Here is a 135609-nt window from a genome sequence, read left to right on the forward strand (position 1 = left end):
CGCCATATCTGCTTGGTTGAATTCTAGCAATATGATGGCGACATAGGCTTCTAAATTGTAGTGTTGATGGGAGAGATACAAGGGAGTGGTGATGGTGGTGGTGTGGATGGTGGGGGATGGTGATGGGATGGTGGTGCGGATGGTGGAGGCTTACAGAAGGGGATTTGTTTGATGCGGAGGGTTAGGCGGACTTTGTTTGTGAAGGGGCTTGCTGTGGTATTGTCAATTTGTGTGGAGTATGGGATGAATTCGGACTTTGCTCACAGTCATAGCCGAACAAGACGACCGGTGGGTGATTTATCGGAGGCGCCATATCTGCTTGGTTGAATTCTAGCAATATGATGGCTACATATGCTTCTAAATTGTAGTGTTGATGGGAGAGATACAATGGAGTGGTGATGCCGGGTCGTGATGTCGTCGTACCCCGCCCAGCCAGTCATGTGCCGAGGTCCTGGTCGGCATGTACGGCTTGCGATGTAATCGATCAAATGTCAATCGACTATGTTCCATATGTTGTATATGGTGTTGCCGGTTATTTGTGGGTCGCAATGCCGATTCTTTCGTAGGAATTGGAGGGCGGAAGACGGTTATATGTTATTTTACTGTGACGAGACATGATGCATCAACAACAGTAGCAGGGCAGTGCTCTACAAGCCCTCCTCTTCATTCAGCCTAATTCCCCTCTCAACGAGTCCTTCAATCCATCCATTAAACTCTTGCCTCATCTCCGCAGGCAACACATGCCCCTGACCCTTGATAAAATGCTTCTCAATTTCACCTTCCTGCCAAACATCGTCCTCCTCTTCAACACCCAACCAATTCTCTTTACCCGTCACACCCTCGCCCTTCTCCAATCCACGCCACAGCACAACGCCTAGTGGGAACGTCAACATACGATCTTTCGTTCCATGGACGACCATGATCCTGTTCTTGCCGACCGACGTCGCAATCTGTTGGAGTTGCTCGGGGCTCTTGTGATGCCACCCCGCGGCAATGGCTTGTAGCATGAAGCCCGCCTTACCAAAGTACTCCGGGTGTTGTCGCTTCCAGAGTTCGTTGGCGGCGAATCGGTCGCCGTTTGTGGGAAAGGCTTTGACGACGGGTTCGAGCGTGTCGGGAGAGTCGAGCCACTCCTGCGTGTAGAGATTCTTTTTCACGCCTTCGATTTGGGCGTCGAGAGATTTGGGAATAAAAAGGTTGGCACGGTTTATAAGATTTTCGAGAAAGCCCTGGCGGTGTGAGTAGACGAAGGGTGTATGATGTAGTGCTACATACGGTTGTTCTGAACAGTTGTGCGGCTGTTGATACTAGCGACAGTGTGCATATGCGTTCCGGTATTAATATAGCCTGGATGTTTGTTAGCGAGAATGCATTTCGAAAGCATGAATATTATCCGCAATAGGCAATTTCGCCGCATCCCCCACGATCGACATACACAACCGGAGATCATATGTGCTCTACTATCGAACACGTGGGGGTGGGGTCAATCGAGCGGAGCGGAAGATGAAAGCGCCGATGAGATTACAGGATGATGCTGGGTATCAGAAGTCCAGAGAAATGTTTCTGGCGACTACATGTCGAGTATTTGTGTTCGATAACGGAACGTGTAGCATCCGAGTCGATGATCATGACGATACAAAAGTTGTGGACTTACTATCTCCTGAGCTATCATTCCACCCATGCTTATGCCAATAACGTGCAGTTCACGCTTGCCGGTCCAGCCGATGTGGTCGAGGACTTCGACCAGGTCTTGAGCCATGGCAGAGGTGGAGTATCTCGACGTGGGCTTGTCGGAGTCGCCAATGCCCCGGTTGTCAGTCACCAGCGACGAGTACTGATCGCCTTTGTTGTGGGCGAAGTCTTTCGTCTGGCGCTGCCATGCGTACTTCATGCCACCAAGGCCCATGACCCACTACATGGCGTCAGTCGTTGAGTCTTCACGATAACTGTGTACACGGAAAATGCCGGAAGCGGCTATAGAGCGAAATGTATAAGTGTGCGAGTTGGACAACCTGAGACACGACGCAGACGAGTTGAGACGGTCATTGTGACTGAAACGAAACGGTGACAGGGTGCCGGTACCCGTGGATTGGTAGAAGAGGAACATTACAAATGCATCCCGGTCAAGAACAAGCTTTCTTTGGCGTGATATGCAGCGCATCATGTTGGAGCAGATATTAATACCGAAAGTGGGGCGACTTACCACGAGGTGTCTGTCGCCATGGCCGTGGACCTCGTAAGCGATGTTAAGGGGACCGCCACGGTCTTTGGCCACAACGGCCTTGCCTTTCTTTTCTGGTTTGAGGTCCCAGATGGTGTGGTTGAATTCAGGATGTTGCTGCAGCTCTTCGACTGTCATTGGTGCCATGGCGGGGAGTGGTGCAAGCCTCGATCTGGAAAGTTAGTCAGAGGTTCAGGTGGAGTGTCAGGCAGGTGGAATGTCAGGAGGGGCGGAGATGCGAGGATGCGACGGGAGTGGTGGCGCAGCAGGGTGGACGACGTTGTCGTGTGGCTGCCGCTCGGCATGTGTCTCTTGGTAGCGGTGTGCCCATAGCGCATCCCGGCAAGCGACAGGTACGCGAGCGTTGGAAGCGGAAGGGACCAGGAATGCTGACGTACTATTCTTGTAGGCGCTTACAGATGAGCTCTAGGCTGCAGAATGAACAAAACTAGGCTTACAGAGTAGTATGCTCTAGAGTGGTCTTTTCAATGTGAAAGAAATGAGTTGTTGTTAGTTTAGTATAAAGTTCTTCACCTGCCAAACGCGTGGGAGAAGCAATATCGCAACGTCATGTCTGCTAGCCCGATTCCAGCCCAGCTGGCGTGGCTCGTGTCTGACTAAGGCGGGCTGGACGCGCGAACTACGGACGACGCGGCTCTCTAGGCTGGCCGTAGTTATTGTAGTAGACGCGGAGAAGAGCTGCCTCAGGTGTCGTCTCAGCTGCTGCCAGACGACTAATCACCCTTACCGCCATCCTCGTGTTGCCGTTTTTAGCGGGCGTTGCGCATCTGCAACAGGCCAAACAAGCTTTCTGCCTCACCCGTTCACCGTCGGCCACGATTCGACACTCGGCGAGTCTGCGACACCCACCCCCAGGGCCCTGTAGATGCGATCCTCGGCAGCGTTTCACCCTGCTCAGCACTAGACCTCCAGACCCCCAGCACGACACCCCTCCGCCCTCACAAAACACCACCAGGCCCCGGACATCCGCGAGGGCCCAATTGCCCGACGACCTCACGACTGACGACATAGCGCTCCTAATACACCATGAACCCCCCTCCCAACGGCTTCTATGCCACCGGCCCGCCCATGATGAACCCTCCGCCGCCGCGTCTGTTCGGCAGCGGCACCTACGACCCGTCGCAGATGCCGCCGGGCAACATGTTCAACCTCGACGACGACGACCACAACGACAGCGACCCCAAGCGGCGGCGCATCGCACGGGTACAGCGCGCGGATATGCGAGTGACGACGGCATGCTGACAGGATGCAGGCGTGCGACATGTGCCGGAAGAAGAAGATCAAGTGCGACGGCAAGATGCCCTCGTGCACCCACTGCCAGAACTACAAGACCGAGTGCATCTTCACCCAGGTCGAGAAGAAGCGGCAACCGCCAAAGGGGTAGGTGCGATCGGAGTGTTGCGCACATGGCATACTGACCGTGCACAGCGCCAAGTACATCGAGGGTCTGGAGAACCGCCTGGCGCGCATGGAGTCGCTGATGCGCCTCTCTGGCGTCCTGCCCGAAGACGACGATGGCAGCACCGACCTGGCCACACTCGAACGGCGGCTGGAGGCACGAGCCGGCCGATCCGCTACACCGCGGAATAGCATCGACGACAGACGGGCCTCCATGGCACCGCCCACAACAGGCCACTCGACCGCCAATGGCACACCAGCCCAGCCAGCCCTCCCCAGTCCGAGGAGCGGCACCGCCTCACCAGAGCCCCAAGAAGAGATGGACACCACCAAGGACAAAGACAAGGAAGAAGATGCGCTCGCCGAGATGATGTGTTCCCTGGTGACAAACAACTGCGGAGAGACTAGATATATCGGTATGTCGTCCATAATCCTCGTCTCCACCGCTAATAATCCCAGGTTCATCCTCCGGTTTCTCCATCTTCTCGCCCAAAGGCATACAATGGGTCAACGAAAAGACCGGCGACAACTCTTTTCGCGATATGATCTCCACAGCCGCCGTCGAGGACAACAAGTGGATCCAATGGCGGCCTGACGTCTTCCAGGACATCTTCAAGCGCCGCGTCTACAAGCAACTACCGCCCAAGCATGAGGCCCTGTCTTTACTCAAGGACTACTTCGAGAACTTCAACTGCATGTTCCCCCTGTTCCACGAACCAACCTTTATGCATCTGGTGGACAAGCACTACTCGAAAGACCCATACGAAGGATCCGGCTGGTGGGCCAGTCTGAATGTCGCTCTGGCTTTCGCACATCGATTGCGCGTTATGAGCAATCTAGTCCCAGCAGAAGAAGACGAAAAGGCGTGGCAGTACCTGAAGAATGCGATGAGTGTCATGGTAGAGCTCACCATGCGCAACACCGATCTTCTCAGTGTCCAGGCTTTGCTGGGAGTGGTATGTAATGACGGACTTTGAAGATGTTCTCATCTAACGACTTCAGGGTCTCTTCCTCCTCGGGACACCAAACCCACAGCCTACCTACTTCTTCGTTGCCACCGCCATGCGACTTGCGCATAGTATTGGTCTTCACAAGAAGGGTGCCAACTTCAGTCTCAACGCCGCCGAGGTCGAGCAACGAAGGCGTGTATTCTGGATTGCATATATGCTGGACAAAGAGTGAGTCTTGTAATTTTCCACCAGTATACACAAACTGACCCCCACAAGTATCTGTCTACGGTCTGGCAGACCACCTGTACAAGACGATGACGATATGAACGTCGAGCTACCGAGCGAGACTCCACCGGACAACATCGGCAACATCCCGCTCGCCGATGGAAAGGGCACCATGAACCTGTTCCGTCTCATGTGCACCTTCTCCGTGATCCAAAGCAAAGTCTACAAGGGCCTCTATTCCGTAAAGGCATCCAAACAGACTGATGGCGAGCTACTCAATACTATTGGCGAACTCGACAAAGAGTTGGAAGCATGGAAAGACGACATACCACTGGAGTTCAGACCAGAGCACGACATCAAGGCATCACACACACCACTCATCCTCCAAGTCGCAGTCCTGCATCTCGGCTACTACAACTGTTTGACAACTATCCACCGCATGAGCGTGCACCACGGATACTGGACCAGTCGATTGTCCAACTTTGCGATACAAGGCCTCAACGCTCGCCCTCTGAACCCCAGAGTATTCATGTCCGCTCAATTGTGTGTTCAAGCCGCTCGAGCTTCGATACATCTCTTGAAGTACATACCTAAAGGTGACTTGTCATGTGTCTGGCTAGTGATCTACTTTCCAGTCACTGCTCTGGTCACGCTCTTCGCCAACATTTTACAAAATCCACAAGATACACGATCACGGTCGGACCTCAAGCTGATGAAGCTGGTCGTCAACTTCCTGAACATGCTCAACGACGACCAAGGCAGTGGCAGTGTTAAGCGCATGTGCACAGTTTGCGCCGAGTTTGAGCGGATTGCTACTATCGTGCTGGAGAAAGCGGATCGCGAACACGCATCGCGGCGGAAGAGGAAACAGGGTGATAGCGAACAGGATGCTCAGATCGAAGCAACCGCGGCTGAGCTACTTTCGACAGGTCGTAACCCACAATCCCCACCTCAGCAAGTTACGACCCCACAAAATCCTCCCGCCCAAGAGGGTATGATCTTCAATCCAGATTTCCATGGGTTCAACGAGGTAAGCTTCACCACTATGGTACTAGACCAAAGCTAACTTGCCCAGCCCTTCCCCTTCTCGCCGAACTTCACACACGACTCTTTACAGCCCAACATCCAAATGAGCCAATACGGCTCACCAGGAATCACCGCGCAAATGCTTCAGCAATCACAAAGCCTACCAATGACAACAGGTGGTGACATCAACGGAGTGAACGCCAACATCAATGCCATGGCCGGCATGGGCCAGTTCGACCAAACTCTGAACAACGTTCCACAAGATCTATGGAAGATGCCAATGACACTGGAATGGGATTGGGCTGATATGACTGGTGGCTTCTCGGGATACGAGGATGGCATCAGCATGAACGGTGTACTTCCGGATTTCTCGAATAACACCGGCCACGGTACAAGCGAGTTCAACCAAGGCGCCATGAACGGCGGTCGATGATGAAGCTTACTCGTACCCGATCGGATGGAGCTTGCCGTCCCGACAATGGTGTTGCACAACATCGATCATTACGTTTTGACCCTTCAATGTCAGCAGAGCATTCTCTCGCGTCAGGTAATGACAGTTACCGCCCAACTCCAGCACGATCTTGCGTGCTTCGCTATATACCACTTCTCGCCATTGGAGGCATCTCGGTTTCCACCTCCGTTTATGATCTCATAGCTTTGTAAAATAATGTTGTATCTCCAAACAAATACATCTTTGTAATAGCACATCTTTGCTACCACCCGACAACGTCGCGCATGTACGGTAATCAAGTCTTGGTAACCATCTGCAAGATCGACCATAGGCTACCACTAACATGACGCTAACGATTATAATCCGGAGATCCTCGCTGTACGATGATGTTTACCGACCTTGACGTATGTTCGCCCAAAGAGCGAGGTATACCTACCAACAACCCCTGCGCTGATCACGTAGTCTCATCCGATTCCTTTTCCTCATAACCGCCTTGCTTACCCCCAACTCACATCCCATATTGTGTTGAATGAAGACAAGATGAAGAACACAACCTCCCTCCTCTCCACCCTCATAACCTCCAACCACATCCTCTCCCACCACGCCGTCCTCGACCCCTTCGGCCACATCAGCGTCCGCAACCCAAATACCAATACCACTTTCTTCATCGCTTTGCAAATTGGGCCTGCGACCGTCTCCTCCCCCGCTGATATCGGCGAGTACCACATCGTCGACGGTACGCCCTTACCCGGTACCGTGGGTGGATACGCGGAACGATTTATTCATAGTGAGATATTGAAGAGATATCCGGATGTGCAGGCGGTTGTGCATAGTCATTGTGAGGATGTGTTACCGTATACGGTTCTTGAGGGTGAGAGGGGGTTGGAGCCGGTGTACCACATGGCTGGGTTTCTGGGCGGGGAGGTACCGAATTTTGATATTGGGGATGTGTATGAAGAGCGGGAGCCGAGGGATATGCTTGTCAATAGTGTGAGGTTGGGGGAGGGACTGGCGGAGAGGTTTGGGAGGAATGAATCGAGGGTGAGGAGGCCTTTACATACCACGGTTTTGATGCGCGGGTAAGTACTGCCCTGATATCAAAATCTTTAGGTGAAGATACGCTGATTTCTAATTTTGATATATAGGCATGGCTTCGTTACAGTTGGTGACGGGATAGAGCAGGTCACTGATTTCGCATATTACGCGGCGAGTAACGCGAGGGTACAGACGAGGGCAATGTTGTTGGCGGGGAGTCAGGGGGGTAATGTGAGGTATTTGAGTGGGGAAGAGAGGAAAGCGACGAGTGAGATGAATCGCTGGATCGTGTTTAAGCCTTGGAGGCAGTGGGTTATGGAGGTGGAGAGAAGTGGGAGGTTTGTTAATGTGCTGGGGACGCCGCCGCTTGAGGTAGACTGAGGTTTGGGCAATGGGTAGATTTCTAGCAGTCTTCCAGATGATAGAGTAGTTCAACTTTTAGAGCTAGAGAATCTACAGTCGATTGAACTGCATTGTTTGGCGTGATCGAATCGTGGGGTTCATGCCGATAGATCTGCATGACGCCATCTGCCAAGCCCCAACAGTTCGGGAGCGGAGGAAGGCGGTGGTACCTAGGCATTCTTTCTCCGCCCTCGCGACTGCCGTTCGTCCCCACTCACGTCATGTTAAAGTTATCCCATAACAGGAAGCTCGATATACTACCAAGACCTTAGCAGCTGTAAAGACGTTAAGATGCCCGCAAGATGTCCATGGATGCAGACATCCGCTCCTCATCCATGCCTGATAACGTGCTTATGCATACACATCACGACTACTCCAACAGCATGCGCAATTGACCTATAAACATGCAGTGCCTCATTCTCAGCAATGAGTGTACCTCGCAGCACCTCCCGGACCATCTGCTAAGTCATTATCTTCAAGCTCCGAAGGACCTCAACTTTGCACGCATCGATCATCATGAGGACCTCGTACAAGACAGTTTTAGCTTTACTTCCACTCTACGCAACTACGACCATCGCGGATCGATATGCCAGCAATATACGTCCGGTGATCGTCGATGCACCACAAGTGGCGGCCAATTTCCCCGACGTGGATGGCATTCAACTGTTGTCGCCCGCCTTCATAAATCCGGAGAACGTACCAGCGACATTTGCGAACGGCACCTCCGGACCGACTCTACAGCGTGATCTGGGTATATTCAGAAGACCATAACACCTGCATCTTTGAGATTGCTAATTTTCAGTAGAAACCTTCGTGAAAGGCCTCACCCAGCGCAATGGATGGATCACCTACAATAGCGGCCTGAAGTCTGAGGAAGATCGCGCGATCCCATACGTCACATTGACAAATGGCAAGAAAAGCAGTAAGAAACTACGCGTCTGGATCCAAGGAGGCCAGCATGGAAACGAGCCCGCAGGTGACGAGGGCGTGCTTGCACTGCTCGGAAAGTTTGCGCAGGACTCCCAGTGGAGTGCCAAGGTCCTTGAGAAGATCGACCTTACGATCATCCCGCGTTACAACGTCGATGGCGTCGAGTACCTACAGCGACAATTGGCTTCCAACTACGATCCCAACCGCGATCATGCGGTACTTGAGCGACAGCAAACACGAGCCATCAGGAAGCTGCAGTCTGAGTTCGATCCTCACATCTTTATCGACGACCACGAGTACACAGGCGGCAACTTGGTAGCGGAAAAGTACATCCGCGCGCAGGATCTTTTGGTCTCCGCCAACAAGAATCAGAACGTCAATCCCAGCATCCGAGCGTTGAACCAGGATTTTGTCGACGACATTTTCTCAGTTGCTGAGAGCAAGGACCTGCGTATCTTTCCATACTTCACCACGACTGTTGCAAACGGCACGATAACGATTGAAGAGCCTGATGCGCTTGCTGCGGCAAATCACAAGGGTGCTGGTAACTACCAGGCCCTTACCTTCCTCGTTGAGACGCGTGGTATTGCTATCGCGGATCAGCACTTCCAGCGACGTGTAGCTTCGCATGTTATCGTTCTGGAGACTATCCTCAACAAAGCAGTGGATGAGTTCGACGACATATACAGCGCCATCGAATCCGGACGTAAAGCGTTCATCGAGAGCAAAGACGACATCGTCGTCACCTACGAACAACGCATCACCAACAAGACAGTCCTGTTCATCGACGAATCAAGCGGCGCGATTGTCGACGTCCCAGTCCTTTCTCGTAACAGCGATCCCTCCATCGTCACTCTCTCGCGCCCCCGACCAAAAGCCTACGTCTTCTCACGCGCCTGGGCTGATGTAGTAGAGCGTCTTCGCATCCTCGGTGTCACCGTCGACGTTCTGGAAGAAGACTTTGTCGGGACTGTCGAAGCGCTTGTAGTCACGAAGGCTGAGCTAGCTGAGACAAAATTCGAAGGCATCGCGGGTACAACAGTCACGACGAATGCGACGCAGCGTGCTGTTACGATACCCGCTGGAGGCTTCTACGTTGATACTAAGCAAAAGAACGCCGGGTATGCGTTCACGCTGTTGGAACCTGAGGGGGAGGCAAGCCAGGTGTATTACAACAAGATTCCGCTGGAGGTGGGGGATGAATATCCCGTATTTAGGGTCTTGTAAACTGCCGATACATGGACGTCTGCAAGAGTAGCTTACGAACAACCCATCTGCCGATGTTGCCCGACTTCTCCATCCAAACGAACATGCATAACCCCTTCTTCAGCCCTACATTTCTCTCATCAACGTTACTAGCGCCCGGTGTCGTGCTTCTAGTGGTGTTCTAGCTGTCTCCAATCGAATCGAGTGTCGTGATGGTGATCTAGGTGGCCTGACACCAAGTTTACCATGTACTCCCTTGGTTCTCATCGTTTGTAGGGCCGAAAAAAACAAAGTCTATTCCTCGCGATCGTGAGAGTAGGTGGGCCGGGGGTCAACGTGGATGTAGTGTACGGTAATTGACTAGTGCTTACTGCTGTCAGGCGAAGTTCAACCGGCAAGAGTGCTTGTTTGAACTCGTCATTGAGAGTGCGTGGTAATGACTACTCTCCTGGGCTGCGTTCTTGAGCTTAACGTCTCTTCGCGAGAGACTTTTGGTGCGTAAGTTGGGGCTTTAGAAAGTCGGAAACGGTGGACAACTAGTCTAGACAACACTCAAAGTTTCATGCGTAGACCCACATCTGACATAGTCTCATTCTCACTGACAACGTGTAAACCGCTTCTGTTACCAATTCATTCTCATAGATATATATACATGAATGTCATAGCCGTACCAAACCCTCACAAAACGGAACAAAATAAAGCCGAAATGTAATGCGCACATAGCCATAAGCTACAAGCCACCTAAGCACTGCCACCAAGCTGCTTAGTGACATACTGGGTTCCCAAGTTCTGGGTAGGTGTGTCCCTAGGGTACTGAAGATGCTGCGCGTTGATACCCTGACCGTGTGTAGTATCGCATACACCGTCGCCCTATTCACTGTTAGTAAGAGCTCCTGAATTTAAAGGTAAGTGGGAAAAGGAGAGAACTTACAAAGATGCACACATCCAACGTCTTGCCCTGCCAGTTATCCGGAATGCCCCTGCTCAGCGCCGCAGACAAACCATTAACGTTCTTCGTCGTAGTACCACCGTTGTTGTCCACATTGCAGCTCAGTCCACTCTTATGCGCCGGGTTGCCAATGAGGAAAACACCCTTCACAGCATCGAAATTCGCGCCAGTGAGCTGAGACATGGCATTCACCGTCGCCTGAGCACCCTGACTGTATCCCTCGAGGATGAAGCACTCAAACGGGTTGGTACGTAGTGTAGACTGGACTTTGTTGACGATGTCTGCGGTTCCGGCAGCAGAGTTCTGCGAGAAGCCAGCGGCGTAGACGGTGTTGTAGATCTTGCCGCCTGAGACTGCGGACTGGATGTTGCGGTTCATAGTGCGGAAGCCGGAGGATTCGCCTTGGATCTCGCCGGTACCACGGGTGTTGATGATGGTGTAGGAAGAGCATGCGGCGCGGGTGGAGAGGTTGTCGACGGGGGCCGCGGTTGAGAGAGCGAGCAGCGAGGCCGCAGGGAGGATGGTGGAGAAACGCATGGTTGATGTGTGAAGTTGGGTATGGGTATCTGAATGAATGTATCGAGTATGACAGTGAGAGAAGTAGAGCTGATGATCTTATCGTCAGGGTGGTGTCGATATTACAGCGGATCGTCTCTGCCTTATATATCCACCCTTCCCCCCATAGACCAGCCGTGTGTAATAGGAAAAAGCACCCTCTACTATCCATAGATCCCACTTCACCTCGGCAGACATTCTTAGCGCGTTTCACTCGCCGATCCCCAGTCTGCACCTCTACACCGAATAGGACGGAACCTGCATCCGCTTCGGAGCACTAAGTCATAATCGTGGCCGTCTATCCTGTAGGCGCCTCGATCGACACATGGCCTAACGGCTGTCACCGTCTGGAGTGGGTGGAGATCTTCTCTACCTTCTCGATTCGGATGACTTCATGACCAGGAACGGGGATTGCGGGTGAGGTGTCGTGACGGGTAGTCGGTGTCTCTGATCTTGCATCGACGCCATTGTGTCAAACACGTATGTCATATGTATCTTCGATTCCGGGATACCGATGGCGAAAGGTGGCGCGGCGAGATCTTTCGAAACTCCTCAGTCTTGATAGTGGCTGAGGCGGCATGGAACATTCCATCCTATGCCGTCTACTCGAAACAGCCAGGAAGTGGGGGTAGAGTCTCAAAACCTCCAATGACATGGCAAAGCGCATTCATCGTGCCTCGGGGTAGCGACTGCACCATGGTGGTCACTGGACCACCCGGTGCGCCTCACAGTCTCTAGGCGCAGGTCCTGAGTCGCTCATGCGGGTCCGCGGATTGTTGGCCTTACCACGTTCGGTATACTTGCCTGCTGTTTGTGGTTTGGAGCCTGCCGCAAGGAGAGCCCCCAATTATTACTCCTTGCCGTCGATCGGCATCGAGCCTCGGCACGGCAATTGAACAAGGGGAGGTGCAGCGTCGGTGGAAGTACCACAAACGGATGGTGAGGAGGTGGAAGTGAGGTCGGAAATTATCGAAAAAGCAAGTGAGTAATCAACCTAGCGCGGGATAGTCAAGTGCGACAGCGGCGCGAACAGTTCGTCGAGAGAGCTACAATGCAGGTAGCGGACACTGACAGAAGAGGTGTAGTCGTCGTGCGTTGGTGTGCCGAAACCTGGGCCGATCTTCCTACTCGCAGTATGGTACGGGTGATCGTTAGCGGGTCCCGCTGATCCGAGGAACGGCTCTAGCGCTGCGCTATACCGGACGTGGCATACCAAGCTCCGAAAGCTTCGACTTCAGGATGGCATCTTGACCGAGATGTCGGCTGGATGTTGACCGAGGTGGTAGTAGGTGAGTACGATCTGGAAGCAGAATGCGATGTGTACCTGATCGTTAAACTTTACCCCGCCAGATCATCCTGGGGTGACCTCGCGGGAGGAAGCAGCAACGTAAGCGCATCAGCTGATCGAACGTGGTTTTTACAGGAACTGCCGGAACGGCGAATTCAAACCTTGGAAGGGAGCGACCGAACGGTGACATGGAAACTCTAAGTGACGTCTTTGCGCTAGACCATGTGTCAAAAGGTTCCAAGGTTGCCTCAAAACGTCGCCACGTGTGACGCTAGTTCCACTTCTCTTCCTCGTCATTTCACTCTCCAGGTATTCCCGACTTATTCGCATCGCGACGACTCGTATCGAGCACTTGTTTTCCGCGGAATATCCAATGGTAACTGAATATTGCGAGGTCCTTCGGCACATCGCGCCGCCTCCATACGTTCCAATCTTCCTGCATTACTTCAGTCTCAACGGCTTTTGTTCCCAACATCAGTATCTTGTAGATGTAAAATAGAAGAACAGGATGTCCTGCAAAAGTCTGGCAGCTACACATCTCCACACATCTCCACCTGGACAGTCCGCGATGTATCGCGTAATCATCCGGTGATTCCGGTCAAGCAACAAGTCAGAAGCACAAGACTCTCCTCAAAGCCACTCCACTCCCTCATCAAATTTCTCGTAGAACTTTTGATTACATTGGCCAGGTCGCGCTGATATAGGGAGAGAAGGAGATGTGCTCACGCAGCGTCAGTTTATATACGCCTCCCGGCCCAAATGCTAGAGCTCGAAAGACGTGTGAGTTTTTACGATGGCCTTCAAACGGAAGCAACCGACACATCGGCGACAATCCTTTCGGTTTAGATCAACTTCCCCGGACGACTGAACCCATCGAATCCCCAAGTCAATATCTTGGTGCCAGTCTGAAGACGTCTCAGTCTGCTATTCCCTTGCATCCACCGACGGAGCAGGACCATGGCTGCGCTCGCAGAATCTTTCGAAGAAATCATGCCATGTCGAATATGACCTTTTGAGAAGGAGTTTTTTCGGGAAGTCCGAGGGGTCAGGTTCCACAAGCCAGGAATATGATTTTATACACGCAGACCTAGCGCGATTGCCACCAGGGCAGTACATAATTCCAGGAGGTGGTAAATCGAACAACTCAAAAAGCCAGTACGCATTACCAAACCTCCAAAAGGACAGTAGATCTGGGTGATGTCCTCTGTGCCCTTCTCCATAGTCATAATTCAGCGCAGTGCCTTTTTCGAAGCTTCCGAACACCTACGCCGATAATCACATCCATGTGTCCCTTCTCCATGAGGAATTCCGCTCTGTTTTTTGCTGTCGCTCAACGGGGAGGCCGACAAGCTCACGTCATGAAACCGATAATCGTGAGTTTGAAGATTCTCATTCTTCGAATGCTTGATGATTTTGGAAGAGTGAAGTCCGTAACGTTTTGGTCGCAGGATGAGAATACAGTCGTTCAAACTTGGTTTTTTATATGCGGCTGGAACGGAGGCTTACCAGCACCCAACACATGCTATTGTGGTAACTGCGTTTGAAGATGAACAGAATCCGATCCGTTAGGTGGTAGGTTTTGCACGTCGCCTGCCTGGAGACAGGCAGGCGTACCGCATACAGCAGTCGATGTTGTTTTTAGATCCCCATAGTGACGATGGTGAAGTTTTTTGAACTACCGGAAGCCATAAGATCGATGTAAAAGTGATACTTCGATGTCAGCGGGAAGGCAAATTTAACTTGCTAGACAGACGCACAGAGACTGCCAAGCGCACCGCATAATATCATTGAATATCTCTTTTGGTCTCCATATCAGGGCACTGCCAAAGATTTGAAACTCCAGAGGCCAGTGTAGAGGGACGAGAGGGAGACGTCGATGGTCGCTGGAAGGTGACTTTATGTTCGAGCTGACCGGAGGCAGGCACCCGCACAACATAATTGACATCTGGTGCCGTTTTCGTTCCCCATAAGAGGAAACAGATCGGGTTTTTGAATAATTGGAAGCTGGGATATCGGTGAAAGAGGGAGACTGCAGTAGTCGCTGGAAGATGCATCTTATATGCGGACCAAACAAGGACAGGCAGGCGCACCACATGTACGCATCTTGAAATCTTTTCAATCTCCATGAGGAGCGACTCTGCATCTTTCGAGCTATAAGAGGCCAGGGTATTCGTACAGCAGGAGCGTATTTGCAGGTGTCGAAACCTTGAAAGGTGGGTTTTGAACGCGGGCGAAACGGAGGCAGCCGGAAACGCCACATAGGGGAATATGACCTTTGTTTTGATCTCCATTCCGCGAACATGGTGAGTTTTTGGACAATTGGAAGCTGGTTTATTGGTGAAGGAGAGAGGCCCAAGCAGTCCTTGGTGGCCTTTATATGCGAGCCGAACGCAGACGCACCGCATACTAACCTCCAGAAGAGGTTTTGGTTTCCATTCGGCGAAACAGAACAATTTTTGACATATTTGAAGCCAGGATATTGGTACAGAACAGACATATCCATGATCATCGGGATCTTAGAGATGGTTTTTGATTGCGCGCCTCGCGGAGACAGCGAGACTCGCCACATGGGACAGAAGTGATGAGATTTTGATCGCCATGAACAGATCCGGTCTCACTTTTGAATAACTCGAAACTGGGGTTATGATATAGGAAAGATATCTCAATAGCCACGGAAGGTGAATTTTGTATGCGTGATACAGCCGGATAAGACGAGCGCACATCCGGATGTTATCTCCGTTCTTGAGCTTCTCATTTGTGCATTGCCATGCATTTTCGGTAGACACCAGCGAAGGTGCCATCGAAGACGACGAATGCTAATTCTCGGAAGGCTGGTAGTGCTGCGTGCAAGCAGAAAAGGCGAGAGCGGAGGCACACAACATGAGGCTCTTGTTGGCAGATTTTCAGATCTCCATGTTGTAGTGTTGTCAGAATTTCGGATAGATGCAGGCCGGGGCTCCGGGGCCAGAAGGAAGACATAGTTATCGAAGAGCGGTCATTTGGATGAGTGTGGGAGAGCGAGAGGCAGGCACTCATCATCGTTGGATATCGCCGCTTCCTGGAACTCCATTCTAAGCTCTTGTAAGGTTTTTGGTAAAAGAAACCTGGAAGAATAGTGTAGAAGTGAAAGTCTAGTCGCGACAAAGGCGAGTTTATATATGCGTGGCCACAGAAAGCAGAGGCACAACATGTCGATAGCAATTGTTCTTTTAGGTCTTCATGGCATCCATCATCACTTCCTTTTGGATCCATACAGACGGAAGGCGTGGCATTGAAAGAGGGTTGGAATTATTGGAGGATAGGAATATTACGTATGCGGGCAGGGAGGAAGCAGAGGCACAAAACATGATTTGAACTCACGTTCTTTTGATTCTCCATAGGAGCGAGAACGTAGGTTTTTGAAAAAAGGAAGCCGGAAGAATGGCAATGAAGTGTAAGAGTAGTTGCGGCAGAGGAAGTGGCTTTTATATGCATACAGAGAGAAAGCGCAGGCACACAACATCGCTCGGGTATGGTCGCTTTTTGAACTTCCATACTGGGTATACTCATAGCTTTATGCCGAAGAAGGTCGGAGTATTTGTGTTGAAGTAGAAGCCCAGTCATAGAACTGGACTATGAACTTTTGTGTAAACAGAAAAAGGAGGCGCAGGCACAATCATGCGCTGATAGTTTCCCATTTTTTGGTTCCCATAGGAACTCGTTGGAGACATTTTGGTAAACCCAACTCGGAATGTTGGTGTAGAAGTGAAGCTCTTGTTGCTGGAAAAGAGGCGGCTTTATATGCGACTGAGCCGGAGACAGCAAACTCTCGACATATCGTTGAAATTCCGGAATTTTTCGAGTTCTCATCGACGTTTTCTTCGTACATTTTGGTAAAACAAGGAAATGAATGTTGGTAAAGAAGTAGACGTCCAGCCGCGAGGAGGCAAGTTTATATAGGCCTAGAGATATTGCGGGCAGGCGCACAACATTCACCTCTAGGTTCCTGGTTTTTGACTCCGGTCATGGGTATCCGAATGCAGTGTTTTTAGAAAGCGAAGACCGCGACATCGCACATACCGATTTTACTTCAAGTCTTTGGCTCGAATGCTATCTGCAGGCCGAGGAACGAGAGGCGGACGCACAACATGTACGATCTCCATACATTTTTGGAACTCCCATAGAACCCGTTGGTGCGGGTTTTGGAAAGTAAAGACTGCGACGTTGGAGCGAACGCAGACATGGGCTCTTTGTGAATATATTTATAGTCGACTTGCAGGACAGGAGGCAGTCACACCATGAGCGTGGATTGTAGTGTTTTTTATCTCCATCGCAATCTGCATGGTAGTTTTAGATAAACCGGAGATCTGGACTTGTGCTTAGAAGTGGATGGTTGATCCGGGAGACGTTTTTCGTATGCGGGAAGGAGGGAAGGAAGGCAACGCCACATAGATTGTAGCCCCTCACGTTTTGATTTCCATGACAAACGTCACCACTTCTTTTGAAGTAAGACAAAGCAGGATGTTGGTGTAAGAAGGCTACACTCTAGCCGCGAGAAGAAGTATTTATACTGCAGCAGGAAGAGGAGGCAGCGGCGTCATGTAGAGTTTCGATTTCGATTTCGGTCTCCATCGATTCATTTCGTTTGCTTTTGAAACAGCAAAGACAGGCATGCGAGCTCGTAGTTGATGTTTAGAGAGAAGGCGGAAGGACAATCTCATCCAGATGTTCCTCTTCTTTTTCGTTATCTCCATGCCTTTCTCTTCAACCAGTTTTGGAAAAGCGAAGACCGGAATATCTGTGTAGAAGTCAACGTCCAGCAGTCGTAAAGTAGTTTTTGTACTCCAACTCCAACTCCAACTCCGCCGCTCATACAAGTCTGAACTGCGTGATTTTGAAGAAAACGTCGTATTGCAGTAATACGTGGGAGGGTTGGCACGACACCATGAAGGCAATGGTTGAAGTTTTTGGAAAGACTCAGGAGGAGCGAGGGAAGAACATGACCCCGATGTCGTTGGTTTTTGGACAGCGCCATCGTCCGGTTCCATTGGCCCTTTTGGAAAAGAGAACTTGAAGTGTAGATACAGAAATGAAAGAAGGAAGAGGGTGAGCGAGGTATTTATACGCCGCCACCGGCCCGTATCACCACCCCTCCACTCCAACTCATCCCATCCCAACCACCTCGCACCCTGCAGCACACCCCTCACTTACACAAGAACAGACAAGAACAGCGTAGGATAAGAGGTAAAATAGTCATTAAACCATACTAACTCGCTATATCCTTGCATATACCCGCGCCTCTCATGACAAGACCGGCAAAGAAGATGAAAACCCGCTATCCTAGCATATAGCTCCAAAGACAGCAATATATATCGCTTATTTTCCGTAGCCCAGTAACGCCCAAACACTCAGAGTGTACGCGGTGAACAACGCATCCAAAGGAATGGGGGTATATATCCAATGCCTTTTATCCAAGCTTTTTCTTCTTTCAATGAACTGCAATCGTGACATCAACGTCATGACGCAACAACCTCAACCCACCCCTCCCTATTCCTCTCGACTTTACTCCCATCTTCACCGGCCGTTAACTCCTTGGCCAGCCCGTCTTTGGCGCCTCTCCGCCTCGCCCTGTCTCTCACGCTGCGCTCATCTTTCTCGCACTCTTTAATTGCCTCTACAACCTCCAGTTCTTCGAAGCGCGCATCTTGCAGATTGAGCTTCTGCCACTGGGGATGTTTCTGGCAGCGCTTCTTCAGACACGCGGTTTCCTTGTCGTCGACATCGATGTCCATAGCGTCGGCGCCGTTCGTCGCGGGTGTGGGCGTTGAGGAGATTTGTTCCGGGGTAGGAGTGAGTGTGGAGTGGTGGAAAGCGGCGCGACCGTGTTTGCTGTTGCGCCAGAGGAGGAATTCGGCGTCGGACCAGGATAGTCGCGAGTCGTAGCCGCAGAAATCCTTGGCTTTGACTTTCTCGCGGTCGGCGAGGCGGACGGCTTGTTCTTTGGCCATGCTGACGAACTTCTCGCGGTCTTTCAAGACTTCGAGGCGGTCTTTCAGTTGGGTCTTCTCTTTGTGGAGGGCGGTCAGGCGTTCGATCTCGCCGGCGGTGAGGGCGAGGTCTTCGCCGTTGGAGGGGAAGGTTGCGCGTGATGGGGAGGCGGTTTGTGGGGGTGTGAGGACGCCGGTTCCGAGATTCTTGAAGGCTTGGATGTTGGGCGATGCGTCGACGAGGGCTTTGAGGTCCTTGGCTCGTAGTGTGCCTCCGAGTGGTGTCGGCTCCTCTTCTTCAGCGCCCTCACTCTCTGCAGGCTTCTTCTTCTTCTTGGACTTTTCCTTCGCCCCGTTGGCGCCCTTGGCACCTGCTGTCCTTTGTAATTGTTCCTGCATGAAGAGAACTCCACAGTCGTCGGAACAATACTTGCTCTCCCTGCCGTGATTGAGTCGCGCAGGTTTCCGACAGCCGTCCCGCCGGCACATTGGCTTCCATGTGGTGTTCCCCTTGCCGTTCTCCTCGCACTGCGGACATATGAACTTGTCGACCAGTTCCTCGTCCACCTGTCTCATGTTTACGCAGTCGCCGTGGAACCAGTCGTCGCATCCGCCATCGCATCCAATCATCCACTTGTGGTTGTCGGGCTTCTTGCATATGCAGTAGAGGTTGTGGTCTTCGGATGATTCGCCGTCGTCGTCGGTAGCGTGTTCGTGACCTGGGGCGGGCGAGGATCCAGGGACGGGTGTGCCGGCGTGTGAGCCTTTCTTCATCGCCCTGCTGCCCGCCGACTTGGGTATCCGCGAGGTAGGTGTGACTGAGCGCGCGCCATCTTCCGTCTCGACCTTGCGCTTCTTACTCGGCTTGGACGTCTTCGCGGTGCCCTTCTTCTTGATGGCGGAGGCGGATGAAGGCGCTGGTCGCTTCTTGGTCGGGGCGGGTGCTGGCTTGGACTCGACTGGTGATGGGACGCTCTCTGCCGCGCTCTGGTTCCGTCTCCGCAGTCCAAGGTCGCTCTGCTTAGCAATCTCGAGCGCCTTGAGTGTGTCGGCGTCCATGTTTTCGCCAGTTACGGAACTCTGTCGCTCGGTCTGGGAGGCGGTAATTGCAGGAGTGTGTTCGCGCGGTGTGCCAGAGGGCTCGTCCTTGATGAAAGGCTGAGGCGAAGGCAGAGTAGCGTTTCCACTGTGTGAATCAGGCTGGAGGGTGCTCGCTGCGGGCTCTCGGATCTGGGAGGTGGTGGGCTCGTCGCGCGTGAATGCAGGTTCGCGGTTCTGCGTGCTGTCTCGTTCGCCGTCGTCCGATGTGACTACCTGCGACACGTCCTGGCCAATGGGGGCGTCCTGGGTCTGCTCTTGCAGGGCGGAGGACAAATTTTGTATTGGCGCGAGGACTGGGGCGGGCGAGGTCCTCGACAGCAGCGACTGGCGGCGCTTCTGCTCCTCGGGCGAATTGGAGCCATGGTGATAGTGCTCGAGCGTCGGCGAGTGGACCTGGGGCTCGTCGAGGGGTGGCGAGGGCTCGACGGGCGCGTGATGGGAGCCGAAGCTGCTGGTGCGTCGCGGCGCGTGGGACGAGGCCGTGGGCGAGGGCAGCTCGCGCGTCGGGGCGGGCACGAACTGCTGGCCACTGCCCAGCGTCGCCAGCGTCGTCAGGGCATCGGCAGCGTCTTCGGTCGTGGTGGAGGCAGACGGGCGGCGCTGCAGGCCGGCGTCGGGGTTGAGGAGGGAGTCGATGCTGCTCATTGTGGCTGGCGGTCTGTCTAAGCGGGCATGTCGGGGCGGGGATGGGGGGATGGAGGGAATGTCGAGGACGCAAGAGTGAGCAGACTTGAGGCGAGCGAGAGGAGAAAGGGCGGGTGGTGTGGAAAATAGAGCCGTTTCAATCAGCTTGGCGCGCAGAAGCGCTTGAGGGGCGGGCGAAGCTGCGTGAGCCTTGACAGCATGCAGGCATTGCTCGACCGCCTGCTACCACTGCGCCTGCCACCTATTACCGCACACCTACCAGCGCGACGTCCCTCGTGACGCTGACAAATGGCAAGCCACTACATGTGCCTCAATATCGCCTTCCTCGCTGCGGGACTTCGTGTCTTTGTTGTGACGGCTGCCCGCAGCTCTTTGGCGCTTGCCGCCGATGATGCAACTCGACTACTGGGTCCCTTGAGGGGAGCTCCGAGCTAGAATCACTCAACATGACGTTGGTCTCCCAGTAAAGAGCATTAACATAACTACATAGGGTATCATAGGCATCTCTATCTGTTAATTATCCAAAAGACTACTCATCGTCTTCGTTCCTCGGCCGCCCGCGTTTGCGCCCTGCCGCCTGCGATGCACCTTGAGTCGCCTCGACCGGCGCACTGTCACTGAGGGCGTCCGCCACCTGCAGCGTCCTCTGCAACTTCTTCTCCAGCTCCTCCACGTCCTCGCTCTCCCCAAACATCATCCGTATGAACTGCGCGACGCCCTCCCGTCCCACCTCGACCTTGCCGCGAGGTCCGACAATGTAGTCTACCGTCTCCTCGCCCCCGGCAGGCGTCTCCCTGATCTTGACAATATACCCGTCTTTGGCCATAATCGCAAGCGTCTTGTCTTTGGTACCAACAGGCGTCGTCTGGTCTGCGTTCATGCGCCTGAGAGCGCGGTCTAGCTTGCCTTCTGGGATCATACCGCCAGATATGACAATGAGGGCGATGGCCATGGTGTACAGCCCGACGTATGAGTCTTCTCGGTTTATCTCGTCTGAGTCGGCTGCTAATGGTCGCGAGGGGCCGATGACCTCCGGTATGCGGTACTGCTCAGGTAGGATGGTCTGCAGGACCCATATGCCGGTCGACTTGCTTTGGGATTCCGAGCCGGCGGCAGCTGGAGACGTTAGATCACAAGCTTCGTAGTAAGACTGGCTGCATACCGCGCTTCTGTCGCAGCGTCACCTTGTCCGCTTTGGGTAGCTCGACGAACTGCATCCCAAAGACGTCCATGAGCTGGCTGTTAGCTTGCGCAAAGACGTCCTTGAACAAGCGAGTATAAGAGCCCAGGACTGCCAATATCAGTATCGCCTCGTAAAGAACTCCAATGCACCTACCTTTCTCGTTGATGTCCGCGCGCTTGATAGGCTTCCGTGAATGCTCACACGACAAGGCATAGCGCACCAGACCCTTTGCTAGTTGGTCAACGCTGCCGCTTCCCTGCGCCTCTCTGATAGCGTCTTCCATGTCGATGTCCTCATCTTCTTCGGGAGTGTCATCTCGTCTGCGTCGTTGTGACTGTATAGGGACTGGTGAAGCTTGAGTAACCGCCTGTCGTGATCTACGTGGAGGCATCGTGTGTGGTAAGTGACTGAGGCGTGGGGTAGACTCAATCTATCACAGAATTACCGCGTAGGGCTGACGCGACGCGCCTCGGTGAAAGCCGCGCTAAGGTACTCGCTTCCGGGCCGGCGACGACATCATCGAGACATGGTCCGAGCTGCTCCTCCGCATTGCAAGTCTCAATCCGCCCATCGTGACTTACCCCAGTCAATGCAGCCACCATGAATTCCATACGATCCGCCGCGCGCCGGCCCATATTCCGCTGCCTCAACACGCCTGCGCCACTCCGTTCCAACCCCCAATTCCGCCAGGGCTCGCGCTCCAGCAGAGCAGACTTCGAGGCCATTCTCAAGCAAGGCGCCCGTCCCAAGGTCCCTCGCCCCGATGAAGACTTCGTCTCCGTACACCGCGCCGAGGCCATGCGCCGTGCGCAGTTGATCAAGAGGCGGAATTGGCTGGCTCTCGGTGCTGCGCTCTCCATGATTGCTCCCATCTTCCTCGTCCGGTTATGGGATGTGCCACCGCCCGGAGAGAAGGATGAGAAGCCAAGTCGGGGCATATTCGACATGATCATGGGCCCTCCGACCAAGTGCGATGCCCCGCGCAAAGCAGCAGAAGAGTTCCAGGGCAAGAAGGTTGTCATCGCAGCCGGCGACAAGGTCATTGCTACAACAGGCGACACCGACAACCCGCAAGCCTCTGACCCCGACGCCATCGAGCTCGTCGAGACAGGCACCTCCTACGTCCCCTACTTCCCGCGCACCATCCGCCTCCCCACCGACACCGCCGGCCCCGAAGCCATCACCAGCGACGCAGAATACACACTCCTCGGCCTGGGCATCCGCAAAGTCTCCTTCCTGCGCGTCCAAGTCTACGTCGTAGGCCTCTACGTCAAAACCGCCCACCTATCCACCCTCCAAAACCACCTCATCAACACCGTAAACCCCACCGCCTCCGCCCTCATCCCCAACGAAAAGAAAGACCTTCGCGAAGCCCTCCTCGACCCAGAGAAGAGCAACAAGATATGGGAGTCGATACTCGCCAAAGACGGCACCGCAGGCGTCGACATGGCCTTCCGCGTCGTCCCCTGCCGCGGCACAGATTTCAAGCACCTCCAAGACGGCTGGATGCGCGGCATTGCCTCGCGCACCGACGAAGTCCGGCGCAAGCAAGCCGAGCTCCTCCGCCAACAAGCCGCAGAAAATAAATCCATAGCCCTGCCCAAGCCCGTCGAGGAAGGCGAGTTCCAAGACGAGTCGTTCGGCGTCGCTATGAAGGAGTTCCGGAACCTGTTCCAGGGCAAGGGGAAGGCGCCAAAAGGCTCTGTTATTATTCTAACGAGGGATAAGAGCGGTAGTCTGGGTGCGCTGTACCAGCCACTTGTACAAAAGGGGGATAAGCAGGAGACGATGGGGAGGAGCAGTTGGTTGGGTGAGGTTAAGGATGAGAGGGTGGGGAGGCTGGTTTGGTTGCTTTATTTGGGTGGGCAGAATGTTAGTAGTGAGCCTGCGCGGAAGAGTATTGTGGATGGGTGTATTGATATTGTTGAGAGGCCGGTTGGGACGTTGGAGACTATGGTTCATTAGTGGGGTGCGGATGAAATGGATTTGGTGTGCGTGGGTGCGGATTGGACGCTTCGCGCATGTGACCATGGGACACATTCCCCCGTCTCGTCTTTCGGAGGCGCATATAAACCTCGCTTGACTGCTCTTCTTCCTTTCTTCTTCACATTACTTCTTTTTCTCAAGATACTAAAAGACTCGCTGGCCCATGGTATGGCTCGTGCTTCGGGCACTTTTCTAAAAATCACCCTCTCCCGTGGTCATGTCTTCCCCGGTTCCTCTTCCTCCGACTACTACCCTACCACGTCGTCATCTATCCACCAAAACCTCAAGTAGAACAATCGCATGACTCTCCCGTCGAGAACTTCTTCCAAAAAAGGACGCCCTGTCGCTCTATGTGTCCACCGTTCTTCCCGCCTCTCCGCCAAATACGACTACGACTCCACTCTTACTTTCGAATTACCAAAATCTCTTACCAAGATGTCAATGTGCGGTCGTCGAGCATTTCTTCCAAAATTCGCCAATGAAGAGATATGGCTGGTTCTCTTCATGCCTCTCGTCGGCAACTCGGATTGTTCAAAACACCGCTGCATTGGAATGATGTTGTGTTCGTCGAGCACTTCTCCGAAGAGTACCAGGGAACCTCGTTATGACTGGTGCTCTTCTCGCCTCTTCGCCGGCTTGAGGTACCTACAAACGGATTGGCGACAAAAGGATGGCGCGTCCGTCGAGCACCTCTTCCAAAAAGCTGTTCGAGGCCCGTCATGTCCTCCGTCCTTGCCAGGTCTTCGGCTACTCCTCGGATTATTAGAAACGACTCGGTGTTTGCGGTATGGCGTGTTCGTCGAGCGCTTCTTTTGAAAGAACGATCGGCTACCGACATGACTGGCGTTCTTCTCGCCTCTTCAACTACTCCTCGGAATACCAAAACCTGTCTAAAGCTGTGGCATGACTTGTTCTCGAGCTCCTCTTCTAAAATTATGATACGCCGATCCTATGGCTCCCGTTCTTCCCGCCTCTTCAACTGCTACTCGGAACATCTAAAATATTTCAAAAGCCCAACAACTACCGAATGGCTCTTCCACCGATCATCTTTCTACTTAAAAGATCTTGACGGTACCGATATGGCTGCTGTTCTCCTCTGGCTGGCGACTCAAAACAGAGGAATTTACAAAAAATGTCTGCTTCTGGAATCACACTGATCGAAGGTCTATGTCTGTTGCTTCTCCCTTGATTTCCGGTCTTATCAAAAAGCAAATCGCCCCTGGTGATGGCTGCTTCGTCCGTCGAGCACCCGATCCATAAAACAACAACCGGATGTTGGATGTCTCCCGCTGTTCCCGCCGTTTTCCTATTACTTAAAAGAGCTAGGTGGGTACAACCATGTTTCTTCTGGAAAAATACTACGAGAAAAGCTATGACTGTTGCTCCTCCTTTCCAATCCGGTATTATCAAAAGCCTCAGAAAAGTCTTTCATGGCTGGTCTCGCGCCTTCCAAAAGCTACTTTTATCAGTTCGCATGGTTCTAAAACTGAGTGCTTCCGCCTACCACTAAAATTCCACAGCGCCGCCTACGATGTCTCCTCTAGGGTGTCTTTACTTAAACAGCATGACGGTCACTCCCTCCTCTTCCTCCTCTATTATCCAAAAGGTGTGAGCACCGGAGTATGGCTGGCTTCGCCCTTCTCAAAAACTGCGGTCATGGATGTCATGGTTCTGAGACGGAGCGTCTCCGCAAATTACTCAAAAACGCACGAAACGAAGGCATGTCTTCTCCGGCGATCTTGTGCGCTCCTCTTTCATATCTATCCTCTTCTTCTGCGCAATGCGATCTCATCGAAATGGGCAGAACTTCCACGCATGACTGGCTTCGCCCTTCTCAAAAGACTTAACTTCATACTGTATGTTCTGGGACTGAATGTCTTTTCCTACCACTCAAATCCACAGTGATACGAACCATGTCTCCTCCCAAGAAACTAAACAATTACCAGATATGCCTGCTTCTCCGTCGACGAAAAACTGCCTCTTCAAAACAGGAAGATGTTTGAGCCATGGCTGTCTTTGCGCGCCTTAAATCAAGATAACAATAAGGCATGGTTCTGGGTCTGAGACTCGACTCTTGCAACATGATAGAAACTGTATGCGCAAGCGTTAATGTTTGGAGCGCGGGTATAAAAGTCTCACGTCGCCGCTGCTTTCTTCCTCCCTTCAACACACACCTCTTGGGTATTTTACCAAAATCCTTCCTCTTCATGGCTATGTCCTCGCTGGCGAGAACTTGTCCAAAAGAGATGTTGAGAATGTGGCATGTCTTTCTCTGAGAGACGGTGCCTTTTATCCAAAATTCGCCAAGTTCCGGTACATGTTCCAGAGCCCACTTGTAGCGGCAGGATGAGCATATCCAAAGTCATTGCGATCGCGAGAATGTCGCTGTCTCTTCTCCCTTCCTTTCACACACCTTCTTGGGGGTTTTACCAAAACTGGGACAACAAGAAATCATGTCTGCGCCTGCGAGGCTTTTTCCAAAATATCTCACCGAAGACCTGATGTCTCTGCTCGAGAGACGGTGCCTTTTACCCAAAACTGTCGAAGACCTCTTGATGTTCCAAAAACTCTTCAACACATATCACATGAGCACGTTGAAAGGAACAGATTCAAAAGTCCTACCTCGCTGCATCTGCTTCTCTCCTTCAATCCACATCCTTTCGGGTGTTTCACCAAAATCAGCAGACGTCGATGCCATGTCTGTGCTGGCGCGGCTTTTCTAAATTCGCTGAAAATCGCGCCATGTCTTCTTCTGAGGGGTCACTTCTTTTGCCTAGAACGCTGAGCAAGTACGGGATGTTCCAAAAGATTCACGCAAAGCAATGATGACCCCAGTGTGGTCTATTGTGAACTTGTCAAAACAACACAATCTTGCTCTCAAAAAACAAGATGAACAAAGCGTATGGCGGGAGAAGGACGCGGGTTGGGGATATTTCGAAACAAAAAAACGACAGTAGTGAATCTGATGATCTGCCAGTCTCCGGCGTTGAGCTGTGCAAGAGGTGTATAAAAGCTCTCCTTCTGCCGGCTTGCTTACTCTTTCCTTATTCATGCTCATTGTGAGGCTTATCAAAATGTGGCGTTGCTTCGCCATGTGCGCTGTCTTCTTTTGTCCCTCCAAAAAAACAACATTGGTAAGCACATGATCCGCCTGTCTCCGCTCGGCTTTCCAAATCGCTATACAAGCTCTTCATGTGCTGTCTTCCTGCGATTTCCTCTTCCACATTCGCTCTGAGCTTGTCTAAAATACACACATGACCGGATTATGGGATGTTGCCTTCTCTCTTCCTCCAAAAAAACACGCAAGAAGTATTGATGAGGTCTGCTTGTCTTCGCTACGCTATCTACGAGGTGTATAAAAGGTCCTCTCCTGCCGGCTCCATCCTTCTTGCCTTATCTACACTCCTTGTGAGCTTTCTCCAAAATGAACGCATGATGGCGTCATGGTTTCTCCTCTTCTGCTTCTCTCAAAAAACGTGTTCACCACAGCTATGTTCTGTTTCTTCTCCTCGGCGTTCGAAACCTATGGAAAAACTTTGAATGGCCCGTTCTCTTGAGTTCAAACACCCACATCACTGGGCTATGTCTCTGGACTTCGCCGCCAACTCACTCTACCAAAATAACCACCCTTCTTCTTGATGAGAAGATAAGACCAACGCCTTTCTAAAATGAACGCCGCTACTTCCCATGGAGATCTTCTAAAGGTAAGGTGGATAGTTGGGATGAGAAGCACTCTCCGGCCTGCATCTATTCTCAGACCCACTGCCTTGATATCGACATATAAAATACATCTGCGCCTCATCCATGGCTCTCCTCTGCAATCTCGCGCGACTGAGGCGATGTCAAAACTTGATCATCAGATGCCCATGAACTTCACTGAGATGGCTCTATACCAAAACTACACCATAGAGGTAGCATGGCCTGAGAGTCTTTCGCCCTCAGGTTTCCCTGATTCTTTACCTTCTCTCGCTTTGAGAATTACCAAAAAGATAAAGTTGATACCTCTATGTGTTTGCCTGTGCCGAGCTGGAATCACGCCTGCGCAAGAACAAACTAGACCACGATTGTGGTCATGCTGCTGGAGTCTTCTCTTCTCTTTCTTCCATCCTTCCACGGCCCCTCTCAGCCCAGCGAACATCAAAACATCCCAAATGATGTTCTATGTCTCCGCTCGCTGGACTTCGGTACCAATCTCGTAAACTAAAAAAGAACGCTTAACCTGGTTCCTGCTCCTGGAAGTCCAGCTCCTTCTTCTTCTGCGTTTCTACTCCATTGCTAGATATCAAAAAGCACAGAACCCGACCCTATGTGTAAGTAGCTGCCTGAACCGAGATACATGATAAAACTACCGCGTCGTGTACAATATGCTGCTGGACTTACTTAGCTCTCAACTTTATCTCCTTGCATCTTCCTCGGTTATTCAAACTATCAAAAAAGCGAAATCAACGCTGTATGTCTTCTGCCTGCTGCATTGAACTTTACCTCAAAAAGGCTCACGAAAAACGTTCTATGCTCTTGGGCTCTCTGACTCTCTGACTCTCTGCAGCTTACAGAGTCTTGTCTCCTTCTACATCCTTACTCTTTCTCGAACAGAGACACTGAAAATGCAGTGCTGGAAAACTAATGGCTGCGTCACGCTGCTCCAAGCTCTTCGGCTACTACTTAAAATCCAGGAAGCGACCTAATATAAGTCTGAGAGGCCGCAACCTCCGCTTCTTTACTGCATCTCCAGGGTTTAAAATCACAAAAACGCATTATCAAGGCTGATAAGCCAGGTTTGCTAGTGTAGAACTTGCCACCAGAAAAGATAATTCTGGAATTTCATGCTTCTGGGTTCCTGAGTTCGTTAGCTTTTGTCTTTCTACATTCCACTCGCCTTTGCGAATTACTAAAAACACTAGAAGGTAGTCTGATGTTTCCAGCTGGTCAGGCTGATCTCTTCTACCAAAAGGCACCCTGGAAAGGCTTATGCTTCTGGATCCTTGGGCCGGCCAGCTCCTGTTTTCATTCATCACACTCGCCTTTGCGGATAACCGAAAACGCACCACAACTGTCCAATGTGTTTGGTTGGCTGAGCCAGGATTTGCTAGCAGAAATAGCGAACAAAAAGACCCATGCTTCTGGAGGCTTGGGCTCTCCTCATTCTATGCTTCTGCAGCACACACGCTTTGCGCAATCAACAAAATCTGATTATCATGTGCCCATGTGCGGGTCTGTGGAGATCGGAGAAACAAAGAGCATCAACGATACATGTTCTGGGAGTCTTGCACTGTCCTTTTCCTACTCTCCTACACCACTCTCACTGTCTATTTCACCAAAAAGGGTATAGCAAGCTTCCAATGTGCGAGAGTGTCGAGCTTTGGTGAAACATGACAGAGGCTGCTGTCATGTTTCCGGCGTCTTGGACGTCTCGTCTCTCTCCCCCTACAACACATTCGTCTTTTCGAAATATCAACAATGCGTTGTTGCCAAGATTGATGTGTGGAAGTGTCGCGCTTTCGAGAAAGGCACAGAAGATAGCATGAATGTCCCAAACTTCAGTTCTTCTTATTTACCGCACACTCGTCTTTGCGGACCACCAAAAGGACAACAGGCTGGACGTATGTGCAGCTGGCTGGCGCCAAAAGAAAATGACTTTGATCAATCGGATGAGTCCAGATCGTCGGACTCGCGATTTCCAACCTGTCTTCTTGCATCACACTTACTTTTATCTGTCTCGCCGTACAACACGAAAAGGTCGAGGTATCAACTCTGATGTCTGTGCCTGCGCCGAGCTTTGGAAGAAAGCGCAATACTTGGGTTATATGCCTGCGAAGTCTTCGTTTCTCTGACTCTTACAACCTTCCGCTCTTCTTCAAAGAAGCTTTACCAAAACCTGATCATCATCTGTACATGTGCGGGTGGGCTGAGATCAAAAGTACTCAACGCGTTTCCATGCTTCTGCCTTGTGGAGCTCGCGCTTTTACCTCTACTCCAGAGTGTCCAGTACTCAAACCGGATCGAAAACCTTTCTATGTGTGTCGGGTCGGGCTGGTAAACCAGAATAAATCACACAAATTCAAGCCTCCTCGCCCTGTGGTTCGCACTTTGAATACATACATCCTAAAACTTTCCGCAATCTACGAAACAACAAAGGTGGTATATTCATGTGCGAGCCAGGGACTCAGCACTTTACCCAAAGAGAATAGAGCACTTGCCAGGTGCTATAAAGCCTTGGGTACTTAACTGTTATTCTCATAAAACATTGATAGTCCTGCCATTACCAAAACGATCAACATGCATGTTAATGTGTGTGACCAACCGAGCCGAGATGCAAAGAAAAGAACCTGACCTCATCTGTATGTTGTCGAAAGCTGGGTCTCTCGACTCCCACCCCCCTACTCTATCCTTGCCCTAGGTATTGTCAAAATGAATTCGAGGCATTCTATGTGCGCCCCAGTTGAGATCAAAACGTGGTTGCGTACTTCGAATGATTCTGAGACGCTGTGGCCTCAGACCTCTTACTCCCACGATGTCTACAGGTCTTCGTTTACTAAAAGCGCGACGGAGTTCCTACATGTGTCGGGCCGAGCTAGATCCATGAGAAAAAGAGATCATTAATGCCGTCATGTTGTGGAAGTCCTGGGTTCTCGACAGCCACTATCACGCCCCAAGGGAGAGCACAGTTAATACTCATGTCTGCCGATGACTCCAAGACTCGAATAGAAAGCCACAAAAGATTCATACATGACCAGAAGCCTTGTGCTCTTCAACACTCTTATTCTTGCAACATCTTTGCTTGATCAGAATACCAAAACATGATGGGTAGGGCTTCATGTGTGTACCAGGCAGGGCCGAGATCTACCATAAGAAAGAGTCCAATGGAAACTTAATGTGTTGGAGTCCCGGGACGTCGATAGCCATCATGAGATATCAAAAGAGAGATACCTTCTTTTAATGTTCGCTTCTCGCGGTCGAAGTGCGATAACAAAGACGAAGAAGAAATAACATATGCTTCTTGCGTTGCGTGCCGCAATACATGACCTTCAATATCTTCAATCACACCACCAGAATGCATTCCAAGCACAGCCATGTCTGCGGGTGCGTTGAGATCAAAAGCAACCACAGGGGTTGTTCATGTCGACAAAGTCCCGGCGTCTTATAACATCATTCTTTCCCTTTTTCCTCGTGGTTTGGGATCACAAAAGATACGGTAGCCTACATGCTTGTGAGGCCGGCTGAGCTAGAGTCAAAAAAGCACTAGCTTGAGGTGTGGAACGCGTATAAAGTCTCCGTTCCGCAGCTTTGGCGTCTGGTTTCTTACAACACTCTCAAATTATCAAAATACCAAAAGCAAGTCTACCAGGTTTTATGTCTGTGTGCGCGCTGAGATTAAAAAAAAGACTTTAATTCTTGCTATGCTGCTGCAGTCAGGCTCTCCTAAGCTCGTTCTTCTGCTTTCCTCTCGTTCAGGAACTTACATGCGTCTCTGGCTAAGCTCTTTAAAGAAGCAATCCGTATCCTGGATGCGTATAAAGTCTTTAGGGATTTTGCTCTCAGCTTTATGAGCCAACCCTACCTTTCAACATATCCAAAACCTCTTTGGTTAGTCAAGATGTTTGCGTCTAGCTGCCCGGAGATCAAAAAGCATTCGACGGTTTGGTTATGTCTTGGAAGCGTTCTATAGCTCGTCTATAAGTTCATCAAGCAAGAAATTCGAAAGCCATCAGGAAATCGCCAGATCAGTGCGAAATGAGACTTTTCGTCCGCCTGCTTGAACTTCGAAATCTGCGCTCACAGCAAGATGTGCTGTCGAGCCTCGATTGTGAAGATACAATATAAGCTTCTTCAGTCCAACACAGCTTCACTCCTCTTACATTAATTTATCGTTGTTTTCATTAAAATCAACAGGACTCCGAGACATGACCTGGCTCTATTCGGCGTCTTCTAGAAGATTTCCTCGGCATCACGATGCTTCAAAGCGCACTGATCTTGTTGCATGAGACACTCGGAGAGAGAACGAAAATACAAAATGCCTCGATCGCATGAGAGCTTGCTGGCATCTTTGCTCAATATTTGCGGACTCTCCAAGAGGATACGTTGGAAGGAGATAGTTGTGATGTCTCTATAAGTACCTCCTCGTTCTTGCAGGTCTCCTTTTCTAACCAAACATTCTTTGTTGTCTTTCAAAACGGCATAGCCTCGACTTATGTCCTGCGCCTGCCCAGTACCTTTCAAAAGGGCTGGATGACGCCTTCATGCTCCAAAACACGTCACGAAATGTGACATGAGTCCTGCGAGAGATTGAAACAAACCTGATGGAGTCTTCGGTCATGGGATCGTGAGACCACCAGACTGGAGGCCTTGACGGCGTACCTGAATATGATTGAGGACTCAATCGGTTTCAGTCGTAGCTCCGCGGAGGGTTTATAAGAGAACCTTCGTTGTAACAATGCTTCCCTTCTTCAACACACATTCCTCACTATTATTTCCAAAATAGTACACCGACTATCTCATGTCCTGCGTCTGCCGGCGTCTTCCAAAAAGCAGTACGAAGCCTTCATGCTTCGAAAATCTGCCGTTATGAGTATTCCGAGAGACTCAAATGGAATGCTACCCAGATGATGGAAATCCGCCGCCACTCTTCTGATTCCTTGTCCGCGCAAGGCCGAAGCCTCATCCAGTATAGTTTTCGCTCTGTGACGACTATGTTAAAAGGCTTCTCGCCATCACAGAGCTTCACTTCTCCAACAAACATTCTTTTCTACTTTCAAGAAAACGCCTTGGACACGACAACATGTCGTGCGTCTGCCTCTCGGTTTTCAAAATGTCGCGACGTCAACTGAATGACTGGCATCTTCGCGAGCGTGTCGTCGAAACATCAATGAAGTCAGCAAATCATGTGGTACGATCGAAAAGGCATACCAAATGGGTCATGTCTCCGTCTGCCGGATTGTTTCCGGCATGTACTTTGCCATACTGAGATCCAACGTGCTCAGAAACCCCGCGATGGAGAACACACCGGGCTCAGAGCTTGGATAGATATGAAAGCAGTCCTTCTGCTTGAGAACCTTGTCTTCCTATTCCACACTCCAAATTGTTCCTTATTCAAATGAGCAGACCACCTACCTATGTCTGTGTCCGGATCGCGTCTGACTAAAGGCACTGGCTTCGTACACATGTCTTGGACCAACCTCCCCCAGTAATTCGAAAAGAAAGAAGAGCGACCCGATGTTCGAGAGAGCCAAGTAGGAAAGAACTTTATCATATGTATTCGTCTCCAAAACGGCAGGAAGACGACCCCATGCTTCTCTTTCCGTTCACCTCGTTACTTCACCATCTGTCACAAAAGTCCACATGGATACGGTATGATCTGAACTACCGCAACCTTCAGCTGGGTATAAAAGCTGTTCTTACGACCGACAACCTTCCCATTCCTATCACATTCTCCGGTTCTCAATCTCCAAAGATACCTCAAAGCCAAAGGATGTCTGCGCCTGATCGCGTCCTCCAAAAGTGGCTTTGAAAGTATGCATGGCGTTCGTCAGCTTCGGAAAGTATGCTTTGGTATCGCGGTCGCTCGCTGACGCGTCGAACCTGGATCCGAAAAGAGCGAGACCAAATGCCCATGTGTTTGTATAGGCAGGACCAAAAGAAATCGGTTTCCAGCGTTATGTGCTGCTGTGTTCTTCAAAACAGAGTACTCAACTCGCCATGTTCTGCCTCTTCTCTGGTCAGAGCGTTCTCATGCGACAAATCCGAAAGACTTACACGCTATGAAGAACGGTGTCATTTAGACAAGATGACAGCCTCATCGCCCTGGCGAGTATAAAAGCTCTTTTCCTGGCCGCCACCTTCTTTCTTCATATCCCACCCGTGGGCTTTCGATTTTCCAAAACAGTATCTCGTTATCGGGATGTCTGAGTTCTGTGTCTGCGCTGTATCCTCCAAAACTTCGACGAGATCGCCCGATGATCTGCGTCAATCCTGGCCCTTTCGTTACAAGAATCGGAGGTACACCTCGATGTCGATATGCGATGAAAAATGCCGCCACCACCACGTCATGGAGGGTGTCCAAAAAGCCAGATTTTGAACTTGCGATGTTTTGTCTCTTTCCCTGTGCGGCACTCCACTGCAAATACAGCCGGCCTCGCATCACGTCGTGCCAGCTGTGTCAATACTTCATCAACCCCTCCAGACATCGAAAACCAAAAGTCCATGATCATCGTCTTATGGCGGCACGATCACTAATCACTAATCACCCACCTACCCTTGTCTTCCTACTCACCCGCACCCGCACCCCCAGAAATCCTCTCAAAAACCGACCCACAAAAATCCCCTCCGATCCGAAGTTCTACCGCGGAGCTGCTCGGCGGCGATTTACGTACACGGTGCAATTGCAGCGAACCGGTGCTATCTCCAGGTGCAAGTACGCGATGGTTGGATCAAGGCGGTGAACGTGCGGCTCAGCGTCACATGAGGATGTGCGTCTTTCTCCGCTTGGAGCAAGCGGAGTCTCCAGTCTCCGCAATTTGTCGGTGGATGGTGCTGGTGTGGGTGTGGGTGGTCTGGGGAGGATGTTGCTGTGGGCGAGTGGGCGTTGCGTATGCGACATCGTACAGTATACATAGGCAGCGCGCGACTTGTTGAAACACTGTCTGCTACCGGCCATGCAAGCTGCGAATGCGAGAACGTCAGATACGCATGCGGCTCAAATCCCCAACCTAAACGCCGTCCCGTTGCCGTGTCCCCAGGCCGCCCTTCCCTTCCCTCGTCGGAGTGACGCATGCGCCTTCCCTTCGCTTCGCTTCGCCTCGGCATGCGTTAACGCGGCCGGCTGTCGGATCCTGCCAGCCCGTGCCCATCCAAATCCATTACACATTTACGCGACGTCGCCATCGGCATCTGAACAAGCCCCAGCGGCCAGCCAGAAGCCGAGTACCAGTACCGGGCGCAGTATGCAGTTGCGATCAAGCCCGCCTTCCGCGCAACCTCAGGTGCTTGGAGCTCTTGGTCATATTCAAGATGGCGGGCCAAGTGCTCGGCCTACTAATCAATTAACAATGTCGGGAGGGCTGGCTGATGAGATTGGATGGATGGTGAGGAGACCAGGCAGGGAGGACGGAGGCAGGACGGAGGAAAGAGCTAATGCGGGGAAAGACTTCTTTCGCAGGCACAAATCGCCGCTGGTTTCCATCGCCTCCATCGCTGCATGAGTCGTGCGCGCAGACTAATCAGAACACACGAGCTACCACCAGAAAAATTCGACAAATGACTGGGGCATCATGCACGTCGTCCTTAAGTGGTCGGGGTAGGATGGGCGGAGGATGCAACGGTATTTGGTTGACGGCGAACTACCTGCATGCTAGACAAGCCAAGCTCCGTATAGTGGGGTAAGGTTACCACAAAAATCCGGAGTAACCGCAAAGTCGGAGGAGCCGACTTGGTTTGTGTATATTAAGGAGGGGACCCCAGACTTCCTCTCATAGAACGTCTGTTTACCTCCGGTTTCTTGAACGTCGCGACAAGGAAGACTGCTCGGGAATTGGGACCGCTTGGAAAGACCTCTGGTAAAGATGGTGTCGACACAGTACCCAGCGGACGACAAGATCTCCGCCCACGATGCGGCGCAGATCTCCGAACACCATCACGCAGCGAAGGTAGGTGGACTTGCGGCGAATATGAGTCCAGAGAGGAGGGCGGAGGTGGAGAAGAAGTTGAAGAGGAAGCTGGATGCGAGATGTTCGCTTTTTGTGTTGATTTATATTATGAACTGTGAGTAGCACCCTCCCATATCATATGCGCAAAGAAGGGAACCATTACTAACGAGTGCATCCAGATCTCGACCGCAACAACATCGCCGCCGCCCGTCTGGGCGGTCTGGAAGAAGACCTCAACCTCAGCCCCACGCAATACAGCACATGTCTGTCTATTCTATACGTGGGATACATCTTAATGCAGGTCCCATCCAACATGATCATCAACAAGATTCCGCGTCCTTCGCTGTACATCGCCGTTGTTATGCTCATCTGGGGCATGATCTCTACTCTATCCGGAAACGTCACGAACTTCGCTGGCATGGTCGCAATCCGTTTCTTCATTGGCTTCGTGGAAGCTGCCTTCCTACCTGGCGCGCTGCTTATCCTTTCGAAATGGTACACGCGCCGTGAACTCACGCTGCGAAACGCGATCTTGTTCTGCGGAAACCTAATCTCGAACGCCTTCTCCTCGCTAGTCGGCGCCGCAGTACTGGGAAACATGGAAGGAACCCTCGGCCACCGAGCGTGGCGATGGCTGTACTGGATCGAAGGCGCAGCAACGATGCTCATCGCCATCTCCGCCATCTTCATCCTCCCCGATCTCCCGCACAACAGTAAAGGCTTCACCGAGGAAGAGCGCGCCGTCGCCGTCCTACGCATGACCGAGGATGTCGGCGAAGCAGATGAAGATTCGGCTGAGCAATCTGCTTTCGCGGGTTTCTTCATGGCGGTCAAGGATCTCAAGATCTATGTCATGATGCTCACGTTTACGGCATACGTAGTTGGACTGTCGTTCAACGCCTTCTTCCCTACGCTTACACGCACCCTGGGTTTCGGTTACATCACCACGCTTCTCATGTCCGCGCCGCCGTGGGCCTTCGCTTGCGTCGTCTCGCTCATCAACGCGTGGCACGCAGATCGACAACAAGAACGTTTCTGGCACATCGTCTGCCCGATCATGCTAGGCATCGTCGGATTCGTCATCTCGATGGCAACATCAAACACCGCAGGCCGCTACGTCGCCCTCTTCCTGCAAGCCTCCTCCTACGCCGGCTTCATCGTCTTCTACTCCTGGATCTCGTCCTCGTTCCCGCGTCCACCCGCCAAGCGCGCCGTCGCCATCGCCATGATCAACGCGTTCTCGCAGCTCGGCAACATTGCTGGGAGTTATGTGTGGAATATGTCGGATAATGGGTATAGGAACAGCTATGGGGTTGTTACGGCGATGTTTGGGGTTACGATTGCGGGGTGCTTTGTTTTCAGGGTTATTCTAGTGAGGTTGAATAAGCGGTTGGATGATGGGACGGATGCGTGGGTTGTGCATGGGGATGTGGCGGAGCAGACGGCGGCTGTGGAGGGGGTTAGTGTTGAGGAGGGGAGGAAGCAGATGGGTGATTTTAGGTATCTTGTTTAGAGTAATTGGAGAGGTAGGTGGTTGCAGATCTAATGAAAGACTTCCAAGGTTCTATTCACCTAGTCCACAGCTAGAGATGATGTCGGATCATGACTACCACTCCAATGCTGACGATGAAGCCGTGATTTTGCGCGTTATATCTCGACGTGTAGTCATCGAGCATCGCATTCACCTCTTCGCAGTACAAACATCACTTAATATGCGTCGAGATTGCCTCGCGCACGGACACGGTTCACTATTTTGCCCGTCGCGCAATGACGCAGGTCCAAAACAAAGATCTCAGCACTAGCTCCAACACAAGCTTCATCCCCCATCCCCACGGAGCCATCGCGCCCACCCCATCCCAGCCCTGCGCGCACAACCTCGAACTTTCTTTTTACCCATCTCCGTCACTCCCATCACCACCCCCTCTCTATTCACACCCCCAACCTCAACGCGACAGACAAATGGCACCACCGGCACTCATCGAGCGCACCGCGCCCGATGTCGTCCCAGCACCCAAACGCGCACCCGCGCGCTCGCGTCTGCCCACGGCGCTGCGCGTGCCCATTCTCATCAGCTTGAACATGGGCATCAACATGCTGCTGTGGGAGTTTACGGCGAATTTCCTGCGTCCGGAACTGGGTGCTGTGAGCAAGGTGCCGCAAGAGGACGATGTCACGTCGTTTTACTCGCCGGCGGCGCGCGTCGCGATGCGCTGGGTTACTGTGTGGATGACGTGGTATTTTAACTATGACTGTAAGACGCGCCGAAACCACAATATCGAGAGATGATGGCTAACAGCTTGTACAGTCTTCGACGTCTCCGCCCTCACCGTCCTCACCTACGCGCCCTTCACCTACCTCCTAACCACGTACTACGAAATCAGCGCCCTCACCGCCGCCGCCAACATCACCATCGAAGTCCTCTCCTTCGCCATACCCACCTACCTCCTCCGCCCCCGCTCCATCGTCCACCGCAACAACGAGCCCCTGCGCAACCGCTTCCTGCTCAACAGCATCCAAGTCCAGGTTTCGTCGTCGATGCTCGCCATCGCCGTGTACATTGTCGTGCTGTGGGCGGGTCAGACAAGCGGGTTCCTGAACACGTTCTTGGTCCAGTATTTCGATATTCCTACGCTGGAAGCGGCGCACAATGAGTCTCCGGTGTCGATTCTGGCGAAGACGGTTGTGGTGGGCTGGGCGGCGAAGGCGTTTTTGCTTAATCCGAGTTTTGCGGCTCAGCGCTCAGGAACTCAAACACCAGTTGAAGTTTTCGATCCGAGCACCGCGACTCTCCCTAAGACGATCGAGCACAACTTCTTCAACTACAGCAAAAGGACGAGGACGCTTATTCAGCAGACGGTTATTCTGAATGCGTTCTTGTTCGCGGGTACCGTTCAACGGTGTATGACGCTCATCGGTACTGATGTTGTCGGTGCTGTTGGATACGCGGGTGTGTGGGTTGCGGCGAATACGGTGGTTGCGCTGTGGTATGGTTGGGTTGGAGACACTAGCACGGATTACCAGCCGTTGTAGGGGGTGTGTGCGTAAGGAAGCCTGGTGTGGAGCCGATGTCAGTGTATTAGTATGCGAAAGAGTTTGAGTGGAAGGCTTAGCTGCATTCATGTCTTTTCGGAATGTCACGAAAGACGGGATACATGGAGGGTAGCCGTATCTACTGGGTTTATTTGGTTTATTCAGTGGAGGACACATGGGTGTGTCGGTGGCTCTATAGCTCATTTTGATACCAGTTATTTTACAGTTTTTTCGTTCCTCGAATCGTCTTGTCTCAGTCCGGCGATACTCTTTCGAGTATCTTCAAACACATCAAGCCACACCTGTCCAGTATGGGTCCTCCAAGTCGTGAAGCTTGCTCTCCAAGCGGTGGATCTTTTTCTCCTTTTGCTGTACCTGCCGCTTCAACCCCACAAGAGCCGCATCACACTCCTTGACCTTGATCCTCAGCTTCTTCAGCTCATTGACACTCTTCTGCCCCATCTTCTGAGTTATGCCGTGCTCTTGCAAATTGGCGATCTCGTCATTGCGTTCCTGCAGCTCTCGCGTGTACGCCTCGGTGACCTCGTTTACATCCAGGCCTACTTCTTCACTCTTCTTGGCCTCGACGAGTTGCTTCTCCAGCTTCGCGATGGTCTCCGAGTGTTCATGTACCTCCCACTTTAACCACCCGATGGTCTCATCTCGCTTCTTTACCTCCTTCTGCGACTTCTCATGATTGTCGCATTCTTCCTGGGCCTCGTCGAACCACCTATGGACTTGGCGTGTCGAGTCGCGAAGGAATCCTGTTAGCTCTTGAACCTTGGCGTTAAGCTCAGCAATGGTCTCGTCCTGCTCCTTGATCTTGTCTTCCGATCCTCCATTGACCTCCTCGTTGCCCTCGTAGTAGTCGCGAAGTTCTTTCAGCTCATCCTTCAACTCTTCCAGCTCTTCTTCCAGAGCCATGCGTGATGCAGAGGAGTTCCTTATAGCAGCACCATGGTCGCTGGTCGTAGTCGCGTAGGTGGCCTGAAGCCTCTCATGCTCACTGTTCAGTGTCTGGAACGCTTCGTCCTTGGCCTTGATCGCGACAGTGAGCTCGACGATGGTGAAACGCTGCTTGCTATCGACGGCGTCGTTGTGCCTTTTGAGACCATTGATGATGCCGTCTTGCTGCTTGACCTTGGCTTTCAGCCCTTCGATGAGGTTCTTGTCGCGGTTGAAGTTGTCGTTGAGCTCAACATGATCGTCCCGAAGCTCTGCTAGCTCAATCTTGGTCTCTTGAAGCTTGTCTCGCTGGTCGATGTGTGCCGCGTTCTTGACAGCGAGGTGGCTATTGAGCTCTTGAAGGTCGCCATTACGCTCCCGAAGATTCTTGATGACGTGGCGAAGGTCCTTGACGGCCTCGCGGAGATCTTTCGATCCTTCCCTGTGGTCGGCAATCGCGTCCTTTTGGTTGGCGACGGTGTCCTTAAGGTTGTTGATCTCGAGCTCTTGAAGGTGAAGGGCTGGATGCTGCGTTAGTGAGAGTGGGTTAGATGGTGGTGTCACGTACCCAAGTCCAGATCTACTTCGCTACGAGGAGTTTCTTGTACTCCAGAAGGCGGGTATACGGGTCGGCTAGCCATAGCGGCGGCAGATGATGTTGGAACAGGTAGAGTCAGATCAGTGAGTGGTAGCGGAGGCAGTCGCAGGCCAGCATGCGCAAGAGCTGCCTCTAAATTGAAGTTGAATGGCAGAGACATGGATAGAAAGCGACTTTAGTGGGAGAGCGAGCAAAAGCTGATAGATGTAAAGCTACTGAATTGGGAAGCTCGCGCGTACAAAGGTGGGAGCGTGAGACTGGTGTGGGCGGAGAAACAAACGCAGGTAAAGGCGGATATTGACTCCCACAGTGCGCCAAGCGAGGGGCTGACTAACACTCTTTCTCCTTCACTTTTGATCTTAGTATTTGAGAAGACATCAGGTTTTGGGTTTGCGATGCGCGAATGAAGAGGCAGTGAGGCGTAGACGTCGACGTGGAGGTGAAAGATGGCCACTAACGACGCCGTACATGGAGACGACAACGACTAACGGCAAACCTCAAAGAAGCTTTGGAACTAAGTGAACACTTCCGAGCTTACCCATGAATTTCATGAATTGTTCTCGCCGCATCTTCACCGCTTTCGTCTTGCGAAAGATTGTGATGACACCACCAATGGGACACCGACCTTTCCTGCTACCTGTAGATGTTTATCGATGGGGCAGCTCAGCGATTCAAGGAATCGGAGCATTTAGAGAAGATACGGGTGACTTCAGACACCGATAGATCGAAATGGCGTCGGTAAAGGAGGAAAGTGAGTGCCAAAGAGGTAAGTGCGAACGGCGACATCTTGAGACTGTCCAGATCGTGTGAATCTCGAACCCCGATAGCTGCCAGAGGCATACATTACCTTGACAGCTTACCTAGCCCCAGGATAGATCATAGTGTAGGCCTCAATGGAGATACAGGTAACGTCGCGACCGTCGCACTCACCTCTCAATGTAGTCCGGCAGTCGCTGCATCGTCTGGCATTCGCTCGCGCATCCTTGCATGATGATTTATCGTGAAACTGGTACCTTGGTGCATCAACCTCGCTGCGAAAGATGAAATGGTGTTCTCCGGACGTTGGTGCAGCTCTCTGGACACGCATCCTCGAACAATTGAAGTTCTAGCGTACTTGCCCCACGCGGCATCGTCACTGCCACAACTCAGCCATCAAAGCTCCACCCAAGCTCCCATCCTATGATCTACCTTCTCTCCACAAATCATCCAGGCATCCAGCCTTGCGCACAATTCTGCCTCACGGCCAAGCCCTGAGCCGCAAAAGTATGGCACAGTCTCACAACGCATCTTGAAAACATCGTCATGCCTGGTTAGGCGTACAGCTTTGTACCCCACACTGACATGTTCACTGCCACACACGCCGGGCCGTACAAGCTCCACCAAGCTTTGCCCCTCGGCACCTGATGTTCCGACCAAGACGCGCTCACATAATAAACGCGACGGCCCGTCAATAGGAGAAGATAGCTAAGACGGCCAATTACCCCTCCAAAGCTGTAGCTCTACCAATTTCCCCGCCATACCAAAATCAACGACAACGTTGTCATCTGCACCAGATAAACACCTTCTCCCCACTCAACACCACATCCCATCCCAACTTCCATAATGCCAATGTGGCAGGCTATCACGGACCCCGTCCTCGCCCTCTCAGGCGGTCTTGCAAACGAAGAACAAACTCGCCGCAAAGTAGCCCGTGAGATGGCGATCAAGAACGGAGAAGACCCGGATACGCTCGACAAGAAAGACCAAGGCCCTCGCAGAATAGGCCAATGGCTTTGGCTGAAACCGGAATGTGTGCAGGAATACAAGAAATGCCATGCAGAAGTGTGGCCCGAGGTGCTCGAGCAAATCAAAGATTCGAATATTAAGGACTGTACGTTTCCCTCCTCTTCCCCAACCTTTTGTTAATTCGTGACCCGGAAGATCGCTGACGCTCATTCCTCCAGACTCGATATACATGAACCTCTTCCCGCGCCCCATGCTCTTCGCGTCTTTCAAATACGTCGGCGAAAACTTTGATGAAGATATGGCGCGTATGGCGGAGAACAAGGTTGTGCAGAAGTGGTGGAAGATGACGGATAAGATGCAGGAGAGCCCTGTCAAGGGCGCGAAAGGTAGCGCGACGGGGCCCGGGTGGTGGGGGCAAACGGAGGAGGTGTTTTATGTCGAGTAGATAGGGAAAGAAGGAGTGCAGCAAGCAATAGAGGAAGCATGTGTACAAAGGTGAAAGTTATTAGGTACTAAAACAAGGTACCATCGTCTCTTCCTAGAGTCACGTGTCCCCTATATCCTGACCTTCCACAGTTCCTCTGGTAAAATGTTCTCCGAGCAACTAAGTACTCGCTGTCACACCACAACCGCTTTCTCGCCCGCCTCTTCGCCTCTATGTCTCCGCAGCGCAGGTCGCTTCAGCAAACGCTGCAATGTCTGGAGACAGGTGTCCAGTTAATACAGGCAGTTGCTAGGCCTATCTAGGCAGCAGCTAGGCTCAAAAGGGTAACATCCAAGCCCAATCCCCCCTCCAGCTTGTTTCTTGCCAACTATGCCTTCTCCCCGTGTGGATCTGCTAATACAAGGCTGTGAAACATTGACGTCGCGTATGCAAGCCATCGCCAGGCCTTACGGCGTGGCCGGCCACCTTCCGTTAGAGGCTGGGTGCAGGCACACGCGACGCGTCTGGACCCCGCTGCTGTCGATGCTTGCGATTTTAGGCATCGTGTACTAGGGATTATACGCGTTTGCTTGCTTCAAGGATCTTGCTAACTAGACTTTAAGGTTAAACTGACGAGGTAGTTATTCTGAGGGGTTGCAGATAGCAGTATCGCGTTATTGCGTCCTTGTGCATGCTAGCTAAGTTTACGTGACTATTACCGCTGGGAACAACAAACAGCAGCAAGTTCAAACGCACATTGGAAAGAGGTAGGTCACTCAAGCCTGTACCTGCGCGTTTCCATTGCTGTGGCATGTCGGATGGCAGGCGCCTTCAGCCACAAAATCCTCGCTACTTCACCAACCTGATACCTACATCCCCCCCACAATCAGATAACGGGTTCCTGTCACCCTGTCATCACGCACCAAGGTCACTACCAGCCATGGCGACCCGCAGCTCCATGCTATGTGCGGACACCACATCACACCCGTGGACAGTGCATGCCTAGGTACGAATCACCAATGAAGGAGAGCAGACTTCACCGCTCTTACTTGCCGCCTGTTCCAGGACTGCAACGGTGTGACATCTGACACGGGTGGCTGCGTGCGGACAGTGCAGCGGAGACGCCTGGTCTTCCATACACTACCTGGGTGATTCACCTGTGCAACATGGGCGGGGTTCCATGTTTGGTCGGGGTGCGAGGGGATCCCACGCTCCAGTACAAAATTGGAGTTTTTCCAGTTGCCAGATTCTCGTCAGTGTTAAGTTGATTGACTGACATCGAAGTTCAGCCCTCAGTAACAGAGCTCGTACTACTATTGCACCTTACTTGAAAGCAGCTTTGTTGATGCTCTTCTACCTTGTACATCGGGATCCTGAACAGACGATACCGGATCATTAATTCTCTGTCACCAAGAAAGCTTTTTACTCACTTTGATGCACGAGTCTCAGTTCGTTTGTCCTGCTACACGATATGAATCGTGATCATATCTCGCGACACCGACCCTCTCAGCGTCCAGAACGAGACGGTACCGATCGTTCTCGATCTGTATCGGTCACGCAGCGCCGTTCGCTCTCCCCTCTACCACTCCCTTCCAATGAGGCATGTCGTATCAGAGATGTGTCTTCCCATCGTCTCATGGAGGAATCATCGACAGCAGAATCATCGGTACAACCTCGCTCTTCTATAAGTGCTCGGTCACGCAGTTCAGCCTTTACAGAAGCAACAAGTGTGCGTTCATTGTATCGATCGAGATTGACCCCCCAAACATCCACTACTTCGTCAACACACCGATATGCCAGCCCAACATCGAGATCACTAGCACGACAGCGCTCTGTGGCGAGACATACTACACATACGCCTCCTCCCCGACCTTCCGTTCCATGCCAGACACACTCAGACTTCTCGATTGAGGGTGAGCAAGTCCGCGAATCGATCGGAATCACCAATGGTCGAGCCCATATCGATCAGTCAAGAGCTGCGTCGGCCCAGCAGCCGAATCTCTCATCCGCTTCACCGATCGACGTCCTCAAATTGATCGAAAACAACGAACAACTCTCGACGCTGTTGACTCAAGGATGCGGTAACAGACACGATCCCCATTCTGATCACAGATCAGAAGGCGTCGCCCTCCATGACCCAAGATACAAGGAGGCAGAGGTACAGTCAGGGAAGACCATCACCTCTTTGATCGCTGCTATCAACCTTGGAAAGAATCATTGGCACAGTTCATGGGATCCACTAGCTGAGGAGGCAGAAAAATCTGTTTCACCCTACGTCAGCGGGCCGATGCGAATTGGCATTGTAGGCGAGACTGGGCAAGGTAAGTCTTGCCTTATCGGAGGTCTGCTAGGCGACGAGGGTGTTGTCCAAACCGCAAAGAGTGGCGAGAGCATGACCAGAGTGATTATGGAGTACCATCACTGGATCGATCACGACTCACGTTTCAAATACCGCGCTATCATCTCTCTCCTCCCGTGGGAATCTGTACAGAAGCGGATCGAGACGTACTTCGAACACTGGAACCACGGGCTTTTGTCACATGAAGACGAGAGCGAGCATGAAGATGAAGAAGGAGATCAAAGCCCAGATCCCGCAGGCCCAGATTCTCCAGGGGCAGATACGGAAACAGCTACAGGGGTATTCCAAGCACTCTTCCGTGGAGACCCAAGTTTTGAGGACCAAGAGACCATGAAGGACTACCTGTTGAGCAGTGAACGGGCACCTGTGCGACATGATATACGAGATCGACTCATCATTCGCGCTCGCGACATGTATGATGAGCTTGATTGTCAGGATACAAACATATATAAACGAACCACCGCAGAGCTGTGGCATGAGCTTGCTCGATTCACGCATGGTCGCTAGGCCGATGACTCGAGAGGAGGTTGCGACGCTTGGCCCTTCGTCGAAGTTGTCAAAATCGGTGGCCCCTTTGCCCTGAGCGAGCACATTGTCATCGCCGACACGCCGGGTCGGAATGACTTGAATCGACTTGCGCGTGCCAGCGTGGACGACTACCTACCGTCTTGTTCGTCCGTCATAATAGCGTGCAACATTACTCGCATCATATCTGACGACAGCCTCCCCAATCAGATTGAGAAGATCCAGCATCACCGTCCCGTGACAGTAGTCGCTACATTCTCCGAGGTACGAGGAATCGATCTATCGGGACGCTCTTGCTGACTCCAAGATAGGACGTCGGCCTGATTCCCAGCAGGCACACTAAGCTCAGCCCAGGCGAGAAGCATACGTATATGAGTCTTCACGAGAAACTCAAACAGCTTGAGAACGAAGAGTTGAGCTCTTCCGCCGCTGAAGCTATACTACGCAACCAGTTGAGGCAAAAACATATCAAGAAAGCGTACGTGTAGTGCCTGAGGATTCGAGCAATAATGATACTGATTGGAACATAGCATTGCGCAATTGCTTGTTGAGGAACGCAGCCGGCGCGTGAAGGAAAGGCTTATGGCGGAAACACGGGGCAAAGGCCGTCCTCACGCAGTGTTTTGTGTGTCCGCTTTCGACTATCAGCGTAACATTAGGGGGATTGCTGCTCACGATTCCGCCCTTCTTCCTCTAAGCCCCAAGGATACGGAGATACCTGCATTGAAGCGACATCTCATCTCGTCATGCTCGCCCATGCGAGTAGAAGAGCTAGTCCGCTATGTGGGCGCAACATTACCAGGTCTCATGCTTAGCATGCAGATGGGGATCAACAAACGAACTGATGTGTTCCAAATCAAAATCGAAGGTGGCGTCGAAAATCTGAGTAGTGTAAGTGGTTTAGAGTGCCACGAAAGCCAAACTAATACCGTCCCAGACATGTGTAAAGAAGGTCCATCGATGCATCGATGATGTATTTGAGGATCGAATCGAAAAGCCCTTATTGGAGACCTTGCGTACGCAACTTCCTGCATACATTCGACATGCAGAGGAACTGTGCGATGTGTGGCTTCAGGTGGGATTTACAAACTTCTTACAAAGTACTTGCTAACGCTTCTAGTGGCATCATAATACGCACAAAGCATTTGTCAGCAACCTAGGTAATTGGAACCTTCTCATCTATAGAAAGTTGGACTGATGGCGTTCAAGGCAATTACAAAAAGCCTAGAAAGGGCAAGCCCAGTTGGAACCATCAGTTGCTCGAGCAGCACCGCATGAGTCTCAATCCGATCTTTCAAGACATCTATGAAGCTCGATGGAATATTGGCGAACTAGTGAAGCAAGAAATCGTGTTAGCAACAGGCAAACTAGCCAAGGACATTCGTAGTGAGTTGTTTATACAAAACCTGACTTCCTAGCTAACAACATGAAGAACAGTATCCAGAGGCTGGACCTGCTGAACTGAACCTACTTCTCGACAGCATCTACATCAAAGGTGCACTTATTACGGCGATGCAAAGCAAGTGCATTGGCGATCTGAGAAAGTTCATTGAGTAGGTGCTGAGCGAGCGGACACCCCATTTCATTTGCTGACTTCGACCGTAGAAAGCAGAGATTACGCTGTCTTACTGACACCGACGATATCTCCTACTTCGGGTACGCCATGATCGATGTATACACAGCGAGCAAAGAGATCAGGCGAGGGAACAAGAAGGAGGAGACACGAAAGGTCATGCAACATCGAACGTTCAAAAGACTGCTTCGCGACGAAGAGACAACGCCATACCACGCGATTCCTGTACAACTACAACAAGCCATCAACTCCCAAAAGCAGCTGATCAAGGAGTACTTGGAGGAGAAGATTGGGTCGTTATTCCAGGCCATCGGTAATGATCTGAAGCGATTGGGAGTGGAGCAGGCGAGCCTGAACCACGGCGAAGACCGCGAGGTTCGCAAGTCGATTGGCAGGACGCTTTCGAAGGCGAAGGAAGATCTTGGGACGATTGAGGCGTTGTTGAAGGAGAGCGGCGTTGATTGCGATGGTATCAAGGATCAGTTGACGTGACGATCTTTGTATGAATATGCATTAGATGTCTAACATCGGGTAATGAGATTCTATTGCTTTAGTTTTGTTGATATTCTTCCTCTCTAAAGTCAACTTCTGTATACTCACCGCACGAATCCACCTCCTATCGCGTCTAACAGTGAAGAATGTACCTAGACACTCTGATCTTCTACTCGCAAACCTATTAATTAACAGAGAATTGAACATCGTGTATGGGTCATGCTGCTCGTGTTTGGTCAGGTTTGCGTCTGCGCTGTTTCTTCGAGGATGCGCCAAGTATCCCCCGCGGGGATAGTGTGGCGTACTGGGGAGATGGTGTGGCGCGTGCTGGAGAGACAGTGTGGCGCATGGCATTCAGATCATCACGAGACGAGCGCGCAAACAAGAAGATGCATCATGGTCTGAAGCGACAGCTCCGTTTCGCAAACAGGGAAATAGGAGTCCGAGCTGTTACTTTCGTGTTGAAGAAAAGCAAAAGCGCAGCGGCACGCATGCTCCTATTTCGGGGCGGACTAGACCACGCTAGCCACCGGCGCTAACACCTCCCTGCATCAGCCACCCAGTTCTCCCAACCATCCCATCTCTCCAACATCGATATGACACACGCCTACATATGCGCGCTCGACTCGTATGTGGAGACGACAGATGCTACCTGGCCATGATAAAGTTCCGGGCCTGGGACCCGCTGTCAGGGTCTGGCTGCGCACGCTGCGCTACGGCAAGACACCCAGACCAATCGACCGCCGATGCGAATGTGAGGCTGTCACTTGGCGGCGGGATCCACCGCTACGCTTTTGCTACGTATGATGTGCTGGGGTCTGATTCAGATACCAGGTTTTCAGGGACTGGAGAGATGCATGCAGTGTGGCTTGCGACTAGCAGGCTCTTCAGATGTTGAGTTGAGTATCCTGGTTGCCATAACGAAGGCACTATGGAGACAGGATGCAATGGTGAGACTAGCAAGTCGGGTCTGCGTCTACTTTTCGCGCTATACCCATTCGCCTGTTAGGCGCGAGTGCGGTCGCGATCTATCTGCCTTTGCAGTTACATGCTCTTCATTCGTAATCTGACGACATCCAGCTGCTCACCAAGGCCTACCTAGGTAACCAACACAACAAGCCAGCAAAACAACCCCATCACAACTCCCGCTCAAACTCATGGCTCTGCAACATCGTCTCCCCCCGCCCATCTATACTAATCCTATGCAACCTCCCAACATTCTTCCCCAAATCCAACTCCACCAAACTATCCTTCCTCTGTCCTCTTCTCATCCGGGACGCAGAGCCCGTCATCTCCTGATCCACAATCTCCGTATCATCAGGCATAACCTCATCCTGCGGTACATCTTCAATCCGAAACAAAAGCTGGTATGCCGGCGCATCGTCCGGGCGGTTGGGATCCTTTGTATCCCGGAAAATCGTAATACTGGGAATATGTTTTAACCCCAATTCCGCCTTGTGTTGGAGCAGCATAAACGCTTTATTTGCGCCGACGGGTGTGCCTAGGAGTGCGAGATACTCCTCACTGGAATCGTCTACTTGGACACCTGGCCATTCCGGTACCTCTTTATAGCCCTTGCTTACGAGAATCCGGTTGACGACGGGTACGGTTTCGGCGTTGATGATGTTGCTGCCGAACCAGTATTTTAGGTTTTTGGGATTGGGGTTGCGCAGCCAGAAGGCGGCCATGATGTCGGAGGCTTGGCGGAGGAGAGGGAGTTGGTCCGCTGGGAAGCCTTCGGCGTAGGTGTCCATGGCGGCGGGCCAGGGGGCGAGGAAGTTGTGGCCGTAGATTGCTGGAGAGGGGGTTAGTGCGTGGTGGTGGTGGTGGTGGTGGTGGTGGTGGGAGGATGTCTTACCTCCTTGTTCAGCATTGAAAGCGAAGCGGTAATAAGCTCCAGTGGCCTACGTATAGTCAGCCAAACTGTCAATGTTCGGCGTATCTCTCTTCCTAGAATACTCACGCCATACTCTTTGTCGTCGTCGTCGTCAGGGAAGTAAGTCTGCATGTCTACCGGGAGCTCATAACCATCATCATCCACCGCGTCCTCTTCCATATGCTCGATAGAGTAACACTTGTTCTTGCCACCAAATTCCACCGGCTTGGTATTCAATCCGAGTTCATTCAGCGCAGCCTCTATTCTGTTGTTTATCTCTAAGTTTGCGAAGTCGTCCGAAAAGTCGCAGTTGATTTCCGGGTCATAGTAGGCTTCGTGCCAGTACCAATCCCTTAGCTCGGCTGGATGCATGTCAGTGTCAATGGCTGCGTAAGGATGATGATGGAATGGATAGAACCTGCCTTCAAGCGTTCCCTTCCACTGGCTTGCCGCTGATGGCGGATTACGATCCAGGTAGTTGGGCCAGTTTCGGCCGGCGACCTCGTCTGGCATTTCCATGAGGCAACGCAGCCAATTGCCTTTCTTCTTGTACTTGTCCCAGCTGGCATCGTTCGCGTATTCGGTGGGGTCGAAGTCCACAGCAGTCTGGACTAGATTCGGCTCGGAGGCGGAGGCTTTGTCGTTGGTAGATGGGATGCTCACTGCGCTATCGCGACGATCTAGAAGGCTTGGTGGGAAGGCTGTGCTGTTGGAGGAGCCAAAGGAATCTTCCACATGCTTGCTGTAGACCAGTGGTACACAGATCACGGTAAGAAGTAGTGTAGCAATCTTCATAGCTGATATGACACACGGATTTCGTTTCTCAGGGTATTGGCGTGAATTTGGTTGAGCATTGCATTACTCCAAGCGAGAGAAGTCAGGAGTAAACAATCCAAGCGCTTCGTCATAGTCGTGAGTGCGCCTAAACAAGTGGATACAAGCGTTGATAGGAAAGCATACGCGGCGAGTGGCGATTGTTTAGGATTGTAGAGTGCAGAGTGAATGCACACTCCGAAGGCGTCTTCAAACTTGCTCAACCCCATAACTAACCACCGCCGTTCTACCGCTCGTATCAAGACTCACCTGATGCAATCTCTGCACATTTCTCCTTGGATTAACCGCCTCCACCACACTATCCCTCCTCTTGAAGACATCCTCCTTGTTAATGTCCGGATGTAAATTGAAAACCACAACCCCCGTATCCATGTCGTCAGGCCTTAGAACATCCTCCGGAACGTCTTCAATACGAAAGAGCAATTGGATATCTGCCTGAAACGACGGATTCGCTTTGTAATCTCGAAAGATAGTGATATCGGTGATGCGCTTATCGCCGAGTGCGGCTTTGTGTTGAAGAAGGAGGTACGCGAGTGTTGCGCCTATGGGTGAGCCTGATATAGTGTTAGTAAGAATCAGGTTTTTGTTCTCAAGGCGTTGAAGATATGATATGTCGTAGTATCATGACCCAGGAAAAAAGAGACAGCGCCAACATACCAACCAAAACAGTCCCTTCTTCGCTATCCGCACTAACACGTACACCAGGCCACTCCGGTATCCTGTCATACCCACTCTCCTGCAGTACCTTGTTGATCAGCGGTAATGTCTCCTCATTGACCACATTGTTCGCGAAGTAATACTTCAAACCCTTCGGATTAGGCGTTCTTGACCAATAACCCGCTAGAATATCTGACGCGAACTGGAGACGGGGAAGTTCGTTGGGACGGGGCGTTTGGGCCCAGTTCTGCGTTGCAGCGTGGCGGGGTGCGTCGAGGGACTGGACGAAAAGCGCTCCTTGTTCTGCGTTGATGACGAAGCGGTAATGTCCTCCAGTAGCGGTGTACGTGTCCCGTCCCACGGCGTACATTTGGTCGTTGGCCGGTACATGCTCTCCATTCTCGTACCCTTCCTCAGGATCTAGGTGTTCAACTGAGTAGCCCTTGTTCTTTCCTCCTTCGGTAGCCGGTTTGGCGTTTAGGTCGAGTGCGGCAAGCGCGACGCCGATGCGGTTGTACCCATTACCATCATTAGTGAAATCGCAGTGATGGCCTTGGTGGTATTCGGCCTCGTGCCAGTTCCAGGTCGCGAGCTGCTCTGCGGATGAGGTAAGCAGAGGCTCGACGTTTTCGAAGAGAAGAGAGGAGGGGTGGATCCTAATGGCTTACCTTGCAGAGTGCCTTGCCATTCACTGCTTGCAGTGGTGGGTACCCGGTTCAAGGGGTCGGGCCATGCTTTGCCTGCTTCCGAGTCGGTCATATCCAGGAGACAATTGAGCCATCCGCCTTTTGTAGCGTATGTGCTCCATGTTTCCGCGTTGGCGATGTTGCTTGGATCATAGTTCGTACGAGGGCGGACGGGGTTCAATCGTGGAGTGCTGTGAAGAGTGGAATCGCCAAATGGTACTTCGATGAGAGTGCTACATACGAGACTCGCGAGACCCGCGATGCTCTGGAACGATCTCATGGATTTGGTATCTTGACGTTGATCAAGTCATGAGTCTTCCAGTCCAACATGTTATCTCGGGTGGACATAGCAGCGAGCGGTGGGCACGCGCCGCGAACCGTTTTGGGATAGAATTGACAGTGAAAGAATGCGCATCAAGTGTATTGCGTAACTAGCAAAAAGTAAACAAGGCGGATTCTGAAAAGTAGTAAGTGTAGTACTTCACGCACTGCCCAGAAATCGCACGCCCATATAAACTGGTCTAGGATTGGACATCACCATATCTCTCCCCTGAATCTCAATGGAGTAAAAGTCAACACTACTCAGGTTCTACAGGTGCGACAAACATTCAGAGAGGGGCAATGAGAGCTTGAAACAGAAGAGATGCAAGATCAAAGAAAGGAGACGGGACGAAAGAAGATTCGACATGTACCAGAGGTTGCAGAAACAGCGAACCATTGACCAAAATAGATGAAGAAGACGAATATAACTTCTCGACTGGATAGCCGCCAACTCAAAATAGCAGTCCAAGGTAATCTGTTCAACTCACCATAACAAATCTACATGCAGCCTTCATTCCCTCCCGATGCCTACCCCCTTTCCCACATATCAACTCACCCTTACCCATAAGACGCAAGCTTACCAACACCATAAGGCTGAGTACCACATCGCCGTCTCAAGCATTCCAGAACAATGTTGGTCAGACCGGCTCATCTCACGCCGTCCTCTACCCGGCGCCTTGGTTTACGGGATGCCGGTCGCACAATACTGCATGCTTGCTTTTACCCGAAGCACGCCGAACCAAAAATAAGCAAGCAACCAAGTTACGTTACTCAGCGCGATGGCGCTGTATCGTGGATGTGCGCGCGCGTCGCGGGAACACATGCTCGACTATGCTTAGGTGTACCGGAGTGAGCGTGCTGACTGCGCGGTGGAAAGGTTGGGTTACTAAGGGTGGGGATGAGTGGTGATGCAGGAGAGATAAGAGCGACCGTCGCCTCTACCACGCATCCTACACATGTTCGGCCATGCTAGGTGTACCGATGTTCGCGTGCTGACTGTGTTGCGGAGTCGAGCAAGGCTTGTGGTATGTTGCGCGCGTGAGACGGGCCGTAGTCTGCTTGGTGTATGGATGGGCCGCGCGGAGCGTCGCGGAACGACTGTATCAGCGCAACAGCTGAGGTCAGTCGTTGGTGTTGAGCAGCGAGCCGGAAGAGTTGCGTGCAGTAATGGTGACCGCTTCATGTCATCATGGAATGGTAGTTTGACCAGTAAGGCTCGCTCACTAGGCGGTGGTGTGAGGGAATCCTGGATATTGGTACCGCGAGGGAGATGCCGTATTTGGTGTCATGCCCATGTCTATCGAGAACCCGAGTCCTGGGTTCATGCCACATGGAAGGCGTAATCGTACGAATGCAGTAGCTCTGCCGTAAACCTGCAACCGGTGCAATTGGGCTGACCGGGGGAATGGGGAATAAGGAAAGCTGCCGACACGATGATTGGGGACGCGACGGGTAACGCATGCAGCCAAAACCATCGCAATTGGAACGCCATTCCCATCCAAAGTACAAAGAGGAGTAATTCGAAACTAGAGTTTGGCGTTACTGGGAGGCTGCAGCCGGCGCATTCTTTTGGGATATCGGAGGAACAAGAAAGTGTATCGATAGTGGCAGGTTATCCATCGTGTTCCGGAAGCGTACATGTGCATCGCGCATGTGGAACGGCATCGTGTGTCTGAGGAGAGCTGATGTCACTGAAATTTTCCTAGTGTGCATCGAAGAACTCTGTTGCAGTCGATACAAAGCTGAGGAAGGTTTCTCTTTGTGCAGCGTACCTTGAACCTACCTGGTAGTGCTGACTGCACACGTGGACATGTCGGCGAAGAGCAGAGGAACTGGTGTTCGGCAGCTGCAGTCAGCCTCGGATGCTAGCATATTGGAGGGCAGCCAGATGACGCACGAGGCCTGGCGTAGCGAGCTTCAAGACGGCGCACAAGAGTACCGGAGCAGCGGAATGATGCGAAAAGGTACATACTTCCGGATCGACGGCGGAAATTTTTCTGGTGCGACAATCATTGAGTCGCGAGAAATGTCGCGGGGCTGGCACGCGGAATTGCTCAGGGAACACGATCGGGGGAGAGGCGGCCTCGGACTGTGTAGCCCAAAGAGTAGTGATTTGGGCGCCAGCGCAAGGAGATCATCAGGGACGAGTGATGGGCTACGTGGATGTGAAGTCATCCTTGTTGATCGCTTTCACGCTGGCGTCCGGGGAGCTCTGCGACAAATCCGAGATGAAGCAGGTCTTTCAGCAGTGGCCTCGCAATAACCCGGCGCAACGTCTTGCCTGCTTGGACGTTCAAAGGTAGTTCCTACGTTACACTGTAAGGCCCGAATAGAGCTACGTGAAACGCTATGAAATGCGACGCTCGAAAGCTGAATTGCCTTGTGTAGATGGCTCCGCCGGCTAATGGTACCGAATCCCCAGCCAGTACCTGTCAACATGACAGCTAGTGCGACGGTGCTCATGGAACTCTCCTTCTGCAGCAGCGCAAAGTTCGTACAGCGCACACTTGGCCTTGAGTCGGCATGAATGCGCTGGTACATCGGCGAAGCGGCTCGCGGGCCCTCTTCCAGTAGTCAGGCGAAGGTCCACACAGAGCAGAATTCCACGTGTGGACAGGGTTCTCTTTGTACGCGATGATCCTTTTGGAGATGACAACCCTTGCTTCGCTTCTCATCGCTGGGACTGGCACGCAGATTGCAGTAGCGCGCTCAAAGAGGAAGTGCCAAAAGCCGTTCCAGGACCCACTTTCCCTCCTCCCCGCAAGGTCTAACTCACGATCACAATTTCGACAAAGTTTTCTGTGGAGAAATCCGTCAAACACCTGTCAAATTGCAAGGCGGTCGGAATTGACAGCGATGCTGCCAGTAAAACGTCGGTGGCTTGGACGGACGTTGAGAGGATGATGACCTGACGGAGTTCAGACCCTGTCGATGTGTGACGACGCTGCACTGGTTATCGGATGATGGCTGTGAATCACGATCGCGAGGATAGAGTTGAGCGAGCATGGACTGAAGATCGCGAACGCTGTTTGAGCCCTCAACGCTCCCGCACTGATAGGCGTGAGGCTGTGGCAGCCCAACGTACGACGGGCGCAGGTATCAGCGGAAGACAGCGATCTCTCAGTACAGTACTGTACACAAGACGGTATGAGCAAACACGCTGGTCGAGCGCTGGGCGGTGTCGCGTGGCTTTCGGCATGTCTCTGCGTGAGGCTAGTGGATAAGGACGGGATGCCCTTGTCGCGCGTCTCAGCCTGATTGTGAAGCACACGACCCCTGTCGATACCCAGGACGGCGAATCAGGGTTGGTGCTGCTTGCGAATTATATTATTGGACTGGCATAACGGCTGCATTCTGGCAAATGTGTTTACGATGGACGGCGGGCTGTAATACGGAGGAATCCCAAGGGGGCAAGAGCGATGTCATCGTTCCTTCCGTGCCAGAAACAATTCGTCATGGCGACGGCTGGGCTCCGTGGTGGGTGAGCGAGTGCGTCAACGAGGCTGCGACGTGTAGGTTTTTTGGAGAAGCAAGCGATTGTGCGCGAAACCTTGCTGGTCATGATCCCGGGACGTCGAACGCATGCAGCATCCGTGTGCTTGGAGGCGCGGAAGGCTTGCAGTGATCCGCGAATGCGACGTGTCTGAGAACGACCGGCGGCCAAATTTCTTGGTCGTGAATAAGTGCGCATTCTGTGTCAGTTTGTCTGCGATGATCAGGGACAGCCTGGGAGTGAGGGCGACTCAGCGGGCGATTCATTCTTCCTTCCAGAGGCTTTCCAGAACAAACCGCAGGCGAGATTTTCGTGGCGCCGGGCCCACTCACCGCAAGCCGGGCAACGCTCTCATTACGGCACCTGGCGATGCTGCTGGCGAATTGCTTTGGCGGCCGTGGTGCAGAGGCATAGTTGTTTGCACGCCGCAGATGTGATGGTGGTGCTGGGCTGCGGCGAGGGCAGCTCCTTCCTCATCGCCACGCACGCGAGGGTTGGTTGAGGCAGGAGCAGCCCATCCCACGTGGCGCAACCCCGTCACAAGCAACGACGCGGAAGCAAAGGCTCCAAGACAGCTACGGTTCATCAAACCACAAAAGCAAGCTGCTATGAACATGTCCCGTCAAACATCAGCCGCCACGGTCAAAGGCAAGTGCACTGCGATCCCGACAGCCAGTAACCCGGTTGGCTGGGAGGCATGGAGGGCAGACAGGGCTGCCAGAGAGGTGATTCAGCATAGGCAGTGGACCGGCCGGGGAAGGACATCCGGAAGTCTGTGTGGCGTCTCTGAACCTTCTCTTCTTGCTTCTGGCGCAGTCCAACAAACGCGGCACGAGTCGACGCCGCCGGTCAAAGCAGCGAGACGGGAGCGCTGACACTGTCTCATCTAAGCCGCCGTGTCTGGAAGCGCGCGGCGACAGCCAGACAAAATGCGATAGGGCCGCGAGCCCAAGTGAGAGCGCTGGGAGTCGCGCCTGAGAATCGCCTCCATGGTACGCCATGTTACGCCATGTTACGGTGAAAAGGCACTGAAGCGTCAGCACAAGCACACCCTTCGCAGGTTGGCACCCCAGCGAAGCCGTTGGCATGGCTCTCGTTAGCGCCTGCAGGTACGGCTTTCTAGCGCGGCACTATCCAAGGGGGATAACCAGCTTGGTGGTAACAGTGCGCAGATCACCCTGGCTCCTGATGATGGCAAGGGAGCCTACCTTGAAACAGGCCGAAAGACCCGTCGCTCCCGATGCGCAATGTAGTCAGGGCTTTTGCTCTGAAAAGCACTGTCTCTCATTTCATTTGTCTCGCCGACAGCCAAGACCACCTTTGGCAAGTCAGTAACAGGCCCCCTTATTCTAGCCGCGAATATAGAAGCTTCAGGGCGCCCTTCGTTTACTGCCATCATCATCTTCACTCCCTTCAAACTACCCACACTCATTCCACCCATCCCCACTCCCCAGTCACTGCTAGCCAGTCCACGGGTACACGACACTATCTAATAAAGCTCGCCCACCGCCGCTCCGCTCTTTGTATCGCCTTTACACGAACCAACGCCGACTACCACACTCACTTTTCGTCCTTACAAAATATTCGCACAGGCCAGGTGTTCAGCCCGGCACCTCTCACAAAACGCATTCCTCAATTGGTACGTCCTGCATTCACCGAGTCTATATTTGACTTTCTTGTGCAACATCATGCTGACTTATAAACCAGAGAACACACTCGTCAACAACATGATCTTCAGAGAGTCAGAGTCCAACAACATGGGTCGCGGAGCCTACGACACCACTGGCACCCCCAAGCCTCCTCCACCACCGCCCAAATAAGATGCGTCATCACCTCTCCACGGAGCATTTCCCTTTTTGCCTGCCGCCATTGCCTGCTTCCTCGCAATGCCATCACATTGGCAAGCTACTTGTTCCGTTGGGACTAAAGGGATCCATCCCACGCCTCGTAAGTCACAGACACGTCGCACCCTGCATGAACACGTCAACTAACAATGACTCAGTCCCGCGTACAACACATTTCCAGCGCATTCACCGCGCCGAATTCTGGGTCTACGGCGCATCTTCTTCCACGGAGCCTCTTGGACTTTACGCACTTTAATCATCGGCGACCATTTCGATTCTTCAGCGACCTAATACCCCTGCGACTTCGGCTACCGGCGTTTTCAAGCGACTCTCATCGCACAGCCTCCTCACTCTCTTGCGTCACACGTTCAGCGACATTCCCTTACGGCAAAAAAAGTTCTTTTCATCGGCGTTCTTATAGACGGTTGGGCCCAGGCATAGATACCAAAAACGGACCTTCATTTCTTTCTTTCGGACAGCGCACTGGGGTAGATTGATCGTCGCCAGCCTTCATTGGCACTCATGGCACGAGTTGTATTGTACTATAGCGCGTTGGAGTGGTCGAATCGGCGACCACGACTCAACGGATTGTTTTCTTTAGACGGCTCCTCATGAACGACATGCATGGGCCGCTCTCCCCATAGCTTTGGACATTAGACTGAGCGCCTGGGCCATTGTACTTGTGTCTCGCGACTCAACTGGCTGAAGTTTAGACTAATCAACATCTACTACTATCATATCCTCCTCCACGATGATGACATTGCCTGTGCTGTGATCGCTTTCACCCACCCCCATGGTACTCCCGTCACACGTGTGGCGCTGCGGATCTCCGTCGCGGGTACATCGATAGGCCTTAGCGATCCGCATGCAGCGGAATCGAGCGGCGACCCTTGTTCGTGCTACCTGGTGGGTGTTTTGCCAGACGTTGCGGGCGCTGGACTGGGTAGCTTCGAAGCTTGGCGGGCAGAGTGGAGACATGGCACTGCACCCCACGAATACGGCGCGCCGAATTGCAACCTCACCACAGCTCCACCACCAACCCAGCCGTCTCTTTGCAGCTAGATACTCTTCCGTACACAAGCCTCACCACCCACCATGGCCAACATCAACTGGCGGACCATCAACATCGACGCCTTGGACCCCGACAGCCCCGCCAACTTCGACCTAAGCTCCCTCGCTCCCGCCGTTGCGCCTGTCTCGACGGCCGATGTCCAGACCAACGCCCAGTCAATACGGCAGCTGCTACGGGGTGGTGACAATGAGGGCGCCCTCCAGAGTGCCTTAGAGAACCCCCCATATGGCGCAGACGACAAGGGAAAGGTACGTTGCGCCTCTGCATAGCTCAGACAGCTCCAGAAGCTCCAGAGACACCTCAGAGACACGACGCTCCCAGTCCAGCGGTTTGGATGTCTCTCCAGATATAGACACCTGGTCACATCACCACCGCGTCTCTGGACTTGGGCTACCGACGACCAGGTCGGCGACATTGCACCACCTAGGACCAAGCTGACAAGTCCACCACCACAGGAAGTCCACCTTTCGGTCGTCATCGAGATCCTACAATCCATACGCCAGTCAGACATGTCACCAATGCTCAGCCGGATATATGGTGCACCAGGTGGAACCGAAGCATTGGACGTCCTGATGAAGTACATGTACGTCCACCGTCTCGTTTGGGTCTCTCACAAGCCTCACCGCCCACCGACCTCTACTGCCCATCGTGCCTTCCCGCATCACCACGCGCCACCGTCGCACATCCAGAAACATAGACTAACGAAAGTACTCGCAGTTACAAAGGCATGGCACAGGGAGCACCGTCAGGCACCAAGCGCGACATCACCCCCCAACCGACCGGCTTCTCGCAGATTCATACTCGTGGCGGCGGCGAGGGTGGCGGCCAAGCCATGAGCGTACTGCTCAGCTGGCATGAGAAGGTACGACCCCACGCACCTTCCTCGTTATTTGAAACTTCCCGCCCACCGGGTCACATCCCACGCTCTCCCACACCACGTCTATTTTTTGTTTCGTCACTAACACACCTCAGCTTGTGGAGATAGCAGGCCCAGGTTCCATTTCTAGGGTTATGAGTGATCGCCGGACAGTTTGAAGTCGTGCTCGCAATTGCAACCACGGCGAAGCGTCATTTCCAAATAAACTCATGGCTGGCTAATCGCTAGCTCATCACCTCGATAGCGTTCAATCGATATGGACGCGCACACAATTAGGCCCAACGGCAAAAGCAGAACCCGAACAAATCAAGACACGTCCTATAGCCCACGGCTCCTTCTCCCGTCTTCCTGCCTAGATACTTCTGAACCCAAAAATTTCACAACAAGCATATCCTCCAGCGCGCAATATTGACCACGCAAGCCATCGCGATCTTTCGCAATTTTCCCTTCGTTCCCAATGACGCCGCAATCCATGTCCATGCACAACTCACCGCGCGCACAGACAACCAGCCTTCCCACCGGCCTTGCATCATTCCCCAAACCCTTCTTCAGCCCTACTTATCCCTCCCTTCGCAGACGCATCCTCATTTCGCGGACACGGGAACCGCTTTCACGCTAGCCCGCGTAACTTTGATTAAAGCGGCAAGCCCAGCGCAACGCCAACACTGCCCTATCGAACCGCGGCATAGCTTCCACGCGAAGTCTCGTGTTGTACTAGCGCAGTCTTCCCTTCCAGCCCGACGCTTTCCCACGCTAGCTTCCCAGATAGGAAAGTACCTAGGATGGGCGGGCAGGACGTGGTACGCTATACCTAGTAAAGACGCCGTTGGGTGCTGAAACACCGTTGGCACGGGTGGCGAGTGATGATCTCAATTCTTTGACAGACCGGCACCACTCGAAGTTTATAGGTGGGATTATTTGAAACGACGACGCGACGGGGAGGAAGTTTGTCATGGGCTTTATCGATTAGGCAGGCAGTGGGATGATGTGGTAGGTATGTTTTGTCACAGTTGTGTAGATGCAAGCTTTCGCTATGTAACACAGGAAACACGAACTGCATGTTTCGGTCGCGAGGACTTTGGTTTGGGTTGGAATGTCAGTTGCGCTGTTGCTGGTGCGGTGCAGTTGCTGGACTGGAATGCACGCGACTGGAATGACAGCTCCCAATCTGTTTGACGCGCGCGCGCTGAACAGGGCTTGGTTCGTTTGATGCGCGAACGTGTTTCTAGAAAGACGTCCCTGGAAGGGTACAAGGTGGGCTCGGGGGTTATGCGTAGGGCTGCGACATGTCATTACGCCGAGCTTGAGCGCTTTTCTCCGTACCCTCCCCCCGTCTTCCGTTTGTCATTATGACTTATGACCAAGCAAGGCAATCACACAGGAACCTTTTCATCGAGTTTCAAATTGCCATCGAAGAGATATTTGGAAAGTTAGGTTTATGATGGCAAATTCAGTACAGCTGTCAAATCTTGGGCGACAGGCGAGAAGATATGGGACAGGCAGGTAGGCTGGTAGACAGGCTGGTAGAGTTCCAGCGATTGAGATTGATTTGATTACAAGTACCCTTGGTACCTCGGTCCCACAATCGGCACATCACCGGCATTAACACCGTCGCGATCTCGCCTCCTCGGTACAATACAACAACAGCATCCATCCCATCTCCAACTATCTCCAATTCTGCCCCTCGTCTCATAATCTACGTCTCACATGACCACCCGCTCATGCAAACCCTTCAGCACCCAGGTTTAGTAACGTTGTAGTTTGGGATTCAGAACAAGCAAACCTGGCACCTTGTCTGCATTGAAATGCGATCGCTCGGCGCTGTCGCTGTCGCATGTTTACAGGGAACACGGGTTCGGAACCCACGTGGGAAATGTGTTGCAGTGGGGCTTATGTCAGACGACGTTCTTGGGTATGACATGCATGCAGATGGAGGGCCGTGTCGGGGCTGCCGAGGAAGAGGGTAGGTTGACGCGACGTTGGGTTTCAGAGTTGAGGAGGCTGACGGGGTGGGCGTCGGATCCGCTGTGATGATGCTGGAGGGGAGCGGAGCCGCAAGAGGCTGGTCTTTGTGTAGGTGAGTTTGTGTGCATGTATGAACAAGCCGGCGTCGTAGGCGTTGAAGCTTGGTGGTCGATATAGTTGCTCTTCGTAGACAGAACCTTTCTCAGACGTGAGGTTGAGGTGAGTTGTGGCGGTAAGCCGGACGGAGACCTAGGATAGTCTCTTCCTTTGCTGCAATGATGATGCCGATGGAGATGACGATATTTCTTGTTCTCTAGGTATTACAGATGAAGCGATGTTTGCCTACCGATGCCTGGCAGCACCGCTGCGAGTATCACAAACCACATTATCAAGAATCGAGGCTGGTTGTCGAGATCACACTTTTCCTACATCGCGTTGATTCACGGGGTTGTCTTACTAAGAGCTCCAATACTTTCCTCCCGAGGTTTCATTCTTGTTCTTCGCATGTTTCCCGTATTCGCATGCGCTTTCGCAACACTCTTGACTCTTACAACTCCTCTCGCATTCTCATCCTCTCACAGTCATGCTTTCTTTTTTCTTCTCATGACTCTCCCGTAGGCCAGGCTCATTACTACTGCTGACTCTTGCAACTTTCGCAATACACACGACTCCTGTTCTTTCGCCTCCATCCTCCAATCTCAGCATATCATTACTCGCGAAGCAACTGCGTCATGGGGTTGCTCGAGCATCTGGCACGAGTTTACCTTTTTTGCTCTTTCCACCCAAAACCTTGGTCTCCCCATTCCATTCCACATATACAACACTCCACGTCATCGTGGCTTCTACGCCACTATCTCTCGCTCCCTCCCGTCCTCCCGAGATCTCCCTCCTTCTTTTTTCCGTATCATTCTTATCGCTCGCAAGCCCTGTAAGCCTTCGCGTCACCGTGGCTTGCTGTGGCTTGAACTCTCACAGGGTCTCCTTTCTTTTTTCTTGCTTTTTTGCCGCATGGAAAGAAGGTGGGGTCGGAGAAGCGAGGATGGGTTTCATAATCTTCCTATGGGTGTGCACTGTTCCGTCGTTCCGGCAAAAGAAACGTCTTGGTGGCGTTGGGTTGGAATGAGGCTGGCACCGGGGATGAAGATGGTGGCGTGATGGGGGCTGAGAGAGGTGGAAGGGTATTTGGTGTTGGGGTAGGTGGTGTTTGGAAGACGTTGTATGGGTTGCTGGGTATGAGATAGCTACTGTAGACTAACTCTTGAGTCTAATGTTTCTAACAGCGCGCAGCTTATTAATAAGATATGCAGCGAGGACTTGAACGTGTAGGCTAACCGTGCACCCGCGACTCCAAGTAGCTGAGTAGCGATATAAGTAGACACTCTCTGCTGAAGCGATTGCTATACGTGGGTAGCATTGTCACCTTGTTGTACAACATGCCCACCTTTAGGCATCAACTCCAATCTTTCACGAAGAAGACAACATCACAGCATGTACATCCAGGATCGACATTTGACAACAGTGCTAACACGTCAGCCTAGAAAAAAAAACTGAACACCGTGGAGCCTACATTATGGTAAAAACATACAAAGTAGGTGGCACAAGGTCAACGTAGGCTCCAGGGTGTTCAGTTTTTTCCATTGTATGAGGTGCATCATCAACATAGCCAACGCAACGATCGAAGAATTACTATTATTCATTCTCATCCAAGTAAACAAAGCTACCAGGGTATCAATACTCCAATATCCCACTCATGCCTAAACGCCATCAAATACCGAAATACCTTCACCAAACTCTCATCTAGACTCCTGGGGGCTCAACGGCCTTTCGCTGATGAAGTCCTTGTTCTTGTTTAGTAACTCCTCGCTGCGTTGCCTAATCATCTCATCCCTATCCGGATCTCCTTCCTGTAGCATCCTCTGCACTGCGGCCCTATTCCGCTCTATAAGCGTCTCGATAGGCGTCTCCTCAACAAGGGTCTCTTCGACAGGACCATGCGCAGCATCGTGACGTCCCCACCTTCCGAGAGCAGGTGGGTCTGCGGGTCCGTCTCTGACAACGCTGATGTCTGTTTTGTGCTTCTTCTTCAGCTTGTTCAGCTCTGAATCCCGACGAGGAGTCCAAGGACCAGGACGACTGGACGGACCGCCACGGGAGGAAGGACCGGCATGGGAACTGTATGTGGGAGGAGCCGATCGGACTGGAGTTCCGTCTCTGTAAGCCGTGACGACAGAGGGCGACTTGCTTATGTTCTGCAATTCATGGTTTTGGTGAGGCGAGAGACCGGGACCAGCGGGGTCGGGACGAGAGAGGTCAGGACGGGAGTCGGCTGTGATGGTTTTACGAAGCCAATTCTATACGGCGTTGCCTTTCGGTTCGGGCTCTGCGCCATCTTGAGCGCCATCAAGATGGCGGGCATGTGCGGAGAAGACTCCGAGCTTGTCGATGTGGTTCAGCGAGTGCCAGAGGAGATACGTGCTAGACAAATGAGTCAGTAAGAGTTGTACGATAGCACCTCATACAAGGGAAAAACTGAACACCCTAGAGGCTACATCAAGAAGAAAACCTGCAAATTAGGTGGCCTAAAGTCGATGTAGGCTCCAGACCTGTCCAGGTTTTCCCTAGGTTGACGTGATAGGACCGATAGAGGTGACTTACCTGACAAAAGTGAAGATCATGCCCGGCCACAAGAATACAACACTAGCAATCGCCCGCCCATTCTTGTTGTAAGCGAGCGGAGTCTCGCCGGCCTTCTTGAACTGCGACAACAGGCCCTGTCCGCGCTCGAAGTCCGTGCCGGTTAGGTGCGCACTCTTGCTCGCGGTGATGTAAGTGTATGCAAGGGCGTCGGAGAGCGTAAGCATGCAAGCAAAGACTGAGCAAGCTTTCCAAGCGTTGATGACGCCTCTCGACTCTTGTCGCTCGGGCCAGAAGAGATCGAAGAAGAAGGCGGCACCGAAAATGGTGGCGACGAAGATACCAACGAAGATGTTGTACGATGCGATGCCGACGAAGTTGTTGTTGTGGATCATGACGTTGCGGTCGAGCTTTGAGACGAACTTTTGCTGGTCGACGTAGTCTGCTGATGTTAGATGATGTTCAAGTTGGAAGATAGCAGACGGCTGTCGTCGCCACCATGAGCAGAGATGGAGAGAGATGCCATACCAGATAGCGCAGCGGTTCCCAGACTCTCACTGACAACGCAGAGAATCATGGCGAGTTGGTAGATGATGAACTTTGTGCGACGGTTGTGGTACGTGTTGTTCCACATGTAGCCGGACTTGAACTTGCCCCATTGCATCTCCTTCATGTCGAGACCCCAGATTACCGCCATCGTGACTGAATATGGATGCTAGTAATGAGATGGAAGATGGGGTTGTCTAACGAAGTGCGCGATAAGTTGGCTGGAGAGAAGGATGGCAAGTGAAGCGCGGGAAGCCCGGATAGAATACACTTCCGACGTATTGGTCGCGATAGCCAGGAAACTTGTCTGTAAGGTAAGCACCGCGCGAGTATCGAGCCTCCCCGAGGTCCCACGGGCAGTTGCATACTTAAGGGTCCTCTTTCCTGGCCACTCCACACCACCTACGTCGCGCCTCCACCCTCTCCGTCAGCCATCACCGACGCAATCGAAATCTTTCAATGTTAAATCCGTCTCCAGACCCGCCCAGTCCACAAGGGAAACAAGCACCCGCCAACCGTCGCGGTGCTAGCGTCGATCCTACGCCATCGTTGCTTCGCTGAAGCTTATCACTTCCACGCGCAGCCCCAGACCCACGAATGACAGCGCGAAAGCAGTATTAATCAGCGTCTCGGCTGGGGTCGGCGAAAAGATCACGATGGGAAAGTTGAAAGGTGATTGGAAATGTGGTTGGGAGGAGGGTGGGTGCGACGTCATCGAACGGGATGTCGGTGGGGACTTGCTTAGCGAGAATGCTTAGTGCACGGGTGGGGCGTTCACGTCATTTGTTGGGCTTTCTGCACGCAAGGGGCTTGATGTCACACGATTTTGAAGGATATGAGTGCGGTAGATATGTCCGCTGTTTGGACGTCATGTACGTCACAGCAGGACTACTGCTCGAGCAGAGTCAGTTCCTTCGAGGCATATGAGCTGTGAGTCTACCCACGGACAGTACCTAGGTATTTTCTCGAGTGTCTTGTCTGATCCGGGTTCCATAGCCACAAAACCCAGATCTAACTTTGTGGTATAGGCCTCACCCGACAACTAGACCTCTGTGACATAGCCGACAACGCCTCTCTCCACCCCACTCATCTATGCGCTCCCCATAACAAGAGCTCTGTTATCTTGGAAGATTTCGTGTAGATATATCTTATTCCTCCGCCCATCGTCCAGAACCGAACTTCGAAGTCTCAGAGATCGGGATGAAGCTGTGCCTGGGGCTGGGGCTGGGGCCGGATTGGGGACGTCTTTGACCCTGAACAACAAGTGTACACCAACTCTCAAATGCCTGGGATAATTGTTTCTGAAGATCACAATTTCAGTGACATGCTTGGTACCCAGTTCTGCCTTATGTTGGAAAAGCAAGAAAGCGAGCGTGCGACCCAATGGAGAGCCTGGGGTGTGTCAGCGTCGTTACCACCCACAACCCTTGGATATCGTATGGGAGTAGGCCAGGACTGGTTCCGTCCTGTTTGCTCCTGGGCAATGTAAGGCGCTCAAGACTACTCACCAAGTAACGCCGGGCCTTCCTCGTCGTACATGTTGGCTATCACACCAGGCCAGTACGGTACCTCTTTGAGACCATGGTTCTTCAACACTCTGTTGATGAGAGCGAGAGTCATTGTATTCTTGATGGTGAGCACAAGATAGTACTTGAGGCTTTTGGGGTCAATATTGCCGCGAAGCCAGTACGCCATCATGATGTCCGAGGCACGCTTGAGCTCCGGGAGGCTAGCTTCTGCTGGGCTGTCATCCCAATTTGCCAGTGCTGCTGTTCTAGGGTTGAGGAAGTCGAGACCAATGATCACTTTGAGCTGTTAGTATGTCTCCCAGTATGGTGTGCGTGAGTAGAGCCGGTAGCGCACGAAGGTGAGTCTACGTCCACTCGAAGATACTTACGTCCGCCTCGTTGGTTGATACCGAATCGAACATGCGCACCGGTACACCGCTCCCAAACACCATTGATGTCGTAGTACTGGTCTTGCGCCGCAAGAGTGTCTCCATCGTCATCTTCGGCGCGCTCGTTGTAGTGTTCTATGCTGTGTCACACATTATCTCCGCCTTTTGTATGGGGCCTGGAATTGATACCAAGATCCTGGAACATAGTTCCTATAAAAGGTCAGTATCTATCAAGAACGATATCCAACCCTGAAGACTTTCAAGGAGGAATAGGAATGAACGCCCTCGCGCAATCGACGTACCGACCTTGTTGACATGGTAATCTTCGTTATCATCGGCAAATTGGCAATGCGATTTCTGGTCATATTCGCCAGTAAACCAACCCCAGAGACTTATCTCACTTGTGAGTGCGGCATTGGGCCATTGATTGCGTGCGGAAGGCGGTGTTCGTGTGTCCATATTTAGTCTACCAGCAGCTTCGTCCGTGGCTTCGAGTCGACATATCAAATCATCTCCCTTCTGGCGGGCTGCAGCCCATTCTGCGTCATCCGCGACCTTCTCAGATTCCCATAGGACGTGTACCTTGGTAGGCTCATCGCTGGCTATATCTTGGGTAAGAGCGATCGAAGCCACGACAGCTATGAGCGTTGAAGAGAGTCTCATGGTGGGCTGAGCAGAAAGCCCAGGTGATTTTGAATAGAATTTAGTAGCTTGAAAAGAGATATCGGAGTTTTTAGCGATGTGTGTTGAGCCAGAGTGGGGCAGCAAACAACCGCCATTCCTCTCACTAGAGATTGCAACATGACAAGGGAGATAGATAAGGAAACTGAAATTCTAGGGTATCGTGGCTTCCCAGTAGACACCAGCGCCACGCAGATTCAGACCAGCCGCCCATACCCATATCGTACATCCAAACGCATAATAGCCAGTCGTTCTAACATCTCAACGAACCTCTTATTCAATCATCCTTCTCATCATCATCGTCATCATCCCCCTTCCCAGGCACAGTCTCCATCTCCACCTCGCCCTGCACCTTGCCCTTTCCATCCTTCTGCACAATGCGATACTTGCCGCCCTCCCAAAGATCTTTGAACGTAAGTTCCTTGGTCCTGCCGAGACTCTCAATCGCACCGATACGCTCGAGTGTCGCTTCGAGGAAGTCTTCGAACCCAGGCTCGGCGCAGATCTCGTTGAAGGCACGTTGCATGGGTACGGAGTCGGCGCGAACAACGGCGTGCGAGTCGATGGAGAAGATGGAGAGGTCATGGTGCTGGCGGATGAAGTCGGAACGCGTCATGATGAAGCGGGCGCGGTGGAGGGGGAAGGAAGGCAGGATGTGGCCTTCTTTTGGGTCGTAGGTTGATTCCATGTCGTGGTAAAGTTTGTAGAGGGCGTTGGCTAGGACCATGGCTGTGGACTGTGGGGGTTAGTCAAAGTGATCGAGAGAAAGATTAATGTATACGTACAGCGTATTTCTGCTGGTCCATGACATCGTCGTCCATCTCCTCGCCGAGAATCGCGCAGTTGTTTAGGAACCAGATCTTTTCCATTTCGCAGATGCTGTTGCATTTTGCGACCATGTCTTCCGACTTGGCGACGCGGTTGAGGAAGGTTAGGCGTCCGCCGACTTTGTCGTATACTTCTTCGAGAATGGAGTCTTTTACCTTTTCGCCGTAGTACTTCATGCGGTAGTTGCGTAAGGCTTGCATGGCGCGATCTTTGCTCAGGTCCTTGATCTGATGCACTTCCATGCGTGTAGCGTACTGCTTCAATCTTTCAAACACCCAGTACTTGTCCGAGTTGATGATGACGGTTGCGAGGTTGGCGGCTGCCCACTGCTCCGCTCGCTGTTGTATGAGTTCCAGAAGGTCTCTACCGTCGTCGTTGTCTCGAATCAGATGTGCGGAGTTGATGATGAGAATGAGCGGTCTGCCAACAGTCGCGCGTCGCCGCAAAGCCACTTTTTCGAGCTTGTTGAACGCGCGCTCAATGTCAAGGATGGCGCCTGCATCGCGAGGCCCACGAATAGAAAACAGCGATCCGATGTTGTCCTCGTGGTACTCAAAGTCGAGACAGCGACCTAGCCGTACACGGAAGACTTCGAGATCTGCATGGGCTTCCATCATCGAACATCCCTCACCATTAATCTTATCCATGGCGTCGATGAGCATGGAAGTCTTCCCAGTCCCTTTCTCGCCGAGAAGCAGATGGTAGCGTCCTTTCGTCTCTCCCCAGACAATCTTGTCAATCCTTTCCTGCTCATCACGTGGGATCCAGCGATCATAGTCTTTATCATCACCGTCCAGGTCCTTGCTGACTTGTAGTCGAGTAGGCTCACCCGCTTTCGGCATCTCCTTTCCAGTAGCTGCAAGCTCTAATACAGGATCGCCTTCCCGAAAAGCGTTCTCCATCTTTTCAAGCACGTTCCATTTGTAGTACTTAGTATAACCAATGCCGACGCATCCAAGGATGAAGATGCTGGCTCCGGTAGTAGCAGCAGCCTCAAACATCTTCCAGGCTGTGCTTTTCCATTCTGCCTTCTTTTTCTCGCGTTTCTCCTCTTGCTGCTCTTCCTCTTCCTCCAGACGCTCTGCAGCGTCGTCAATGGGGTTTGGCGCATCGTTGCCAGGAGTCGGAGGACCGGATTGGCCACTCAGAGCGCGCGCCAAAGAGGGCTGGCATAACCTTGTTCTTTGCAGTATCGGGCCAGCCTGCTGAGACCGATACGCGAAAGGTTGTCGTGTCAACGCGGCATGAGCGCGCGTGATGTGTCGTAGCATTAACATTATTGCGCTGGCGCGTTCCAAGTCACGTTGGTGTCGCGTGCTTTCCAATGTTACACGTGTCAAACGTAGGCGCAGCCAGAGGTTCAACAGACGTGGAGTGGACTAGGAAAGGAATGAATGAGAGTTAAACGAGAGACAGACGCGTGAAAGGAGAGATGATTGAGATGGACGGGACGAGATTGGAGGAGAGGGACGCCAAAGGAGGTACCGCGGCCTTGTTACGCTGGTGTTGCGATAATTTGCCGCAGGGGCCAAGTGCGAGTGCCAAGTGCGAACGGCAGGAGCGACCGTGGTGACAGCATGGTGGAACTCGCGTCAATCACCATATCGATAACCGACGTGAAGACAGACACGGCGTGTAGGACATGGGAATTCCAGTACTCCGGAGTCAACGCGATATTGCTGACCCCGGTGCATGGGGGCCGTTTTCCCGATGACATGCCTGTGGCCTCGGAAGTGGAGAGCGAGCTTAGCGGACCATCCCGGCGCCCTCAAGAAAAATATTCTGGAGACATGACCGGAGAGTCACCTCTCTCCCCATCACTCGCCGCATGTCATTGTACATTAATGCGCCTGTCCTGTATATCTCCTTCCTTCCCTAGACCGATTCCCTCTTTCCCCAGTCGTTCTTTCCCGGCGTCGTAGTGTTTCTCGACATATCCACAGCCCGCCATCATGGCCGCTAGTACCAATGACGCTTCCAAGTCTGGTGAGCTTCCCGCCCGCACACGACTGCGATGGAAATTTATTCCCAGGCGCAATAACTCTTTTTGCACCCCATGGCTAACACCAATGGCAATGCAGAGGTCGAGAAGACGCCCAGCAAAGACGTCACCACCGAGGGGCAGAATGAGGGCACAGAGGAAGATGGCGCTGGCCAGCAGCCAGACAGTATGTCAATTGACTTACTATATGTATAACATCTATACTAATGTCTGCAGATATCTTCCAGGTCACCATCAAGCTCCCACACGAGCCGTTCGAGATGCCGATAACGGTGCGTATTGAGAATTAGAAAAGAAAATATAGACGACAAACTCACGACTCCAGATCTCAACGGCCGAGCAGGTGCAAGACCTCCGTCAGAGCATCATCGAGACGCCCCACACGTTCCAGTACTCGTGCTTCCACCTGGAGCACGACGGCAAGCGGATCAACGATTACGTCGAACTCTCTGAAGTCGAGGGACTGAAGGCCGATTCGGTACTCACCCTGGTGGAGGACCCATACACAGAGAAGGAGGCGCGGTTACACGTGGTCCGCGTACGCGAGCTCATCGGCGCCGCCGGTGACCGTACCGATGCGCTGCACGGCATCATGGCTGGACTGTCACTGCACGACACCGTCGGCCACGAGCAGATCTCCAAGCCCAAGCAGGACGGCCCGGAGCAGTCGCCATTGGCAGACTACGACTTCAAGGCATCGGGCAACATCAAGAACCTGCTGCCGCCCACCGAGGAAGCCGCGCCCAAGACGATCAAATCCATCGCCGTATCGCCCTGGAATCCCCCGCCATACCACCTCCGCTCCAAGGGCCACCTGCTGTATTTGGTAGTCACGACCAACGAGAACGAGCAACACCACATCACAGCTCACGTCTCTGGCTTCTACGTCAACAAGTCGTCGAATGCCAGCTTCGACCCCTTCCCGCGCCAGCCACCAAAGGACAAGCAGGCACACTCGCTCCTCACCCTCCTCGAGGACCTGTCGCCATCTTTCCGCACTTCGTTCCAGGAGCTGCTGGAGCACAATGCGAAGAAGGAGCTGCTTACTATCTTCCAGCTCTCCAACGCCATCCCCGCCAACCCATGGTTGGTCCCCGCACCCACGTCATCCCTCACCCCACACCAGCCGGATCTCGCGCGGACACAGGAGAGCTATCTGATCTCGGGTGTTGAGAACACCGAGACCCTCCGCGACTGGAATGAGGAGTTCCAGTCGACGAGGGAGATGCCCAAGGAGGCTGTCCACGACCGCGTCTTCCGCGAGCGCCTCACATCGAAGCTGTTTGCCGATTACAACGACGCTGCGACTCGTGGTGCCATGTTGGTAGCCCGGGGCGAGATTGCGCCTCTCAACCCTACCGAGGCCAAGGACGCGCAGATCTTCGTGTACAACAACATCTTCTACTCCTTCGGCGCTGATGGCGTCGGCACATTCGGAGCTGAGGGTGGTGATGAGGCTGCGCGCGTGGCTGTGGGCAAGGACGTTTTCGGTGTCCGCGCTGTGAACAACCTCGACATCAACAACCTCTTCACCTCCGGAACCGTCGTCGTCGACTACCAAGGAAAGCGCATTGTTGGCCAGAGCATAGTGCCCGGAATCTTCAAGCAGCGCGACCCCGGCGAGCACCAGATCGATTACGGTGCGGTTGAGGGCAAGGAGATTGTCGCCGATGACAAGTCGTTCGTCCCGTTGTTCGAGCAGCTCTCCAAGGCGCTGCGCGTCAAGAAGCATCCTGTATGGGACAAGGACAATGTCCGTCACGAGCTTGAGGGAAGTGTTGAGACTAAGGGTCTGATCGGCACCGACGGCAGGCGGTACGCTCTGGACCTCTACCGCCTCACGCCTCTCGACGTTGCCTGGATAGAGGCACACTGGACCGAGCCCAGCAAGGAGGGTGAGAAGGAGGCAACAGACAAGGACTACCCCCACCGCATGACAACACTCCGCCCTGAGCTCGTGGAGTCGTACGGCAGGGTCAAGCTCCGCGAGTACGTCAAGGAGCAGATGGCCAAGAAGACCACAAAGAAGGACGAAGCCCCTGCGAAGGAAGCCAAGGCCGAAGAGAGCTCATCTGAAGAGGAATCTTCGGAAGAGGAGTCTTCTGAGGAGGAGTCTTCTTCGGAAGAGGAGGACTCTGATGAAGAGAAGGAGAAGATGCCCAAAGCCAAGAAAATCTCCAAGGCGGAGAGGAAGGCCGCGGAGAAGGCTGCCAAGGTTGCAAAGAAGGAGACCGAGGAGAAGAAGCCTGAGGCCGAGGACCCTGAACAGGAGCGTGTCGACATTTCCGGATTCTCCTTCGCGCTCAACCCTGATGTCTTCTCGGGCCAGAACCCGCAATCCGAGGAGGACAAGAAGGAGTGGGCTCAGGACGAGGCTGAGGTCCGCGCTGCTTGCGAGCACCTCACCTCGGAGGTCATTCCTCGCATGGTCCAGGAGCTCAAGGAGGGCGAAGTCGGTTTCCCAATGGACGGTCAGTCCCTGAGCAACCTTCTGCACAAGCGGGGTGTGAACATGCGCTACCTTGGAAAGCTTGCTGAGCTGGCTGACAAGCCTGACCCAAGGCTTCAGGCCTTGAAGCGTCTCATCATCCAGGAGATGATCGCACGTGGTTTCAAGCACTTTGCCAACTCCAAGCTGCGCAACGTTTCCGCGCCTTTCGCAGCACCAGCAGCCGCCCACCTGCTCAACTGCTTGCTCGGTGCCGATGTTAGTGCTAAGCCTGTGGCTGAGTGCGACAGCAGCCTCAAGAAGATGTACCCCGAAGATGACTTTAGCTTCGAGAAGCTCACACCTGAGGCCCTCAAGAAGGAGGTCGTAGCTCAGGTTGCCCTACGATTCCGCTACGACCTCGGTCAGTCGTGGATCGAGTCTGGCAAGGAGATGCAGATGCTCCGTGAGGTTTCCCTCAAGCTTGGTCTCCAGTTGGAGTGCAAGTCGTACGCCTTCACCAAGGAGGCCTTTGCCGCCAGCCAGCCGGCTGAGAAGCCCGCTGCGCCGCAGACTAACGGCCACTCCACATCTTCCAAGAAGAAGAAGAACAAGTCCATCAGCACGCCGCCAGCCCGCACGGCTAGCCCCACTGTCCCCCTTGCTCCACAAACCTTCCATGCGGATGACATTCTGAACATCGTCCCTGTCATCAAGGAGGCTTCACCAAAGAGCTTGTTGGCTGAGGAGGCACTGGAGGCTGGTCGCATGTCCATTGCCCAGGACCAGAAGGAGCTTGGACAGGAACTGCTGCTAGAATCTCTCCAGCTGCACGAGCAGATCTATGGTGTGCTGCACCCTGAGGTAGCTAAGGCTTACCACACCCTGTCGAACCTGCTCTACAGCCTTGACGACAAGGTCTCTGCTCTTGAGCTTGCACACAAGGCTATCATTGTGTCGGAGCGAACTTTGGGTGTCGACCACTCGGAGACCGTGCTTGCCTACCTCAACGTTGGTCTGTTTGAGCATGGCTCGGGTAACACCACAGCCGCTCTGATCTACGTCCGCCACGCACTCGAGCTCTGGAAGATCCTCTACGGACCCGACCACCCCGACTCCATCACAACCCTCAACAACGCCGCTGTCATGCTGCAGGCCGCGAAGATGTACCATGAGTCGCGACTCTGGTTCGAGGCTTCGCTCGCCGTCTGCGAGGAGGTCTGCGGCAAGAACTCCATCAACACAGCGACTCTGCTGTTCCAGACCGCCCAGGCTCTCGCTCTCGACAAGGACATGCGCGGTGGTGTCAACCGCATGCGTGAGTCTTACAACATCTTCAAGGAGGTGCTCGGTGCGGAGGACCGCAACACCAAGGAGGCGGAGAGCTGGCTTGAGCAGCTCACCCACAGCGCTGTCTCTCAGGCCAAGCAGCTCAACGACCTCGCCAAGACACGTATCCGCCGCATGCAGCTTCCCGGACGCAACCCCCTGCGCCCGGCCGCCGCCACACCCTCCGCTAGTGATGCGGCTGCCGCCGCCGGTAGCCAGCGCATTGGAAACGGCCGCGTCGACCAGCGCAAGATTGAGGACCTCCTCAAGTACATTGAGGGAGACGCGCAGAAGACACCGTCGAAGAAGAAGCCGACAAACCCCAGGAAGCGTTAAACTTGCTATGTCATGTTTTTGACGTTGTCTCATATTGTTACGAAGCTACGCCAAAAGTATACATACCACAAAAAGTGCTGTTGTTTGCGCGATAACGATCTGTATCATACCTGCAGAGCATCTTAGCAGCAGCTTTTACGAATATGATGCGCTTTCTCCTTTGATTCATGGGAATCTGGCTTTTTGGTATGGCTTCGGCTTGCATTCTTTGGAGTTTTTGGGTTGGATGGGCAACAACTGGGGGAGGTGAGATGGATGGGCATGTACTTTACGCATACCGACGACACCAAAACGCGCTCGCTGTATATCTAGATAGACCAGGGCGGATGGCTCAAGGGAACAAAATATATGTCGGATGTACATGGACTGTATGGTATGGTAAATAAGGAAGGGGTGGGGTGGATGGAAGGATCGAATAGGGAAGGAATATGGACGACGAGACGAATAGATGTACTCAATACCAATGCAAGAATATCTCCTCTTCATTCACATCACAACTACTCCATGGAGGTATCAAGCCGACGCCTAGAGGTAAAGACGCTACGAAGATTGGTAGACTACCCGAGACATCGATGGAACTTCCAGAAATGGGACCGCACGGGTGAGCGGCTTCACGTACAGAGTTAGCACAACCTCCTACTCTTATACACTCGCAGCTGATACATACAGGCCATCTCTTCTTCCTCTACCGCATGACACTAGCAAAAATATCGCTCAAAATGCGCTAGAATCTCAAAAGTGCGAGTGAAAGTGAGTTCTCAGCTCCTCGCTTGTTGCTCTGCGTTTGTCAAATTTGAAAATTTCACCCACTTCAATTTCCATCTTACGCTGGTCCTGCTCCTTCCTTCCCTGAAGACAGCTTTTAATACTTCAGTCACCAGCTTCTTGTCGCTGTCCCTTCGCCTGCTTACCTTCATCCGCTCTCCTTCGCCCCGACACCGACCGCCGCCATGACTGACCCCAGCGCGACTTCAGAGGAAGACGCTAGAAGGGCACGCATAGAGAAACGTACGTACTTCGAGCATTTCCGGTACTGAGGTGGCTGTGCTAACTCAATGTCCAGATCGCGATGTGGTCGACATGCTGGCCAAGGGCATGACGAACGTCAATCTGCGATCGAGTGAAGAGTGGGGTGCTCTTGTACGCGATAACCAGACAAAGGCCGCCGAAGAGCTCAAGAAAGAGAGGGAAGCGTGCGACACCAAGACCGAGAAGATGAGAGCCGACTGCGATACCAAGATCGAGAAGATGAGAGTAGAGGTTAAGGAGGCCCAGAGTACGTCAACCTGGAACTCAAACAACATCTTCAAGATGGAGGTCAACAAGGCCGCCGTTGAAAAGCGACTGGAGACTCAGGACGCGGAAGTCAAGCGCCTGCAGACATTCGCAGACTCGAGCGCTGAGAACAACATGCTCAAGTCGACTATAGAGAAGCTGCAAGCTCAGCTCGATGCCGCGACCGCAACGTCCTCGAAAGAGGCAGCTGAACTTCAGACGGAGGCTGCCATCAATCTTGCGATGTCTGCAGCAACACGCGAAGCTGAGAGCGCGCGTGAGATGTTACAAAAGACGGAAGACAACAAAGCCTCTGAGCTCGATGCCCGCGATAAGACTATCGCGGCCCTCGAGGACTGGATCGCCGCAGACAAGGTCACTTTGAGTCATCTGCGCGAAACCATGCGAGACTACCGTCTGCAGCTTCACGAGAGGAAAACTATCATTGACCAGCGATCCGCCGCCATGGAAAAGCTGACCGAGGCCTACGATATGGTCACGACTACGAACAGCAACCTCTGCCAACAGCTCCACGAAGCTTACCTTCTCGCGAAGACGAACATGAAAGGGATACGTTAACCTGATGAGAAAGGACACCCTAGAGCCTACGTTGACGTTAGGTTATTAACTTTGCGGGTTTTTATCTTGATGTAGTCTGCAGACCTGTTCAGTCTTTTTCGTGTATGGAGTGGTGAGATGTATGTAAGAAGAACAAGGACGTTGATATCACCATGAGTGTTGTACATCAGATCTTACGTGATTCACGGTGTCGTCAAAAGAGTTCAAGGCTAATTACAGCATTTTTGTATCCTACAAACAGCTCGTGGCTATATTGAGTATCTCTAAGCCACCCCAGTTTTCATGATAGTACCAGCGCCGACCTGTCGCGGCTCGCACCCTACTTCTTCTGAAGCTCTGCTTCGAGCTTTGCATTGCGCTCTCGAAGGTCCTTGACGGTCTCGCGGAGATCTTCTGCAGCCACCATTTGTATACCGACGGTGTCTTTGAGGGCGTCGATGGTGCCTTTGAGCGCATCAATCTCGGGCTTCTTGTCGTTGGTGTCCGCCTTCTTGTCGGCGAGCACGTCCGCACATGTCGCTTCCGCGTCTGGCTGGGCGGACTTGCTGAGGAAGTCGGCTTCCTTGGTCGCTGTCTTTTGGAGCGCCGCAAGACTCCAGGTCTTCTCTTGGAAGGCACGTTCCGGAATCGCGTGATCTTGATTGAGTCTGCCGAGGTTGAACTCGTGGTCCTTCTTTGCGGCTTCAGACTCGAGCGCGTGTTCTTTCTTCATCTCTGCGATCGTGGTCTCGTAGCCTTCCCTCACCTCCTTGAGCAGCCAATCGCCGTGTTTTTCCTCTTGCCTGACCAAGACCTCGTAGTGCTTGATGGTTTTCTCGAGCTTGGACTTCGATTCGTTCTCCAGGTGAGCAATCTTGGCCTCGTAGTTCTCGGCGAGGTCGTGGAGCTTGGTCTCGGATTTCTTCTTGATCTCAACGACATCATGGTTGATGAAGTCCCTCACGTGTTCGATCTCGATCTCTTGGAGTTTTTCCTTTTCGCTGAGCTTGGCCTCGTAGTCCTTGATGGTGTTCTCGAAGTTGGCCTGGTACACTTTGCTCATGTCGGCGATCCTGGCCTCGTAGTCGGCCTTCTGCGCCTCGAGCTTCTCAGCGGCTTCCGAATCGATAGGGCGCGGTTTGTGAAACGGATTACTAGACACGTTCGACGCGGGACCCATGAAGTTATGTTGTTTCTCAACTACCATCTCTGGGTGCATAGTCAGCAAGGGTAGTGTAGATGGTAAGGAGAGGGCGCGCACTTATTGTTTGCTGGAGTGGGCTGCTTTGCAGAGACTTGGAAACCACCAGGAATGAGTATATTTCCACGACGTGTATAGATTGGTTGAGACATTGCAGCTGCGAGATGAGTGAGATGCAGTTGAGGAAGGAGCGGTTGAGTGAGAAGCGGTTGTGCAAACGGTCGTGGAGCGGTCGCGAGTAGTCAGTTGCTCGGAACGCGTTTTCTCCGGAATGACAGTGAATGGTTGGGGTGTAGAGAAACCCCGGACAGAGGGCGTTCAAGAGCGCGCTAAAGTACTCTGGATTCATCGGAGTTAATCGGGACTTTCTACCGCACATCGTACACAGAGGAGAGTATCTCTGAGGTTTTCAGTTTCATTCGACAGCTATACACATCCCCCGTCATCGGCATCCACACTCCATCGCCTACTGGGTACTCAAGACACAAGCCTCTCTCTAGGGACAGACGGCTCATCAGACAGCAGACGGGGAGTGAAACCCAATTTGTTATCTCCCAAATATGTACAACAGCCATTGTACAAAGAAAGAGCGATTTTTGTAAACTCTTCATTCGTGTGCAATTGAGTGTCCATATCAGGGGCCAACCCAACCGGCACCTTGGTTTCTGGATCTACGAGCAATAAGTCTTGTCCGAAAGGTTCCCTACCGGCGGATGGGAGGTGTTGGCCGACACAAAGTAAGTAAAGAGGGTCTTGTCTTTGATGTTTAGGCTGACGTGCGTGCTTAGCCAAGAGACCGACGGAAAGAAGATCTTCGCTGTGGTGGATGTAGATGGGGACGAAGAGCTTGTTGACCCACGCAGCGGCAGATAACGGAATGCGACAATTGACCATGGCAGCGAGGAGGAGCACGGTACGTAGTAATGGTACTGACCAGACACCCTGCATCCGTCGCTTGAAGGAGGCCAAATGTGCTCGCGGCGCTTCATTCATCTGATCCACCATATGTGTGGTAAATGTGTAGTCTAGTATCTTCCTGGCCTGCACGAAGAGTGGTACGTACTCGCCAGCCTCGTACATGCGCGCCTCTTGCTCAGTCTCGTCAAAGTTACTGGGATCCGCTACGCTCTCGTCTTCCATGAAGCCCAGTCCGGGGGCGATGCGTATCCGAGAGTGGTCTCCATCGTCGGGTACTCGTGTCGCATCCTCTGGATATGTGTGAATCCAGCCACAGCTGGCGGCATCGGCGTGTTTGAGCGTCCATGAATAATCAGGGTGATCCCCAAACCCGAACCTTGAAAGCTCACTACCTTGCAGAGACTCCTGCCATTGTATTTGGAAATGTTCGAAACAGGCTTCTAGCCGGGAGATGAAAATGTCTGGCGAGCATTCGCTTTCTAGCTCCATGATCTGCACATCCGATGTAATGTGCACGTGAGGTGAAGAAGCATTTGAAGCCTCGGGTACGCGTTTTCCCATCAGTTTGAGGAAATCGCCGAGCATTGTCGGACTTGGAAGATGTTGGCTTGGTAGCCAGCCGTCAATAGAATCTGTGCAGGTGAGATCAAGCATTGACCGAGTGAACCTGCATGTAAAAGCATGTCCAGATCGTTGAGCTTGCTGATACAGATCCAAATAAATTTCCCCAAATGACATCGATAAAGCATCTTTCTTCGGATATGTATACCATGGAAAAGAGGGCATGGTTGCGAAAACGTAGTCGCGAGGCATGGTAGCGGATCTAGACGATGCTATATTAGCCAGTAGAAACTGAGTCGAGTGGATGTCTTCATCTACGCCACGCTTTGCACTGCGTAGATTGACAACGGTCCCGCCATGAACATAAGCTTTCATGAACTCGACTACGGCAGATTTGCCCTGAGAGCCGGAGAAAGAGTGGGATAGACCCAGAAGAGCTTGCGCGAGAGTCCCGCATTTATCAATAGCGTCGCTGGGCTGTCCTCGCACTGCGAGCGTCTTGGGTTGGTCTGAGCTTTGGTCAACCACCAGTAACAACCAGAATGCTGTGACATACTGTCGCTTCCAACCACAAATTCGATCGTATGAGAGAGCAAGCACTCCTGCAGTGTCCACAGTCTCTGAAGGTAGGACTCGGCACAGAGATAGACATCATGCTCGTGGCTATGATCAAGCCATCTTCCGGCGAACTCGTCAAAGTCTTCGAACCCAGCAACAGCAGCGATGCAGCAGTCATACAATCCATCGCATTCTCTGACTGCAACGGTCTTTCTTGCCATCCTGAAGATATCGGGAATGGCATCCACGATTTCCGAGACTTCAGCTGGATTTCGCTGATCGACAGTCAACGTGTCCATCCAAAAGGCATCGTCACCCACCAAGGTGGGGAGATCGTTTGCGATAAACCGTGCTTTCTCTTCTGATGCTTTCACCTCGTACGGTATAGGTATGCCTTCAATGGAACACCAGGCCCACTCGCCCCAGACGTGCGAGAAAGCGATGTAATCAGTAGATTCTATCGGCGCCTGGAAAAGCTCTAATGTCGCGTTCTTGAAGCGCGCAAATTTGATCGTGGGGGAACCAGTAACGCATTCTGGAACTGTAGGCTCTCCGCTTGTGTTGTGTCGGGCTATGTCTGACTCAAGTGCCCTCGTTGTCCCGTGACCAGAAGCCATGATATGGGATTTATACCGAGAACAAAAGTCAAGAGCGGACGCTATGGACTTGGAGGTGGCGGACGCTGGTTTTATCTGGGGTGTTGGATCGCAAGGCTGGAGATTAGACGCCCCCGCGCCAGTAGCTGTGGCTGAGCAACCTGTCGCATCACCTTACGACCTATAGCGTCAGCCCAGCCTTTTATCCGGATGCTCGCACTCGCTGGACGACGCGGCCAATGGCAGAAGGCGCTGTTTGACGCGTATCAGACAAAGATCGTATGCCTTTCCAATGCATGAAGGCCACAACATGGACTATTTGTTGGTACGAGCAACACGCACTTTGCTGATCGCAGCCTGCATACAAAGCCCGTTTTACGGAATACATGTAACCCTTACACACCCTCCGTCTGGTGGCTGGTTTGGCCCCCCAACGTGATGCCTGACTAGTGAGCGGATGTCACAACTGTCGTTCGTGAATCTATTAAGATGACAAACGACAACTGTGACATCCATCCACTCCACAGGCATCATGTTGAGGACCAAATGAACTATCTACACGGTGTAGACTTGGTATCTACAAGGATCAGGTCCTTTCGAAGGTCGGCTCGTGGGGTTACGGGAGGATTTGGCCATCGAAAAGCTGAGACGGGTGTTGTGGAGTCTCAGCGACAGTATGCTCTGGGTGGGAGCGCTTTCGGTGTGAATGAAAACCATGAGTGCGAGAGACCGTGATTTGCCTGGGTATTGTTCTTTGGAACGAAGATGGAGGCACTCTTGCGATGAGCGCGCTCAATCACAACATGGGCACATCGGTGACCAAGCCCTCCGCCGACTCCGATTCTGCGTCTTAGTCTGAGTACGCTTCTGAGTCCGCTCAAGCTGTCGAATAGCGGCCCCCAATTAGGTTTTGTCCTTGGGAATACTCGTTTGGGTTTTGAGCCACCAGATGTACTGAGAGGGTACTTCCGCCACAGTCTTTCCTTCATGCTTGCCGAACGTAAATCTGTATTCTCCCTTGCGCGGAGTCCCGATGGGTGGGTGGTGGCGTTCGTACTCTGCAACTCCTGCGGCCAGTGTCTCGTTTGTCTCGGTGAAACCCTTGCTCTTCAGGAAGGCCATGTAGTCGGGAGGGACTTCGGCGATGGTTTTGCCTTCGTGCTTGCCGAAGTCGAAACGGTATGGTTGTTTGCGGGGTGGAGGTTGAGAGGAGGGAGGCTGCGGTGCAGGTTGCGAGGCAGAGAGTTGCGGTGCGGGAGGTTGCGAACTATTCGGCATGTCGTCCTTGCAGAGGGAGTAATGGCTAGGCGCAGTAGAAGGTGGCGGCTGAGTCTGCTGCGACTGACTTGCCATGGAAATCTGGCTAGATGCAGGCGGTTCAGATGATGGCGGTGGTAGAGTCTGCGATGAAGTCTGACTCGGCGCCATAGGCTCCATAGCGACTGGAGGCAGATCCTTCTGCATCAAGCCGAGCGCTTCAGCCAAACCAGGCAAAGTAGCTAACTTATCTTCGCTCGCACCCAGATAGTAGAGGTAGTCCTCTGGAACCTCGAGCAGAGTCTTGCCTTTGTATTCGCCGAAAGGAAGGACGTATAGAGGTGCATCAGGCGATTTCTGAGGTGCCGTGGGCTGTGACGAAGGAGGTGGTTGCTGTGCGACCAGCCCTGGCGACGGCGAACGAGATGGCGATGGAGGATTTGTGTATCTAGAGACATGCGAGCTCGATAGCACAGGTTGTGACGACGGAGGAGGAGCCTGGTAGACTTGAGACGACGGTGTAGCTTGTGTCTGCGACGACATCGACATCTGCGACGCTTGCGATTGCGGTTGCGACGATGCCGTGCGCCTCCCCGCCTTCTCATCTTCCCATTCTTTCAGCGCATCCGTGAACTCAACCGGCCTACTCGGTATGGGATTCCTAATCAACCACCTCACATAGGAGTCTGGTATCTCCGCAAGCGTCTTGCCCTCGTGTTTTCCAAACGTCATGCGATATGGCTCGTCATCGAACGAGGGCGGCGGCGTTGAGCCATCTCGAACCCACCACTGCTGTGATGAAGCTGGGAGCTGGGGAGCTTTCACGGGCGATCCGTTGTACGATGACGGCGGCGTTGAAGCAGCTTGGTGCCATTGTTGAAGAGTAATTCCATCGGATTTATCGTGGGATGACGGCGGCGTAGGAGCTGTATTGGTATGAAGTGGCTTTAGCGCAGGTCGTGGGATTTGCGCGGATGAAGGGGGAGCTTGCTGCGACGAAACAATCTCATCGACGACGTCTGCGACGTCGGAGTCAATGTCTGATCCGTAGTCGGATGACATTGTGCGCATGCGATATCTAGATTAAGAAAATAACTGGGTGTAGTACGATCGTTCGGATGGGTGGGTTGGTGGGTTGGTGGACTGATGACGTTGGGCTGCAGCAGCAAACGTGTGGGCAGGTGGAGTTTCGGGATGACGGAAGGAGCTTCAACGGTTCAGGGTGGTGCACGGATACACAACTGGTTTAGATCCCGCTGCCACTCAAAATTTAGCAACACGATGTTTAGGAACAAAATCTTTTTATTAACATAATTTCGAAAACATTAATTCCAGGCCTCTCTGTATAGAAACAATGTCCTCCGCAGTTCACCCAAACGCCCTTCCCCTACCCCAATTCACTCCCGATTCACTCTCTTCATACCGGCGCCCGTTCACACTCCCTAACCTCTCAAGCCACAGCGACCTTCTCCGTCTGACTAATAATGTACCACGCGTGAATGACACCAGGGATCCAGCCGAGGATGCAGAGCGCGATGTTGATGAAGAGATCAGCGGCGCAACCACGCCTCATGGCGACGGGGAGGAAGGGGATCCATATTGCGAGGAAGTAGAGGAGGACTGTTGACTGTATTGAGAGTTCAGTAGGGGGAAGGGAGAGAGGGATGAAGAAGGGGAAGGGGATGGGGATGGGGATGGGGAGACTGACTGTGCTTGATGGCATCGTGTGTGTGTGATTGATCCGCGTTGATGTGGTAGGTTATCGTGCTTCTTTCTCGTGAAGATACTCTCGTGGTTGTCGTAGGTTTGGAGACTGAAGGTGTGGCTGTTCTGTGGCTGAACAAAAAAGTGGGCGAACCCTTCCAAGCTTATATCTTTATGTATTCCCCTGCCACCAACTCAAAGCAGCTTACGACGCAGACAAGGACCGAATGCAGGGCGCCAGTGCCTTTCTCATTCATGCCATTGGTCTACAAGGCCGCAACAACCGCTTACCAAGATTTTCTTCCTGGAGTGGCCAGCGAATGAGACAGCCATGCGCCACAGTGACGATGCATGCTGTGGCGCAGGTATCAGTAAGAAGGCCGTGCGTTGTGGTGTTGAGGCTAGACTGGGTGACAGGCTTCCGAAAAGTGCCGGTAGCCGTGCTAGCCGCGTATGCAGGGGAGGGTAGTCTTGCTGTTCGATCGCGATACTCAACCGTGGATATTGCGACAATTTGTTAGGACGGGTTCCACCTCTTTATGCATGCTGTCTACATGTGAAGCGCAGTGAAAGAAACTCGGTGGCCGAACAAAGTAATAGGGGTAGGAAGTTCCTGACTAGACGAACAGTTCGCGATGTTACTGTAACGGTGTTGGGAACATGTCAAGGTTACGCTTAAGACTCTGTTGTAACGGTGTGTATGATGACATAGCCACTTGACATACGACTGTTGACCCCGATGCGCATCAATTTGAAGACGACACAGCGGCGTATATAAGAAGGCGAGCTATTAGTGGTTAAGTAGCAACATCAATACTTCGGCGTTGTGCTGGTGTAGAGAGGAGAATAATGAGTCTTGAACGTAGTGCTCGAGATCTTAGATAGCAGCTTATGTTACAACTAACGTATTAGACTTGTTAACTTATGCGAATTGGACAATTTTACAAGACTGGAGACATTCACGATAGTGTGTTTTGTGTTAGTTTTGTACTTTGGTGATGTGTGTAACAGGACGCATCAAGTATGTCTTTAAACGGATTTTGACGTCCAATATACCATAATCCCATTAGGTACGACTATGTAAGCTGTCTTTAGCCCAAACGAACAGTCCTTCTTTCCTTCAAGCGAAAACAAAGCGGACGAGGTTTTATAGGAACAGACAGGCCCTGGTCTGCGGGTAATTCGCTAGATTCATATCTTATCACCATATGTCCAACTCGTTCGTAATGATCCTCTTTCTCATGAACGATCATGACAAAGGTATCATTAACATCAAGGAAACCATCGGATGGGAGAACTTCGCATCTGCCTAACACGATACCTAACAGACTACCTTGTTGAAAATTTGGCGCGTAGCTGTGCTGTGTAGCAGAGTCTTTGGCGTACTGCTGGTACAAGGAAACCATGGGAATTCGGAGAGTTGTCTCATCGTCATGGAATGCAGCAACATACCCGGAGTAATACCTAGTCCATCGATATGCTTCGCACATAAGGATCCAGTGATTCGTTTCGTCGGGAGAGTACTGAATATCGATGGGTATTGTCCATGCTTCGATGTGGATAAATCTGTTGGAGGACCCAGGTATGCCCACATCTAAAGACGCATCGCTTTGCTCATCCATGTCTGAAAGTGATCCATCATGGTTTTCTACGAATACCTTTAATGGTCTTTCGTTTTCAAGATTCAGCCCTCTCCAACATGGTTCAGTTTCGTAATTGATCGGCAAATTCCATCCAGCCCAACTCCACGTAGGAAACATGGAACGCCTCCTACCTGATGCTGTGTTGCACCAGGAGAGTCCGGCAGCGAAAGCCTCGCTTCTACTAAACTTTGGATGGTACCAATTTCCCTTCCACCCTTCAGGCTCTGATGGCATCATGGGAATACCCAAGTACTGATGGACGGGAAACTTCTTTTTCCTGAAGCTATGGAACACTCCCTCAAATGCGCGTATAGCATCAGAGTCGACAGATAGCTCTCTCCCACAGAAATCCGTCAGACGAGAGCAGATCTTCCAGGGACTATACTCTTCGTAGTCGTTGTGATAGTCGAAGACTCCTGGATTCTCAGCGCTGAGACCTTGGTCCGGCTTGATAGCAAGTATCTCAAAAGAAAGGCCAGCTCGACACTCACAGTACACTTGTTGCTCTGTAAAAACGATGCGTCGGGGTGAAAAAAAGCTTTCTTGATAGGTCCATGCTCGACGCATCCATTTAGAGGCCCTGATGAGCGTCCGCGGGTCTGGCAGAGTTGATACAAGACATATACCTCCAATCCAGGCACTTGGTTGAGGAGTTCTCGGGGTAGCGCTAACGCCAGGTAGGCCGAAGTGTGGATCAGTGCCTGCTGCAGCGACTATAGTCACGTACGCGTTTTGATATATGAGATCCATTTGCTGTATCTGGATTTGTCGCTCAGCATCATTGTCTTGGTCGATGCAATATCTGTCGATCCAAATATATCGAAGACCCAGCGATTTGCTGACTTTCAAGGCATCTTCGATAGTGCGTGGTAGGATTGTGGGAAGTTCGCCGTGAACACACCGATCTTCGCCAGGTCTGCTCGTACCCCACACATAACTGAGTGCAGAATACTCGTACATCGGTAATGCCGGTACGATCCGTCGCTGCTCGCAGTCGATCAACCTCAGCTCTTTTAGACTCGAACTCGATGATTCAACCTGGGTGCACTTCTTTGTATGATATGGACTTGTGCCACAATTCCTGATCCAATCTCGAATATTGTCGAAGTCGATAGAAATTGCATCGATAGATCGCGCTATCAGTGCATGGCGCAGAAATGTTTTTGATGCGCTTGATGGTGCAATGAAGCCGCCCGTGGCTGAATCCCCAAACGTTTCTGTCATCATGTAATTCCCGTAGTCAACAGGGGATCCAAGGTTATCTCGAGCTACAGCCAGCAAGTTTCCATCTCCAAAGTCGTAGGAAAGAGGAGGCCCTATGCAGTACAGAGCGTAGTCCTTGATTTCAGGGCTACCTTGTTTCCTCATCGCATGGAAAAGGCGACATAGTGAGCATGACGAAAGCTCAGCTTCTACTCCGAGCTCTCCGAGAAACATCAATCTTTTCCACCATGATCTTCCCAGTTCAACGAAAAGGCTCTCAACGTCAATGGAAGAACATCGGGAACAAAGGTTACTCGATTCTTGACACACTGTTTTGTCACGTGTGCTGGGTGTGGCTCCATGGCTTAGATAGGCGACGACCAACCGTTCTAGCTCTTTAGAAAACCACTCAGATGCATACAGATCTTGTGCTCGCTCCATCTCGTGGTGGGACACTCGGGGGACGATTGGGACGGACGATGACCGGAAGGTGGCACCTGTCTCGTTAACTTCGCGGCCTCGGTGTTGCGACGCACTGAAACTGTGGAATAGACTTACCTGCTGTCCATTCCCTTGCTTGATCCGCTATTGCCAGTGATGGGAGGGGGATGGTGAGAGGTGCGGGGCAGAAGTGCTCTCAAGGCTGCTGCCTGCTGAATACCTCCAGGGCTGCGCCTGCCAGCTGACAAGCGAAGTTTAAGTAAGCACATGCACGCTGCAGTCAGTGGCTTGCTTAGGCAACTGCTGTGATTACTACGATTACTTCTACAATCATTCCTACATCTCATATTCTTACAATGAGCTGTCTACATATCAACTGCAGTCCAGCAAACAGCTCATCAGACACTGTGGCAAGAATAGCGTGGGTTTGCAAAGTCGCACTTGCTGGTTGAGCTACTTTTTCTAGATGGGCAGTCGCAAAGTCGTCGACACTGGATTCAACCTGCCCAGGACGTACTACCAGTGGTTCCAAGAGGTACCTCCCACTCAACCAGAGTATATACCCGAGTTTGAAGGTGGCTGGTTCCACACTTGCTACGTGAGCTTCTTTGTTCAAACGGGCAGTCGCGAAGTCGCACTTGCTAGATGAGCAACTTGACTAAACGGGCAGTCGCAATACTTTCGGGAACCAGTCATAAAAGACGCGACAGCAGCACATCGGACCCTTCAACAGCGAAGTATGCAACGGGATACGCATGCGACACAAGTCTATCGAGTCGAGGCTGACAATACGGTGAGTGCATCGATACAAACTCTAGCCGGTCAGGTAGCAACATCGAAACTTCCAAACTTCGGCGACGATGACGTAGATAACCAGATGTGGACGGTGAGGCTCTGTTGTTACAAAGCATAACAAGGATGAACGCTGTACCATAGGAAATGACAACGGGGACTAAAAAAGACACGATGAGCGGTGTGGGTGGTTGGTGGGTGAGAAGCGGTGACGAACTTTACAAACATTAGGCATACAGGCAGTGGTGAACAGGGATATCTCGGCTTCGAATTTCTGATCTATTCTAGTCGATAGCCGCGCCTTACAAACAAGGTCATTGTCGCCTGGGGGGGATGGAAATATTTTGAACTATCCTAGGTGTTGTCGTGGGCGAGATGAGGTGGAAGGGGGGGGTATGATTGTAGGGGTTGTGTTGATTGAGTAGTGAAACTAAATGGGCTGAGCGGGATGGGGGGTTGTAGTGGAACGCTAAAAATGCCGGTACTAGAAGTCATGTCTTTCTTTGTAGACAGACGGAACGAAGAGGAAGGAGATGGGCTATATAGTAATAACATAAGACATTCGGCATCATCGTGTCGCATTATCATGAAGAAGGGGATCTGACGGACCAAAAAAAGCAAAGACAAATTTGTTGGAATCAGGGAAAATGGAAAAGGAACGCTGGAATCATAATAAACAAACAAACAAACTTTGCGGTTCCCCGGCTATTGGGGTTGCGCGGCTCCGTCTTTTACCATTCGCTTCCGAAAGGCTTTGGCTTTGCTCGCTTGGTTCTTGCTCGCTTGTGCATCCAGATGACTTGCGGCGGTGAAGGCTTCGACGACGGCCATGGCGTTGGCCTCTTCTTCCTCGTTGAATGTGATGAGGTCGAGGAATTGGCGGAGGACGATGGAGCCGAGCTTGGCATGTGCTTGCTCGACGTAGTCGGTGTTGACAGTGTCGGCTGATGTTCGCGCGAGGACACTCCAGCCGTCGGGCTTGAGGGATGCTTGCCGTGCTAACAAGCGCTCACTTGACGCCAACAGGATGAATGCCCTTATGACCGCTTCTTTGTTTGTGATGTTGTTCTCGGGTGATACGTCGAGCACCTCTAGGAAGTCGTCGAGGGATGCGGTGCCGATGAATGTGTGGCGGTGCTTGTACTCCAAGTCCCGCTCTTGCTGGATAGCCGAGGTGGGCCCGGTCTTCTTTGGCAGCTTCTTGGGGGTGGATGGGTGGAGGGAGCGGGTGGTCGGGCTGTGGTGGCGGGGGTTCTGGTCCTGCGCGTTGGCGGCTTTGATGGGGAGGCCGAGGGAGATGCGGCGTTGGTGGGTGTTGGCGGGGCGCTGCGGCTTGGATGTGTTGGCCTGGAGCTGGAGCAGGCCTTCGTTGGTCTTGGCTCGGAGGGGAAGCGACCGCGATGCCCGTTGCGCACTTGCGAGTCGTGATTCGATGGTGGGGGTGGAGGGTGTGCGGAGGTGAGAAGGGCGGCGCTTGGTGACGGACACAGCTTCTTCGCTGTCGCCTTTGAGGGACGGCGACTTGGCGAGGTCGTCGTAGGCAAAGTAGTCGGGCGGGCCGTCTTCCTTTATTCGATCCAGCGAGTAGAGGAGCGGCTCTTCGAAGAGGGTGGCGTCGGTGGAGAGGCCCAGGGCGTCGGCCGGGTCAATCGCTCGTGTGCGCGGGCTGGCGCGGGGACTGGCAAACTTCAGGCCGTTGACCTCCGGCGGCATGACCCAGTGCTGGACGCCCTGTTGTTGTCGCATCTCGTGCTTGAGCTTGCCCTCGAGGGCGCTCTCCGTGTCGCTCGCCATGGAGAAGCGGCGCGAAGGGGATCGTGAAGGCGTGCCGGGCTGTTGTTGTGTGTCGTACCCCGCATTGCGCAGAGCGTTGAGGATGGAGCTGTCCCCGCGGTCGAGGTAGAGGAGGCCGGTTCTCCACATGGTCGTGGTCGTCGATGAGGGTTCCTGCTGTGTACGAGTAGCCGACGCAACAGTCACCCTCTAGAGTCTTGTCGGACGCGGACAGGGAGGCGCGATGTGCCGCTGCCCTAGCTTTAGTACTTGTTGACAGCATGCGGGTGATCGAGCTGGCCGGCGCTAGCACCCGCTTCACCGCCATTTTTCTCAATTTGGGACTCCGGTTGAAAAGTCTGTCGCTGCCGTGCCTCTTGCCCCGACGCGGTCTAATGCATGCATCACGATGCAGCAAGCCTTTTTTCACGTCGTACTGCCCAATCACTTCCTTCCTGTCATCGACTTTCGTTGGGCGCTGATTTGCTGTGCAGCCTCAAACATTCCTACACCCTGTACCTGCATCCGATCAGCAGGTTTGAGTGTAGCGTACGTACCCCCAACCATCCCGTATCATCCCGGCAACGGACGAAAGCGTCGAGATCGTGTCCTGCGCGGCTGGCGTGATCGCGAAGCATTCGACGGCATGACGTGGTAGTGGAGTCGGCGTGCTAGCTCCACTCCCGCAAGGCTGAGTATATATCTCCAGAGCGTGGCATGGTCAAGATAGCCGCGGGTGGCATGCACGTTTTGCTGCACTGCCTGCAGCTGCCAGCGCAAAGGGTACTGTCGGCCGTCGGGGTGTGTTCGGACATGTTGAGGTTCAACAGAAGGCGGGGCGGGGTAAACCGCGACGCTAACATCACGTTTGATCAACATTTCATGTTTCAAGGCGGATATCGGAGCGGAGAGAAGATGACCGAAGTCAGCAGAAGGTCCAGTCACGCGTGCAGTGAGAGGGATGAGGGTGTGGACGCCGCGCATGTGCAGCCCGTATGATAAGAAGAGGCTGTCTACTATCCAACCTCCCACCACATGGGGGCTACATCCTGCACATGGGGGCTACAACCTGCACATGGGCAGAGCAGCTGGTGAACGGTACCAGGTTTTTCAGTGCAGTGTGCCAAAATCTGCTGTTGGTGCTGTGGACCCAATCACTACTGGCGGGCTTCGCGCGATAAGACGACACGCACCGCACAACACCATCACTGTTCTCGGCCCTGGCTAGTGTACCTAACAATAAACCTTCTGGATTGTCTTCTGGCCTGTCCTGTTCGTCTTACAGGACTCGACCCCGCAGTGACACAGCTTCGGTTCGCTCGCTTCATGGCCAGCAGTTCGACACCCTGGCCCTCCCACCGTGAGGGTGCCACTATGAGGATGCCGCTATGAGGGTGCTGACAGCGCGCTCTGCACCAGCGATCAAAACACGTCCCTCTCCACTCCACCAATGCACGCAAACCCACCTCCCCACGCCCTCACCGAATCGCATGGTGACGCGTGCCATGCGTGGAGCTCACTTGGCCCTACGTGGAGTCTCGTTTGGTGAAGGCACACCGCTCGGCGATATTACGACTCCGCTTCTCACGCGTGACGTGTTGTTTATGCGCGTCGAGTGGGCAACAACACAGAACTTTCTTTTCCACTCCTCGCAATCACCACAACACTTAAGCGGCGGATGTCTGCGAGTAAAGCGTCTGGAGGGCGTCTGGGTCGAACCGACTTTGACGACATTCCCATGGTTTGGGAGGGCGTTGTGCAGTGTGGAAGCCATGCAGCGTCAACGGCCCGCACCCGCTAGCGAGCCATGTTTTCTTGGCGTAAACAAAGCTGGGCCGCCGAGGAGCGCCCTCCGCAGCCGAATTATTATGAGGCCATTGGCACGCCGTAGATAGTTTGCAACCGTGTTCACAAACCCAATTGCCCTCTGCACAAAGCAAAAATTGATCTCCGCCGCACCCCACCTACACCGCCCCGCTGCCGTTCGCTCCATCTCGAGTCAGTGGAGCTGATGTTTTCTTGCACTGCCTCGTCCGACGACCTCCGCCGGTAGCAATTTCAGCTTCAATCTCCCCACGCAACGATCCCATAGCACCCAAACTCGTCGCCCTCGTGGGCCTACCCAACCATGGACGACGGTCCTCCACCTCCGCCGCCTCCGCATGGCGCAAACCCAAAGACTACAGGCGGCAGCCATGCACCTCCCGACCCCGGCCCAAGCGGCGGCCTGCCACCGGGCAACTACGACATCTTCATCATACCGCCGCACTCTTCAGGAGGCGGCTTCATATACCTTCCTAGCATGGGCGTGCAGCAGAATAGCTTCATTGCAGGTGTGCTCAGCACCATCGCGAGCATCGTGCTGTGGAAGGCCGCTGAGCCTTACATGAAGCAATACTTTCTCATAGTCCGACATGGAGTCACGACTGGTGGCAATGGTGTCATATTGCTTGCGGTCTTGATGTTGGTTGCCGGATGGGCAGTCGGTCAGACACAAGCAGGGGGTCGCTTTAGCAGTGGCGGAGGGGGCTATGGCCGTGGTGGAGCGGGAGCTGGAGCTGGCACACATACACCAGGCGGAAGCTCAAGCTATCAACGAGCACCTCCACCACCGCCTCCAAACGGCGGCTTCCCCGGCAGTCCTCCACCCCACGGCGGATGGGGTGGATACCGCCAATACGGGGCTGGCTCGCCGCCACCACCACCTCAAGACGATGAACCTTCCTTCGACGAAGAGGCCGAGCGAGCCGAAGAGGAGCGGAAACAAGCAGAGGAGAAGGAGAAGCGGCGGAAAGAGAAGGAGGAAAAGAAACGGCAAGAGGACGAGGAACGCAAACAGAAGGAGGAAGAGCGCAGAAAAGCTGAGGAAGCCAAGAAGAAGCAGGAAGAGGAAGAAGCCGAACGCAAGCGCGCCGAAGAGGCAGAGGAGAAGAAGAAACAGGAAGAGGAGCTTAGGAAGAAACAAGAGGCGGATCTCAAGAAGAAGCTCAAGAAGGAGCTCAAGGAGGCCGAGGAGGCTAAGCGGAGGGAGGAAGAAGAAGAGCGCAAGCGTGCTGAAGAAGCCAAACGACAGGCCGAAGAAGAGGCTCGACGGCAGCGTGAAGCTGAAGAGCAGAGGCTAGCCGAAGAAGAGAGGAAGAAACGTGAAGCTGAAGCACAGAGACTTGCCGAAGAGGAGAAGAAACGCCAAGAAGAAGCTGAGCGTCTACGCATCGCAGAAGAGGAACGCAAGGCCGAAGAAGAGCGCAAACTCGCTGAAGAGGCTCGGATACGCGCGGAAGAGGAGAAGAAGAAGAAGGATGAAGAGGACCGTAGACGAGCCTGGGAAGAACTCAAGCGCGCAGAAGAGGCCCGACAGAAGAAGGAGGCCGAAGAAAAGGCCAAGGCAGAGGCAGCCAAAGCCGCCAAAGCCAAAGCCGAAAAGGAGAAGTGGGAGCAGATGCGGAAGCGTGAGCGTGAGCAACGCGAACGTGAAGCCCGCGAGCGCCTCGCTAAAGAGAAAGCCCGCAAAGCACAAGAAGCCATTGAGAAAGAGAAAGCCGAACGAGAAGCTCGCGAGGCTGAGGTGCGTGCAGCAGTCGAGAAGGAGATACGTGAGAAGCTCGAAGCCGAACAACGCGCCAAAGCCGCCGAGGAGGCCGCCAGAAAGGCTGAAGCAGAGAAGATTGCAGCTGAAGAGGCAGCCGCCAAAGCGAAGGCAGAAGCAGAGGCTGCTCTTGCGAAAGCAAAGACAGATGCTGAGCGCGCTGAACGCCTCAAAGCAGCTCGTGAGCGAGCTCAAAAGGATCGCGAAGCCCGCGAAGCAAAACTTAAGGCAGAAGCTGAACGCATCAAGGCCGAAGCCGCTACCGCAGCAGCCACAGCCGCAGTTCCTGACCTTACTGCCCGTCGCTCAACTACGTATGGTAATGTTGGTGGAGGTGAACGTCTCGATCCATATGCTGGAGCAAGGAGTACACCACCACCTGCTGCGTCCGTTACTTCCACCCACTCCTCCCCCATCAAAGCCACCGTCACACCCAAGAAACCCTACGAACGACCAACCGCCGCATCCTACCTCGGCTCCGAATCCGACGCCGCGTCTTTCGTTCCACCCCGTACTGCCACGGGACCTGCCCGCAGCACAGCAACGCGCTCTCATGTCTCATCTGCGTACTCTGAGTCCTCCTACGCGCCCTCACAGTCTACAACTCGCACATCGCCGCCTGCGTCGAGAAGTGGACCGTATGCGACGGCCGACCCGAACAAGATCGTTATCAAAGCGGTGTATCTGTTCAATGATCTGTTTCCTAAGCCAGTCGCGCAGTTGGTCAGTAATGTAGGCAAAGTAACAGACGGCTTGATCCTCAAGATTCAATCTGAGGGATTGTTCATCGATGATGATGTCCGGGGCATTCCGCAGCGCGAGTGGGATGTCAAGGCTTGGACGCTGAAGATGGTTGAGGTATGTCGTTCCCCTACAACATCCTTGCTCTCATACTAACATATCCGACAGACAGGCAAACAACCCACCAAAAACCTGCACATCCTCCGCGCTTCGGTCCGCGATGCCGACGGCAAGAAATACGTCTTCCTGATTGACGAAACCGAGAGCTGGAAACTGGCGCTTGGGTTGCAGAGACTGAGGAAGGGAAGTCAGGTGAGGAGTTTGCAGAGCGCGCAGATGGCGCCGAATGAGATGGCGAGGGTGTTGAATGCTGTGCCGCCTATTGCTTTGTAAATCATAAGATAAGCAATGGGAGAGGACGAGACAGGGGGATGGAAGGAGGGGGAGTGTTGATAAGATGGTCAGTATGGGTGGTGGATTTGGATACCCACTTTCGTTCCGCATAAAGCATCAGCGGTGGAGTTGTTGTTGTTTGTTTAGCAACGCATTGTTACGAGCGCATCTTTGTACTCTTCTTTCTTTCGTTGTATATGCATCTTTGGGAAGTGGGAAAGAGGAGAGACGAAGTGGAAGTATATATCACAACTTACATATTGGCGCTCGCTAGGGGAGGTGTTTAGAGATGGGTGTTTTGGGTGTATGTAGGATGGGGCAATGGATACATGGATGTATGGCATGTGTCGTGATCTTGGTGTTTGGATTCATTAAGATGAATATATAAGCCGTTGGGTATCATCAAGAAGGTGTCCAAGTCTGGTATAGCCCTCTACCAGTATCAAAAAGGTCGTAAAATAAGAGTGAATGCAACATATCCTCGGCCTGGGGTTTGGATTCATGTGTGTGTGTATCATCCTGTTCTGGACTATCTCGTTAGTGTCAGGCGTCGGCGTGAACTCCGCCAAATTGTATCAAAGTAATAGTATATTTTGATGACAGAGAATATCTCCATTGTAGATATCATCATGCCCCAACCTCAAATTCCACTCCGCCCTTCCCTCACATTCTCGTAAAACAATAACCACGCAACAAGGCTTCCGTAGCGACTACACAGACTCCCTCCCACAAGGCGCCTGCCTCGATTCCTCCTTCCTCCTTCCTCCTTCCTCCTTCACCCAAACCCCATCCCTCTCTCCATCCTTCCAACCCCTCCAACTCTATTTCCCAAACCCATTCTCCTTTGTACATCCCGCACACCCACTAATCTTCCCATTGATAACATTAAAAGTGCCTCCATCGCCCGTGTTGCAACCAATGACGTCTGGATCGTTTGATGCTGTGCAGAATGTTCCCTTGGGGACTCTGACGCCTGGGTCGACCGGGCTGCCGGGTGCGGGATTGGATCCGCGTTGTGGTGTTGGATGTGGTGTTGGGGAAGCGATGACAGCAGTGGCCACCAGGGCGAAGACTGTGATGAGGGAGGTTGAGCGCATGATGGTTGAGGGCGTTTGGGTTGGGTTGGGTTGGTGGGATGTTTGTGTGATGGTTGTGTGGTGCGACTTCCGGAGTCGTTGGTGTATGGTGTTAAGAGGATGGTAGAAATGGAGACAGTGGTGGTGATGATACTTCCTTCACTGTGGATGGAAGGCCATCTATATATGCCCTGCGAAGACGTCCTCCTGATCCTCACACCCCAGCTTCACTTTCCAAACGTCGCATCACCCTATCTCGCTAGTCCAAAGGTAGAAAAAGCGATTACACGAACAAATCGCCATGTTAGGCATCATGTCCGTCGTCCGCTCTCCTTCTCACTTCGCGCGTTTCAGTCTACGATGTTTCGGGGTATAGAGACTTGGCTTCCACTCGCACGAGCCCATGGACATACAGTAACACTGTAGATTAGGCTAATATGGGTAGAGTGATGCCGTATAGCCACGGATTGCTGTGACTCCGGGGTAGCGCCGTGGAAAGAGCTGCCCAGCTCCCAAAGAGCCTTCAGATCGCAAAACATGAGGATATATTGCCAGACATTTCCATGACTGATACATACGACCATAGGATCATGAAAATTAGGCTTCCCGTCCGCTCAGCCATATACAAGCATGATACCGGCGGATTAGTAGTTAGGTGGGTGACCACTAGCGAATCCCCGCTGTTGTATGTTTTTGCCTTCTTTTTTGCTCTTTTTTGGTGACCTGGCTGGGAAATGGCGTGGGTGTGGAGGACGTAGAGGGGAAGAGGCGAGGGGGAGTGCGGGGGCTGGGAAGGGTTGACGGTGGTGTGGTGTGTGTTATCTATGAAGGGAGCTCGGGTGCAGTTTGTAATGTCATGATTTTATTTTGCTCTCCAGATTGTCAGCAGGATAATCGTGTCGGGACCCATTGTAGAATAGTGTCGAATAACACTCTTCTCTCCCTTCTCGCCCACTCTCTTGACATTCCAGTAGCCCGTATCACCATCTCTCGCACTCATCATATTCGTCCTCGTTCTCCAAGCCGGAAGGTCCATCACGAAGTGCCTCGTAAGCAGAACACTGAACGCGTTAGCGTCCACATCGACAACGACAATACCGGGACTCGATAGCAGTAGGCAGCGGAAGACTCACTCAGACCAGCCTACTTGGCATCCTGACCAATGCTCAGCTTGATAGACACATCCAGACCAACAGAGAAGCAGGTCTTGTCGCCGTAGATCGGGAGAAGAGTGAAACCGCCGCCGCAATCGGGCTTGGGGTAGGTGTTCACTATGACAACCAACGTTAGCCCACTCCAGTTAAGAGTGAGAGGTATAGAGACGTACGAGCGTTATACTTGATATCCCCATCCTTGCCCACAACCCTGACACTCTTCACCCCATCAGAAAGCCCATAGCAGATATTTGGATCAATCCAGAGGAACTCGTAGGCGCCGCCGCATTCGGCTTCTTTGAAAGTTTGGGCGCGGACTTGGGTTTGGACGCTAGGGTCGGCGGTGGTGGTGGGACTGGGTATGGGCGTGGCGCTGGTCGCGGCGCTTCCCAGGAGGGCGCATAGGAGAATAGTGGTGAGCATGGTGGCGAACATGTTGGTGGGGAGATTTTTGGCGGTGTTTGGTGGGTTTGGGTTGTAGATGCGGGGAGGGAAGGTGGTGTTCGTGTGATGTGTGAGATGGGTTGGTTTGGTGGGTGGGTGAAGTGAGTGATTGACGTGCGTGCGATGGTCTGGTTTGGTGTGTGAGTGGAGTGAGAGTGAGTGAGTGCGTCTGGTTTGTTCTGCTTGAACAACCCGAAAAGCATTGACAAAGGAGGGAGAACAGGATAAAGGGCGAGCGAGCTGTTTACAACGCCAGCTTACCGTCCTCGAAAGCTGAGCAAGTTACGTGGTTATCTGATGCAAACGCGCTGAGGTGGAAGAGTCCGGGGAAGCGACGCCCGACCGCGCGTCCTTAGGCGAAGGCACTCGGTGAGGTAGTCGCGACCCTAGCTGCGGGGTTGATATCGTGGGGAAGTCGCGATTGCAGTGATTGCGGAGAAGGCGTGGTTGGCTGGTACTCAGGGTACAAACGCACGATAGAGGGGGATGTGGATCACTGGCGTTGTGGTAATTGGAGGGACGATAATCAGAGGCATGGATTTACTAATAGAGTAAGAGAGATCTGTCAGGCCGGCGGCGGTGAAAGTGATGTTGAAGGAAGGGAGTGGGGAAGAGATGAAGTGAGGTGAGTGGGGAGATTTGGTCACAGTCACACAGTGGAGGGATTGTGTGTACCAGACGGGTAGCGGCAGAGGCACTGAGCAACGAGGAGTAGGACAACCAGAAAGATGTTGCACGAAAGTGCTGGATCAATCAACCTCTCCGGAGCCGTGAGTTGAACACTGTGGTATGAGGTATGGAGGAGGTTTAATGATTGACATCATGCTCGTGGGATGTGCGATGGGCGTGAAGACTGAGATACAAGGAAACGCGAAGAGACGGAGCGCTGGTTTTGCATAGTCAACTTGTAGAGTCAGTGACGGAACGTTTGGAGGAGTAAGGTTGCGCCCAGCTTCTTCATCAACGGAGCACACTCCACACATTCTGGTGTCCAACACAACTCATAAACATCGTGTATTGAACAATAGAGAGATAAACTCCCTAGAAAGATGGTATCCTCGCTTCCAAATGCAATCATGACCATACCCACCTTTAGAACACTTCACTCTCCGACGACTCAGCAGACTGTGCAGTAACAACTCGAGTGGGCTCTGAGACGAACATAAAAGAGCCTGAAAGATTGGCAATGGGCACCGCACACGGTGTATACTTCACAGGCTTTGCGGATACGAGGAGATTGGAAGGTCCAGTACTTTCAGCGTGTTCTGTAGGTCCATCGAGCCCCGCAGATCGACGAGTCTTCGTACGTTTGGCCGCTTCCAATAACATATGCGCAGCGGAGATAATGTTGTCAAGCTGCACGTCTGAACTGGCTGTCGGAGCATCAGAAAGAGTACTGACGCTCGGCTAGAACGTCTCCTCCTCCGCACCCTCGCCCTCAGCCTCTGGTGGGATCTCGAAACCCTCTTCGGTGGAGTAGAGAATGTTTTGAATCTGCTTGAGCAGCCCCTCATCCTTCTCGAGCTCGGGGTCGGCCTCCATTGCTTGCTGAATCAGCAGCTCGATGTCGCGCAGCTTGCTGAAGTAAAAGTCCCTCTCGCGCTCGAGGCCCGTGACAGTCTCCTTGAGGGCACTGTTTTCCTCGCGCAGAGCGGCGCTGGCGGCTCCTCCCCCAGAGGCAAGCGGTGTGCGTGTCCTAGGCGCAGCCGTGTTGCTAGCAGCTGGTGCTCGTCGGGCAGTCGATGCTGCGGCGCGGGGTGCAGGTGTGGCTCCGGTCGCGACGCCGCCCTGACCCTTGCGACGGGCAACGGGGTCGTACTCGTGGCCGGGGAAATGCTGGTCCCAGTACTGCTTGACGAATTGGAGGAACTCGAGGTTGTCCTGCATCTTGCACTTTACGAGCGACTCGACGCGGATGGGCTTGTCGACATGGTGCTTGGCGAACGTGTCTGGATTGTTAGCGGAGAATTTGGACGGTGAGAAGGGAGACGTACTCTGTAATACCTTGAAATTCTGCAGGTATGCATACTCAGTGTTCGCATTGAACTTGACTCGCGACATAGGCACATCGTCTGCACGCTGTTAGTCTTAATCTCATCCGCGCCTAGCTGAGGTGGAGGACTTACAGAATATGCTGTCGAAGACTTGGCACAGCGCTGCTCTGTCCGCCATGTCAGTACACGTCCTCACTCCTCAGGGCCAGGGGTGCCCCTCTATCCTCGGCGCGCGCAACGTACCCGGTACCGCATTGTTCGACTTTGGTGATGTTGAGCTGGAGGAGGTTGTTCAACCAGGCGACGAGTTCTTGTCTGTTCACGTGTTGCGGTCAGCGTGTGGTCGTGGTGAAGGTGTCTGCGCAGATGGCCGCAGCCTAACCCCTCGGGCCTGGTGCCTACCTTGATTCTCCCATGGCGGCTATCTATGTGCAGGCGTCTAAGGGTTTGTTTTGGGCGATCAGCGACGAGATAAAAGCATGCAGCCCGAAGTGTCCGTGGTGAAGGGGTGGCGTTGCAGGCGGTGGGCGTGAGTGCTGTTATTTGTTGATGCGCCGTCGAGTCGGGGAGTTGACAATTTGGGCGCCGCTGCCCCACGCTGGAGATTTTAGCGTCAGGTCATGGCGCTAGCGTCACGTGCGATCATCTCCACTGGTCGCCATTGCCCTACGAAGCATCCAGAACTGAACTTCATCATGCATTCGTGGATGGTAGTTCCGTGATGCGGTCCTTGAATACACAGATTCACACCTTGCTGTTCTCTGACATTGTCACCACCTACCCAGCAAACTCCCTCCCAACCATACCAACTGCTGTGCCCCTATCCGCCCTCACCGCTTCAAAAGCCTTGACAACCGCCGGGAACCACACATTGGCCATCTTGACATCCCCGCTATCATTCGGATGTATCCCATCCCTCAAGTCCGCCGTTCCACTGAAACCCGCATACTGGTCCACAACCCAGATGGGGCTTTCCGTCGTATTGAGACCCTGAGCCCAAGGAATGATTGCGCGATTCAGGTCTTGGATCTTGGTGTTGTAGCTGCCAAAGCCCATGGGGATGATTTGCGCGACCTAAGTAGGTGAGTGAGTATGCGATTGGTATGTCACGAGACCACCCAAGGTCACTCGCGAAAAGTCTTCAGGCTCGAGTGCGAAGCCTAGAAGTATGCGACGGAGATGGCGCTTATACAACAGCGCAACCTCACTCCGATACACAGGCAAGTACATAAAAGAAAAAACTCACCACAATCTTCATCCTCGGATTCGCCCCCCTCATACTCCCCACTAAAGTCCCAAACGCCTTAATAATATCCCCCACCGCCTTATTCTGCTGCACAATATCATTCGTACCCAAATGCATCGTAATCACATCGGCAGGATTCGTCTTCAGCCACCCATCCAACTGCCCTTTATTCGCAATGTCGATAGCGAGGAAACCAGAGTGGCCTTCGTTGTCGCGGTCGTAGGACGTGTCCGCGCAGTTGTTTTCGGTTTTGCCGCTGCCGACAAAGTTTACGGTGGAGGAGTTGAAGGGCGTGGTTTGGAGGCGCTGCCAGAGCTTGGAGCGCCAGCAGATTATTTCGGTTATGGAGTCGCCGAAGGGCAGGTAGCGGATTGGGGGGTTGGTGGTTTGGGCGGATGCGAACGTGAGGAGGGTGGTGAGGGAAAGGAGGGTGTGGAGTAACATTGTGGTGGTCGCGATGTTGTAGAGGTACCTGTCTATGTGCGAAGCTATGGTTATGCTTCGGTTACGTTTCGGTGTGAGGACCAAGGAGCCGGCCGTCTTAAGTTGTCTTCATGCTGTGCACCTGGCGACATCTCATCTATCGCACGGTACGCCATCTCTCAGCACATATGAGGATGACGCCTAGGGTACTTTGGACGCAAATTATGACTGCGGAGAGAAGGAACTCTCTGGTGATGTGGGCGACCTTTGGTGTGCCTGGGTGTTACTATACCGATGGCTAAATGCAGCTGCCGGATGATCGCTAATATACGTACAACATGCAGCTCGGAGAAAAGGCAAGAATGCGGGGAACATATAGCAGACTACCCAGTCTGGTCTGGACACATCAGGTGCATCGCGTACAATGATCTCTGGTGTTCAGGTGTTATGCGATCTCGTCGAGCGGCTCTGGTTTTCGGCATCCATCTAATAAGTTCAAAGTGAAAGTCAATAGCACGTGCGGAAGATACTCCGAAACTCAAAGGGTCTTTTTCCAGAGGGACAGGTACCCGCTAGCCCTGATGGTAGCATGGACGAAAATGTCAGAACTGAAGAAGTAGGTACATGCGACAACTGGGAGAGTTGGCCAAAGCATAACGCTCGAATCTCGACGGAAGGAGAACTGCTCACCGCCTCTGACTTTCTCAAAGAATCAAATCGCCGAGCCTGGTATTCAGAAGGAGAAGGTGGAGTGCTCGTTGATGAAATTCGACCGTGGCGTAGATGAAGACACGCCGTCACGCCGAGCGATATGCGGTGACCACAACGACGCATAGAGATGTACCTTCCTCATATCGACCATGACTAAGGAAGTCCCAATCATGACTGTACAACACTTTGACGATGTACGAGGAGATGAACTACCCGCCATGAGCTTCCACCAACCACAGCCTTCTAGTTGTCAGCCTAGCTCTTCTTCTGGCAGCTTCACCCCCAATACACTCTAAGCCTGAGGCGCAGCAATGTGAATTTGGAATCGCAGGCATCGTATGATGCTCATTGCTCGCTACCGCTACCGCCGGATGTTACTCCTTAGCGGACGGTAATACCCCAGATTTCTGCTCGGCCCTTTCCCGACCGACATACGCTGCCGGGGTGTTGATTGGCTGGGTGAGTAAGAAACTTGGAAGTGGCAGTGCAAGAGACAACACGTGATTGCTGCAAAATTGTTGTGATGAGGAAAAGGGCCTTTGTCGGTGCAGGGAGAGAAGAACAACCGAATCGAAAAACATACTGATCGTGAAATGCACGCGAGAAGAGAGACGTGCACAGGAGCACAAACTGCGAGAAGACGGCGAGGAGCGCGGAGGTGAGACGATTGATGTGAAAGATTGGGGCGGTGGGTGCTGACTTCGTGCGACAACTCACTATCGGCCCTCACAGTTAACTCCGAAGGCTCTCGCGATCGAGCAACCCCGCAACAAGATGTCGATAACTCATCATCGACGTATGCTGAGAGAAAGCAGCTAGCTTGGCATTGTGATGCCTCGGTGATTCCCAGCAGAAGACGCCGATGGTGTTGATTTTACTTCCTGGAATCCAAGGTTTCGCGCTCCGAGCTGTCGCGCTCCGAGCTGACGCGGTCCTTCAGGGCTGAGGCTGCCACGCTTGCAAGCCACCCGCGCCTATCGAGACATGAACAGCGCCACGTGAAACCGACCGGACTTCATGCAGCTGCAGTGCGATGGTCCCAAAGTAGAAGGCAACTCCATGCAGTGGTAATAATGTCGCGTATACACCGTAATATGAGAAACAGGCCGAATCTCCGATCGGAATTCGACTAGGCCGGTGATCGAGGGCTGACGATAACAAGCACAGCCTGGACACCATGCTCCTGTAAGAGTGTGCCCAGCTCGAGGATGAAGTCATGGGAGTCTGGATCTCGACGCATGTTGCTGACATGTCTTGGAATTGCGGTCGCTGGAATTGGGTGCTGGGAGATCCAAAGCGAGGGACGTGCGGGACAGGAGGGCCCACAAGAGCGGGCACCAAGACCGCGACCGTCGAGACCACACCTGTTCCCAACCTTACGTGAACTGACATGCCCGCCGTTCCCAGCGTGCCCCCGCGCCGGGACATTACTTTTGCAAAATAGCTGGCGTGTCATTCGTCCGGATGCAACTTACTTGTTTGGCCCTGCACATAGCCACCACGACGCGTCCAGCCAAGCCGCGCCGAACGTTGAGTCCGCTGGCCCTCACTGGTACCACCTCTCTGCGCCAGACCCTGCACCATGTACAGGCGGGAGATCTCACTTGTTATCGCGGCCCTCTGGCGTTCGTGACGCGTACTGCTTGCACAAGTTGTGTTGTCATATCGCGAGGTCCTCACGGTGTTTTGCTATGCCCAGCCGGTGACTGACGGCTCTCCGCAAAGCCGCCGCATTCGGCCAGGCTTGTCCAACCACACATCAGCAGTAATACCGTTGGGTTCACCTGTGCCTGCGAGGTACCTACCTCCACCAAACTAAGCCAGGTTGCGTGTACGTAGCCATGCTTCTGTCAGCATCTCTCTTGGGGGCTTGGAGCTGTATCTTGGAAGGCGGGTGATCCGGGCTCCACCATCTATAAACCTCTTTGTCCTCTGCTGCCGAATCACTATCGAACTGCATATCCCTTACTCACCTCAAGACATCTTCTCCTATTGGTTTGGTTACTTGAACTCAGATCAATAGCTTCGTGATCGCCTCTAGAGACGACGCCATCAAGCCACGCTTTCAGCTAGGCGCTGTCTACTAGCCTTAAACATCGAGCCCTTTGGCAACCTCGAGTGTTCAGCATCATTCAACGACCTTTCAGTTTCAGAACACAAGAGATGAAGCGCACAACAAGTTCGGTCATGGGCCTCTTGGCTCTGGGTAAGCCCCCAACAACGGCCCCGTCTTACCATGGTGCTAACCCTATCTAGCCTCCCAAGCCACAGCGCAAGTAGCCAGTGTCTGCCCTTCTACCGGTGTATGCTATGGCCTCAATATTCCCGAGCGCACAGCATCATCCGGATCGGGAGACATCTTCTTCCAAATATCAGCCCCAAGCAACTATGAGTGGGTTGCGCTTGGCCAAGGCAGTGGCATGCCCAACTCCAACATCTTCGTCGTGTACACTTCAGGATCTGGCAACAATGTTACACTATCACCGCGATCGACTACCAGCTACCAGCCCCCAAGATCCAATGATGCAGCTCAAGTCACTCTACTCGAAGGCTCCGGTGTTTCGAACGGTGTCATGACCGCGAACGTGAGATGTAAGACTGATAAACACCACGACATGAATACCAACTAACACGTGACAAGGCTCAAACTGCAACTCCTGGTCTGGCGGCACCATGGACTTCACCAGAAACAGCGGAAGCTGGATCTTCGCCTACCAATCCTCCGGCGGGCCCAAGAACGACGACTCCACCTCTGCGCAAATCGACCAACACTCCAACCAGGGTGTCTTCGACTGGCAGTTCGCCCAAGCAAAGGGCGGTTCAAGTGTAAACCCCCTCGTCAACACCTCACCAACCGGCACAACAGGCGGCGCAACACCAACCAACTGCCGCCAGCGCCCCTCCGGCGCCGCAGGTACTGGTAACGCCAGGCCAAGCCAAACCAGCAGCAACAACGACGATGATGACGACGACAACTATGGTCGCCCTACTTCTCGTCCTACATCGCGCCCCAACGGACCACCAGGAGACAAGCGTTCGCCATCCCCAGACAAGGGCGGCAAGGACGACGACGACGACCTCCCCTACTGCGACACCCTCCCCAACGGCGGAGCCACAGGCGGAAACTCCGTCCAAACCATCAGCTCAGGCGCCTCCGTCAGCCCCTCCAAGAAACGCACCATGCTAATCGCGCACGGCGTCCTCGCCTCCCTCGCCTTCGTCATTCTCTTCCCCTCAGGCGCTATCGCCATCCGCCTCGCCTCCTTCCCAGGTATTGTGTGGCTACACGCTGGGTTCCAGATCCTGGCGTACATGGTATACATCGCGGCCTTCGGAATGGGAATCTGGCTCGCTCTTCCCGTTAGCGGGGGTCACTACATTAGCAGCTACCACGCCATCATCGGTATCCTCGTTTTCTGCCTCGTCTTCTTCATGCCCTTCCTCGGAACCCTGCACCACATCCTCTTCAAGAAGACGCAGCGTCGCACTCTCACTTCGTACGCACACATCTGGGTTGGACGTATTGCGATCACGCTTGGTATGATTAACGGCGGATTGGGATTGTTGCTGGCGGATAACTCGCGCGATGGAGCCATTGCGTATGGTGTTATTGCGGCGGTTATGTGGTTGGTGTGGGTTGCGGCGATGGTTGTGGGTGAGGCTAGGAGGAAGAAGGCGGTTAGGGCTAAGAACGCGCAGAGGACGGATAAGGTGCAGGAGGAGAGGAGGGAGAGCGATAGGAGTACCGAGGATGTGGAGTTGGCGGGTCATTATAGGCCGGCGAAGGGTCAGCAGTAGGGTGCTTGCTGGTTGAAGACTTGGGGTGGGCATGTTGGAAGCGGGTATGCGCTGAGTATGAGGGAGGCGTGTATATAAGTTTAGTTGGCGTTTCTTTTGTTGTCAGAGAAGATCATGGACACGTTCAAACATCTATCTACCATCTCCCCCTCCTCTTCTTCTTCATCCCCATTTATCCTCTCCCTACCGCCTACCCATCCCCCCCAAAACCCGACTCGCCGCCCTACTAACCTTGATCACATCCCTATACGTCAAACTCACCCTCGTCCCCCTCACATTCCTGCCTCCGTTCTCTTCAACCCCTTTCCTGCCTTCTTCACTCAACAACTTCCAATTCGCAACGCTCTTCGCATTCAATTCTTCATCAACCTCGATCGACGCGATACCGTGCATTAGGTCTCTGTATGCACGCCCCGTGGTGATGAGTAGGGAGCGGGGTTCTTGGAAGATGCGGGTTGGGAGGGTGAGCATCTTTTCTTTGGTTTCCTGCTCTTCTCCGTCTGTGTCTGCGTTCAGAGCCTGGCGGCGTTCTTCGTCTTCGCCACCTTCCTTCTCTTTCCCATCTTCGTCCTCTCCCTCACCCCCACTCTTCTCCAACACATCCAGACACAGCGCCGCCCCCAGACTAACCGTCGCAACGACCTCAGCATACGCCCCGCCGTCTTCATGCGGCATAATGCCCTCACCGGGCTTATACTCATTTACAAGAACATGGTTTGGTTGGCCGTGGGGCGTGTGCTGGAAGATACCCAGGTCGGAAAAGCGGGGTAAGATGGGTGTGGTGAGGTAAGTAGGTAGAGGGGCGGCCAGGAGGGTGTTGTTGGATGTGAGTGTGGAAGGGAGGGCCTGGAGACGGCGGTGGGTGAGGTGGGTCCATCGTTGAGCGGGGACCTACGGAGGAAGGGAAGGGTCAGTTGATGTCAAGGGGAACTAGGAGGAGGCATGGTTTGGAACGTGGATGTCATGCGCGGTGGCAATGGGTGTGGAGACGGAATGCAACGCAGAGAGTAAGGCGGGGTAAGTAAACCGCTCGTATGCAACGCGGTATCCAAAGTATATAGACTGTACCGGCAACTGGGAAGATAACTTACCTTCTGCAATATCGACACTTCCTCCTCGTGACTAATGAAGTTGGGGATATAGTAGAAGTCCGGCGGCAGACCCGCGATGCGGAAAGCCTGCAGGCCCCTCTTGTCATCTATAGGTAGAGAGCACATGATTATCACTCGATACCAATGTGACTTTCAACGGCAGCCGGCAGCCTTGCTAGCTTGTGGTGAGATGTTGATGTTTGTAAGATGTACATGGGTCGAAGAGTGATGTAATGCAGCTAGCAAATACCCTGGGACGCGCCTCCACTATTTTGAGCTAGTCGCACGCTACTCTCTTCATCACACAACCCTTCCCTCCTCGCTGTCCCCCAATCCCTACCTCCAAAAAATTCACAGTCACTCCTCCTTTCCCACAATCCCGGCAGGACCGATTTCGACCTGCTTCCCTACGCCTGGTAGCCATGCCGCTTTGTTCTGATACTCCGCCATTGAGATGTTGAGAAAGAAGTGATTGGAGACTGTCAGAGAGGTGTTGAGTATGAGTTTCTTTGTTTGTGTATCGTGAGGTGGCAGAGTGTTTATATTCCCTATTTGAACATATAATCAAGGTATCGTTCGTCTAATACATGTCTGCTACTTCGGCTACCAGCTTTGCAATACTACCGGCTTAGCAATCACGAGAAGAGGCTTTACCTATAACAATGGTGCCAAGATATATTGCCGGATTACGAAGACGCTCGTTTGTACTGTGTTGTAGGCTATTACCAAAATCCGCAGACTCTACAACACACTAAAACGAGCTCCTTCGTAATGCTACTTAGTGCCTCGGAAGATTTCCGCGCTTCTCTCATAAGCAGACCCACGCCGCCTCTGGTCCGGATACAGCATGTTCCGAGAAACCGTTCTGTCATCTATGGGTGAAGAGCACGTTATGCTTGCTCGATACTGACGCAAGAATGGTGGGCGGTCTTGCCAGCTTGTGATGATATGCGCATGTTTGTTAGATGGGGTTGAGTCCGAGATGGGGTTGAGTCCGAGATGATGTAACGCAACCAGCAAACGACGCGTCGCCAGTTCGAGCTAGTCGCGCGCTCACGTGCGGAAGGTGATCTTGACCCGTGGACATCACCGACCCATTAGAGTGCGATATGAATACATGTGAATCCACGTGTTGAACAAGTTTGAAGATGCATTGGATCATCGTACTGTGTGTAGCATCTGTGTGCAGCACATGCTCATTTATGAACGTAGAAGAGTACCCAGCCTGGAACTCCAAACATCCAATGCCAAAACATCGTTGAAATCTAATGTTCGCGCTCGTGAAACAGATTCCTTGACTCGTGTTCATCATACTCATGCCATAGCCACCGTCACAGCATCAGCCCACAAACCTGGAGCCAATCCATATCACCCCCAAGAAAAGCTACGGTGGAGGAAGACTCAACACCTAGAAACACCCTAACATATCACATCTCACATAACAGCACAACCCCCCGGCCCACTCCTCGCCCTTCTCCTCCTCCCGCCTCCACCCGTAGCTCCAGCCCCAGCCTCCTCCTCATCCGCATGCATCATCTGCGCCTCTCTCGCCCTCCTCCTCCTACGCCTCGCACCCGCCCCACCCACCCCCGCCTCCTCATTCAACATCATCCAATCCGCCCACTTCCTCTCCAGCCTCGCCGCAGCCGCAAAGTCACCCCTCAGAACCCTTTTCGTATGTTCCTCAACAGTCGGCTGCCAATTATGGAAACATTTCAGCTTGATAATTTCACTTGGGTACGTCGCGACTTTACTCGCGGACCGCGAATTCGGTCTTGTGACTTCCGCGTTTCTTGACAGGACTTCGCGGACGCCGGTCCAGGTTACGTTTGCGCAGTCGTAGGCTTCGATGCGGAGGCCTACTTCGGGGCGTTCGGAGTTTGTGAGGCCGCGGGCAAGACGGTTGCGGTTGCGCAGGCCGGAGGCGGCTTCGGCGAGGACGAGGTCGGAGATACGTGTGTTGTCCATTTCGAGGGAGGCGAGACGGGTGCAGGCTTTTAGGACGGGCAGCATGCCGACGTCGCCGAGGTTTTCGCAGTAGGAGATGCAGAGGTGGCGGAGGTGGGGGGCGCAGGCGGACTCGGATAGAGTCTTTAGCACGTCGTTTGTTAGGTTGTCGATTTCCTCAATGTCTAGGTGGGTGAGAACGGGAACGGTGGGGATCAGGCTGGTCAAGGCATCGTCGGTCAAGCCGCCGCATTTCGAGACTTGAAGACCCTCTATATACGGGACGTTGTGTACCAATGTCTTCAGGCCAGCATCCGTGATGCTGCGGCAGCGCGTAAGGTTCAGGTGCTTGAGGTTTCTTGGTGGGACGATTGGGCGATCGGTAAGGACATCGACCTCTTCGTCTACGCCCTCGATCAGAGCAGCCAGTGCTTCGTCGTTGAGACTATCGCAATTCTTCAGATCGAGCCTTTCAAGAGTGTTGCGCTTGAACAGTGCGACCATCAGTTCAACATCGTCCCAACCTCGCACCTCGCCTGCCCTGAGATCTCGCAGCTTCGTGCATCCCTCAACAACCTTCTTTAGCCCTCGGTTATCGATGTTGTTGCACCATGAAATGTTCAAGACTTCGACTTTCGGGCAATGTGCAGCAAGGATCTTCATCGCTGCGTTCGTCGCTCCCGCAAGACCTGACAGATTGACGTGGACGAGGCGACTGTTCTGGAGTAAGAAGCAGTGGATAGATGTCCGGTCGATCCGGCAGCCCTGAAGCGAGAAGTTCTCCAGGTTCTGGCAGGACTCAATAAATCCATCCTTGCCCCAGTGTTCTCTCAGCTGCACGCAGCCTCTGAGGTTCAAGTCTTTCACGAACGGACCAGCCGATGTGATGATGTTAACCAACGCGTTGGCAGAGATGTCGCGGTAGAACTTGCTCGTATCGAGATCGCTCCATAGCTGACCATCAAAGCACATGGTATGCCACGACTTGGAGACGCGCGAACAACGCACAACCTCTTTTGGCTCGAGGTATCTCAGGATCTGCATGCGAATCTCCGTGGGCATATCACTCCAGAAGTTGAAGTTTGCCCGCTTCTGAACCTTATGAACGGGTCGCGAGAAGTAGTCGTTCTCGGCTTCAATGCCGTCTCGTGTGTATGGTCGTCGGGCGGAAGGAAGAGGCGCTGAGGACGGGATATCTGGTGTTTTCATCCGCAGACGAGTCCTCTCGTCCCAGAAGGGCGTGCCGGGTGGGCTGTTGGCGACCGAGGTAGGAGCTGTGGAGAAGCCGTTCGACAGCTCTGAAGAGTAGGAGCTGCCAAATGAGTTTCCATAAGGTGAACCAGGCGATGCGAGGGAGACGCAAGACATGGATGCCTTTCCGCCGCTTCTCAGACTGTGAGAGCGGGGTCTTCCCAAGTTCGCCAGACTTGAGGACGAGCCCATCCGTTGTAGGCCCATGAGAAGGCGCTGTCTGCCCTTGAGCTTTGGCTGCTCGATCATGATGGCGTCTGATGGCGGGGTAACCGGCGCGGGATGCATCTCGCTGTGGTCGACGACCACGGAGTCGATGGACAAAGGCTCCATGGTGAAGCGTGGCTGTGCGGTACGCGTGCTCGGCGACAAGCGGGACGGGGTGGGGAAGGTAGAGGATCAAAGAAGTCGAAGACCGAGTGAGGATACCGTCACGTCTACTGGAGCAAGATGGCAGGATGAGAAGGTGGGAACAGACCCGTACCAGCGAAAAGGAACGAACGTAAGAGGAGCTGACGCTGACCCGGTGGTTGGGTGCGCGGTTTTTGATAGCTGAGCGGATGGCGGAACGCACAGTTCAGTGCAGTCTAGAAAGGCGGGGATATGGCCCGTGTTATGCGGCGAGCCAGAGGCCGATCAATAGCCTTTCGGTTCAAGAAGGGGTCTTGGCCGTTGGCTGACAAGGCGAGCGGGCATCACTTGAGGGCATCTGGGTGCGATGCTTATGGTGTGCGACCAAGTGACGCGAAGGATACCAGCAGCAGCGACGTGCAGCGACTTCATGTGCAGCGAGTTGCTGTTGTCCAATGTCTTATCGTTGCTATCGCGTAGATCCGGAAGGCCCGATTGGGGGCGCGCCACGTGCGGCCTCCGATGTCACCAGCGCACCTCCGAAGAGAGACATTGGTCGCTTGACCGTGGGAACAGTGTCGCGTGAGCTGATAAGAGCCTTGGATTACAGGCATCGCACTCATCTTGCGAGATGGACGTTTTCCTCAGATTCAAGATATGGAGAGAGAGGCATCGGCGTTCAGGGTCAGGTCTCCAACCTGCAGTTGGTGTTATGCAGGGTCAACCAGCAGCAGCCTTTTTGCGTCTAGCCGACATTCACGACCCGCCACTGGTACAAATTCCGCCAATCTGGATGTCTTCTAGATGCAGAGGCTCCGCCTTGGAACTTTTCGCCCCAAACGCCAGGCAAAATACGTCCTTGGGCCCAACGGCACATGGACCATTCAGCCGGGCTTCTCCATGTTTCCTGAAAGGCGGGTGAAGATTGCACCAAGCATGTTGTAGCTGTTGTCCATTGAGTTTGACAACGATAGTTTGACGGTTTTAGCGCAACATCTTAGCATGGTGTTTGCATCTAGAACTGTTGCAGAACTAATGAGCAGACTTGCGCTGTGCTCCACGATATCCGTACCCTAAGGCCAAGTCACGATACCCTCGCATTGTAGACCCGAAATCAACTCCCCTCCGATTCATATCCCACTATGCCGCCGTCTCCCCTGTGCAATACTTCAAAAACTTGCCATGCGCCCCCGGCCAATTCTCCTCACACTTCGCCTTGACCGTCCCCACCAACATCCTATTCGCCATAATCTCCACATCCTCCACAAGACTCCACTCGCATCCCTCAGCACCCATCCTATCCTCCTCACTCAACCCCTCCGTCTTCAAACACCTCCACGTAGTCTGCTGGGTAAGTCCCAAAGGCGCCTTGATTGTCCATAAGACGCCGTCGTCGAGATCAGTCATGTGGGCGTCGAACTTAACGGTTGTGTCCCAGAGACCTGCGGGCAGCGCGTTCATGTGGTCGGTTATGCGGTAGCATTTTGCGTCTGGGGTGGAGGGGTCGCTGGGGAGGTCTTCGTGCGAGGCGTATTCGGGGTCGAGGCGGATGAGGAGGACGTGGTTGTGGAGGTGGGAGACGGCTGTCGCGAAGGAGACGGAGCGGGGGAGGTGCGTTACGTGGTGGAGGGTTGCGGTGGTGTTTAGAGCTGGGGGTTGTTAGGGAGAGAGCATTGAATAGGGGTGGGAGACGTACAGAACATGGCTGGTGGATTGGTCTGATGGCTGATTAGATGGTGGTGAGGGTTGCGATGGGGCACAGGTTGCGGCGCGTATGCCGTTCTGTGTAAGACCTGGCGTAGATTGAGCACGGATATGTTAAGGTAAGTCTCGAAGATCGAAAGCAAATTATCGGCGAGAAGCTTGAGAGAAGCTAGTCTTATGTACGTCGAGCGCTCGTTGATGATGCTTCTACAGTTTCACGGCAATAAGCGACGCGTCTCACCCAGGCACAACAATTAGGAATACAACTACATTAAGATTTGTGCAACAAAGAAGCCACATCCAGCCCCTCGTGATGATATCGATAGCAAAAAGCAAGAAGTCGGAGCTTTGTGGTTGACCTATGGCAAGCATCGGAGTGCGGAGCTTCAGTCGACGCGATCGGGATCCGCGGGGAACCTGGGAAGCCTGACGGCCAAGCCCTGCAGCGCGTCTCCGAGCTATCACGCCGACCACGACCTTCATTCTGTTAGTCAGGCCACCGCTTTGACAAGTCATAAAACTCGCTTTTGGACACCTCAATCGAAGAATCTTCATCTTCATCTACACATACGCAATGGATATTCTCACGCAAAAGACACCTACGGCGCTGGCAATCGCACAGGCGGTGGGCATCACAGGCAGTGTATTCCTGGTTGGTAAGACACTCTGGCACTCAATGACCATCACTATGGTGGTCAATGAGAAGATATATCGTTAAAAGAATTGATACTGACAAGTATACCAGGCTCCAACGTCTCCCTCTCCGTCGTCGGCATCCCCGCCGCCATGCAGGCCCCCGCACCCCTCGCCGTAAAGCAATGGTACACAATCTTCACACGCGGCGGCGCAATCGCCCGTCCTCTTGCTGCTATCTCAGCGCTGGCAACGGGCTACTTGGCTTATCACCGTACGTTTCGTCCCATCTCTATCTCCCTTCCAACCTCTTAAGCGCCATTCCATTCACCTACGATTCATCCATACCTCAAGTCATCACATAACTAACAACCCAACAGAAGACCGCACATCCACCCCCTTCCGCCTCAACGCGCTCGCCACCCTCCTCCTCCCCTCCATCGTCCCCTTCACGATCCTCGTCCTCGGCCCCACAAACAACAAACTCATGGCCAAGAAAGACGAGCTCGCCAACGCTTCCCTGCGCGACAAGCACGTCGAGCAGTTTGCCAAGGAAGGAGAGACAGTCAAGGAATTGATGGACAAGTGGGCTAGTCTGAACTTGGCACGCGCACTGCTCGTTGGTGTTGGTGCCGTTTGTGCGGTTGCGGCGGGCGTAGTGGGCAGGAGGGAGGTCAAGGAGATTGGACGGTTTGCGGGGTGGGGACGGTAGATTGGATGGTTGGGATGAGGTGTGGGTCATGGGGTTGATGAAGTTCGGATATGAATCATGGCTCATAGGGCAGATGAAGTTGTATGGAGGTTATGATACACGAATACATGCATTGATCAATACATCTCAGCTTGAGTGATAGACCAAATTTCGGAGAAAAGAGGTTCGCATTGAAAGAGAAGTATCTGCTTATAGTAAGATGTGCCCTGGGACTTGTAAAGCGCGAATCTCTAAACTGACCGCAGGTATATCTACATGTATACCGAAACACTAAAAATGACTAAGACACGACCAAGGCTGTATGCTTCAACAGAAACAACACGTAAGAACTTTTGGTTAGCACACTGTAATCCGCTCCAATCTTCGACTTATCATTTACCACATCACATATGACTCCTCAGTAGCAAGACAATTGTACAATCCACAAATACATTTATCTATCCACCTTGCTATAAAGATTCACCCATCAACCCTTCACACAACCCCCACCATCCACTCTCTTAGTTAACCTTAGCCTGAGCCAGACTGTTAATCTGCTGAGCACCATCCTGAATCTTGCCATTCGCAGCCTGGAAACGGCACAAGTTGCCAGAGCGCTCCTGGACGTTGTTGTCGCACACGAGTTGGTCGTTTGCTACGCAGTTGAGAGCGCCGTTGCCTTTTCAATCACATTAGCATCGTCTCTTTATCTCTCTCAAGAACACCGTCCAGTGTCTTGTGAATATGGATATGGATACGTACAAGCAGCAGGTCCTCCAGGCACACACTTTCCAGCCGCACCGTTAACAGTGCAAGCATCCTGCTTGAGCGATTGCTCGGGGATACAGCATGCGCCGTTGGCAGCCTGACGGTTCTCAAGTATAGCGCGGGGAGTGTTGCGGACGTTTTCGACGTCGGCGATGGCGGCGGAGGAGACGGCGACGAGGCCGAAGAGGAGGGCTGTGATGGAGAACTGCATTTTGGCGGTTTTTGAAGTAGTGAAGTTTGTTGATTTCGGGGTATTGGTATTAAGCAACTGATTATTCGAAAATAGTTGATGGGTGAGTGAAAGTAATCTGATCCGCACAGCGGGTAGTGAATAAAGAATAAATGTAAATGTGAATTGGAAGACTGGCTTGAGAAGCAAACTATGGGCCGGCGTAGATGCGAGCTTTATACTTGCTGTGAGAGGCTTCTTCTTCTGAGCATGAGGCATTGATACCTATTTCGCTGCTTTCCATAAAAGGTATCCAGGGACGGTGATCCTGAGGCAAGTCGCAGGCAGGCGATCATGCACATCTCAAACCTTTGGCCGGGTGGTCGGGCCCTGGCGGGGATGGCAAACCGAGGGATCGCAGGCGGGCTAAACAATGATTCTTGTGTGTAGGGTGTATGGCCGAGATGGAACCGGTGTGTTGTTATTTCTAGTATCGCGAGATACAATATACTTACAATCGACTTCTGCGGTAGCCTTACATCTTGGTTGTGGCGGACAAAAAGCGTGTCCCACCCCATCTCGACCCAACGCCACACTACCCAACCACAAGCGTGCCGTCAAACCCGAGTCGACAAGCGAAACCAAAGCGCTGCCTTGCACTTGAAACACTTGCTGCCTTCTCAAACATGCGGCCTTGGGGTGCTTGAGAAGATGTAAAACGTAGAACAACCTGCGGTTAAACGGCTGATTTAGGCGACGGGTCTGTGACATGCAGGTTCAGGCGCTTCCAGGCGCATCTGTGCATGACGGTCGTGAGCGAGTTGAGCGTGAAGACCGAGGGGAGCTTTGTCTGAGTGCAAGCGGCACTGATGTCTTGGTTTCGTCGAATGCGATTTTGCGCGTTGCTAGGGGCAGGGTGAAACTGTCGGTTGGAGTACACCGCTCAGGCGTACAGCACTGCCTGCCGAGGACCGGGAGAGATATCGCGAGAGGGTTTGGGGGAGTGTAGACATTAGAAGATCGCGACACGGGTACCTGCGCATAACGTTGGGGCTGAAGGCTGTCACGCGCGGGTGCAACGTCGGCGCTGAATACGATGATACTCACACATGTCGCTCGCGCAACATCGCCGACTATGCGAAACATCGTGCTCGAATTCGCCAGAGTAGAAGACATGTCCCCGGGCTGCGCCACAGGTCCTGCGACGTTGATGAGAGACGTTGTTTAGACTGTGATACGCCCTCTGTAGATACAAAATGGTGTAGATGGATGTATGGTATATGTGAAGGCCTTGTGATCTGGAATCAGATACAATTTGCCCATTCGTACATCGACAGTGATGAATCATCCGATATGCGGAAAGTACTGCGACCAGCTCGGGACTTCGAAAGCGGAGGCCGGAAGATTAAATACGTCCAGGAAACATTCGACGATGAGAAACGTCCTACAGAAGATATAAAAGGGCCCAAAGCATACAAGAGACAACCAGCCGATTGGGTACCACAAGTAACGCTCAATGCGGGGATGCCTTTTAGGATCATCGAAAATTGGTAACAAACTCACCCAGATCAACCATGGAAGACCCGAGCAGAAAATAGCCAGGCTACTGATCTTCCAGAGTAGTTTGTCAGTCTCGCCGCGAAAAGGTCGGTCCCAAACAAGAAGATGAACGCCGCCATAGAAAAGACCCGCTATAGGGAACCCCAAAATGGGTGCAGCATCGTTCGCAGCCGATTTGAAATCAGCTACTTGAGGCCGGTTACGCAGACGTTCCTTGAGGTAGGTTTCTGTTGGGGATCTGCCAATGTGTAAACCGTATGTTCTAGCAGAATTTGAAGCTAATTTCAAGCACTGGAAGTGTTCTTCGGTGAGATACCGCCATAGCTCTGAGTTATTCCGCTTCCATGGGATAGCAAAACCATGGTATACGGCATAATCTGGACTCGGAAGCTGTGGATCCTTCGATCGCTTGAGTTTGATGTGTTCCAAACGAGGATGAGTAATCACATCTTCGGAGTCAGGCGCCGAGTCAAAATGTTCATCGTCGTCCATGTCCACTAGTGAGAATTTGACGCCTTTGATCTTTCGGGTGATAACTAAGAAAGCCATTACCGAGTGTATATCAACACTTGTGAGCATAGTCGGCTCTTCCACATCAAGAGGCTTGTGCCACCAGAAATGGAAATACATGATCAACGTGCATATGGCGTGCACAGCCGTGTTGATCTCGAGCAACGAGATAGAAAGGCCTTGAGCCGACCGTGTTGCACACTGTACGCAAAACCATACCGCTTGTCCGCATGTCACGAGCTTCGTGAACGCATTTGCCTTGCTCTTGTCCAATATCACAGATTCGGGTAGATCAGGGAGAAGATGAGGGGCATATGCGGCGATGTATTCGAGACCGTACAGTGTGAGTGTCATCCTCTGTCGCCCATCGGGAAGGTAGTTCAGACCCAGATCTCGAGTATCGACGACGAAGCCGCCCATAGTGGCATATAGGGAGTGCGCCTGTGTCCAAGGGTATCTCTTAGGTTTCGAATCAAGCTCCACACCGACAGGGTTCACATCCGCAGACCCAATATCCGCAAGCTCAACATCCTCCTGCTGGACAGGTTGCCTGGTTTGTTCGATGAGCCCTGTCTTGGTTTTAATCCAATCCACGTTATCAGAGAAGCATCGCAAGACGTGACTACATTTTGAATGTAACGCCCTGATGAGATTTGGGGATTCTGGCTGCTCGAAAGCTTTCCGCATTTTTTTGCCGAAGTAATTTGCGTCAAAATGCTGATCGTAGGCAGTGAAGACAACCTTGGATTCAATCAACGTTGGCTAACAGTGCGACAGAGTGATAAGACTCACCCATTCTGGAGCAAAGATTGCTATAATCATCCAGCCCAACTTTCGCCAAGTTTGCGGTGCGATTCGCCAGGTTTGCGCTTTCACCTCGTCCGTTTCATGCGCAGGGATGTTCAGGTGGACCGCCGTCCAGGCGCACAGGATCAATGTCAAAAGAGAAGACGAGAGTATGGAAAACGTGCCGCGCACCGAAGGTTCTGGCTTCCAGGTGTGGTATTGTGTACCGTTGGGTAAAGTCGTGTTCGCCATCTCGTCTACCGCCTTGTCCAAAGCTGAGTACAAGCTGCGTGCCCGCGATACGATGTGTGGGATCTTCTCTGTTTGCTTGATGTCGGACTCGGAGCGTCTTCTTTCTTGTGTTGGTCGAAGGCCGTGGTCAATTAGGGAAGATGGAAGTGAATCAGTTCGGTTTGCTATCGGTCAACCGCTTTTCAGCTGGCAAAAAAGGTGGCGGTTGTGACGTCGCAAGGTTGAGGCCCCACTCGCACCTGAAAGCGGACAGACATGCAGGTCGCGAGCTTCTCACTTGCTTATGGGATGGTGCCAAGCCTGATGGTCATAGGATAAAGATTTGCGGTGTCGCACAGCAGTTTGCGCCTCACAACCCGTAGACGAATGTGAGCCTATCGTCGCCCTCCCTACCAGCTCGCGCAGCCTTCTCAAGCCAATCCGCGAGCCACGCAAGCTTGGTATGCGACCGCGTCACATTGATGGCTTGCCTGAGCCATCGCTGTTGCTGCGGCACCGGGCCTCTGCCATGCAGCCTTTCGGCCTCGACGTCATCTTCGCTCCACTTGCGCAAGATGTTCTGCCGCGTCTCGTTCTCAGCCTTCAAGCGTCTCAGGAACAGCACATAGCCGAGAGCTGCTAACGCGACAGACGCAAGTGTCCACCAGAACGGAACGATGTAGCCACCCGCGGCATACTTTGGTCGGAACAGGATCGCTGAGATGACTCCAGCGAGGTTGCCCCAGCCATTGATACCAAGCAGCAATGCGCGCTTGCCGGGCGACGGCGTGTTGCCCGATATCCAGGCCACAGTGAGGGGAGATGCGACGTAGGTACCGGAGAGGAGAATGTTGAGAGCGATGTAGCGAGGTATTGCCCATGAGCTTGGCAACAGCACCACGATTACCAATCCGGCTACCATAATGAACAGGCCAAGCAGTATAGGCTTGAGGCGTATGCGATGTTTGTCGCTGTAGCTAGCTGCGAAGTACAGTACTATGGCTCCGCAGATATGTGGCGGTGCAGTAAGCAAGTTGATGAGCGCAGGATTCGCCTTCTTTGTCAAAGGTGCCAGTACAAGCGGGAGGAAGACAGAGAAGGCGTAGACTGGGATGGCAGATAGAACGTTACAGGCGAGGATATGCCATATCTTCGTGTTGAACACTGATGAAAGGACGTCGTGAGGGCTTAAACCACGATCGTCGACCAGCTGTCGCGATGGCGTGGCTGAGGAGATGGAGTGCTTGGACGAGTCGAGAAGACCGCGCGACTCCTCATCGTAGGTTTCTTCCGCTTCTCGATCGTCTTCTTGGACCGCTGCCGGCGCGTTCTGTATGTCTCTGTCTCTCACTACACGCGAAGACGCATATCGACGCTCTTCAGGTGTGAGGAACCATGCTGTCTCCACACTATGTGGCAGCCAGAAATAACCGATGAAGGCCACCACGATAGTGAGAGTGCCTTCCAGCAGAAACAGCACCTGCCATGGTCTCCAATCTTTGTCCGAACCTCCATCGTCGTTTCCGAAGTGGGAGAACACTAGGTAGCTTATAAGGCCCCCAAGCGCACCACCGACTGCCGCCTGGCCGTAGAAGAAGGAGAGCCGTCTGCCGAATTCGAAGCGCGTGTAGAAGAGGGAGAGGTAGGTGACGGTGACTGGGTAGAATCCGGCTAGAGACACTGTTAGCTTCGTTTCCGAAAATGGAAGCCACCGTCGAAGGAGGAAAGAGCGAGCGCGAGAGCAAGACCAAGCTCACATAGGCGACATACCTTCAAGACATCCGATGAGGATGCGCAGCGTGTACAACTGCCACCTATGTCTCACCCACGCATGCAACGCTGTGCAAACTCCCCAAAGAAGCATACAACTGGGCACCCAAAGCACCATGCCATACCTCCTCCCCAGCGCCGCACCAAGCGGCTGCAGCGCAACGAAGAAAGCGAAGAAGAGCGCAACAGCCGTATTCAGCGCGCCCTTGTCAAGTCCAATATCCGCCGTGAAATGCGCAGACTCTGCATTCCCAATCTACCATTCATTAGCAACTGCTCTGCCTCCAAAATGCACGTATACATACATTCGACTTATCCAGCGCATTGAACAGGAACAGCAACGCCAGAAACGGCAATAGTAAACAGTCCAGTTTCCTCAGCGTCCTCTTATGCAACCGCGCATCCACAGCGCATGTCTCCTCCAGCTCATCCGGCGGCATCGTGTCGTGTTCTGTCGCTGAGGCAGACGTAGCTGCAGTGAGCTCGTATAGCTGGTGCTCATGGTCGGCCATATTGTCGGGCGCCAAGAGCGAGCCCACGCGCATGCATCACAGGGTCTGCGACTTCGGATGACCTCGGTCGGTGTCGCGGGCAGTAACGGGTTTGGGTAAGTGGGAAGGGGTCAGAGTCAACAGAGTGATGCATGATGGAATGTTGTGGAAATGTCAGATGAAGGTACGGAAGATTAGATGGGCGGTTGAGCTATTGTTTTGGACCCTGAGGGCATGACGTTGTTGATTGGAAGGTTCATGGGGGTGCTGGGATTGGCGCTGGAGTGGGAAGGCGCCGAAGGTGGCTTATCGATTACCACCGAGATTGAAGACTATCGTTTTGGGTACTCTCATGACTTTCTAACGTGACACAATGACATTCGACGCATCACATATCCTTCGTCTATTGCGCCATCTCCTCTTCTCTCTTTCCAAACGCCTTAACAGCCTCGTAGTACAAGGTAGCAGTAGCTTCACACGGTCCCTTTGCCTTCTCAGTCGCACACTGGTTGAACATGTCCGTCTTGAAGTTACTGTCGGTACGCGCCTTCATCGCATCGAAGCGGCCTTGTTGTTTGTAGTTGCGGTAGCCGAAGTCGTGGCGGTAGCAGGAGTTGATGACTGCAATTATCAGTGTTGTGTACTCAGTATATGAGGAGCTTGGAGAACATGGAATGTGAAGAAATGTATTAAAGGTCACTTACAGTCAAATCCAAACGGGTTATCCGGACTAGCAGTGCATCCATTGCTCTCCCAGTTTAGCTCTGGAGGGCCGACCTTTCCGTTACGGTTGGCGATGAACTCCGCGATGGAAATGTCGAACATGTAGGTATCGGTAACCTGTTCGAGAGATGCCTGGCGTTCGACGAGTTGTGCAGGCGCAGAGACAGCGAGAGATGCAAAGCCCAGGAGGGCGGTGATGATGGTGGACTTCATGGTGAGTAGACTTGGTTGAACCGTTCAGGATAGAAGTCGACGTATATGTCGTTAAGCTAAGCTACACTGCCTCACTTTATACTACGTACACCACGATGCGTAATGTCCCGATGTTTACGCCGCGGGGTCTTCCCGGTCTTGGGCGTTTGCGCCATTATGGGTACCTGCATGTGTGCTTCGGAGCAGATCACTTGCATATGGAATGAAGCACTTCGTCGAAATAGGCCCTTATGTGCTGGAAGCGTTGTAATAGGTATGGAAACAGCATGCAAAAGGACGGAAGAATGTATGCGCATGCCAGATCTGTCAAAACTGTCCGTTGTCACGGTCTTATGTCGGACTTGCCAAGAGGCATGTAAGCAGGTGATCCGAGGCAGCCTCTTCAGCCGCGCTATCACGACCGCAGTTGCTGCGCATGTTGTTGATCGGTATTTAATGGAGGGTAGTGTGAGGAAAGGCCGGAAGGTCAAGAGTGAAGAAAGCGTTTGTAGTGCAGTGATGATGAGAAGGAAGGCAAGACTCAAAATTGATTCTACGCAAAGGCGAGGCAGACACTCCAGGTGGATCTGAGTACTATCATGTCTGATATCAATATCCGGCTTCTGCAGTAGCAGGTCTCGTCAAATTTAAGGGGACCTTGTTAGAAGTAGCTGGTTACGCATCAGAGCTTGCAGGTCGATTAATGGTTGTGTGCCGACGAAAGGCGCTTTCGAAATGCCGTTCGAGAACCGGTCATATGATGCTGTTGCCGTGGGCGTAGATCGTACAGATTGACTGTTTGAGGAGTACTGAAGTCTGAACCCTTGAGCTTGGTCAGTTGAAGAGATGCCCCACATGTTCGCTCTTCACTGGTTTGATGAACACGGCTACCGTTCACTGATGCGGGGTTGTCGCTCTGAACATACTCGGCCCTCTCTGCAACTACTCTATCTCATGCGTCTTTCCTCGTAGTATCGTAAGCGAACCCGGGATATCGTTTGAACATCAGAAATGCCCTGTAGTCATCACTCCACAAATCACCACCATCTTCGTGCAATGCCATTGAATTGTCTATGAGCATATTCCCACTACTTATACAGTGTCATCCGCTCTTTCTGGTCCTTCCAGTTCCTCGCTTACAACTTGCTGATGAAGAGACGGGCAGCGAACATGCGCAGACGCTGGGGGAGGATGTACTTGGAGAAGATGTAGATGAGCGATGGCAGGAGGATGAAGGCCACGGTGGTCTCGTTGACGAAGAAGAAGGGGATGAGCTGGGGCATGGCCGACTTGAGGATAGTCTATGACTTGTATTAGTTTCCTTCCTTCCTTCCAGATGTTTCCCAGAGTCCAATCTCACCATCTGCTGAGGGCCAACCTCTGTCTTCTTGTTCTGGCTCGCGATGAAGGCGGGGCGCGCCAGAGCGGAGGGGCGGACGGCCATGGGCGCGCGGGCAGCGGCGGCCCTGGAGAAGGGGCGGAGGAAGCGGGCGGCGTTCATGATGGGCTATCTGGAGTTCTGCGGGTCAGCGCGCTGCTGTGGGGGTCCAATTGGCGGGGCTGAGCCTGCGAGACGGGGAATTGACGCACTGGACGCGATGGTCGAAGCCTGGGGAGATGAGAGGAGATGGTGTTGCGGTCGCGGGAGTTTCGGTGGTGTTGCTATCGTTGTCCGCAAAAGCTCGCACAGCTGCGATCCCGGAAGTTGCCGCGTCCGTGCGTTGGCTTGGCGCTGCCTTCCCTCCCAACTCCGCACTTCCCCACGACTACTCATCTGTATCACACATTGCGTCTTTGAAAGTTCTTGAGACTCCTACAATGCCGCCTCCACCCAGCGCATCCCCTTTCACGATGGCCTTTGCTCATGTTCTGGAACGCCCCTGCTGCACGCCGCCGGACTGCCTCACACTAGAATTTAAGGTTTGCACAGTACTCCAAACATGATGATTGGTGTAGACAATGTCGGATCTCTTATCCGCATGGATATCACAGACCTCTACAGCTTCATTTCTGGTTCTATTTTACATGACGAAATGAGCTAGTGTTGGCTCTTCCCTTCAACCGTGTCAAGTGCGGGGGGCCTCATCTTCCAACGTATGTAAAGATGAAGCTTACTGCACTCGTGTGACATTTCCTCACCTGCCCTTGATTCCAAAAACGCCAACATGGCCATCGAGAAGATCATGATATTAGGAGTAAGACGCGGGATGGGCTGACTGGTATCGAATGGCTAACTTGCGCAGAACTGGGAGCTTTGCCTCACCATCCTCAACGCCCTCTTCCCACAGGAAAAACGACAGGGGACTCCCAGATATCAAGTTACCGTACTCACTTATCTTTCACAAACCCTCAGCCTGCCACCTCACGTCAAGGCCTCCGATGTACAGCACAAGAGATCCGGCTACTCGTCCGCTTCACTGCAATCAGTAATGACTGGACAAGACTTGGTTATAAGCACAATGTCAGGCGGAGATGCAGAGCAACAGATACGCATAATAAATGCCGCCATCGCCGCAGGGGTTAGGCGCTTCATCCCTGATGAATTCAGTCACGACAGCATGAACAAGCAGATACAGGCGCGCATTCCGAAAGATGCCGGCCGAGCAAAGGTCATTGCTCATCTGAGGAGCATGCGGGAGGATTACCCATATTTCGAATGGACTGCGATTGCGACAGGGTATACGCTGGATACCCAACTCATCAGCGGCAACATGGGGTTCGACCTCGAATGGCACAGCGCGACTATCCACGGCATCGGTACTGAAGCTTTCGCAGCTTCCAGCTTGGAGCGAGTCGGGCGAGTCGTGGAACGCGTCATCTCACACTGGGATCAAGTCAGGAACCAGTACATATACGCTGCAGGCGTCATAACGTCCGCCAACGAGGTCCTGAGATCTACTGAAAAGACGACTGGCCGTGAGTTTACCGTCGGAAATCACGATGTTCAAGAGTGTGTTGCAGAGGGAGAGAAGAGAATAGAGAAAGGATTCCCCGACTCCGGCATGTTTCTGCTCGAGCGCAGCGTGCTGTATGACGAACAACTGGACGCATCAAAACCTTTCAGGAATCGCAACTCGAACTATGTACTAGGACTCAAATCAGAGTCGGTCGAGGCTATCGTTAGAACCGCCTACGATGACTTCAAACACTACGGCAAACCCGGATGCGGATGCTCAGCTTGATACCCCACTTAACGCCATACCTCTATACCATAACATCGCTCTCACGCCTAATTCTACCTCATCTCACTTACCTCGCACCGCCTTCCCAATCTGCAGCCCTCCCCCGCAAGATCCGCATATCCCGCATAATCTCCCATCTCCACACCCACTCCCTACCCGTCCTCTTTCCCGGAGCGGCAGACAAACGGTCCTTCATATAACTCAAAAGCCACCCTTACCGATCAGCAACGATGTCGTGCATACACCCGGATAACGCCACGTCGTAGATCCCGTTCGGCATCGCTTGGACCCTGAGTTCGACCCAGCCTCAGGATACGAGGCTAGGATTGCGGGATTGCGGGATACGCGGGATACGAGAGCGCATGGCGGGCCATTGTGAAGGACGTTGCGCATGAGTAATTTCCTGGATGTTAATAAAGTTCGAGGAAGTGTGGATTTCGGAGGATGAGGACTGGACTTGGACGGCGTTGTTCGTGATGGGAGGCGCAAAGCGCGCGTAGCCTTTACGATACCGCTTAGGAAGCGTGGATTGTCACGATCAAACCTCACTCATACTAGAGCTATCCTATGCCCCCCACCTATTTTTGACCAACTTTCTTCTCCACTTCTCCTACCACCCACTGTCCCTCCCACACGTATCCCTCCCCCTCCCCTCCCCACCCACCAGCCGACGACGCCCGAAAACCTCGGTCAAAACTCCCAACATGTGTCCATACCCAGCCCACACGGCCTCATCCACGTTACACAGCCTCGTCACAGCCTCAGTTTCGGGCTGCAGGATCTGAGACCCAACGGCAAAAAGGCTGAAACACCGTATGTGGCGGGGGCGTTATTTGGGTCTGACCGGCAAATGTTGACGGTGAGGCTGGTTGCTGGGTGAGTAGAATGGAGTGGAGGGGATAGAGGGGATGTGAGAGGTGGATGTTGTGGTGGTTGTGGTTGTGGTTTTGGTGTTTGGGTGAGTTGGTGATTGTTTGAGGTGGCAGTGCGGGAAAAACACAGTGGTGTCGGATGTGGCTGAGCGTTGGGCATTCTTTTTGCTTGTTCCCGCACCGCTCGCTGCAAGCCCAGTCGACCAAACCAACGGTCTTTTTATTTTCCCAAGCACGTTTGCTCAACAGGTTTCTATTTTCCCATCATCCAAATATAGCCCATCCAATTCAACACTTTCCAAGTCAAGACTGTAAAACTTTTCAACGCTTGGTTCAATGGTATTGCAACACAACATTCTGCAGGAGAAAACAAGTCTATAAACGTTTTTGCGCTGCGCAAAGTAAAAAAAAAAAGGTCGGGACTAAACTACGTTCTACCTACGTTGGTTGGCAAAGTAAAGGGAGGTGGGGATATCGCTGGTGTGTGTGACAGTGTGACATGTCGAGGGATAGAGATGATGACAGAAAGGCTGCTATGCTACTACTGAAAATGCTGGGAGTCGTGCCTTCGTGAATGCCGAGATAGATGAGTGTGACGCTGCTGCGGGAATGGGAACGCTATAAACAAGAACGCTGGAAAAGGGGTGTAAAAGTCGCGGTGACTTCTGCAATAGGACGCAAGATTAGACGCGAAAAGGAGGAAGTTCAGATGTCCGTACCACGCCCACCCGTGCGATAGTCTTTTTGTTGCTACCCCTCCGTTGAAGTACCGTAAAGCCGGTGACGCCGAGAGAAACCCAGGACACAATTGTTGCTTGTGGAAGAAAGTCTAGAGGACGAAAAGTTGACTCATATCATGCTCGCGATCGAGTTGAGTGCCGTGGTAGTCGTCCGTATACCCACAAGCTCGGGTTCACTGACTTGATGCGAGAGGTTTGGCGAATGCGAGTACTGGTGGCCGGAGAAGCTCTGCAAGCTTTGAAGTGGCGTGGTAAACATGCCCACTACCGGCTCGTGTCTGCTGGAAGGGTCGCCATACGCATCACCAAATGACGTCGCAGTCGGGGTTCGAAGGGAATGCATGTTAGGTGTGCCTGAAGTTGGTGTTGGGTACGCTGTACTGGGATAGCACGAGGTGTTGACTTGCGGGGTCGATGTTGGTGTGGAGGTTGGCATGGGAGACGGACCGCTCGACATGCCGTAGGACTGGAGCGACGAACTACCGGGTATCGGTGTTGGTGTGGAATGGCGGTGAGATGTCGCGTCTGACGTCGAGAGCTCCGGCTTGACTGGATACGAAGACGAGGTCGCTGACGCGGACGACGCTGCACGAACGCGCCCAGCCTGTGTCTCACGGCGGCGCTTGGGGCCATCTTTGACTTTGGGATGTGTGTGACACTGCGGCATTGTTAGCACACTTCGATCTTATAATAGTTGGTAGCGAGGCGAATCAGAACTACCGAGAGCCAATAGCCAAGCACCGTGGAATGTGAAGGACGTATGACTTACCTTGTATGCATGTCGGAACCACGTCGTTCCTTTCTTCTTGTTGCTGACGAGCGCAATCCATTCACCGCAACTTCCGCAAAGTCCTTCCCAGACGTCAAGATTGCCTTCCGTCCGGCGCGTGTCTTGCGGGCCCTGGAACGCTGCGCCGGTAGCTGCGCTGACACCATGCGTGAAGGACTTGTCGTACCAGAAAGCGCTGTTCTTGAGTACAAGCCATCTGCCAGGCTTGCATAGGCCGCACCAGCCCTCTCGTTTGTTGCCATGACCGCGAACCCAACGCGGGGTGTACAGGTCGCCAACAAAGCGAAGATCCTGCTCGTGTGGTACAAGGTCGGGATCGGACGGGTTCATGTCGGACTCCGGTGGGTTGAGTGCCTCTTCGTGCAGGGAGGAGTAAAGATCAGGTGGATCTGAGAGGTCTGCAAAGTGAGATGAGCAGCCTCCATGACGATCCGCGTTACTTTGGAGTAAGCGGAACAGGCCCTGCGAAGGTAGCGGTCGAGGCACCTCGAGATGATGCTGCTGTTGCTCTTGGTGGGCAAAGAATGGCTGGTTATTGGCATAAGGAGAATTTGATTGCGAGTACAACACGTTCTGCGTCGGTAGCCCGAAGTTGTTGTAGGCACTTGGCGGGTAAGCGGGCAGCGAGTGATGCGGGTTCAGGCGGGGACCGTATGGCGCAAAACGATCCGAAACTTGTGACATTGGGCGCGAGTTGTTTGGGGTCGATGTCGGCGCTTGTCCAGTAGACCACCTCTTGAACCGAGTGCTTTCGAGTGTGTATGGCGATGAGCGGACATTGTTGTGCGGCGTCGGCGACACGCGGGAGCGACTTCCAGTTCGAACAACGCCATCGTACTGAGGTCGTCGTGGTGAGGCAAGCGGTGACAGAAGATGGCTGGCACTCGGCTCCGGGTGGTTCCAAGTCTCATACTCAGACGGATATGAAACTGGTTCCGATGATCCCATCTCTTCGTAGGACGCCGGCTCTGGAAGCACACCGCCAGTGCTAGACATCGAAAAAGACGACTCGGACAGCCTCCGGGTGGAATTCGGATTGAAGTTGGCCATGTTGTCGTGTTCTTGTTGGCCCATGTTGTTGTATTGGCGTAGATCAATGATCGGAGTGTTTTCATCGTGTCCCATCATGCCATGACTGAAGTCCGACACATCCGACTCCAGGGAGGGGAATGATTCTAGCTCTTCGCACACCTTCTGACCCCATGGACCTTTGTTCGTTAGCACAACATGCATGCCTACTACTGAAGAAGCTTACTTGTGTCGATGACGCCGGGAAAGTAGTCAGTCGTCGCAAGCGATTGCGGGGCAGTCATGGTGGTGCTGTAGACAGCACCACTGGAGGAAGTCGGTTGCGAAGTCATCATGTCCGGCCTTCCCATAAAATGTCGTTGGTCCTCTCTGTTGCCTACAACAGGACCCCGCGGCGTAGCATAGTACTGCTGAGTTTGCGGCACAGCCCACGTGGGCTGGGGTGGCGACTGTCTGGACATAGGGTGAAGGCCTTGTTGCTGCTGTTGAGGTTGCTGCTGCTGCTGTTGCTGCTGTTGATGTTGATGTTGTTGATGTTGATGCTGTTGTTGTTCATGAGGGGGAAGGCTTGCGTAAGAGTACATCGACTGCATCCCTGGGGAGGGGGAGGGATGCCCCATGGCGTACTGCCGATTAGGTGACGGACGGTACCTAAAAAGGCCGTCAGTATGCGCGCACGAAGGAAAGATGACTGAGAATACTCACTGTTGAACCGCATTGAACTCCATCTTGGGTTCCGTTCTCTATATACAACGACCGTAAGATGTTATGGAAGTAGTCTGTAGTGCAACGTGGTTAGCGACTGATTAGGCTATACTGCTAGACAAGGGATCACTCGTCGAAGCCCTGAGTGACATCGAGCACTACTCAATTAGGAAACTCACATTGATAACGAAAGTAGACGGCTGCAGAAAGGAATGTGGCAGGGCGATAGCGCTGTGCGACTATGGCTGAGCAGATGTGGCGCCGGGATGGATGTAAGTTTCTCAAATGAGTGTACGAGAACAAAGTTCTCAATCGCAGCCAGCGCGGATGGAGCCCGCTCCAAATGAAAGAAATGTATACGAAGATAGTAGTTGGGCAGGATCCTAAAGAGTGACGGGCCAAATAGTAGGAAAGGCGGTTGGAGGGGTTGCTAGGCTATATGATGAATGCACGGGGGTTGCAACATCCGAGAGGAACAACGAAGAGCAATGATCTCTGTGATTGACGCAACGGAACCGCTTGGGCGCAAGTTTGAGAGAAGTGTCGGGACGCGCCTTGGCTGCAGGTGATCTGGAACGGCCACAGCAGAAGCGTTCACCCAAAAGAGCGTCTGGCGGGGATGGTGTAGTGGGTGGTGGACCGGGCGCAAGGCTGCTGGGATGCCAAAAGGCGATTAGACGCACTCTGAACGGTCGCACCAGTCGTTGTCTCCATGATCCTCTCGGCTGGCTCGGAGAGGCTCCTCGGGCCTGCGCACCAAGTGCCCCATGTTGCTGAGGCGGAGGTGTCGACATGGATGCCGCGCTGCCCTCGGCCATCATGACGACCCTCTGACAGGGAGCACTTGGTCGACGAGTTCAGCTGGAAGGGCATCCCATCACTCGTTGCAGCTCGGCGTCGAGTTTCAGCGCTCGAACAGGCTGGTGCATGTCGTTTATGGAAGGATGGAGAGCTGGGAGAGGTCGGCCGCGAGATACGCAACTTCCCGCTGTATCAACTCCACTACCAGGTTTAGGGATCCAGTTTCATCATAGCTGGAAAAGTTTTGTCTCAATCGAGTGCGAGTTGGATGGCACGGAGCAGCTGATTGGGGGGTGGGCAGTGTATCATCGCATGTGGCGCGTAGTTTGGTGAGGGATGGGCTGAGTCAGCAGTCGCTTCCTCTGGCCCCACGTCTCTTTACCGCGTCGCGACAGGTCCGAAACACTCTTGACACACGTCCAGGGGAACCTGAGACCCACCCTGCTCGCAACGTGTACCGCACCATCGACTCTTTTCTCGGTTTTTTCTATATTGATTCGCCGACACGAGCCCTCGGTTGTGTCGTGCAGCGGAGTTGTGGCCGCATTTCCATGTGAAGTCGACGTATTCAGCTATTCACTGCGCGGACGCACCGCGTTATCGCCGAGCAGTGGCATCGTCAACTGCCCATGACCGAAGCGAAGCCACTTCATTCCGTTCTGCCCGGAATGGCGCCATCTTTGCGCCAACGGAACATCCTCTCGTCTGTCGTCCGTCGTGTGTAGTTAGCACGGTGCAACGGTTATCAAGCTTCTGCACGTCATTGAGTCATGTTGACAAGTGACAGCGGCCGATCGCCAAATTACCTGCTAGTCTGAACGTTGCAAGACGTCGTTGATTGAATTCAATATTTTCAGGACTTGGCCTTGTACGCATGGAGGAATAACTTCAGATCACGAGGCCGCGGAGTGGTTCGCAATCTTGCCCTGGTTCGTGGCTTCGTTACGATGCATGCCTCAGTCTTGTACCACCACCAACCCAAACGCACATTTGTCAACAGGGCACAATTACCACCGGAACTTGAGAACCCAGGCTACCTGCAATCTTCCGAGAGCTCGAATTCCGAAGCACGAACTACTACAGCCCTGCCTCGGGTGCCGTGCGGGATCGTTCAAGATGATGCGCCACAAGGAACAACCCCAAGCAGTCAGCATCGTGGCTCGAAAAGAGCATAAAACGCCGACTATGAATGATTTCAATTCTCATGAACTCAAAATCGCTACAGATCGCCGCTGCCATTATGCGATTAGTAGTGAATATTGCCTTGCCCCTGGTGCCAATGGCATCTCCACAGCTTCGTGTCTTTCAGGTCAAGATCTGTCCGGTACTTCTCGGCCAACAACAGATATCGTCGCAAACGAGAATCCAGTCGCCCAGGCAGTGTACCTATGCGGCGTCGATCGTCCCAAAGAGGAGACCCTGCTTTACCATCTGGGGATCATCAGCATCATATCACGACCACATATGTTAAGTGCCATGTGAGACCACACAACCCGTGCACCGCAGATTCTGCATGCAAAAGCTAGGTTCGTACGAAACGATTCTGCAGCGACACCTCGAACACGTCATAGACAATGTTGTTCGACATGGCCACATTTCATATCTAGATCTGTTATCGCAGCGCGTTCCACAGCGTATCCGCCTCAGCGTATCGCAACACAACCAAGACACCCACTCACCACCAACCCAGTCCCTGCACTTACCACCACCTCACGAACACCCCCAAACCTTGCAACCATCCCTCACAAAACTCAGCCTTACGCCATGACGTAGCCTTCACCCACGCCATGAACGACACATGACACCCTCAATCAACCCAACACACCCGGTCGCAGTGTAGCGTAGCTGCGTCGCAACTCCCCCGAACCCAACCGCACATCTTTCAGCCCTAAACTTCCCCAGCCAGCCCTACTGCCCCAAAGCCGGGATCGACGTGTACAACATAAGTGAAGGAACGGGGGTCATCCATGTGCGCCGAGACAGTGGTTTTGACAGGGCTGGCAGGGAGGTGCTGGCGGGAGCGGGACGCGCGGACGACAACTCATCCACGATGGCCACACTATCACTATAGTGAGGGAATTGACATGTCGCATGTTCGTATACAGAGTTAGTGTTGATGTGAAGGCGTGCGCGACTGGAGAGACGGCGTGTTTGAGTTGACGAGAGAGAGGGATGTTGGGCAGCAAGTAGAATGTATCGTGATATTCTCCATCTACGAGTAGTATCGTCTAACCCTCAACACCAAAGCCAAAGGTATATCGCATCTACAGCTTCCCAACTTTGATCTCACACCCCCCAGACACAGTATCGAAGCTCAAACTACTCTTCCCATCCCCCTTCTTCGCCTCCACATGGTTCTTCCCCGGCTCATCGTTCTCGCCCAACAACTCCAACTCCTTGCCCTGTAAATGCAGCGCTCCACTCAAACTCGTGCCATCCACACTGCCCGTCCATTCCTCAGGGTACGTAACATCCAACCCACCACTCGTGCTCTTGTGCGTACTCACCAGCCCAGACATAGCCACACCCTTCGCCCTGTACGGCGAGCGCAGCGTGAGTGAAGTCTGACCCGAGTGCGTGTGCGTATAGATCTCGCTCTGGTAGTCCCCAGATTTAAACGGCAGAAGATCAGCCGTAACAAGTCCAGCGACGCTGTTAATCTCCGTGCGCGACCCGTGGATGAAAGTGCCGTCAACAGAACCGACAGTCGTGTTGATGTAGGTCTGGTAGTCGCGCTCGGGGATGTGTTTGCGTTTGAAATCCGTGCGGATACTACCCGAGAGCGAATCCACGCTGAAGACAGCGGGGTTCGTGGAGCCTTTTGCGGCAGGCTGGGGCTCGATGTCGATGTTCACGGAGCCGCTCTTTGTCTTGACGGAAAGGAGGTCGGAGAGTGCGTAGGCGCCGGAGATGGAGCCAGAGATGGTGGAGAGGTATGTTTGGCGGGAGGAGAAAGCGATGGCGTCGAGGGTGCCGGTGGTCAGGGAGATGGAAGTAGAATCTGTGACGGTGAAGTTTGTGCCGGAGTGGATCTGCATGCCCATGTGCGTGGTGGCGATGTGCAGTTTTGAGAGAGTGGCGCCGGGGGCCATATAGATTACTACGGACATGCCCAGACAAGCTTTTCCGGGGCGTACGCCGTCGAAGCCGTCGGGGAAGGAGGGGTCGCCGATCGTGAGGCTGTTGTCTGTGGAGGCGTATCGCACGGCGTTTACGTCGACGGAGGCGGATACGGCGTAGGATGTCTTTACTTGGATCGTGCCGGGGGCTTGCTCGGGAGGGGCGGTTGCGACGTGTATCCAGCCTGCTACTCGTCTGTATGGGCCGTCGAGTTGGTGGACGGCTTCTTGGATGCTGAGCTCGCTTGTTTGGCCAAAGTCGTGGTGTTCGGTTCGGACATTGTAGTCTTTTCCGCACTTGGATGGCCAGCGGATGGGGAAGGATTGTTTCGGTGCGGTGGGTTGCGCTGCGGCGGATGGTGAGGGCCATGGGACGGCGATGAGACTGGGCTTGTCGGAATCGTCGTCAATGAAGCCTTCGGGGTGGGCGGCGTCACCCTGTGCGGATTGTGCTGAAGATAGGGAGGTAGTAGCAGAGTTCTTGATGTATATGTCAGTATGATGAAGTACTTATTTGGGGGTATATACTAACCTGTCTGTCCCTTCGGACTGACACCGCAGCAACCATGAGGGCCAGCATAGCAGACACAAGCATCATAGCAAGTACCGTGCCGACCACCTTCAACCAGGTCTTCTTGAGGCACTGCGACCTGAGACTCCGTCTCCCGTACTGCTCTTCCTTGTAACTCGCATCCCGGGCTTCTCGTCCATCAAAGGAGAGCAGCCTCGCGCCTTCTTCGCCACTCAGTCGACTCGTGTAAAGACCAGGCGTAGTAGCTTCAAGGTAGGTAGGCGGCGGCCTCTCATCCGTCCCAGCCTCTTGTCCCACAAAAGCCTCTATGAGCGGTGTCGAGCGATCATTATACGGCGATGGCTCGATGGTGATTTGAGGTCTCGAGGACCGACTGTTCGCTGACGCAGTATCGATGTACATGATTTCGGGTTGAGACGTTCAATGAATAGATTTCAATAAAAAGAACGAGTAGGTAAATAAAAGATTGTAATGTGCGCACGCGCAAAGAATGGACTGAACCAGGGTATCAAGAATGTACAAGCAACAAGGAGAGTAAGAGGATGTGGAGGTCAAGAAAGAGGCCAGGCAGCCATCGATCTAAGTAATGACTCCAAGCTCAGGCATACAAAGCTTGATCTGCAACTCCAAGGGCTGGGCCGACATATTGTGCTGCTACAGATTTGTTTCGGTGCTGGAAACGCTGCATGTTTGATGTTGGCTTGGCGAGGGTGTGTGCAAGCGAACTGCCGTTGTTTGCGCTTTTCTTCCTCTGCGAAGTTTAGATTTGAGATGCGACTGTTGATCACTTGTTACTGGCATCTAAGCACACATATCGTTGGAACAGAAGAAGAGTGGGTTGCTAGAGATTGTGGCTCGTGAAGTTGGTGATGAAAGGTCGTGGCTGGTGTCGTTGGAGGCGTTGTCGGACGATGGGGGCGCTAGGCTAGGGACTTGCAACGCTGTCGATCAGGCACTTGGCACCTCGGTACGGGCATACGGCAGCACGCAGATATGCCTGGACTTGACTGTACGACGTGGCGAGCGTTTTTGTGGTCAGATATGGCAAAATACCGAGGAGCTTACCAGCAGATATTGATCTGGGATGACCGGGTAATCGGGTAGGTTCGACATGCATACTCAAGCCTCAGTCGATGGAACATCATTGGGTTGAGTTAATGAAAGCGTCGTACAAGCTCGTATCTGAAGTTCAGCTGAATGAGCCTCGAAATCTGTATATACGAGGGCAGTCTCGTCTGGTAACGGGTTTTGCTTGCAAGTCTTCCCATAGCCGCGGCCAACATGCGACTCGTTCTCGCAGTGGTCTTCTGCGTGCAAGCATTTTGCTTCGAGGTTGCTGCAAAACTCGCGAGCTGTCGCAATCCCATAGTGCGGAAAGAATGGTAGGCTGCCCTCAAAGTAGCATGTAAGTAAGACGAGTTGGAGCTTACGAGCCCGTTAGGCGATCTCTTGACAAAACAGAGAAACTGCAGTACATTGCTGCGGTACAATGTCTTTTGGAAAAGCCGGCGGTCACTCCTACTACTGCTGCTGCAGGTGCGCTTTCGCGATATGATGATCTGGTTGCGACGCACATCAACCAGACGATGTCTATACATTTCGTGGTAGGTGCGGCATGTTTGATTGAAAACGATGCTGACCGCCATGAAGGGTCACTTCCTCCCCTGGCATCGTCTCTTCACATCGTATTACGAGAAGATACTGCGTGAGGAGTGTGGATATAGTGGGGCGCAGCCGTATTGGGACTGGACATTGGATACTCCAGCTTCCAAGTTCGTTCAATCGCCCATATTCGACGCAACATACGGCTTTGGTGGGAATGGCCCTCTTGTCCCGGTCAACACGTCGAACAACGAAGTGCCAGGGCGGACTGGAGGCGGCTGCGTACAAGATGGGCCTTTCGTCAACATGACGGTTCATTTAGGCCCTGCTGCGTCGCTTGCAAGAAACGACCAGTGTCTGCGGCGAGACCTGGCGCCCGACTACGCCGCTATGTATGTGGGCAGAGATAAGTTGGACACAGTCATGGCGCAGGCGGACTATGGATGGTTCGCGCGAACGATAGAAGGTGGTACGGCCTGGGACGATAGCCAGATTCACGCTGGTGGGCAGTACGTGTTGTGTCTTGCAGGTTCCTCGCGGTGATGCTAACGTCGTCTTCTCAGCTTTGGTGTTGGTGGCACCTATGGCCAGATGGGCGATCCGTTCGCATCGCCTGCCGACCCCATCTTCTGGCTGCATCATGCCAATCTGGACCGCGTTTGGTGGTCGTGGCAGGCGAGGGACCTGGGGAATAGATTGCGCGACATATCTGGGCCGATGGTGCTGCAGGATTGGGATAATGCGCAGGGCGGCAATGTAACGCTTGACTTTCCGCTTTCGCTGGGTTATAATGGCTGGGTTGCGAAGATTAGCGATGTGATGAACATTGGGGATCTTTGCTATTCGTATGACAAGCTCTACTGAGCGGTGTGGATGAAGCGCAATCTGCAACAGTGTCTTGTCATGAGGTGTCGTGATGGATGGTGAAGGCTGCCTGTGAGCGGACCCCCGAGAGCGGGGCTTGGCGGTTGACGTAGCGAATTGTCGCATTGCGGGCGTGTCCTTTCCAAGCTTCACGTCAACGATGAAAGTCGAATCCCGATAGCAGCCCGCAAACTCTCGACATGGCCGCCCTGCAGAAGCTGTCGCAATTGTCGCCGCCACAGTGTGTGCTCCTCGCCGTACAATATGCCACCGAATCCAACATCCTAGCGCTGCGGGCGCTGACAGCACTCCGGGACGGGGATCTGCCGCTTGAGCTCACCCTGAGCATTCTCCTCAACTACCTCCCCGAAGAGAGCGACCCGGCGTCGTATTACGAATATCTCCATGATTTGGCGACTGGATCGCGGTATCCTGGCGAGAATCCCGCGGCATCGCTAGACGTAACATCGGTGGAACAACTCTCGAATTCACGGGCGAAGAAGAGGAGACATGCGCTGGATCTGCCGCCTGTAGTACATCCACTGTATGCGGAGGAGAGTGAGTTAGACCTCTTCAGCCACTTCCTCATACACCGCGCCCACCGGATAGACACGCAGACGGGCCTCCTAGATCTCGTGCCGCAGCTGGTGGTTCCGTTCCTGGGCCACTCCGAATACCTACGCACATGGTTCATATCGACCGTCCTCCCACTCCTACGTCTTAGCTACGAGTACTATCCGCAATCAACTGCAACCACGCTCGACGAATTTGCGTCACTCAAAGGACGACGTGCCATCGATTACCAACTCTCCCACGCTCGAAGCGCGACCGATGCCAATACACACAACGCGGCACGGGATCTGAAGGGCGTAGTTGCTCCATGGCTATGTGGAGCAAATGATCGCAAGAGGCGGAAAATCACACACGAAGGTCGGAGAGCGTCGATCGCCCAGGATCATGCACGGGAACCAGACGACTGGGATTGTCTGTTCCAATGGCTGCTGCATGCATCGAAGGAGCACTTGGCGCTTGTCACGGCAGCCATCTCCGACTGGGATGGCCCTGAGGATATGGACCTTGGTGGCTACGAAGAAGGACGAGACTACGTCGATGACCAACAACAGCGGCAGCTGGAGATGGAGTATGCACGAACAGCCCTCGCATGTCTCTACCTGGTCGACAAGAGCGATATCACGTCGTTACACACTGCGCATTCGCTCTTGACGAGGATATGCACGCTTCTCAATTATGACCCGCCTCCAGACCTTAGCATCGGTGTTGCGCAGTTACCCAGCTACGACCTGAAGGATCCTCTGCTCCAGGACTCAACAACTGCTTTACTGAGAGAGGATCGTCTACTGGATCCTGACAATGTCATCACACAGCCTGGCGCTGAAGCGTTTCGCATAATTGAGCTCATCATTTTCTCGTCGTGTGTCCTATCGACCTTGCAACAACCGGTATCTATCCGGGAGATTGCGAAGATGTCTCTGCGAGACGACTACTCCGAACAACTATCATTACTCCAAAAGATACTGCACACGCTGAACAGCGGCTCCAAAAAGGACAGCGAGCAATGGGCCACTATCCGGTCGAAGTTGCTGTGGCTCTGGAACTGGGGTACCGACTACCACGACGAAGACCGGAAAGCCCAAGGTGTCTTTGGTCTGCTGGAGCGAAAGACTCTGGAGACGGAGGTATTGAAGGCTCTTCTGGAAAGCAACCACTTCCCCCTCGCGATAGACTTGTACATCAAACCAGGATTTGGCGAACAGCCGCTGCTCTCCTCGGAGGTGGAGCAGGTCGTGCTCGCCTCAGCCATGCATTACTACGACAACGCCAGCAATGGTAACCGCAACAGAGGTGGCATGAAGCGAGCGGCTGATATCATCAATGCATTCGTTCCTCACTTCCCTTCCTCCTCGCGGTTCCGTCGGTTCCAAGCCCTGCTCACAGCAACTCACGCCATGTCTTTCTACTCGCTCATACTCCAGCATGGCGTACCTTTCCAGCCGGTCAATATCCGAGTGAGCCACAATCCGCTGTCGTTAGTGCGCAAGCTCTTATCGCAGAACAGCGGTAGCTACACCAAGCTCGACGATCTGGTTTCGATCGGCCAGAACTTGGTAGTCGCTATGCCATCATCCATCATGGACGAAGAAGCAGGCAAAGTGCCAACGGATGCTGCGACGATCGAACGGAAGAAAGCCGCGGCGGAGCAACGAGTGATTGGCATGGCCGTCGAGGCTGCACTGGAAGAAGACGACTTCGAGACAGCCTACTCATACGTCGTCAACCGACTAACGCCCTCGACACCATCACCAACACCACCAACATCCTCAACCTTCTTCTCCTTCGGAACCACAGAAACCGAAGACCACTCCGACGACGCCGAAGACGTAGCCTGGCGCGCCGCCCTCCGCGCCGGCCGCCACAACACCTCCCTCTCCCCATCGCACTCCTGGACCCAATCCAGCTCCACCGCACGCCCCGACCTCCGCCGCCTAGAACAACGCATGGAACTCCTCTCCCAAGCCCTCCTCCTCGCCCCACCCAACCACCTCGAAGAAGTCCTAGGCGTATGGCAACAATGCGAAGCCGAAATGACACACCTCCTCGCTCAAGAAACCGAAGCCGAAGAACGCTTCAACGATGCCGCAGACCGCAAATTGCCCGGCGCTTTCGACCTCGATACTATTACTGTGCAGCCGCAGCGAAGGGAAGTGGGGCGCGGTGCGGTGGAGGAATCGCCGATGGGGTTGTTTGATGTGGCGAGGGGGGCTGCGGCGGCGTTTTCGAAGACGGCGTTTCCGCTTAGGAGTAGTAGTGGGAGCATGCAGGTTGCGCCCAGTACGGAACCGCGGTCTGGCAGGGTTAGTATGGATGGCAGTGAGACGGGTAGTATCGATGCGCAGGAAAGGGTGAGGAGGAGGGATATGGTTGCTAATGCTGCGACGGGGGCGCTGGCAAGTGGGATTGGGTGGATGTTGGGTGCGAAGCCTGTTAACGAATGAGTGAGGGGATCTATTGTTCAGAACACGATGCTCATGGATGTGGCCGAGATAGAACTACGAGTTTCAAGCGTCTGCTGATGTAGTTGTGCTCTCTGGTGAAGACGGGTACGACGTTACTTCCGTCAAGCTTGCTGTCATAGTCTACAAGCCGAACACACTGAACCACCGCTTCATCCCAGCGCGTGTCTCTATACCCCCAGCCCTCACACCCCTCCCACCCCCCACCACCATCATATCATCCATCACCCCCTCCCCCATACTCTGCGGATCAATACTCCATCCACATGACCA

The 135609-nt window shown here is 53.0% G+C and overlaps 38 protein-coding genes across 38 annotated transcripts; 16 read left to right on the forward strand and 22 right to left on the reverse strand.

The window, feature by feature from the left end:
- Positions 1–647: 647 nt before the first annotated feature.
- Positions 648–2359, reverse strand: J4E87_010446 (uncharacterized protein; the record flags this gene model as incomplete). Its single annotated transcript, XM_049382020.1, has 4 exons — positions 648–1229; positions 1276–1347; positions 1655–1912; positions 2204–2359. The coding sequence occupies 4 exons, from the start codon at positions 2357–2359 to the stop codon at positions 648–650; spliced, it is 1068 nt and encodes a 355-aa protein (XP_049228195.1).
- Positions 2360–3268: 909 nt separating this feature from the next.
- On the forward strand, positions 3269–6274 carry J4E87_010447 (uncharacterized protein; the record flags this gene model as incomplete). The annotated part of the gene is made up of 7 exons (XM_049382021.1): positions 3269–3445; positions 3495–3622; positions 3671–4056; positions 4100–4596; positions 4643–4818; positions 4867–5845; positions 5891–6274. 7 exons carry the CDS (start codon positions 3269–3271, stop codon positions 6272–6274), a joined length of 2727 nt encoding a protein of 908 aa, XP_049228196.1.
- A 1971-nt stretch (positions 6275–8245) lies between these two features.
- Positions 8246–9886, forward strand: J4E87_010448 (uncharacterized protein; the record flags this gene model as incomplete). Its single annotated transcript, XM_049382022.1, has 2 exons — positions 8246–8480; positions 8535–9886. 2 exons carry the CDS (start codon positions 8246–8248, stop codon positions 9884–9886), a joined length of 1587 nt encoding a protein of 528 aa, XP_049228197.1.
- Positions 9887–10606: 720 nt separating this feature from the next.
- J4E87_010449 (uncharacterized protein) lies at positions 10607–11351 on the reverse strand (the record flags this gene model as incomplete). The annotated part of the gene is made up of 2 exons (XM_049382023.1): positions 10607–10735; positions 10797–11351. The coding sequence occupies 2 exons, from the start codon at positions 11349–11351 to the stop codon at positions 10607–10609; spliced, it is 684 nt and encodes a 227-aa protein (XP_049228198.1).
- A 6801-nt stretch (positions 11352–18152) lies between these two features.
- On the reverse strand, positions 18153–20369 carry J4E87_010450 (uncharacterized protein; the record flags this gene model as incomplete). Its single annotated transcript, XM_049382024.1, has 1 exon — positions 18153–20369. The coding sequence occupies one exon, from the start codon at positions 20367–20369 to the stop codon at positions 18153–18155; it is 2217 nt and encodes a 738-aa protein (XP_049228199.1).
- A 529-nt stretch (positions 20370–20898) lies between these two features.
- Positions 20899–21943, reverse strand: J4E87_010451 (uncharacterized protein; the record flags this gene model as incomplete). Its single annotated transcript, XM_049382025.1, has 3 exons — positions 20899–21485; positions 21532–21660; positions 21706–21943. The coding sequence occupies 3 exons, from the start codon at positions 21941–21943 to the stop codon at positions 20899–20901; spliced, it is 954 nt and encodes a 317-aa protein (XP_049228200.1).
- A 209-nt stretch (positions 21944–22152) lies between these two features.
- Positions 22153–23517, forward strand: J4E87_010452 (uncharacterized protein; the record flags this gene model as incomplete). The annotated part of the gene is made up of 1 exon (XM_049382026.1): positions 22153–23517. One exon carries the CDS (start codon positions 22153–22155, stop codon positions 23515–23517), a length of 1365 nt encoding a protein of 454 aa, XP_049228201.1.
- An 11768-nt stretch (positions 23518–35285) lies between these two features.
- J4E87_010453 (uncharacterized protein) lies at positions 35286–36690 on the forward strand (the record flags this gene model as incomplete). Its single annotated transcript, XM_049382027.1, has 2 exons — positions 35286–35292; positions 35357–36690. 2 exons carry the CDS (start codon positions 35286–35288, stop codon positions 36688–36690), a joined length of 1341 nt encoding a protein of 446 aa, XP_049228202.1.
- Positions 36691–37136: 446 nt separating this feature from the next.
- On the forward strand, positions 37137–38207 carry J4E87_010454 (uncharacterized protein; the record flags this gene model as incomplete). The annotated part of the gene is made up of 2 exons (XM_049382028.1): positions 37137–37428; positions 37483–38207. 2 exons carry the CDS (start codon positions 37137–37139, stop codon positions 38205–38207), a joined length of 1017 nt encoding a protein of 338 aa, XP_049228203.1.
- A 291-nt stretch (positions 38208–38498) lies between these two features.
- On the reverse strand, positions 38499–39793 carry J4E87_010455 (uncharacterized protein; the record flags this gene model as incomplete). The annotated part of the gene is made up of 2 exons (XM_049382029.1): positions 38499–39673; positions 39721–39793. 2 exons carry the CDS (start codon positions 39791–39793, stop codon positions 38499–38501), a joined length of 1248 nt encoding a protein of 415 aa, XP_049228204.1.
- A 1565-nt stretch (positions 39794–41358) lies between these two features.
- On the forward strand, positions 41359–41920 carry J4E87_010456 (uncharacterized protein; the record flags this gene model as incomplete). Its single annotated transcript, XM_049382030.1, has 2 exons — positions 41359–41620; positions 41694–41920. 2 exons carry the CDS (start codon positions 41359–41361, stop codon positions 41918–41920), a joined length of 489 nt encoding a protein of 162 aa, XP_049228205.1.
- A 2055-nt stretch (positions 41921–43975) lies between these two features.
- Positions 43976–46848, forward strand: J4E87_010457 (uncharacterized protein; the record flags this gene model as incomplete). Its single annotated transcript, XM_049382031.1, has 9 exons — positions 43976–43980; positions 44012–44220; positions 44242–44624; positions 44766–45047; positions 45095–45261; positions 45314–45674; positions 46016–46169; positions 46216–46336; positions 46389–46848. 9 exons carry the CDS (start codon positions 43976–43978, stop codon positions 46846–46848), a joined length of 2142 nt encoding a protein of 713 aa, XP_049228206.1.
- A 1136-nt stretch (positions 46849–47984) lies between these two features.
- On the reverse strand, positions 47985–50974 carry J4E87_010458 (uncharacterized protein; the record flags this gene model as incomplete). Its single annotated transcript, XM_049382032.1, has 6 exons — positions 47985–48643; positions 48707–48752; positions 48812–49546; positions 49808–50112; positions 50216–50812; positions 50884–50974. The coding sequence occupies 6 exons, from the start codon at positions 50972–50974 to the stop codon at positions 47985–47987; spliced, it is 2433 nt and encodes an 810-aa protein (XP_049228207.1).
- Positions 50975–57654: 6680 nt separating this feature from the next.
- Positions 57655–58666, forward strand: J4E87_010459 (uncharacterized protein; the record flags this gene model as incomplete). Its single annotated transcript, XM_049382033.1, has 4 exons — positions 57655–57879; positions 58087–58214; positions 58349–58493; positions 58604–58666. The coding sequence occupies 4 exons, from the start codon at positions 57655–57657 to the stop codon at positions 58664–58666; spliced, it is 561 nt and encodes a 186-aa protein (XP_049228208.1).
- Positions 58667–62266: 3600 nt separating this feature from the next.
- Positions 62267–63804, reverse strand: J4E87_010460 (uncharacterized protein; the record flags this gene model as incomplete). Its single annotated transcript, XM_049382034.1, has 3 exons — positions 62267–62645; positions 63129–63549; positions 63636–63804. The coding sequence occupies 3 exons, from the start codon at positions 63802–63804 to the stop codon at positions 62267–62269; spliced, it is 969 nt and encodes a 322-aa protein (XP_049228209.1).
- A 1349-nt stretch (positions 63805–65153) lies between these two features.
- Positions 65154–66213, reverse strand: J4E87_010461 (uncharacterized protein; the record flags this gene model as incomplete). The annotated part of the gene is made up of 3 exons (XM_049382035.1): positions 65154–65458; positions 65551–65685; positions 65853–66213. The coding sequence occupies 3 exons, from the start codon at positions 66211–66213 to the stop codon at positions 65154–65156; spliced, it is 801 nt and encodes a 266-aa protein (XP_049228210.1).
- A 295-nt stretch (positions 66214–66508) lies between these two features.
- On the reverse strand, positions 66509–68330 carry J4E87_010462 (uncharacterized protein; the record flags this gene model as incomplete). The annotated part of the gene is made up of 2 exons (XM_049382036.1): positions 66509–66967; positions 67017–68330. 2 exons carry the CDS (start codon positions 68328–68330, stop codon positions 66509–66511), a joined length of 1773 nt encoding a protein of 590 aa, XP_049228211.1.
- A 681-nt stretch (positions 68331–69011) lies between these two features.
- On the forward strand, positions 69012–73154 carry CLU1 (Intracellular distribution of mitochondria; the record flags this gene model as incomplete). The annotated part of the gene is made up of 4 exons (XM_049382037.1): positions 69012–69045; positions 69141–69227; positions 69278–69333; positions 69387–73154. 4 exons carry the CDS (start codon positions 69012–69014, stop codon positions 73152–73154), a joined length of 3945 nt encoding a protein of 1314 aa, XP_049228212.1.
- Positions 73155–74104: 950 nt separating this feature from the next.
- On the forward strand, positions 74105–75008 carry J4E87_010464 (uncharacterized protein; the record flags this gene model as incomplete). Its single annotated transcript, XM_049382038.1, has 2 exons — positions 74105–74162; positions 74218–75008. The coding sequence occupies 2 exons, from the start codon at positions 74105–74107 to the stop codon at positions 75006–75008; spliced, it is 849 nt and encodes a 282-aa protein (XP_049228213.1).
- A 319-nt stretch (positions 75009–75327) lies between these two features.
- Positions 75328–77691, reverse strand: J4E87_010465 (uncharacterized protein; the record flags this gene model as incomplete). The annotated part of the gene is made up of 2 exons (XM_049382039.1): positions 75328–76196; positions 76896–77691. 2 exons carry the CDS (start codon positions 77689–77691, stop codon positions 75328–75330), a joined length of 1665 nt encoding a protein of 554 aa, XP_049228214.1.
- Positions 77692–79724: 2033 nt separating this feature from the next.
- J4E87_010466 (uncharacterized protein) lies at positions 79725–81140 on the reverse strand (the record flags this gene model as incomplete). Its single annotated transcript, XM_049382040.1, has 1 exon — positions 79725–81140. The coding sequence occupies one exon, from the start codon at positions 81138–81140 to the stop codon at positions 79725–79727; it is 1416 nt and encodes a 471-aa protein (XP_049228215.1).
- Positions 81141–86566: 5426 nt separating this feature from the next.
- Positions 86567–87784, reverse strand: J4E87_010467 (uncharacterized protein; the record flags this gene model as incomplete). The annotated part of the gene is made up of 1 exon (XM_049382041.1): positions 86567–87784. The coding sequence occupies one exon, from the start codon at positions 87782–87784 to the stop codon at positions 86567–86569; it is 1218 nt and encodes a 405-aa protein (XP_049228216.1).
- A 1978-nt stretch (positions 87785–89762) lies between these two features.
- J4E87_010468 (uncharacterized protein) lies at positions 89763–92354 on the forward strand (the record flags this gene model as incomplete). Its single annotated transcript, XM_049382042.1, has 2 exons — positions 89763–92078; positions 92130–92354. 2 exons carry the CDS (start codon positions 89763–89765, stop codon positions 92352–92354), a joined length of 2541 nt encoding a protein of 846 aa, XP_049228217.1.
- Positions 92355–94573: 2219 nt separating this feature from the next.
- On the reverse strand, positions 94574–95007 carry J4E87_010469 (uncharacterized protein; the record flags this gene model as incomplete). The annotated part of the gene is made up of 2 exons (XM_049382043.1): positions 94574–94701; positions 94758–95007. 2 exons carry the CDS (start codon positions 95005–95007, stop codon positions 94574–94576), a joined length of 378 nt encoding a protein of 125 aa, XP_049228218.1.
- A 1428-nt stretch (positions 95008–96435) lies between these two features.
- Positions 96436–98712, reverse strand: J4E87_010470 (uncharacterized protein; the record flags this gene model as incomplete). Its single annotated transcript, XM_049382044.1, has 6 exons — positions 96436–96977; positions 97023–97100; positions 97155–97189; positions 97266–97337; positions 97804–98096; positions 98269–98712. 6 exons carry the CDS (start codon positions 98710–98712, stop codon positions 96436–96438), a joined length of 1464 nt encoding a protein of 487 aa, XP_049228219.1.
- A 2853-nt stretch (positions 98713–101565) lies between these two features.
- Positions 101566–103200, forward strand: J4E87_010471 (uncharacterized protein; the record flags this gene model as incomplete). The annotated part of the gene is made up of 3 exons (XM_049382045.1): positions 101566–101608; positions 101659–101994; positions 102044–103200. The coding sequence occupies 3 exons, from the start codon at positions 101566–101568 to the stop codon at positions 103198–103200; spliced, it is 1536 nt and encodes a 511-aa protein (XP_049228220.1).
- A 2525-nt stretch (positions 103201–105725) lies between these two features.
- On the reverse strand, positions 105726–107822 carry J4E87_010472 (uncharacterized protein; the record flags this gene model as incomplete). Its single annotated transcript, XM_049382046.1, has 1 exon — positions 105726–107822. One exon carries the CDS (start codon positions 107820–107822, stop codon positions 105726–105728), a length of 2097 nt encoding a protein of 698 aa, XP_049228221.1.
- Positions 107823–108980: 1158 nt separating this feature from the next.
- Positions 108981–109543, reverse strand: J4E87_010473 (uncharacterized protein; the record flags this gene model as incomplete). The annotated part of the gene is made up of 2 exons (XM_049382047.1): positions 108981–109489; positions 109537–109543. The coding sequence occupies 2 exons, from the start codon at positions 109541–109543 to the stop codon at positions 108981–108983; spliced, it is 516 nt and encodes a 171-aa protein (XP_049228222.1).
- A 575-nt stretch (positions 109544–110118) lies between these two features.
- Positions 110119–110889, forward strand: J4E87_010474 (uncharacterized protein; the record flags this gene model as incomplete). The annotated part of the gene is made up of 3 exons (XM_049382048.1): positions 110119–110200; positions 110290–110451; positions 110558–110889. 3 exons carry the CDS (start codon positions 110119–110121, stop codon positions 110887–110889), a joined length of 576 nt encoding a protein of 191 aa, XP_049228223.1.
- Positions 110890–111389: 500 nt separating this feature from the next.
- Positions 111390–111847, reverse strand: J4E87_010475 (uncharacterized protein; the record flags this gene model as incomplete). Its single annotated transcript, XM_049382049.1, has 2 exons — positions 111390–111547; positions 111631–111847. The coding sequence occupies 2 exons, from the start codon at positions 111845–111847 to the stop codon at positions 111390–111392; spliced, it is 375 nt and encodes a 124-aa protein (XP_049228224.1).
- A 3415-nt stretch (positions 111848–115262) lies between these two features.
- J4E87_010476 (uncharacterized protein) lies at positions 115263–117174 on the reverse strand (the record flags this gene model as incomplete). The annotated part of the gene is made up of 3 exons (XM_049382050.1): positions 115263–116563; positions 116663–116918; positions 116968–117174. The coding sequence occupies 3 exons, from the start codon at positions 117172–117174 to the stop codon at positions 115263–115265; spliced, it is 1764 nt and encodes a 587-aa protein (XP_049228225.1).
- A 382-nt stretch (positions 117175–117556) lies between these two features.
- On the reverse strand, positions 117557–118089 carry J4E87_010477 (uncharacterized protein; the record flags this gene model as incomplete). Its single annotated transcript, XM_049382051.1, has 2 exons — positions 117557–117774; positions 117858–118089. The coding sequence occupies 2 exons, from the start codon at positions 118087–118089 to the stop codon at positions 117557–117559; spliced, it is 450 nt and encodes a 149-aa protein (XP_049228226.1).
- Positions 118090–119204: 1115 nt separating this feature from the next.
- Positions 119205–119569, reverse strand: J4E87_010478 (uncharacterized protein; the record flags this gene model as incomplete). The annotated part of the gene is made up of 2 exons (XM_049382052.1): positions 119205–119369; positions 119429–119569. The coding sequence occupies 2 exons, from the start codon at positions 119567–119569 to the stop codon at positions 119205–119207; spliced, it is 306 nt and encodes a 101-aa protein (XP_049228227.1).
- A 664-nt stretch (positions 119570–120233) lies between these two features.
- J4E87_010479 (uncharacterized protein) lies at positions 120234–121250 on the forward strand (the record flags this gene model as incomplete). Its single annotated transcript, XM_049382053.1, has 2 exons — positions 120234–120263; positions 120312–121250. The coding sequence occupies 2 exons, from the start codon at positions 120234–120236 to the stop codon at positions 121248–121250; spliced, it is 969 nt and encodes a 322-aa protein (XP_049228228.1).
- A 1721-nt stretch (positions 121251–122971) lies between these two features.
- On the reverse strand, positions 122972–125409 carry J4E87_010480 (uncharacterized protein; the record flags this gene model as incomplete). The annotated part of the gene is made up of 4 exons (XM_049382054.1): positions 122972–123520; positions 123632–124860; positions 124908–125332; positions 125387–125409. 4 exons carry the CDS (start codon positions 125407–125409, stop codon positions 122972–122974), a joined length of 2226 nt encoding a protein of 741 aa, XP_049228229.1.
- Positions 125410–128451: 3042 nt separating this feature from the next.
- J4E87_010481 (uncharacterized protein) lies at positions 128452–130240 on the reverse strand (the record flags this gene model as incomplete). The annotated part of the gene is made up of 2 exons (XM_049382055.1): positions 128452–129786; positions 129839–130240. 2 exons carry the CDS (start codon positions 130238–130240, stop codon positions 128452–128454), a joined length of 1737 nt encoding a protein of 578 aa, XP_049228230.1.
- Positions 130241–131482: 1242 nt separating this feature from the next.
- On the forward strand, positions 131483–132304 carry J4E87_010482 (uncharacterized protein; the record flags this gene model as incomplete). Its single annotated transcript, XM_049382056.1, has 2 exons — positions 131483–131949; positions 132004–132304. The coding sequence occupies 2 exons, from the start codon at positions 131483–131485 to the stop codon at positions 132302–132304; spliced, it is 768 nt and encodes a 255-aa protein (XP_049228231.1).
- A 200-nt stretch (positions 132305–132504) lies between these two features.
- On the forward strand, positions 132505–135318 carry J4E87_010483 (uncharacterized protein; the record flags this gene model as incomplete). Its single annotated transcript, XM_049382057.1, has 1 exon — positions 132505–135318. The coding sequence occupies one exon, from the start codon at positions 132505–132507 to the stop codon at positions 135316–135318; it is 2814 nt and encodes a 937-aa protein (XP_049228232.1).
- Between the last annotated feature and the right edge of the window lie 291 nt (positions 135319–135609).

Source organism: Alternaria ethzedia, assembly GCF_023757985.1.
Source record: "Alternaria ethzedia strain BMP 0044 chromosome Unknown scaffold_49, whole genome shotgun sequence".
Classification (NCBI taxonomy): Eukaryota; Fungi; Ascomycota; class Dothideomycetes; order Pleosporales; family Pleosporaceae; genus Alternaria; species Alternaria ethzedia.